At 44.1% G+C, this 144179-nt stretch overlaps 4 protein-coding genes across 7 annotated transcripts; 3 read left to right on the forward strand and 1 right to left on the reverse strand.

The window, feature by feature from the left end:
* Positions 1 to 13467: 13467 nt before the first annotated feature.
* LOC106581314 (phenylalanine--tRNA ligase beta subunit) lies at positions 13468 to 27869 on the forward strand. The gene is made up of 16 exons (XM_014163284.3): positions 13468 to 13729; positions 16974 to 17029; positions 17135 to 17289; positions 17429 to 17501; positions 18099 to 18214; positions 18639 to 18789; positions 18911 to 19019; positions 19150 to 19282; positions 19461 to 19512; positions 20449 to 20510; positions 24527 to 24734; positions 24840 to 24920; positions 25048 to 25140; positions 25386 to 25503; positions 25707 to 25859; positions 27331 to 27869. The coding sequence occupies exons 1-16, from the start codon at positions 13672 to 13674 to the stop codon at positions 27480 to 27482; spliced, it is 1770 nt and encodes a 589-aa protein (XP_014018759.1). The 5' UTR covers positions 13468 to 13671; the 3' UTR covers positions 27483 to 27869.
* Positions 27870 to 29655: 1786 nt separating this feature from the next.
* LOC106581310 (sphingosine-1-phosphate phosphatase 2) lies at positions 29656 to 33009 on the reverse strand. Its single transcript, XM_082966112.1, is given in 6 exon segments — positions 29656 to 29772; positions 29774 to 29879; positions 29882 to 29961; positions 29963 to 30243; positions 30708 to 30797; positions 32836 to 33009. Coding segments are annotated over 6 exon segments (846 nt in total). The 3' UTR covers positions 29656 to 29657.
* A 19663-nt stretch (positions 33010 to 52672) lies between these two features.
* Positions 52673 to 56700, forward strand: LOC123729333 (RING finger protein 228-like; the record flags this gene model as incomplete). Its single annotated transcript, XM_082966113.1, has 1 exon — positions 52673 to 56700. A coding segment is annotated over one exon (762 nt), but the record flags the coding sequence as incomplete, so codon positions are not given.
* A 7228-nt stretch (positions 56701 to 63928) lies between these two features.
* On the forward strand, positions 63929 to 99803 carry LOC106581315 (paired box protein Pax-3). 4 transcript variants are annotated; one of them, XM_014163288.3, is made up of 9 exons: positions 63929 to 64440; positions 65217 to 65452; positions 65703 to 65760; positions 66267 to 66410; positions 87011 to 87210; positions 90060 to 90225; positions 90440 to 90657; positions 96128 to 96415; positions 97852 to 99803. In XM_014163288.3, exons 1-9 carry the CDS (start codon positions 64356 to 64358, stop codon positions 97867 to 97869), a joined length of 1413 nt encoding a protein of 470 aa, XP_014018763.1. In that variant the 5' UTR covers positions 63929 to 64355; the 3' UTR covers positions 97870 to 99803. The 4 variants fall into 4 exon arrangements, with proteins under 4 accessions (XP_014018763.1, XP_014018764.1, XP_014018761.1 ...); XM_014163289.3 differs by having other exon boundaries at positions 65706 to 65760; XM_014163286.3 differs by having other exon boundaries at positions 63930 to 64440; positions 65703 to 65832.
* Positions 99804 to 144179: the final 44376 nt, after the last annotated feature.

Here is a 144179-nt window from a genome sequence, read left to right on the forward strand (position 1 = left end):
CACGCTGTGCTTTGGTCCGCTCCTTCATCCTACGACAACCGTGACAAAGGCAGGCAAGGGTCAATAATCCAGAGCTTCCGGCGACAGTTCCCAGTCCAGAGCTTCCGGCGACAGTTCCCAGTCCAGAGCTTCCGGCGACAGTTCCCAGTCCAGAGCTTCCGGCCACAGTTCCCAGTCCAGAGCTTCTGGCGACAGTGCCCAGTCCAGAGCTTCCGGCAATGTTTTACAGTCCGGAACCTCCTGAGATGACCCGCAGTCCGGAACCTCCAGAGACGTCCCGCAGTCCGGAACCTCCTGAGACGACCCGCAGTCCAGAACCTCCTGAGACAGCCCGCAGTCCGGAACCTCCTGAGACGGCCCGCAGTCCGGAACCTCCTGAGACGGCCCGCAGTCCGGAATCTCCTGAGACGGCCCGCAGTCCAGAGTCTCCAGCGGTGGTCCGCAGTCCAGAACCTCCGGTGTTGATCCACAGTCCGGGTCCTTCGGCGACGATCCAGGGTCCGGTGACACAAAAGCGGAAGGGTCAGCGGGCAGAGTGGGGGTTACGCCCCGAACCGGAGCCGCCTCCTCTGCTGGAGGATCCGCGGGATAAGAAGGTTCTTCGTACTGCACCAGAGCCGCCATAGACATTAGTCACCCGCCCTAACCCTCCCTTTTTTTTCTATTTTTTTTGTCTTAGGTGCGTTCGGAGTCCGCACCTTGGGGTGGGGGGTACTGTCACGTCCTGACCATAGAAAGCTGTTATTGTCTATGGTAGAGTAGGTCAGGGCGTGACAGTTTTTTTTTCTAGTTTAGATTTTCTATGTTATTATGTTCTAGTTTTGTATTTCTATGTTGGGTTTTGTTTGGGATGATCTCCAATTAGAGGCAGCTAATCATCGTTGTCACTAATTAGAGATCATACTTAAGTAGGTGTTTTTCTCACCTGGGTTTGTGGGAGATTGTCTTTGAGTTAGTGAATGTTTCACCTCTGCGTCACGGTTTGTTTTTTGTTATTCAGTTTATTTGTATGTATTGCATAGTTTCACAGTTTAATAAAGAAAATGTGGAACGATACACACGCTGTGCTTTGGTCCGCTCCTTCATCCTACGACAACCGTGACAAAGGCAGGCAAGGGTCAATAATCCAGAGCTTCCGGCGACAGTTCCCAGTCCAGAGCTTCCGGCGACAGTTCCCAGTCCAGAGCTTCCGGCCACAGTTCCCAGTCCAGAGCTTCTGGCGACAGTGCCCAGTCCAGAGCTTCCGGCAATGTTTTACAGTCCGGAACCTCCTGAGACGGCCCGCAGTCCGGAACCTCCTGAGACGGCCCGCAGTCCAGAGTCTCCAGCGGTGGTCCGCAGTCCAGAACCTCCGGTGATGATCCACAGTCCGGGTCCTTCGGCGACGATCCAGGGTCCGGTGACGACCGTGACAAAGGCAGGCAAGGGTCAATAATCCAGAGAGGGTGTAAACGGTCCAGAACAGCAGGCAATCTCAGGGTCAGGGCAGGCAGGGGTCAATAATCCAGAACAGTGTGGTAAGGTACAAAACGGCAGGCAGTGTCAGGGTCAGGGCAGGCAGAAAAGGTCAAAACCGGGAAGGACTAGAAAACAGGAGCAAGAAACAGGCAGGAGCAGGGAAACAACGCTGGTAGGTTTTACAAACAAAATGACCTGGCAAAAGACAAACAGAGAACACAGGTATAAATACACAGGAGATAATGGGGAAGATGGGAGACACCTGGAGGGTGGGGTGGTAGACAATTACAAAGACTGTTGAAACAGATCAGGGTGTGACAATTGCGTGTTCGACTTAGCAATCACACTGGAATAAAGACCTCATCCATTCCTGTCACTATCGAAAGAGATTGTGATAATATCTCACATCTCAAAATAGGACTACATAATGTTAGATCCCTCACTTCCAAGGCAGTCATAGTCAATGAACTAATCACTGATCATACTGTAACCTTGATGTGATTGGCTTGACTGAAACATGGCTCAAGCCTGATGAATTTACTATATTAAATGAGGCCTCTCCTCCTGGATATACTAGTGACCACATCCCCGCACATCCCTCAAAGGCAGAGGTGTTGCTCACGTTTACGACAGCAAATTTCAATTTACAAAGAAAATAAAAAAATACATTTGAGCTTGTAGTTATGAAGTCTCTGCAGAAGTCTATGAAGTCTATATTGTTTACAGGCCTCCTGGGCCGTATACAGCGTTCCTCACTGAGTTCCCTGAATTCCTGTCGGACCTTGTAGTCACGTTTTTGGAGAAGTCCATAGACCCACTCCAAAAGGCTTTCAGCGCCATCATCGACTCAGTGGTGTTTGTCCAACATGAATCCGGACCTATGCATTGCCACAGTCATACCAAGGATCTAGTTTTGTCCTATGAAATAAATATTGTGGATCTAAAAACAAATCCTCATAATCCTAGACTATCGGACCACCATCTTAATATGTTCGCAATCGCAACAAATAATCTACTCAGACCCCAACCAAGGATTATCATAAAGCTCCGCCTTATCTCAGCTCACTGGTCACCATAGCAACACCCACCCGTAGCGCTCCAGCAGGTATATCTCACTGTACATCCCCAAAGCCAACACCTCATTTGGCCGCCTTTCCTTACAGTTCTCTGCTGCCAATGACCGGAACAAATTGCAAAAATCATTGAAGTTGGAGACTTATATCTCCCTCACTAACTTCAAGCATCGGCTGTCAGAGCAGCTTACCGATCGCTGCAGCTGTACACAGCCCATCTGTAAATATCCCATCCAACCAACTACCTACCTCACCCCCATATTTGTTTTTTGTTTTTTTCTTCTCTTTTGCACATCAGTATTTCTTCTTGCACTTCCTCATCTGCACATCTATCACTCCAGTGTCAATTGCTAAATTGTAATTACTTTGCACCTATGGCCTATTTATTGCCTTACCTCCTTACTTCCTTTGCACACATTGTATACAGATTTTCTATTGTGTTATTGACTGTTTATCCCATGTGTAACTCTGTGTTGTTGTTTTTGTCACACTGCTTTGCTTTATCTTGGCCAGGTCGCAGTTGTAAATGAGAACTTGTTCTCAACTGGCCTTCCTGGTTAAATAAAGGTGAAATAAAATAAAAACAAAAATATTGACTTCGTCCGTCCTAGCTCGGATTGCCTCATCTGCTCGTCGTTCCCTTATGCCATAGTTTGTACATCTCAATTGTCAGTAGAAACCACATTTGTTTAAGCAAGTCATCCTATCAGCCATGTTTTTAAATCAGGCAGTAAATGAGGCTGTCACGTCCTGACCAGTAAAGGAGTCATTTGTCATTGTAGTATGGTCAGGGCGTGGCAGGGGGTGTTGTTTTTGTGTGTTTTGGGGTTGGTTTATTTAGAGGGAATTTGTTCTAGTTGTCATTTTCTATGTTCGTTTTCTATGTGTGGCCGAGTATGGTTTTGTCACGTCCTGGCCAGTATAAGGTTAATTGTTTTTGTAGTTTGGTCAGGACGTGGCAGAGGGTATTTGTTTTATGTGGTTCGGGGTGGTGTGTTTGTGTAAAGGGTGTTTGATTTAGTATTTCCGGGTTTTTGGTTGATGGTCTATGTGTTTGTATTCTATGGTTAGTCTGGTGTGTGTGTTTCTATGTTTGGTTAATTGGGGTTGGGACTCTCAGTTGAAGGCAGGTGTTGTCTATCTGCCTTTGATTGAGAGTCCCATATATTAGGGTGTGTTTGTGTGTGTGATTTGTGGGTGATTGTTCTGTGTTGAGCTTTGCTTTGCCAGACTGTTTGTTAGTTGTTCGTTTTTCGGTTTTGTTATTTTGTATGTTCATTTTTGAAGATAATTAAAAATCAAGATGAGCATTCACGTACCTGCTGCGTTTTGGTCCTCATTCACCGACAACAACCGTGACAGAATCACCCACCACTCAAGGACCAAGTAGCAGAAGAAGGAGCAGAGGGAATTCGAGTTGGACTGGCGGGAGAAATGGACCTGGGAGGAAGTTCTGGACGGGGCCGGACCTTGGCACCAGGCTGGGGATTATCGACGCCCGCAGTGGGAAATTGAGGCAGCCAAGGCAGAGAGGCGGTGGTACGAGGCCAAGTACGCGCTGAAGGAGAAGCACGAGAGGCACCCCCAAGAAACATTTTTGGGGGGGCACACGGGTAGTTTGGCTAGGCGTAAGAAGAGCCGGAAGCCAGCTACCCGTGGTTATATGGAGGAGCGTATGGGGTGGAGAGCGCTATGTTTCGCTGAGGAGCGCTATGTTTCGCTGAGGAGCGCACTATCTCACCCATACGCACGCACAGTCCGGTGCGCGTTATTCCAGCCCCTCGCAGGTGCCGTGCTAGAGCGGGCATCCAGCCTGGTAGGAGGATGCCCGCGCAGCGCATCTGGTCGCCGGTACGCCTCCGAGGACCAGGCTACCCAACTCCCGCTCTACGCACGGCTACCATCAGGCCCCTGCACAGCCCAGTCTGCCCTGTACGAGCACCCCGCTCGTACAGGGCTACTAGTTCCATCCAGCCAAGACGGGTTGTGCAGGAGGTAAGATCGAGACCGACTGTGCGCCTCCATAGCCCTGGGTTTCCAGCTCCTGTCTCTCGTGCGGACCCGGAAGTGCGTCAACCCAGTCCGACTCGTCCTGTTCCCGCTCCCCGCACTAGCCTGGAGGTGCGTGTACATAATCTGGTAAGCCCAGTACCAGCACCACGCACCAGGCTACAAGTGCGTCAACCCAGCCACGCCAGTCAACAGTCACCAGAGCTGCCCGCCAGTCAACAGTCGTCACCAGAGCTGCCCGCCAGTCAACAGTCGTCACCAGAGCTGCCCGCCAGTCAACAGTCGTCACCAGAGCTGCCCGCCAGTCAACAGTCGTCACCAGAGCTGCCCGCCAGTCAACAGTCGTCACCAGAGCTGCCCGCCAGTCAACAGTCGTCACCAGAGCTGCCCGCCAGTCAACAGTCGTCACCAGAGCTGCCCGCCAGTCAACAGTCGTCACCAGAGCTGCCCGCCAGTCAACAGTCGTCACCAGAGCTGCCCGCCAGTCAACAGTCGTCACCAGAGCTGCCCGCCAGTCAACAGTCGTCACCAGAGCTGCCCGCCAGTCAACAGTCGTCACCAGAGCTGCCCGCCAGTCAACAGTCGTCACCAGAGCTGCCCGCCAGTCAACAGTCGTCACCAGAGCTGCCCGCCAGTCAACAGTCGTCACCAGAGCTGCCCGCCAATCAACAGTCGTCACCAGAGCTGCCCGCCAGTCAACAGTCGTCACCAGAGCTGCCCGCCAGTCAACAGTCGTCACCAGAGCTGCCCGCCAGTCAACAGTCGTCACCAGAGCTGCCCGCCAGTCAACAGTCGTCACCAGAGCTGCCCGCCAGTCAACAGTCGTCACCAGAGCTGCCCGCCAGTCAACAGTCGTCACCAGAGCTGCCCGCCAGTCAACAGTCGCCGGAGCTGCCCGCCAGTCAACAGTCGCCGGAGCTGCCCGCCAGTCAACAGTCGCCGGAGCTGCCCAGACTGCGCCGAACTGCCGGAGTGGCCAGACTGCGCCGAACTGCCGGAGTGGCCAGACTGCGCCGAACTGCCGGAGTGGCCAGACTGCGCCGAACTGCCGGAGTGGCCAGACTGCGCCGAACTGCCGGAGTGGCCAGACTGCGCCGAACTGCCGGAGTGGCCAGACTGCGCCGAACTGCCGGAGTGGCCAGACTGCGCCGAACTGCCGGAGTGGCCAGACTGCGCCGAACTGCCGGAGTGGCCAGACTGCCCCGAACTGCCGGAGAGGCCAGACTGTCCCGAGTTGCCGGACTGCCCAGACTGTCCCGAGTGGCCAGACTGGCCCGACTGCCCCCCGGCGATGCCAGACTGGCCCGACTGCCCCGCGGCGATGCCAGAGTGGCCCGACAGCCTGGAACGGCCGGAACCAGAGCCACCTCCAGAAATAGGTGGGTTGGGGAGGGGGGGTGTAGCACAGTGCCGTTGTTGACGGCAGCCACCCTCCCTTCCCTCCCTTTAGAAAAGGGGAATTTTTTTTGGTGTTGCTTGGTGTTATTTTTTAAGGTGCTTCTGGGGTAGCACCTTTAAGGGGGGGGTACTGTCACGTCCTGGCCAGTATAAGGTTAATTGTTTTTGTAGTTTGGTCAGGACGTGGCAGAGGGTATTTGTTTTATGTGGTTCGGGGTGGTGTGTTTGTGTAAAGGGTGTTTGATTTAGTATTTCCGGGTTTTTGGTTGATGGTCTATGTGTTTGTATTCTATGGTTAGTCTGGTGTGTGTGTTTCTATGTTTGCTTAATTGGGGTTGGGACTCTCAGTTGAAGGCAGGTGTTGTCTATCTGCCTTTGATTGAGAGTCCCATATATTAGGGTGTGTTTGTGTGTGTGATTTGTGGGTGATTGTTCTGTGTTGAGCTTTGCTTTGCCAGACTGTTTGTTAGTTGTTCGTTTTTCGGTTTTGTTATTTTGTATGTTAATTTTTGTAGTTAATAAAAATCAAGATGAGCATACACGTACCTGCTGCGTATTGGTCCTCCTTCACCGACAACAACCGTGACAGGTTTCCAATCAGAGGCAGGTGTCTTTTGTTGTCTCTGATTGGAAGCCATACTTAGGCAGCCCTTTTTTCCTTTGGGTTTGTGGGTAGTTGTTTTCTGTATAGCCTGTGTGCCTTACAGAACTCTTGTTGTTTATTTTGTTTGAGTCTTCTCTCTAAATAAAGTAAGGAGATGAGCACTATACCCGCTGCGCTTTGGTCTGTCCCTTACGACGCTTATGACAGAGGCTGAATGAACGGTTTCGCTGCCAGACAAGGCTCCGATGATAGCCAGGTGTAGCGGTGGTAAGGATCACTCCATGGTGCTAAAAAGAAAGCTCTGCTGTTGGGACAGCTTTTTGTAGGCCCTAACAGTTTGTGGGCATCGTTTGTTACTGTTATGGTGCAATTAATGTATTGTTAAGTGTTGTATTGTGTAGTGGCTTTGCTGGCATGCATCCTCCAATTGGCTAACTTGTGTGGCGGATGAATCAGAATTAGTTGGGTAACATTGATAATTAAGATGTTTTATTTGGTTAACCTCTCTGGGCTAGGCGGGACGAATTCGTCCCACCTACGTAACAGCCAGTTGAATCCTGTGGCGCGATTTTCAAAACCTTTGAAATGCTATTACTTCAATTTCTCAAACATATGACTATTTTACAGCTATTTAAAGACAAGACTCTCGTTAATCTAACCACACTGTCCGATTTCAAAAAGGCTTTACAACGAAAGCAAAACATTAGATTATGTCAGCAGAGTACCAAGCCAGAAATAATCAGACACCCATTTTTCAAGCTAGCATATAATGTCACAAAAACCGAGAAGACAGCTAAATGCAGCACTAACCTTTGATCTTCATCAGATGACAACCCTAGGACATTATGTTATACAATACATGCATGTTTTGTTCAATCAAGTTCATATTTATATCAAAAACCAGCTTTTTACATTAGCATGTGACGTTCAGAACTAGCATACCCCCCGCAAACTTCCGGCGAATTCACTAACAATTTACTAAATTACTCACGATAAACGTTCACAAAAAGCATAACAATTATTTTAAGAATTATAGATACAGAACTCCTCTATGCACTCGATATGTCCTATTTTAAAATAGCTTTTTGGTGAAAGCACATTTTGCAATATTCTAAGTACATATCACGGGCTAGCTATTTAGACACCCGGCAAGTTTAGCACTCACCAATATCAGGTTTACTATTATAAAAGTTTGATTACCTTTTGTTGTCTTCGTCAGAATGCACTCCCAGGACTGCTACTTCAATAACAAATGTTGGTTTGGTCCAAAATAATCCATCGTTATATCCGAATAGCGGCGTTTTGTTCGTGCGTCCCAGACACTATCTGAAATGGTAAATCAGGGTCGTGCGCATGGCGCAATTCGTGACAAAAAAAATCTAAATATTCCATTACCGTACTTCGAAGCATGTCAACCGCTGTTTAAAATCAATTTCTATGCCATTTTTCTCGTAAAAAAGCGATAATATTCCGACCGGGAATGTCCATTTAGCTAAACAGAGGAAAGTAAACAAAGCTTTCGGTCGACGCGGGCACGAGCCTGAGTCTCACAGTACTGTAACCAGCCACTACCCAAACGCGCTACTTTTTTTCAGCCAGAGCCTGCAAAGCCACGATTCAGCTTTTTACCGCCTTCTGAGACCCTATGGCAGCCGTAGGAAGTGTCACGGGACAGCTAAGATCCTCACTCTTCAATAAACAGAGACAAGAAGAACGACACCTTGTCAGACACGCCACTTCCTGCATGAAACCTTCTCAGTTTTTTGCCTGCCAAATGAGTTCTGTTATACTCAGACACCAGTTTTAGAAACTTTAGGGTGTTTTCTATCCATATGTAATAAGTATATGCATATTCTAGTTACTGGGTAGGAGTGGTAACCAGATTAAATCGGGTACGTTTTTTATCCGGCGGTGAAAATACTGCCCCCTAGCCCTAACAGGATAATATGTTTATGTGAGATAATTGTCATTAGAATGTATCCCTTTGGACTCTGGTGTCTTTCAGTTGCACTTTTCCCTCAGCTGGGGATCAGTCACATGGGGCCCAGAGAGGGGAGAGGTCAGGCTTGTCTTTTACATGTCCCTGGTGCTATGCAGAATATCAGAAAGGGAAGAGGACAGAATGGAACATTGTCTACATATGTGTATGTGTGTGTGTGTGTGTGTTTTACTGAGGATCGGCATCTATGAGATTGCACGGACAGAGGAGATTTACGATGTCTTTTGATAATAACGCCTAAAGAGCATTCCAGAGAACATGAGCTAATGGTACTGTTCTATACCGTACCAGGGAGAGACGGTTCCAGTTTGGAGTAGGAGGACCAGACACTGGTCTATACAATGAACACTGTTGATACAGCAGTTACTGTCTGCTATGTTTTATAGATATCTTTCATACAAAACTTAACCTTGTGACCCATTCTATGTATCTGTGGTTCGTCATGTACGTTGAGAGGGGTGTATCTTGGCTATTAAAGCTCCTTGTACTTTTGTGTAATCACTTTTCAATGGTTCATTAGAGCTAGCACACCATTGAAAGTCAAAGAGCTTTTGCAAAAAGCTCTTAATTATTAAAGATGTAGTTATAAGTATAACTCTGACTGGTGTGTGAAGTTTGTAACTCTCCTCATTTGGTAATGCAGAAATTAGCCACCACAGAAATCATCCCGGTATGATGCAATTTGCAACACATGATGCAAAATGCTCATACAGGGAGCCTGGTTCATCTCTAGGTTTTTTCCTAGGTTCCTGCATTTCTAGGGAGTTTTTCCTAGCCACAGTGCTTCTACATCTGCATTGCTTGCTGTTTGGGATTTTAGGCTGGGTTTCTCTATCGCACATTGCGACATCTGCTGATGTAAAAAGGGCTTTATAAATACATTTGAAAGTTACATATCTTGAAAACTTGTTTGCTGACAAGCGAAACATTCTGGGACTATGTCAACAATGGACTAATGAAACAAATACCAAAAAATTGTTTTGGGGTGAAGTTTTCCTTTAAGGCAGCCCCCACACCTATCTGATTCAGAGGGGTTGGGTTGAATGACGGATTACCAGGACGTGTACTCTGAGCATGCGCTGACCAACTGGCAAGTGTCTTCACTGATATTTTCAACCTCTCCCTGACTGAGTCTGTAATACCAACATGTTTCAAGCAAACCACCATAGTCCCTGTTCCCAATGACACTAAGGTAACCTGCCTAAATGACTACCGACCCAGAGCACTCACGTATGTAGCCAAGTGCTTTGAAAGGCTGGTCATGGCTCAAATCAACACCATTATCCCAGAAACCCTAGACCCACTCCAATTTGCAAACCGCCCCAACAGATCCAGAGATGATGCAATCTCTATTGCACTCAACACTGCCCTTTCCCACCTGGACATAAGGAACACCTACGTGAGAATGCTATTCATTGACTACAGCTCAGCGTTCAACACCATAGTGTCCTCAAAGCTCATCACTAAGCTAAGGACCGTGGGACTAAACACCTCCCTCTGCAACTGGATCCTGGACTTCCTGACGGGCCAACCCTGGTGGTAAGGGTAGGTAACAACACATCCACCATGCTGATCATCAACATGGGGGCCCCTCAGGGGTGCATGCTCAGCCTCCTCCTGTACTCCCTGTTCACTCATGACTGCACGGCATGACTCCAACACCATCATTAAGTTTGCAGATGACACAACAGTGGTAGGCCTGATCACCGAAAATGACGAGAAAAACCAGCCCCGTCGCGGACCACGATGTCTTGCTCCCAGACAGACTAAACAACTTATTTTCTCGCTTGAGGGCCACTGACATGGCCCGCTACCAAAACCTGTGGGCTCTCCTTCACTGCAGCCAATGTGAGTAAAACATTTGAATGTGTTAACCCTCGCAAGGCTGCAGGCCCAGACGACATCCCCGGCCGCGTCCTCAGAGCATGCGCAGACCAGCTGGCTGGTGTGTTTACGGACATATTCAATCAATCCTTATCCCAGTCTGCTGTTCCCACATGCTTCAAGAGGGACACCATTGTTCCTGTTCCCAAGAAAGCTAAGGTAACTGAGCTAAATGACTACCGCCCTGTAGCACTCACTTCCGTCATCAGGAAGTGCTTTGTGAGACTAGTCAAGGACCATATCACCTACACCCTACCTGACACCCTAGACCCACTCCAATTTGCTTATTGCCCCAATAGGTCCACAGACGACACAATCGGAATCACACTGCACACAGGTTAACCCATCTGGACAAGAGGAATACCTATGTAAGAATGCTGTTCAACGATTACAGCTCAGCATTTCACACCATAGTACCCTCCAAACTCGTCATTAAGCTCGAGACCTTGGGTCTCGACCCCGCCCTGTGCAACTGGGTCCTGGACTTCCTGACGGGCCGCCCCCAGGTGGTGAGGATAGGTAACAACATCTCCACCCCGCTGATCCTCAACACTGATCCCCACAAGGGTGCATTCTCAGCCTTCTCCTGTACTCCCTGTTCACCCACGACTGCGTGGCCATGCACTCTTCCAACTCAATCATCAAGTTTGCAGATGACACTACAGTGGTAGGCTTGATTACCAACAACGACGAGACGGCCTACAGGGAAGAGGTGAGGGCCCTCGGAGTGTGGTGTCAGGAAAATAACCTCACACTCAATGTCAACAAAACAAAGGAGATGATCGTGGACTTCAGGAAACAGCAGAGGGAGCAGCCCCCTATCCACATTGACGGGACAGTAGTGGAGAGGGTGGAAAGTTTTAAGTTCCTCGGCGTACACGTCACGGACAAACTGAAATGGTCCACCCACACAGACAGCGTGGTGAAGAAGGCGCAGCAGCGCCTCTTCAACCTCAGGAGGCTGAAGAAATTCGGCTTGTCACCAAAAACACTCACAAACTTTTACAGATGCACAATCGAGAGCATCCTGTCGGGCTGTATCACCGTCTGGTAAGGCAGCTGCTCCACACATAACCGTAAGGCTCTCCAGAGGGTAGTGAGGTCTGCACAACGCATCACCGGGGGCAAACTACCTGCCCTCCAGGACACCTACACCACCCGATGTCACAGGAAGGCCAAAAAGATCCTCAAGGACAACAACCACCCGAGCCACTGCCTGTTCACCCCGCTATCATCCAGAAGGCGAGGTCAGTACAGGTGCATCAAAGCGGGGACCGAGAGACTGAAAAACAGCTTCTATCTCAAGGCCATCAGACTGTTAAACAGCCATTACTAACATTGAGTGGCTGCTGACAACATAGTGACTCAACTCTAGCCACTTTAATAATGGAAAAATTGATGTAATAAATGTATCACTAGCCACTTTAAACAATGCCACTTTATATAATGTTCACATACCCTATATTACTCATCTCATATGTATATACTGTACGCTATACCATCTACTGCATCTTGCCATCTTGATGTAATTAAATGTGTCACTAGCCACTTTAAACAATGCCACTTTATATAATGTTTTCATACCCTACATTACTCATTTCGTATGTATATACTGTACTCTATACCATCTACTGCATCTTGCCTATGCCATTTGGCCATCACTCATTCATATATTTTTTTGTACATATTCTTATTCATTCCTTTACACGTGTGTGTATAAAGAAGTTGTTGTGAAATTGTTAGGTTAGATTACTTGTTAGATATTACTGCATGGTCGGAACTAGAAGCACAAGCATTTCGCTACACTTGCATTAACATCTGCTAACCATGTGTATGTGACAAATAATATTTGATTTGATTTGATTTGACAGCCTATAGGGAGGAGGTCAGAGACCTGGCCGTGTGGTGTCAGGACAACAACCTCTCCCTCAACGTGATCAAGACAAAGGAGATGATTGTGGACTACAGGAAAAGGAGGACCGAGCATGCCCCGATTCTCGTTGACCGGGCTGTTGTGAAGCAGGTTGAGAGCTTCAAGTTCCTTGGTGTCCACATCATCAACAAACTAACATGGTCCAAGCACACCAAGACAGTTGTGAAGAGGGCACGACAAAACCTATTCCCCCTCAGTAGACTGAAAAGATTTGGCATGGGTCCTCAGATCCTCAAAAGGTTCTACAGCTGCACCATCGAGAGCATCCTGACTGGTTGCATCACTGCCTGGTGTGGCAACTGCTCGGATCTCTATACCAGATGGTGTCAGAGGAAGGCCCTACAAATTGTCAAAGACTCCAGCCACCCTAGTCATAGACTGTTCTCTCTGTTACCGCAAGGCAAGCAGTACCGGAGCGCCAAGTCTAGGTCCAAGAGGCTTCTAAACAGCTTCTATCCCCAAGCCATAAGACTCCTGAACATCCAATCAAATGGTTACCCAGACTATTTGTATTGCCCCCCACTCCCCTCTTTTACGCTGCTGCTACTCTGTTATTATCTATGCATAGTCACTTTAATAACTCTACTTACATGTACATATTACCCCAATTACCTCAACACTGGTGCCCCCACATATTGACTCTGTACCGGTATCCCCTGTATATAGCCTCACTATTGTTATTTTAATGCTGCTCTTTAATCATTTGTAACTTTTATTTCTTAGTCTTATATATATATATATTTTAATTGGGGGGGGGGGGGGGGCGGGGTTTAGAAACTGCATTAATAAAAATTTGATTTGATTTGACTAGTTGGGAACTCAGAAATAAACAAGCGCAGACTGGCAAAAATCGTTTTGAACAGTCATCCAACTCTGAATTTCAATTTGGGAATTAGGGCCTCTTTCTTGAGCTCCAACTTTCCGACCTGAATGTCACTGACGTCAAGATTTGACCTCGTATTCTTCTGAGTTTAAAAAATATATATATATAAAAAATAAGAGTTCACCGTTGTCTTGAAACGACCATCGTTATCGCCTTTCCCTTCTCACCTGGGACTGGTAGACCAACAAGGGTGCGTTCACAATACAACGGTTCTACCCCGTTGCACTTGGTCTTCGATAGTCCAGTGTGACTGTGAATTAACTATTTGAAATGGCCGTTTATGTTATTCGATACAAAATGCGACTTTTGGTAAGAGTAGTGCTTTACCAATAATTCAGTCTGGCATTATCCCGGACAGCTACAGCCGGTTTCGAGGGGTCCTTCAGTCTTGGAGGAAGGATTTGCAGCTAGCGGTTAGCCGTGGTCAACATGCCGACTGTCAGTGTCAAAAGGGATCTTCTGTTCCATGCCTTGGGCAGAACATACAGTAAGAAATGTTACTTACCATATCAAGTAATAGATATTCAGTAAATTTGACAATTAATCTAGTATGTTTCTGCGTTGTGTTTTCAGGCAGAGGGAACGTGGCTATAGCTAGCTAGTTAGCGGCTGCATGTTTTAATGGATGGGAAAAGCGTTAGCTAGCTTCAGCTAACAGCAACTCATGCGGTGGCAATAACAGCGTTTCGCTCATTTTGTGTATTTATCAACATATCACATATTTCACATACACAACAACGGCATTTACTCAGTTTCTACTGAATAGTGATTGACAACGGATTTGATAGTGTTGACAGAACTTTTAATTTTTTTTTATCAAAATACAGATCAACAATTTACATTCTTACATCAAAACATTACGCAGGTATTAATGAGAAAATACTGGGAAAAAAATAACCAATTCTAGTGCAATTGTAATCACTCTGAAAAAAATCCTATTGTAATGCTTTAGGAAAATATTATTCTTGTTATTGTTCACTAGGGTTAATGTTTTAATAAAATAGTTAAATTCAATCAAAGAAAATGTAATTTTGGTATATCATTTTTGTTTGAATTAAGTATTTGGCAACAAGAATATTAAAAAAAATCATTTCAGTGGTCTTGTTATCATTGCAATAGTAACATATCTTTCATGTCAAAAACATGGGTAGTGTTCATAATGGTAAATAAGTATTTTGCAAGGTTTTCTCGCCTTCTTTTTCACAGAAAACACATCATCAATAGCCCAAAATGTGGACAACAGAATTACATGGATATATCTTATGTAAAATTTTGAAGTGCACTTCCTTAACTTTGTTTGGTATACAGTATTTGTAAGGCCTTAACCATGCATTTTCCCAGACAATGTTAGGAATAAGCATGTTCCAGAAAAACTTTCCTCTCTGTGTAAGTTGGTTTTGTGACTGAAGAATTTGTCTTATATATTTATTACAAGATCTCTCAAGTAAGCACACACCTTCCAATCTGAGTTCTGGATAAACTTTGTGATCATTACCAAAACTAAGATGAGTTTTCATTAGTGCAGTTAGACCACTGGGAAGTGGGAACGGCTTTGATCACAGAAATAAACTCTCTGAAAGGTATTGGAAACTCTTTCAATGTTATAAATTGTTCATACGTGAGAATATTACCCTTGTTGTTGAAAACATCAAGAACAAAGTCAATATTCCTCTCATGCCAGCTAGGGTAGAACAATGATTTATTCCTTACAGTTATGTCTGAATTATTCCACAAAAGAGCTTTATGAGGGGAGAAATTGTGCAGGAAACATATTTTCCAGGCCATTAAAGCTTGTTGGTGAAACCTAGACAATTTAGCAGGTAATCTTTCATGATATAATTACATTTCAGTAACAATTGAAGACCTCCCAACTTAAACACATTATTTGGAATGAAATACCATATTGATTCAGTATTGATCAAGCATCTTTTCAACCAGTTTATCTTGAAAGTGTTATTTAAATCAACAAAATCCAACACTTCTAGACCGCCTTCAGCTTTTTTGTTAGAAAGGACTGACTTTTTTAGTTTGACTTATTTTTCCAGATAAAGTCAAGAAAGGTCTTATTGATCTCGTTACAAGTTGCAGGATTTACACATAACGATAATGAGGGGTACAAAAAACGAGACAGTCCCTCTGCCTTGAACAGAAGTACTCTCCCAATTATAGAAAGATATCTTTGTAGCCAATTATTAAATATATTTTTGGTTCCCTTAATTTTAGGAGAGGAATTCAAATGTTGTCTGACTAAGTGGTTTTTTTGACAGATGTATTCCTAAATATTTAACACAGTCCTTTACAGGAATATTTTCTATTTCTTTATCATCAGAGTCAAATAAACATAAGATTTCACATTTAGAAACATTCAGTTTTAATCCTGATGCGATAGAAAATGCAGTTATAGTATTAAGGGCATGGGCGACCTGATGTTTGTCTCTTAAAAGAGTAGTATCATCAGCCAGTTGGGACATTTTAATTTCTTTGTTAAAAATGGTTAAGCCATACAAATTTGCATTATTCAGAATATCTAGAGAGTTCCACAACCAAAATGAATAAAAATGGCAAAATTGGGCATCCCTGACATACACTTATGTTGATACTGAATCTTTTGGAAGTATAAATAGTTCTGTGTTACTAAACCTTAATATCTTTGTAAAACATGCAAATTACTTTGATAACATTTTCACCAAATCCAAAAATGTTAAGACACCTAAAGAGAAATTAATGTTCAATTGTGTCAAAGGCTTTACAGAAGTCCAGAAATAAGACAACCGCATCTGAGTCAATGCATCTGAATAATCTATAAGGTCCAAGACTAAACGAATGTTAGAGCTGATGTGACGGCCCTTCATAAATCCTGTTTGAGTCTCATTAATAATGGTATCTATTCCTTTCTTTAATCTTTAGGCATAAACCAGAGCAATCAATTTGTAATCAATATTTAATAAAGTAATTGGTCTCCAATTGTCAATGAGAGAAGGGTCTTTATCGGGCTTCGGAATCAATGAAATAAGGCCCTGTTTCATAGTGGAGACCATTTCCCCACTTTTAAAGCAATCTTGAAACATATTAAAAACGGGTCTTCTAGTAACTCCCCAAACTGTCTATAGAAGTCAACTGACAGGCCATCAGGACCAGGGGATTTCCCTTTTTTCATTGAATTCAGAGCCTCTCCAATTTCTTCAATTGACCCAGGTGAATCGCAAACTGAGTGGAAATCATCCTCAATTACAGGGACACAATTCTGAATGTGGCAAATGTAGCTTTCACAACCATCTTCCTGAAATTGAGAGCTGTAAAGGTTTTCATAAAAGGAATTGACAAATGATGATATTGTAATGGGATCTTTGCATAAAACATCGTTCATTTTGAGTGCAGTTATAGATTTTCTTTTGTAGTTTCTCTTTTCAAGTGCAAAAAAGTAACTAGTGTTTCTTTCCCCCTCTTCAATCCATTTTGCTCTTGACCTTACAAAGGCACCCTTTGCCAGATCCGTGTAAAGCTGTTCTAATTCTAGTTGTAAAGAAAGTGTTGACAGAACTGATGCTTGTTATTTCACAACGATTGCATCATTTCCCAGTCCAGACCTATCCTACCCTGCTACTGACTGACCACATAGCTACGTCCATTTAACTAGTAAAATATAACTCAATTAAGAATGGAGGTGTGACCAAAATACATGCATTGTTCCAACAGATATTAAAATGTTGTTCTCTTTTTTTTCCTTTCAGCTGATGAAGAATTTGATGAGTTGTGTTTTGAGTTTGGGCTGGAGCTCGATGAGATTGTGAGTAGAAGACTGAGGATGAACCTCAACCATATCCACTTGTTTGTGTGATAACCAATTTAGTATTTTCGGGCTAACCATCCCCCTTCTAACCCTGTCCTTCAGACGTCAGAGAAGGACATCATCAGTCGTGAGCAGGGGAACACCAAGGCAGAGGGGGCATCTGATGTGATTCTGTATAAGATTGATGTCCCAGCTAACCGCTATGACCTGCTGTGTCTGGAAGGACTGGTCAGGGGCCTGCAGGTCTTCAAGCAAAAGTATGTAAACACATCTAGATGGAAAACGGTGTGCTTAAACATGACTCTTACGTTGCCAAAGTACTTCAGCTTGTGCTGCTTTATCGTGTGTGTTGTCTTCAGCCGTGTATTGACTTCTCCATGTGTGTTTGCGCTCCAGGATGGAAGCCCCTCGCTACAGGCGTGTGAGTCCAGCCAGCGGAGAGCCTCAGAGGCTGGTCATCACAGAGGTGGTGGGTGGATAACACGGACAGGTTTTCTGTTTAATGATCTGGGTCTTAGGTAGAGTGTAGGGTTGTTGAGTTTGGTGTTCAGAGGAGGTGTGTGGAAATCACAGACCACAGTTTAATTACCTGGGTTCTGGGCAGAGTGTAGGGCTGGTTCATTTGGTCATCACAGAGGTGGGGGTGGAAAACATGGACTTTTAGTTTAATGACCTGGGTTCTGGGCAGAGTGTAGGGCTGGTTCATTTGGTCATCACAGAGGTGGGGGTGGATAACATGGACTTTTAGTTTAATGACCTGGGTTCTGGGCAGAGTGTAGGGCTGGTTCATTTGGTCATCACAGAGGTGGGGGTGGAAAACATGGACTTTTAGTTTAATGACCTGGGTTCTGGGCAGAGTGTAGGCATACATCTTATCATGAATGAACCACCACCGTAGTCCTTTGTGACAAGATGATTAATTAAGATATTGAACTGTTGATGAACGCCTCTACATTTGTAGAGGCTGTGCAAAGGAGGCTTTGGGTCAAGTGTTGGAAGTAAAAGAGTGGAATTTTAGAGATGAGTGATAGAATCCTGTCTCGGACTGTGGGTGTGCCTGTCGCAGACGGCTGCTGTGCGACCCCACGCTGTGGCTGCAGTCCTCAGGAACATCACCTTCACACAGGAACGCTACGACAGCTTCATCGAACTACAGGAGAAACTCCATCAGAATGTCTGTAGGTTAGTCAGACACCTAACACATCTCTACCTTCACAGAAAAATATATCTAAATCCCACACATCAGTTTGACCAACTCAGTGGCCTTCAGGTTAGTGTCCGCCCTGAGATTGGAAGGTTGGTGGTTCGTTCCCCAGTCTATGCTTGGCATTCAGCATTAAGGAGATGTCCAGCAGGTGTACATGTATATAAAACTGCCTTAAGCTACAGAAATAGGAGATAGGGCCAGGAACCTATGAGCCGTTCTGGCTGGACAAGGCTTACTTACGCACACCATTTTACCTCTGCATATTTGTCAACGTTTTGGTCAGAACTTTTTTTCAATACCATGTCTCATACTTCAGTGATGGCTTTCAGTGTGTTCTTCTCTGGGAGTCTCTGAGATGTGTTGTCTCAGGGGAAGTTGTGACTAATCTGTGCTCTGTAGGAAAAGGACTCTGGTTGCCATCGGCACCCATGATCTGGACACCATTTCAGGCCCCTTCACCTACACAGCCAAACCACCTAGTGACATCCGCTTCAAACCTCTCAACCAGGCAAAGGAGTACACCGCACAGGAACTCATGAGCCTCTACAAGGTGAGCAGGGATTGGCAACAAAATTATGAGCCTCTGTAAAATGAGTTGTGATTGGCTATGGCTAGAGATCTTTTATTTCTCTCATCCAATGTTTCGATTTCTTTGTATTTCTCCCTCTCAGACAGACAGCCACTTGCGGCACTATCTGCACATTATTGAAGACAAGCCTGTATATCCTGTCATCTATGACAGCAACGGCATTGTATTGTCTATGCCTCCAATTATCAATGGTGAGGACACACACACACATAACCACAGGTTACATGCCAAACTATAAACCTAGTGGACTTCCAATATTGATTAACTCATCGTATGCTGTAGATGCTGTTCTAACAGTCTTCCCTCTGTTGTTTTTTTTAGGGGACCGTTCCAAAATCTCCTTGAATACAAAGAATGTTTTTATCGAGTGCACAGCCATTGATCTTACCAAGGCAAAAATGGTGTTGGACATGATGGTGACGATGTTCTGCGAGTATTGTGAGGAGCCTTTCACGTGAGTCCAAGCAACAGCTGTTTAGATTTTTATCACTGAAATTAAATAACTAATAGCTGAACCTAATGTTTTTGTATGTAAAATAAGACCGTGAATTAGTGGAAATGATAGAGATAAGTTCCTTTGCCCGGCCCCACTTTAAAATACTCCTCTTGATCTATGTCCTGTTCTCTCTCAGGGTAGAGGAGGCTGAGGTGGTGTACCCAGACGGCAGGACCTGCCTGTACCCGGTACTGTGTCCACTTACCATCACTCTGCAGTCTGTTTCCTTTTGTGGGGAAAATATACTCAACAAAAATATAAACGCAACATGTTAAGTGTTGGTCCCATGTTTCATGAGCTGAAATAATATACATTTTCCATACGCACAAATGATTATTTATCCCAAATTTTGGCCACAAATTTGTTCACATCCCTGTTAGAAAGCGTTTCTCCTTTACCGAGATATGTCACACCTGTCAGTAGGACAAATTAAGAAGCTGATTAAACAGCCTGATCATTACACAGGTGCACCTTGTGCTGGGGACAATAAAAGGCCACTCTAAAATGTGCAGTGTTGTCACACAACAAATTGCCACAGATGTCTCCTTTTGAGGGAGTGTGCAATTGGCATGGCATGCTGACTGCAAGAACGTCTACCAGAGCTGTGGCCAGAGAATTTAAATTCGAATTTCTCTACCATAAGCCGCCTCCAACATCGTTTTAGAGAATTTGGCAGTACGTCCAACCGGCCTCACAACCCCAGACTACGTGTAACCATGCCAGCCCAGAACCTCCACATCCTTCTTCCTCACCTGCGGGATCGTCTGAGGCCAGTCACCCGGACAGCTGATGAAACTGAGGAGTATTTCTGTCTGTAATAAAGCCCTTTTGTGGGAAAAAACTAATTCTGATTGGCTGGGCCTGGATCCCCAGTTGGTGGGCGTAGGCCTTCCCAGGCCCACCCATGTGAAATCAATAGATTAGGTCCTAATTAATTTATTTAAGTTGACTGATTTCCTTATATGAACTGTAACTAAGTAAAATCGTTGAAATTGTTGCATGTTGCGTTTATATTTTTGTTCAGTATATATTAGAACTTGCTCGTCAATATTTAAATTCAGACTATCCCCATTCTATCATTTTCCTAACCCTCTACCTTCCTGATATACTATGTGACCTCTCAGGAGCTGGCTTACAGGAAGGAGACTCTGTCAGCAGACTTCATCAACCGCAAAGTTGGCATCAGGTAACTAAGTGACTTGAAATAATACCCAACCCTGTTTCTGGAGATCTGGGGCGGCAGGTAGCCTAGTGGTTAGAGCGTTTGACTAGTTACTGAAAGGTTGCAAGATCAAATCCCCGAGCTGACATGGTAAAAATCTGTCGTTCTGCCCCTGAACAAGGCAGTTAACCCACTGTTCCTAGGCCGTCATAGAAAATAAGAATTTGTTCTTAACTGACTTGCCTAGTTAAATAAACAAATGGGAATGAAGGCTACTTACAGTGTTGGAAAGGGATCACAGCAGTGATTGAATGAGGGTATGAGGCATGAGTTGAGATGTTCAGAGGCTTGACCAGTGCAGGACAGGATTTGACTGGGAAGACAAACAACACACTACACAGACAAAAGAGCTAAGAATGAGTTAGTCCAAGCAAGGAGTAAAATGTATTTGTAATAATGTGATTGTGTATGTGATTGACTATACATACTGTAATGAGAGAAAATTGATACTCACAGTGGAGGGGAAACATTCATGTGCCAGTGGATGAGCGGGCACGTGGCATCAGTTTATGTCAAGCGAGCGTTGACAATGGTAGTAGAGTGGAGTAGTCATCACTCCTTAATCAGGGAACATGAGGGGACTTGGCTGTAAATACAAATAGCAGATACATTCCATTACAGCTGTGCCAACCCTTATCATCCACATACCTGATGATAACTGACAACAGCAAGCAGACTGGTGGCACAATAGGTCCCAGAGCAGTGGGGCAATTTTTAAGTTGATTAGACTGAAACAATGTCTTGTTTTCATCCGATATAGCATGTCAGATTTCTAATGTTTAGGTGTAGCCTAGGCTGCTGCAACATTTATGCCATGAGATTTTGCTTGTCTGTCCGGAGTGGTTGTGTTATCATCTTTGTTAAATAAGTACTGGAGGAAAGTGGAAAGCCTCCCTGAGTGCATGTGAAAAAATGCGTTGCATCAACCTCTCTCATTAATCTAACATTTGGAAGCTATCAAATAAATGGAATTGTTTCGACATCCCAGAAAAGACAATTGAAAGTTCGATATGTTCCGCAAGTAAAGCATCGTAATGTGCAATTACCTCTGCAAGCTCCTTGTAGTTGCCCCTGTTAACCAAACTTTCCCTCTGGTCGTGTCCTCTAACAGCAAACTGTTGCATGTCCTGCTTTTGTTTTTTTAGTTTAGCTGAACGATTGTTGTTCTTCATGTCACTGTACCCACGTTTCGACCAAAGCTCAGACTTTCCAAAAAGCAGGGAAGGCCAGCAATACAGGCGCCCTGATGAAAGGCTCCCTGTTAACCAGCTAACGTTATACTTTTGATACCAATTGGTATTGAATGCCCTCACCTTTTCATCCTTTATCATGAAACTGATCTCAGGCAGAGGTCGACCCTCTTTTAATTCGCACCTTTTCCATGTACCCCAGAGAGTGAAAGGGGTTCTTCAACAAAAAGGCCACAACATTTTCGGCAGCGTTGGCCATTCTACCATTCTGGCAGAGAAAACGGCACACTCATGCTGGTAGCTAGCTAGCTACTGAAGTTAGCAAGGCAAATTTAAATAAATTGCATTTACTGGACACAAAAAAAATCTAAAACCAAGAAAACAATTTATAATGTACCTCCTCCGTCTCCTGTAACTTGAAAAAATGAATTTGAAATGAATAATATCCCCAAAATGCTCAACTATAACTCTTCACTCTTAATCTCTATCCAACAATGTCACCAAGTCTCTCAACACACAGAACCCCCATAATGCTCTGTGGCACAATCCCAATACAACACACTAGGTTCATTCTCTGAATGAATAATTCTATGATTGGATGGACAACATGTCAGTTCATACTGCAAAAGCTTTCATTGGTTGGAAGACGTCCTCCGGAAGTGGTCATAATTACCGTGTATGTCTATGGAAGGGGGTGAGGCCTACCCGCCTCCTAGGTTTTGTATTGAAGTCAATGTAGCCAGAGGAGGACTGAAGTTAGCTGTCCTTTGGCTACACCATGGTGCTAGCCCAGACAGTGCTGTTGAACTTACTGTAGACCTTCATTGCAAAACAGTGTATTTTAATCAATTATTTGGTGACATATGAATATATACTGCTCAAAAAAATAAAGGGAACGCTTAAACAACACAATGTAACTCCAAGTCAATCACACTTCTGTGAAATCAAACTGTCCACTTAGGAAGCAACACTGATTGACAATAAATTTCACATGCTGTTGTGCAAATGGAATAGACAACAGGTGGAAATTATAGGCAATAAGCAAGACACCCCCAATAAAGGAGTGGTTCTGCAGGTGGTAACCACATACCACTTCTCAGTTCCTATGCTTCCTGGCTGATGTTTTGGTCACTTTTGAATGCTGGCGGTGCTTTCACTCAAGTGGTAGCATGAGACGGAGTCTACAACCCACAAAAGTGGCTCAGGTAGTGCAGCTCATCCAGGATGGCACATCAATGCGAGCTGTGGCAAGAAGGTTTGCTGTGTCTGTCAGCGTAGTGTCCAAAGCATGGAGGCGCTACCAGGAGACAGGCCAGTACATCAGGAGACGTGGAGGAGGCCGTAGGAGGGCAACAACCCAGCGGCAGGACCGCTACCTCCGCCTTTGTGCAAGGAAGAGCAGGAGGAGCACTGCCAGAGCCCTGCAAAATGACCTCCAGCAGGCCACAAATGTGCATGTGTCTGCTCAAACGGTCAGAAACAGACTCCATGAGGGTGGTATGAGGGCCCGACGTCCACAGGTGCGGGTTGTGCTTACAGCCCAATACTGTGCAGGACGTTTGGCATTTGCCAGAGAACACCAAGATTGGCAAATTCGCCACTGGCGCCCTGTGCTCTTCACAGATGAAAGCAGGTTCACACTGAGCACATGTGACAGTCTGGAGACGCCGTGGAGAACGTTCTGCTGCCTGCAACATCCTCAAGCATGACTGGTTTGGCGGTGGGTCAGTCATGGTGTAGGGTGGCATTTCTTTGGGGGGCCGCACAGCCCTCCATGTGCTCACCAGAGGTAGCCTGACTGCCATTAGGTACCGAGATGAGATCCTCAGACCCCTTGTGAGACCATATGCTGGTGCGGTTGGCCCTGGGTTCCTCCTAATGCAAGACAATGCTAGACCTCATGTGGCTGGAGTGTGTCAGCAGTTCCTGCAAGAGGAAGGCATTGATGCTATGGACTGGCCCGCCCGTTCCCCAGACCTGAATCCAATTGAGCACATCTGGGACATCATGTCTCGCTCCATCCACCAACGCCACGTTGCACCACAGACTGTCCAGGAGTTGGCGGATGCTTTAGTCCAGGTCTGGGAGGAGATCCCTCAGGAGACCATCCGCCACCTCATCAGGAGCATGCCCAGGCGTTGTAGGGAGGTCATACAGGCACATGGAGGCCACACACACTACTGAGCCTCATTTTGACTTGTTTTAAGGACATTACATCAAAGTTGGATCAGCCTGTAGTGTGGTTTTCCACTTTAATTTTGAGTGTGACTCCAAATCCAGACCTCCATGGTTTGATAAATTGGATTTCCATTGATTATTTTTGTGTGATTTTGTTGTCAGCACATTCAACTATGTAAAGTAAAAAGTATTTAATAAGATTATTTATTTCATTCAGATCTAGGATGTGTTGTTTGTGTTCCCTTTCTTTTTTTGAGCAGTGTATTTAGTATAGTTTTATCTGAAAACGATATGTTTTTTAATGTTTCACAATTTTTATTTTTAATTAAATTTCACTGAGGAGGACGGTCCTTCCCTTCCTCCTCTGAGGAGCCTCCACTGCAACATTCCTGCAGATGCTTGTAAATGGTTTACATTGTACCTATTTAGCAGACACTCTTATCCAGAGCGACTTACATGAGCAATTATGGTTAAGTGCCTTGCGCAATGACGACATTTTTTTACCTAGTCTGTTCGGGGATTCGAACCAGCAACCTTTCAGTTACTGACTCAATGCTCTTAACTGCTAGGATACCAGCCGCTGTTTGTTTGTAATGGTTTGTTTGTCTCCAGTGAGTCGACTGAGCACATCGCCCAGCTGTTGACCAAGATGTGCTTGCGCTCAGAGGTCACAAGCGACGGCGAACAGATCGAGGTAGAGATCCCGCCCACGCGCTCTGACGTCATCCACGCCTGTGACATCATGGAGGACGCTGCCATGGCGTACGGTTTCAACAATATTCCCCGCACCACGCCGCGCACCTACACCGTAGCCAATCAGGTGAGGGTATTCTTCAGCAGGTTATTCAGGAGTGAAGTTGATTGGTTGTTGACTGGATCTGCTGGTTGGGTGGTATTGTTTTCTATCTCATGACTGTGTTTTTAGCTCCCACTGAATAAGCTGTCAGAGCTGCTGAGACAGGACCTGGCTGCTGCTGGATTCACAGAGGCCCTCACCTTCGCCCTGGTAATGACACCTCACTCTCTCTACCTTTGTGGACTCCAGGAAGAGTAGCTTCTGAAAAAGCTAATGGGGATCCAAATAATAAACATGCACACACATTTTCATGTGTTGTATCCGTCTTCCTGTGCAGTGTTCTCAGGAGGACATAGCTGACAAGCTGTTGAAGAACATCTCAGAGACCAGAGCATGTCACATCTCCAACCCCAAGACAGCTGAGTTCCAGGTGGACCACCATTACCGTGGATTAATCATGTCTCTATGATAACATTATAAACTGCCCCCCTTTAGTCTCTGAATGATCTCTTACGATTGGTATAAATTACAGCAATTATCAAGTAAACCAGTTGAATGGATTCTATTACCCCCTGTTGATGTGAGTGTTTCCTACATAAGAGAGTGCTGTGTGACTCGGTGGGTTGGTCAGCGGCTGGTGGTGGTGGTAACAGCAGTGCTCGTCTTCTCCACCAGGTGGCGCGCACCACCCTGTTGTCAGGCCTGCTGAAGACTGTGGCTGCCAACAGGAAGATGCCTCTGCCTCTGAGGCTGTTTGAGATTTCAGACGTGGTGCTCAAGGATGAAACCAAAGGTGTGAGGGTGTGACCCAAGTGTTCATCATGTAGTGTATTCACGGATATGTGTAGAAATAATGTCATTGTATGCCTGCCTTTCTAATTTCTTTATTAGGACAAACATGAATGTACATACTGATTCCCTCATACTCAAGAAGACACACTGTCATTATCAGTTTCAGACATCCTAATGGCCATGTTGTCCTCTGCTCTCCCTCAGACGTGGGGGCCAGGAACAACCGTCGTCTGTGTGCTGTCTACTACAACAAGAGTCCTGGGTTTGAGGTGATCCACGGCCTGATGGACAGGGTCATGCAGCTGCTGGAGGTCAAACCAGGCCAGGGCAATGGCTACCACATCCAGGCTGCCGACGGTAAGACAACCAGGGAGCCATCTCACTAGTTTAAACTGGACTCTCTCTCTGTCTCACTCATTCACCCCTCCCACCGATGTGCGTGTCTCCTGCCACAATCAGACATAGGAGAAATCGATGGGCTCAAGTACCACAGAGAGGGAGGGATGAGGTTGCAAAGAGGGAGAGCAGGGGTGCGGAGGACAGAGAGAGACTTGGAAATCAGGGGATAGAGAGGGAGCGTAAGAGCATGTAGTTTCAGCAGGGGGAGTCAGACTGCATGTGAGTCACGTCTACTGTTGCAGTGCCCCTGCCTGGGTTTACAGGGAGATAGAATGGCACATCATGGGCATTTAGACTGCCTGAAACAAACACACTTACACAGCTACAAAAAAACACTTCAACTGTTACATTTACACGACTAGCAAACTATTATGCAGACCAGACACACAACACACATGCAAAAAAAGATGTGCTCCTCATGTCTGTGTGACCTTAACCCCATTACAGGGTCATGATCTTCTGCAGGACCTCCCGCAATGTTACCCTATGGGGGGAGGGAGGGACTCTTAAGGAGCAGATGCCCATGTTTCACTTAACTGTCAAATTCAGCCTTCCCGTTCACTGTTAAAGGCATGCTTGACTGTCTGGTTAGTGTTGACCTTGGCTCAGAGAGAATGAATCTGAGAGGGTTTTCAGGGTGGGTGGAATAGGTTGTCACTTGTCAGGCTGGCTGGCTTGAACTTAGCTATTAGTGTACCATTTTTAAAGACTGGTTGTCATGGCGCTGCCCTGCTTTCGAAGAGACACACAATGTGGAGCGCTTTCTGTTGCTAGTTAGGAGTTAGCATCTGAACGGTGAGCTAAGGAGTACATTAGCTTTTAGGAGCAAAGCAACGTGGGAAGAAGTGAAGCACCATGGGAGAAGAGAACAGAACAGCATAGGAACGGAACATGTCTGTGGAAGTGGAGTCATAGCAACCCTGAGCCTAGATGGTCTCCTTGAACAGGCTCTAGCAGTCATTGTTTTAAAAAACCTTGTCAGTGAGTTCTCTCACATCAAATGTTATTTGTCACATGTGCCAAATACACCAGGTGTAGACCTTATAGTGAAATGCTTACTTACAAACCCTTAACCAACAATGCAGTTTTAAGAAAATACATTAAAAAAAGTAAGAGATAAGAATAACAAATGATTAAAGAGCAGCAGTAAATAACAATAGTGGGGCTATATACAGGGGGTACCAGTACAGAGTCAATGTGCAGGGGCACCGGTGTTGAGGTAATATGTACATGTAGGTAGAGTTATTAAAGTGACTAACTATTCCACACATCTGAGAATAGTTATGTCTCATTATCTCTTGAGTCTCTCGTCTGTGTGGAAACATTTATTCAGACTACACTTTTGACGTTTATTTTCACTGGACCACTGAGAAGCCTCATCACCTCTCCTTCCTTCCCACCCCCCTCTTCTTTTTTTCCCCACTTTCAGATTCCACCTTCTTCCCTGGTCGCTGTGCTGAGATCTTTGCGCGTGGGAAGAGCATAGGACGCCTCGGGGTCCTTCACCCTAATGTCATCAACCGCTTTGAGCTCACCATGCCATGCTCCGCCCTGGACATCGACATCGAGCCCTTCCTGTGATGTCACAACCACACCCTGGGTGTGATGTCACACCCAGACACACACTGAACTTGTAAGACCAGCAAACTCATCAACCAACACAGATTCATTTACTCATGCTCAGTCCATCCCAACACAGGTGTTCCCAGCTTTTATTTTTTTTTATTTTTAGGAAATATCACATTTACATAAGTATTCAGACCCTTTACTCAGTACTTTGTTGAAGCACTTTTGTCAGCGATTTCAGCCTCAAGTCTTCTTGGGTATGATGCTACAAGCTTGGCACACCTGTATTTGGGGAGTTTCTAATTTTTCTCTGCAGATCCTCAAGCTCTGTTAGGTTGGCTGGGGAGTGTCGCTGCACAGCTATTTTCAGGTCTCTCCAGAGATGTTCGATTGGGTTTCAGGCCGGGCTCTGGCTGGGACACTCAAGGACATTGAGACTTGTCCCGAAGCCACTCCGCGTTGTCTTGGCTGTGTGCTTAGGAATGTTCGTCCCTGTCTGAGGTCCTGAGCGCTCTGGAGCAGGTTTTCATCAAGGATCGCTCTGTTCATCTTTCCCTCAATCCTGACTAGTCTCCCAGTCCCTGCTGCTGAAATACATCCCCACAGCATGATGCTGCCACCACCATGCTTCACCGTAGGGATAGTGCCAGGTTTCCTTCAGACGTGATGCTTGGCTTTCAGGCCAAAGAGTTCAATCAGCCCAGAGAATCTTGTTTCTGAGGGGCTTTAGGTGCCTTTTGGCAATCTCCAAGCGGGCTGTCATGTGCCTTTTACTGAGGAGTGGCTTCCGTCTGGCCACTCTACCATAAAGGCCTGATTGGTGGAGTACTGCAGAGATGGTTGTCCTTCTGGAAGGTTCTCCCATCTCTACAGAGGAGCTTTGTCAGATTGACCATCGGGTTCTTGGTCACCTTCGTGACCAAGGCCCTTCATTCCCGATTTGCTCAATTTGACAAAGTGGCCAGCTCTAGGAAGAGTCTTGGTGGTTCCAAACGTCTTTTATTTTAGAATGATGTAGGACACTGTGTTCTTGGGGACCTTGAGTGCTGCAGACATTTTTTTCCCAGATCTGTGCCTCAACACAATCCTGACTCGGAGCTCTACGGACAATTCCTTCGACCTCATGGCTTGGTTTTTACTCTGACATGCACTGTCAAATGTGGGGTCTTATATAGACAGGTTTGTGCCTTTCCAAATCATGTCCAATCAATTGGATTTACCACAGGTGGACACCAATCAAGTTGTAGAAACATCTCAAGGATGATCAATGGAAACAGGATGCACCTGAGCTCAATTTCGAGTCTCGAGGGAAAAAAGGGTCTGAAGGTATTTCAGTTTTTTTTATTTCATACATTTTCTAAAAACCTGTTTGCTTTGTCATTATGTGGTATTGTGTGTAGATTGAGGGGATTTAAAAAAAAAAAAAAAACATTTTAGAATAAGGCTGTAATGTAACAAAATGTGGAAAAAGGAAAGAGGTCTGAATATTTTCAGAAGGCACTGTATATAAGAAGTGTGGCTGTATTTTTATCTCCATGGTAATAAAAATGAGACATCAGCCTGTGAATTCACTGCAGCCCTGTATTTCTGAATTCACTGCAGTCCTGTTTCACATGAGCTTTTAACCCATATACTGTACCATTGAAAGACATTGCTCTGAGCAATCATTTTAATTCAGTCATTTACATTAAAGGTTTGTCTTACAGTGCATTAGGCCTATATGCTGTATGAGTGTAAATAACAGGAAGCCACAGCTGTGGTTCAACAGGTTTCATTGTTTATTTTTGACTTGCATGGTCTTGTTAGGTGGGTCGAATGCTCTTGGACGGAGCTTCATCTACTTAATGAAAGATACAACAGGACATAAACTCTGACAGTACAATGCAGTACTGTAATTATGCAGGTGTTGCTTAGGTATGGTTGTGGTAGTGAGAGGAAGCAGGTATCAAGAACTTACAAAAGTGAAGGGATAAAACGGTCAAATAACAAATAATGCAAATAACATGTTAAATAAAATTGGTGTAATTCAGAATTTTTTTACTTTGTCTTCAGTCTTTCAGAGTTACACAATGTGTGAAATACAGAATCAATGTATAAAATGTACAAATGTCACAAATATACAAGGCACATTTTTATACAACACTTGCTAGGATCCTGTCATCATTCATGTTATATAGTAACAGCATTGGGTCATAGCGGTCCCAGTATTATGAACAGTCTATTGACCAGAATAGAGTGGACCAAGCTTATGAATGTATAGGTGGTGAATTTATACGGCACCTCAATCTCCTTCCTCCTGGCATCTGTCTTTGACCGACAGTCCATAGCAGGAGCACAGCACCCACAGACTGGCTGTCTTCACCATCTGTCGAGTCGCCACCAACGCCATGACACCCACCACAAAGCGGCGCTGCCCAGGGCTAAGCCACCCAATGTCAGTGCTGGCAGGGGTACGGGTAGCACCCCCTGGGGCTCAAACGTCACCCCCAGCCTCATTCATCCAGTAGCCCACAGAACAGCCTGCACTCACCCCCAGGATGGTGGTGTAATGGTCCAGCTCGGGGTAGGTGTAGCTCAGGAAGAAGGCCAGCACCAATGCCCCGAGTGGGGAGGTGAGCTGGAGCCGGTCAAATGTTTCCCAGTATGGGTAGGTGACCACTATCAATGTGGCTGAGATTAAAGCACCACAGATCACATCCTGAAACCAGCAGGGAGGGGGAGTGTATCTTTTGTACATGTATTTGATACATTTTTGTAACTGCTTAGACAGACGACATATTCATAGTAGTTTGAAGGGTGATGTGGTCTTTATGGTGATGAAGTGCTAGTCTGAGTCAGAAGAGGCTGGTGTGAGGAGCTATAGGAGACAGGCTCATTGTAATGGCTGGAATGGAATGAATGGAACAGAGTCATACATTTGGTTTCCATATGTTTCATAGTGATACCGTTCCATTTATTCCATTCCAGACATTACAATGAGCCTGTCCTCCTATAGCTCCTCCCACCAGCCTCTTCTGGTCTGAATGTTGCTCTGGAACCTCTTATCTCAACTTTACAGGTCATAATGAACTACTTATTCTTATGTAATGGCATGATGAATGTCGAAGTGAAAGGCAGGTCCCCCTAGCTAACAGTGCCAGCCAGACATACAGTATGAATAATAAATACTGCATTGGGTCTGAATGTTTTATACAGTACTTTATATAGTACTGTCGGGGCAGAGCAGAGGAAGAGACTCACCAGATCAGAATGCATGCCTGTGTACAGACGCCTCAGACACACCTACACAGACAACACCACCGCCACAAGCAGACCCACTTTAAACTGGAACTGTGGACAGAATATATAGGTACACACAAATCACACTTAGACGTGGCTACACACACTACTACAAAATACACAACTATCTGATGAGACGTTCTCTGATACTTTGATAAATAAGGGATACAATCTGAAAACCTGTTTGGGACTGTCAGACTGATGGTGTAACCAAGAAATTCCCAACATTCTTCCGTACAGAGAGTCGGAACGTGCTTAATCCAGCTAGCCAATAGGAGGGAAATGTACGTATTGTTTATACACCTATCCAATTCCTCCAGATCTACACGGCTCTAGGAGTAGGGGTTGTTTCTGGGCAGGGCCATGCTCTTATCTTCCACTTCTTGCTCACCTTTTCTCTTTTCCTCTCTGTCTATCCTTTTCCTCTTGTTGATATTTGTCCTCCATTAGTCAGTCCTCCATTAGTCAGTCCTCCTAAGACAACTACAGCTATCTGTCATCCATCTATTCTGCCACTTTGACATATGGACTGTCTTAAAGTCATCTTTTTACTCATGTCTGTCCATCTCCCCTTCCCTCTCACTCCTTTCATATAATTTACCTATGTGTTTTTCTTTCTCTCCATTTCAATGACAGTGAAGAAAGCCCATGTCATGTATATTCATTGACCTCCTTTTCCCTCCCTCCCTCCCCTCCTCCTCCTCCTCTTTTTCCTGTGTCTTTTCCTTCCCTTTGTAGCTAGGGGGGGCTTTCAGAAGAAGTTAATGAAGAGAGGACTCTGAATGGACACAAAGGATGCTGGGATGGAGGGGCCACTGTGATTGACTGTCCTGACCTTTCACCCCTCAACCTAAGAGATCGCCTCAGGCCATTCAGACCACTGCACCAGACCACTACACATCTATAGCTATGTGCCCTCTCAGAAACATAAACTAAGTTACCACTGCACCAGACTACTATAGCTATGTGCTTTCTTTGATTCTCAGAAACAATGTCACCACATGCATAGATATGCATGCTCTCGCAGAAACAATGTCACCACTGAAGCACACTACCACTGTATCTGAGGCTGGTGCACACTACCACTGTATCTGAGGCTGGTGCACACTACCACTGTATCTGAGGCTGATGTTGTTTGAGTAGCTGATTGATTGTTGTGTGTGTGTGTGTGTGTGTGTGAGGGAGAGAGATTGACAGTCATTTACTCTGTAGTCAATCAGAGGAACAAACAGCAGCTGTGTGGGTGTGTCTGAAGGTGACTGATGGTGACTGGCCATCGCAGAAATGTTCCATATGCACAAAAAGCTTATTTCTCTCAAATGTTGTCCACAAATGTGTTTACATCCCTTTTAGTGAGCATTTCTCCTTTGCCAAGATAATCCATCCACCTGACAGGTGTGGCATATCAAGAAGCTGATTAAACAGCATGATCCTTACACAGGTGCACCTTGTGCTGGGGACAATAAAAGGTCACTTTAAAATGTGCAGTTTTGTCACACAACACAATGCCACAGATGTCTCAAGTGCAATTGGCATGCTGACTGCAAGAATGTCAATCAGAGCTGTTACCAGAGGATTGAATGTTCATTTCTCTAACATAAGCCACCTCCAAAGTCCTTTTACCGAATTTGGCATTACGTCCAACCGGCCTCACAACTGCAGACCACATGTAACCACGCCAGCCCAGGACCGCCACATCCAGCTTCTTCACCTGCAGGATCATCTGAGGAGGGGTGGGGGTACTGAGGGCTATTTCTGTCTGTAATAAAGCCCTTTTGTGGGTAAAAACTCCTTCTGATTGGCTGGGCCTGGCTCCCCAGCACCCCTGCCCAGTCATGTGAAATCCATAGATTAGGGCCTAATAAACTGATTTCCTTATATGAACTGTAACTAAGTAAAATCTTTGAAATTGTTGCATATTTCTGTTCAGTATATATAACTATGTGGCACTAAACTCTCCATGTTTACATCTATGGTTCTGTACAGGCCTTGTCCCAGGGAAGGGTGCAAGCGATGAGTCTCCCCCAAGACTGAGTAGCAGAAGCTTGGCAGGGGACCCAAGGGGCACAAGGCGCTGCATGAGCCTCACCTGAACCCTGGAAGGGACACTGAGGAGGAGGGTAAAGATGGTAGTGGCAGCCATGGCATGGGTGGTGGGAAGGCCATACACAGCGTCCACACGCTTCTCCAGCTGAACCACCAGGGGCAATAGAGGGCGAGGCAGCTTCAGCACAGCCTGCGCCTGGCTGATGTACATCACCATCTGGAGGAGAGGAGAGGCGGAGAAGAGAAGGGTAAGTCTTCATAAAGGGCTTTACTAATACATTTGATTGGTTGGAACGCTGTACACTTTTACTGTGAAAAAAATAAATAAAAAACATTCTAATGTATGAAGCTAACCAGATGGTTCAAAGCTCCATTAAGAATGGCCACACAGTATCCTATAAATAAGTAATCATTCAGTCTGTAGTAACCAGTTTGCAAGAAGATGCAAGGCACACTTCTATAAAAGGAGCACAGTCTGCAGTTGCTCAGTAACACAATCTACTGTAAGAATCCAATACATCCATGAGCTGCTGACACAGTACCTTCAGTTGATGCTGACTGTGTACCTTTACAGTAACACAGACACGCTCCACAGAACTCAGGTTCTGACACAATGGTTGTGAAACAAATGATATTTTACTGATACAGCAGAGAGTTTGTGCAGAAAAACTATGTATCACAAATGCATTGTACATCAGTAGCAAAACCTTAGTGTGTACGTGGCCAGAGAGGGTGTGCAGTGTGCAGGCAATGCCAGGCCAGGGATGTGCGGCCAATCAGTACACACTGACTGTCTACTACACATCCTTAGGAGACGGCGCTAGTGGGACACGGGGGCTGACCCTCCACCCAGGCTGGAGTTGTATTTAGCTCTGCCTGTTATATTTAGAGAGAGAGAGAGATGGGGTAGGATAGAGTGTGCAAGCTACAGAAAGAAAGATATAGAGGAGGTAACCATGACTATTCCTACTGACAAGATGGGGACACTATAATCATTGAGTGTTTGAGTAACCACGGTCCATGAGAGAGAGAACTGCCTATAGGCTTCTTATCCTCAAGGTTAGCATAGCAACCAGAGTTTATAGACTGAAAGTGAAAAGAGGAGGGAGGTAGGGAGGGAGGGAGAAAGTCAGTCACTATCTATCTCTTTAGCAATCAGCCGCTTGTTCCCTGGAGGCTACTGCCTCCAAGACACCATTTACTCTGCCTCCACCCCAATGGAGGCAGAGTATAAAGCAATCTCACTAGTATAAAGACCTCCTCCATTCCTGCCATTATTGAAAGAGATTGTGATACCTCACATCTCAAAATTGGGTTACTTAATGTTAGATCCCTCACTTCCAAGGCAGTTATAGTCAATGAACTAATCACTGATCATAATCTTGATGTGATTGGCCTGACTGAAACATGGCTTAAGCCTGATGAATTTACTGTGTTAAATGAGGACTCACCCCCTGGTTACACTAGTGACCATACCCCCTGTGCATCCGGCAAAGGCGGAGGTGTTGCTAACATTTACGATAGCAAATTTCAATTTACAAAAACAAAAACAATGACGTTTTCGTCTTTTGAGCTTCTAGTCATGAAATCTATGCAGCCTACTCACTCACTTTTTATAGCTACTGTTTACAGGCCTCCTGGGCCATATGCAGTGTTCCTCACTGAGTTCCCTGAATTCCTATCGGATCTTGTAGTCATAGCAGATAATATTCTAATTTTTGGTGACTTTAACATTCACATGGAAAAGTCCACAGACCCACTCCAAAAGGCTTTCGGAGCCATCATCGACTTAGTGGGTTTTGTCCAACATGTCTCTGGACCTACTCACTGCCACAGTCATACTCTGGACCTAGTTTTGTCCCACGGAATAAATGTTATGGATCTTAATGTTTTTCCTCATAATCCTGGATTATTGGACCACCATTTTATTGCGTTTGCAATCGCAACAAATAATCTGCTCAGACCCCAACCAAGGAGCATTAAAAGTCGTGCTATAAATTCTCAGACAACCCAAAGATTCCTTGATGCCCTTCCAGACTCCCTCTGCCTACCCAAGGACGTCAGAGGACAAAAATCAGTTAACCACCTAACCGAGGAACTCAATTTAACCTTGCGCAATGCCCTAGATGCAGTTGCACCCCTAAAAATTAAAAACATCTGTCATAAGAAACTAGCTCCCTGGTATACAGAAAATACACGAGCTCTGAAGCAAGCTTCCAGAAAATTGGAACGGAAATGGCGCCAAACCAAACTGGAAGTCTTCCGACTAGCTTGGAAAGACAGTACCGTGCAGTATCGAAGAGCCCTCACTGCTGCTCGATCATCCTATTTTTCCAACTTAATTGAGGAAAATAAGAACAATCCGAAATTTCTTTTTGATACTGTCGCAAAGCTAACTAAAAAGCAGCCTTCGCAAATGGAGGATGGCTTTCACTTCAGCAGTAATACATTTATGAACTTCTTTGAGGAAAAGATCATGATCATTAGAAAGCAAATTACGGACTCCTCTTTAAATCTGGGTATTCCTCCAAAGCTCCATTGTCCTGAGTCTACACAACTCTGCCAGGACCTAGGATCAAGGGAGATACTAAAGTGTTTTAGTACTATATCTCTTGACACAATGATGAAAATAATCATGGCCTCCAAACCCTCAAGCTGCATACTGGACCCTATTCCAACTAAACTACAGAAAGAGCTGCTTCCTGTGCTTGGCCCTCCTATGTTGAACATAATAAACGGCTCTCTATCCACCGGATGTGTACCAAGCTCACTAAAAGTGGCAGTAATAAAGCCTCTCTTGAAAAAGCCGAATCTTGACCCAGAAATTATAAAAAACTATCGGCCTATATCGAATCTTCCATTCCTCTCAAAAATTTTAGAAAAAGCTGTTGCACAGCAACTCACTGCCTTCCTGAAGACAAACAATGTATACGAAACGCTTCAGTCTGGTTTTAGACCCCATCATAGCACTGAGACTGCACTTGTGAAGGTGGTTAATGACCTTTTAATGACGTCAGACCGAGGCTCTGCATCTGTCCTCGTGCTCCTAGATCTTAGTGCCGCTTTTGATACCATCGATCACCACATTCTTTTGGAGAGATTGGAAACCCAAATTGGTCTACATGGACAAGTTCTGGCCTGGTTTAGATCTTATCTGTCGGAAAGATATCAGTTTGTCTCTGTGAATAGTTTGTCCTCTGACAAATCAATTGTAAATTTCGGTGTTCCTCAAGGTTCCGTTTTAGGACCACTATTGTTTTCACTATATATTTTACCTCTTGGGGATGTCATTCGAAAAAAACATAATGTTAAATTTCACTGCTATGCGGACGACACACAGCTGTACATTTCAATGAAACATGGTGAAGCCCCAAAATTGCCCTCGCTAGAAGCCTGTGTTTTAGACATAAAGAAGTGGATGGCTGCAAACTTTCTACTTTTAAATTCGGACAAAACAGAGATGCTTGTTCTAGGTCCCAAGAAACAAAGAGATCTTCTGTTGAATCTGACAATTAATCTGGATGGTTGTACAGTCGTCTCAAATAAAACTGTGAAGGACCTCGGCGTTACTCTGGACCCTGATCTCTCTTTTGAAGAACATATCAAGACTGTTTCAAGGACAGCTTTTTTCCATCTACGTAACATTGCAAAAATCAGAAACTTTCTGTCCAAAAATGACGCAGAAAAATTAATCCATGCTTTTGTTACTTCTAGGCTGGACTACTGCAATGCTCTACTTTCCGGCTACCCGGATAAAGCACTAAACAAACTTCAGTCAGTGCTAAATACGGCTGCTAGAATCCTGACTAGAACCAAAAAATGTGATCATATTACTCCAGTGCTAGCCTCCCTACACTGGCTTCCTGTTAAGGCAAGGGCTGATTTCAAGGTTTTACTGCTAACCTACAAAGCATTACATGGGCTTGCTCCTACCTATCTTTCCGATTTGGTCCTGCCGTACATACCTACACGTACGCTACGGTCACAAGACGCAGGCCTCCTAATTGTCCCTAGAATTTCTAAGCAAACGGCTGGAGGTAGGGCTTTCTCCTATAGAGCTCCATTTTTATGGAATGGTCTGCCTACCAATGTGAGAGACGCAGACTCAGTCTCAACCTTTAAGTCTTTACTGAAGACATATCTCTTCAGTAGGTCCTATGATTAAGTATAGTCTGGCCCAGGAGTGTGAAGGTGAACGGAAAGGCTGGAGCAACAAACCGCCCTTGCTGTCTCTGCCTTGCCGGTTCCCCTCTTTCCACTGGGATTCTCTGCCTCTAACCCTTTTACAGGGGCTGTCACTGGCTTACTGGTGTTCTTCCATGCCGTCCATGGGAGGGGTGCGTCACTTGAGTGGGTTGAGTCACTGACGTGGTCTTCCTGTCTGGGTTGGCGCCCCCCCTTGGGTTGTGCCATGGCGGAGATCGTTGTGGGCTATACTCGGCCTTGTCTTAGGACGGTAAGTTGGTGGTTGGAGACATCCCTCTAGTGGTGTAGGGGCTGTGCTTTGGCAAAGTGGATGGGGTTATATCCTGCCTGTTTGGCCCTGTCCGGGGGTATGATCGGATGGGGCCACAGTGTCTTCTGATCCCTCCTGTCTCAGCCTCCAGTATTTACGCTGCAGTAGTTTATGTGTCGGGGGGCTAGGGTCAGTCTGTTACATCTGGAGTATTTCTCTTGTCTTATCCGGTGTCCTGTGTGAATTTAAATATGCTCTCTCTAATTCTCTCTTTCTCTCTTTCTGTCTTTCTCTCGGAGGACCTGAGCCCTAGGACCATGCCCAGGACTACCTGGTATGATGACTCCTTGCTGTCCCCAGTCCACCTGGCTGTGCTGCTGCTCCAGTTTCAACTGTTCTGCCTGCGGCTATGGAACCCTGACCTGTTCACCGGACGTGCTTGTTGCACCCTCGACAACTACTATGATTATTATTATTTGACCATGCTGGTCATTTATGAACATTTTAACATCTTGACCATGTTCTGTTATAATATCCACCCTGCACAGCCAGAAGAGGACTGGTCACCCCTCATAGCCTGGTTCCTCTCTAGGTTTCTTCCTAGGTTTTTGGCCTTTCTAGGGAGTTTTTCCTAGGGAGTTTTTCCTAGCCACCGTGCTTCTTTCACATGCATTGCTTGCTGTTTGGGGTTTTAGGCTGGGTTTCTGTACAGCACTTTGAGATATCAGCTGATGTACGAAGGGTTATATAAATAAATTTGATTTGATTTGATTTTGATATTTATTCATCACTGCCATAGTTATGATGTATATAGTGCTATTTATATTGTTGTTTTTTATGACCATTTGTATTATTTTATTTCACTTAGTCCTGCATGTTGGAGCTCAGAGCCTGAGATTTTCACTGTACCCTGCAATCACACCTGCAACCCTGTACATGTGACTATTAAACACTCTGAATCTGACAAATAGCGTACCCTGCTTGTTACCAGCCAACCAATCATATCAATCCCACTGGTACTGTCCTCAGATCAACCTATACAGTGGGCCGACACATTAGGCTCTTTGTGTGGGCCACATCAAAGGACTGACCAGGCTCCATCACATGAAGGCATGAGTTAAAGATGGTGCAGGTCATAAACAGATAGTAGCAGCACAGAGTTAGCTGAATGAATGAGAGTATTGATCAGGCTGAGTGTCACTCTGGACTTTGATCTGTCAACATGGGAGGGTGGTGGGTTGGGGAGGAATGGACTGTTCCTGCAACAAGATCTCATATTTTCCCATCGAAATGTGATATATTATGGACGCATTTATTCTGCGTGGTTACAGTAGCAATTCCGTGTGGTTACAGGGTTAAAACAGAAACAACTCAAAGGTTAAGACTAGGCATTCATTAAGAGTGGTTAAGGTTAGGGCTACGGTTTGGTGAAGGCTTAAAACAAAAGAATAAAAAACAACATCGTTGGTTTGTTTTCTGATTAAGTAATAAATGCTGGTTTAAGTCCTGTCAATACAGCATGCTTTAGGAAGAGGACCAGAGTGGAGAGGATCAGCCTCTAATTCAGTGACATTAGTTATGATCATTAAGAAAAGCCATGTGTTACCATGGCAACCGATGTTACCCTGTAATTAAGGTGCATGTTGTGCTAAACGAGAGAAGTGTGTGTGTGTGTGCATGTGTGAGGGGACAGCGTGAACCCTAGAAAACACCAGCTTCACAATAAGAGAGGGCTTTACATCCGCAGGGCTGTTTGCCCTAAGGGCAGTCAGACCAAATGGTTCCCATAAAGAGAGAACCTCAAAGCAATGACCAGGTCAATAAAACAGGCTGACCAGACTAGAGATCAACTTAGGTTGCAATGTCTAACTCCACTCTAGAGAGTAACTCTGTGTGTGCCGTGTGTGTGTGTGTGTGTGTGTGTGTGTGTGTGTGTGGTGTGTGTGTGTGTGTGTGTGTGTGTGTGTGTGTGTGTGTGTGTGTGTGTGTGTGTGTGTGTGTGTGTGTGTGTGTGTGTGTGTGTGTGTGTGTGTGTGTGTGTGTGTGTTCGTGTGTGCCTGCGTGCGAGGTGTCTAGGTGTTCAGAGTTCACTGCCCAAACCGTCCCTCCCCTGGGGCAGAACATGGGCAGGTCGCTCAAAGAGCACACACCTTGTGCTGGAGGAGAGGAAACAAACTTACTGTCACTCACTCTCTGTGTGTGTGTGTGTGTGTGTGTGTGTGTGTGTGTGTGTGTGTGTGTGTGTGTGTGTGTGTGTGTGTGTGTGTGTGTGTGTGTGTGTGTGTGTGTGTGTGTGTGTGTGTGTGTGTGTGTGTGTGTGTGTGTGTGTGTGTGTGTGTGTTTGAGCTTCATGGAGAAAGCATAACTAGATTCAGGAACATGGATGATCTATGAGTATAAACTATTGATTATTAGATTGTTTATAACTCAGTAATAAATAGTTATGATACAATGGTTGAAATTGTGTGGTTGTTAATAGGTGCTTGCCAAATAGTGAGTAATTTAGAGACCCTCTTGTTCTGTCCTATTGCCTGTCCTTTTACCCTGTAGCACCAGTCAACCTGGCCCCATGTGGTCCTTGTGGCCTGGGGACATTGGGATGTCAGCACCAGGTCAGAAAGGGATAAGGGGGGGTCAGAGAGGGGTAAGGGGTCAGAGGAGGTGAAGGAGAAGAAGAGCATTATTGTTGCACACTCTCTCTCTCTCTCTCTCTCTCTCTCTCTCTCTCACACATATGATAAAACATACTATTGTATGGGATGTTCAATCTGGTCTTCATACCATCATGGCCACCCAATCATCCCCAGCTTACAATTAATTGACTCATTCATCCCTCCTCCACTCCCCTGTAACTATTCCCCAGGTCCTTGCTGTAAATGAGAATGTGTTCTCAGTCAACTTACCTGGTAAAATATGGGTAAAATAAAATAACAATTCCAGCAAAGCATCAGTCTGTGACCACCAAGGCACACGCTGATCTGGCATACCCACACCATAAGTCAGATATGGTATTTCCAACAGTTTGACATGTATTTTCTGTAATGAAACCACAGGTATGAATTGAATAGGTAGCAGGGGAAGAGAGAGAAAAGATGGATGGGTTGAAGAGCAGAGAAGACTCTTTTTGCAACCACATGTGACTTACGGTCCAGATGTTGACGAGACGTCTGCAGTGGAAGGGGTCCAGGTTCCAGTGTAAGCAAGGCGGGAAGGTGACGTAGAAGACCTCGTGACCCAGCCCAGCTGACACCAGGAACAGGAAGTATAGCAGCTGACTCCTCTTCTCATACTGCAGCCTAGCAGACAGCAGTGGGGGGTACAGAGTTAGGACCTCGCATATTCGAAGCGGAGTAGTCTCTAGGCCAGGGATCATCAACTAGATTGAGCCGCAAGCCAATTTTTTCTTGAGCGGATGGTCAGGGGTCCGGAACATAATAAGACTGCAAATCGACCGCAAGAAGCCTAAACAGATATAATATTTGACTAAAACAATCATTTCAAACCTTGTGTCTTGACTGTGGTCATTCAAAATCCCATGGCACTTATTGTAAGAGTAGGGGTATTCACCCCGGCGTCATGGCTAAATTCCCAACCTGGCCACATTCCATCCCTGTCACCTAATCATCCCCTTCTTTCCTAATTGGCATATATACTCCTCACCTCTCCACCTGATAGCTGATGTGTGGTGAGCGTTCTGGCACAAAAATGGTCGCCGTGCATTACCCAGGTGGATGCTACACACTGATGGTGGATGAGGTGAGTTTCTCCCTTACTATGTAAAGCGCTTGAGTTCCTCGGTAGAAAAACGCTATATAAATCCAATTAATTATTATTATTATTTCTATACGATCACATATCTCTATATTATGTGTGGGGATACTTGGGAACAAATTTCCAAAATTAAAATCACTTGGAGCTGATTTCCTGGTGTTTTTACAGTATTTTATGTCCAAGAATTAAATATTGGAATTGTTGATTTTTTTTGCTCAGGAAACCCCCCGAGGGCCAAATTCGGCCTGCTGGCTGCCAGTTGGAAAACCCTGCTCTACACAGACAGGTTGCCTCCCACAATATAAGATCTGGGATATCTGATACTAGAAGAGGAGGGAAACCTTACTGATTACAGTAAACTTTTTGCCACTCATTCACAGTGTAAAAGCACAGTAGCCTACAGCATAATAACAAAAAGGAGGCTCATTGCAGGTCATTGTCATTCCTATAATTTTTACTCTTCTGTAACCATATCCTGACCAAGAGAACTACTTGTAGCCTCAAATGAACATTTAGTGAGATCAACTACAGTATTTGTATATGGCCTTTTCTACTCGTGTAGAAAATAATAGACCATGGAGTATTGTTATCAATTCCAGCCTTTGGACAGCTTTGTCAGTTGCAAAGTCTTTATCTCATGAGTTACATGGATAGCCTATGAAACGCAATGAATGGCTGTTTACTTCTGATTTTAATTTAGAAAAAATATTTTGTCTTTTGGAAAATAATTTGACCAAACTGCCATTTCCGGTAGTCACCATCAGGACCTCCAATGTGTGATGGTGGGAAAACAGAAACAGAACCACGTGCGGCAGATCCAGTTGTGACAAGTGTTGTAAAGTACTTAAGTAAAAACACTTTAAAGTACTACTTCAGTATTTTTGGGGGGCGACTATACTTTACTATTTATATTTTTGATAACATTTACTCCAGTACATTCCTAAAGAAAGTTTCCCATACAGTTTCCCTGACACCCAAAAGTACTCGTTACATTTTGAATGCTTAGCAGGACAGGAAAATGGTCTAATTCACGCACTTAAAAGAGAAAATCCCTGGTCATCCCTACTGCATCTGATCTGGCAGACTCACTAAACACAAATGCTTTGTTTGTAAATGATGTCTGAGTGTTGGAGTGTGCCCCTGGCTATCTGTAAAAAAAAAAAATTAAAAAAAAGAATTGTGCGGTCTGGTTGGCTTAATATAAGGAATTTTAAATGATTCATACTTTTAGCTTTACTTTTGATACTTAAATATATTTAAAACCAAATACTTTTTTACTTTTACTCAAGTAGAATTTTACTGGGTGACTTTCACTTGAGTCATTTTCTATTAACTATCTTTACTTTTACTCAAGTATGAAAATTGGGTACTTTTCCCACAACTGGTTGTGACATGATCCTCATCTGCGCCAGCCAAAAGACCATCAACAGTCCTCATCAGGCTGGAACGGCTGTTGATACTGAATGTCTGTTGTATCTAAGTTTAAAGTAGCCTAAACTAAACAATAGGCTAACTGCTCAAGTCAGGTCATAGGCTATGTAATGTTCCATTTGAATACCCTAACAAACACGGATGTTAGATTGTTTGTTTAGGCTAGTCATTATGTTTTCATCTGATTGTCAAACAAATCACTTTACAGGCCGCGCATGAGTTTCAAGTTTGGGGAAGCTTACAATTTATCCTTCCATTTCTACAAATCTGCATGCCACTTAGGATTTTCATGGAACAGTTTCATTTAAATAATAACATTTTCTTTTCTCAAAATTATTGTGACTTGTTAATCATACAAATCTGAATTAATCTAAAAGTTAAAATTCAACAACTGCGAAAGCACACTGTGATTCATTGGCAGCTAAAGAAATGAGTGCATGCATGAAACTCAGCGATGGCCTGCCTATAGGCCAATGCAGCAGTAAGCCTATCATTTCCATTGTCGACTAAGTAAAAATAGATAAGGCCGACAAATAAAAACTGTAGAAAATATCCTGATGAAAATGACGGATCTTTCAATCACATTCATCTCTCTACTCCAACTTTCTGCCTCCCTTTCTTTCTGTCTTGACATTAACTATTGCTAGTGAAGTGCAACATTGTATCAAATCAATCAATGATTTGGTACAGCCTGAAGCTGTCACTCTAGCACACTTGCAACATTGTATCAAATTGCCTATTCGGGCCCTCAGTTTCCCCATCCCAGTGAGCTCGGGACAGACAGTAACCAAATGATGGGGATTAATGGTACATTTACTACTGGTGAAATACAGTACCAGTCAAAGGTTTTGACACACCTACTCATTCAAGGAGTTTTCTTTATTTGTACTATTTTCTACATTGTATAATAAAAATGAAGACATCAAAACTATGAAATAACACATATGGAACCAAAAAGTGTTAAACAAATCCAAATTGATTTTATATATTTGAGATTCTTCAAAGTAGCCACCCTTTGCCTTGATGACAGCTTTGCATACTCTTGGCATTCTCTCAACCAGCTTCATGATGTAGTCAACTGGAATGCATCTCAATTAACAGGTGTGCCTTGTTAAAAGTAAATTTTTGGAATTTCTTTCCTTCTTAATGCGTGTGAGCCAATCAGTTGTGTTGTGACAAGGTAAGGGGTGAAATACAGAAGATAGCACTATTTTGTAAAATACCAAGTCCATATTATGCCAAGAACAGCTCAAATAAACAAAGAGAAATGACAGTCCATCATTACTTTAAGACATGAAGGTCAGTCAATCCAGAAAATTTCAGGAACTTTGAAACTTTCTTCAAGCGCTATGCTGAAACTGGCTCTCATGAGGACATCCACAGAAAAGGAAGACCCAGAGTTACCTCTGCTGCAGAGGATAAGTTCAGTAGTTACCAGCCTCAGAAATCGGCAATTAACTGTACCTCAGATTGCAGCCCAAATAAATGCTTCACAGATTTCAAGTAACAGATACATCTCAACATCAACTGTTCAGAGGAGACTGTGTGAATCAGGCCTTAATGGTTGAATTTCTGCAGAGAAACCACTACTAAAGGACACCAATAATAAGAAGAAACTTGCTTGGACCACGAAACATGAGCAATGGAGATTGGACAGGTGGAAATTTGTCCTTTGGTATGATGAGTCCAAATTTGAGATTTTTGTATCCAACCGCTGTGTCTTTGTGAGACACAGAGTAGGTGAACGGATGATCTCTGCATGTGTGGTTCCCACCGTGAAACATGGAGGAAGAGGTGTGATGGTGCTTTGCTAGTGACACTATCAGGGATTTATTTACATTTTAGTCATTTAGCAGACACTCTTATCCAGAGCAACTTACAGTAGTGAATGCATACATGTCATACATTTTTTTCTCCGTACTGGTCCCCTGTGGGAATCGAACCCACAACCCTGGCGTTGCAAACACCATGCTCTACCAACTGAGCCACATGGGATTTAGAATTCAAGGCACACTGGATTCCACACAATTCTGCAGCAATACGCCATCCCATCTTGTTTGCGCTTAGTGTGACTACCATTTGTTTTTCAACAGGACAATGACATAAAACACTCCTCCAGGGTGTGTAAGGGCTATTTGACCAAGGAGAGTGATAGAGTGCTGCATCAGATGACTTGGCCTCCACAATCATCTGACCTCAACCCAGTTAAGATGGTTTGGAATGAGTTGGACCGCAGAGTGAAGGAACAGCAGCCAACAAGTGCACAGCATATGTGGGAACTCCTTCAAGACTGTTGGAAAAGCATTCCTGATTAAGCTGGTTGAGAGAATGCCAAGAGTGTGCAAAGCTGTCATCAAGGCAAATGGTGGCTACTTTGAAGAATCTCAAATATAAAATATATTTTGATTTGTTTAACACTTTGGTTACAACATGATTCCATATGTGTTATTTCATAGTTTTGATGTCTTCACTATTTTTCTACAATGTAGAAAATAGTACAAATAAAGAAAAACCCTTGAATGAGTAGGTGTGTCCAATCTTTTGACTGATACTGTAAGTAAATGAGGAATTTATAACTAAATAAACAATCCAAGTGCAAACAATTCATGCACAAGAATTGGTGGTAGACAGGTGAGGCATTCTGGAGAGTTGAGAACATTCTGGAGAGACACACCTGTATCTTCGCCACAAATGTCGAGACAAGTAGAAGGGGATTCTACTTGTCTCGACATTTTAAATTATACTCGAGGCACATTATCTTCACATATATTTTTTTATGCTTTTCACTGACAGCCGCAACTTGATAATCAGACAGGCCTACTGCCACGCGCACTGCCCAAATTGCGGGCTTCCCAAATAGGAATAGCCTATGCATTTTTGATTTATAACAATCCACAGCTATTTTTTTTTAAAGAAGCTGATGATCCTCTGTAGCTAAGTCATGCTCTCTGGTGAAGTATTTGGAATGATTTAATGTATTTCTCTATAGACAGGTGTAAATATATAATGTTGTATTTCAATTTACTTTAAACCTATTGGACACGCTTATTAAAAAAGTAGGCTACCTTTGCACGTTCGGCCAAAATATTTCCAGCATCTGAACAGTACACTGTGCACCTGCCAACTTTCCTTCAATTCCCATGGCTGAAATTATCTCACGGAGAAAGCATCCAAGAGAGTGTAACAGCACCCCTCTGTCTTACATGATGTAGCCCCAGCCAGGTCACCCGTGATACAAGTCAGTATTTGACATCCATCCATGTCTGAGGAGGTCAGGAGATGATGTGGAAACCGGCCACTAGGGGCAACAGTGAGCCATGTTACCTTCAAGTAGGTTTCAGGCAGATGGGCGTAAGCATCTGCCAAAGGTTGCATGTCCAATGTTTTTGAAATTTTGGTGTAAAGCCTATCCCAAACCTTAACCCTTCGGAGTTAATGCTTAACCTTAAGATTTCGGAGATAATGCCTTAACTTACCCTTAAACACTTTGGAACAAGTTCGAAATTTGAGAAACACGTCTAATTCTGTCGTAGTCCATGTATCTGATGTGGTTTGGCCGAAAAGAGTATGACATGCCATACTGTTTTTGATCAGACAGCATCAGATACATGGGCTACACATACTGAGACAGAAGGGCGATGTTTCACTCGCTCGGATGCTTTATCTGAGATTGATGCGTCTTTCTGTCGGTGAACATCTCAGCCAAATAAATGATCAATATTTAAATATTTGATTTGGTTTGGGAAAGGAGGGCTGCCCAGGCACCCTAATGCCTGGGAAGGTAGCCTATTAAAATGCAAGTCGTTTTATAACATTTTTGACATGCGTTTTTCTGGATTTTTTTGTTGTTATTCTGTCTCTCACTGTTTAAATAAACCTACCATTAAAACTATAGACTGATCATTTCTTTGTCAGTGGGCAAATGTACAAAATCAGCTGGGGATCAAATACTTTTTTCCCTCACTGTATGTAATGTCCCATTTGAATACATAATTTGCCGTACATTGATGACTTTATGCCAATCCACTTTTTTCCCAGTTGATTCAACGTCATCACATTGACTGTTTTGGTTGAAATTACTTGGAAACAACGTTGATTCAACCAGTTTTAACCCAGTGGGAGCTTACTTTCTTCTGTTTCTCCAACTCAATAACTCATTCAAATCTCATAGAAAAGTTTACACTTACAACAACATTGTATTGAGTTTCCTTGTGTTTGTAATTTGAGTTGCCGTCCTGTTCATTGATAATAGCGTGTCCATTACTGCAACGCAGTTGAGCAAGTGTCAAGTGTGTCCGCGTCCCAGAGCAGGGTCTCCCGCAGAGGGTGCGCCCAGTTTCCGTTCTGATTGGCGGCGTCGATGGGGAACAGACCCCATGCCCTCTGGAACTTGGCCACAAGCTCCGGACCAGATATTTAAGCAGTTTGTTTGTACCTGCCAGTCTATTCTCATACAGTAGCCTATGAGGTGTATGAGAATAGACTGGCAGGTACAGACTCTGACAGAGTATGTTACCAGCCCTGAGCATCCTACAGAGGTGTGCTCTCTGGGCATGCAGGTGCGGTTTGACAGGTGTGTGTGGGATAAGTCAGGAGCACGGAGCTGTCAAAGCCAGATGTATTCATGTATTTATTTACCCCTTTTCTCCCCAATTTCGTGGTATCCAATTGGGAGTTAGTCTTGTCTCATTGCCGCAACTCCCGTACAGACTCGGAAAAGGCGAAGGTCAAGAGCCGTGCGTCCTCCGAAACACAACCTAACCAAGACGTACTGCTTCTTGACACAATGCCCACTTAACCCGGAAGCCAGCCGCACCAATGTGTCAGAGGAAACACCGTACACCTGGCAACTGTGTCAGCATGCACTACACCCGGCCCGCCACACGAGTCGCTAGTGCTCGATGGGACGAGGACATCCATGCTGGCCAAACCCTCCCTTAACCCGGACGACGCTGGGCCAGTGGTGCGCCGCCCCATGGGTCTCCTGGTCGCGGCCGGCTGCGGACTTGAACCCAGAATCTCTAGTGGCACAACTAGCAGTGCGACGCAATGCCTTAGACCACTGCGCCACTCACCCAGACGTATTCACCGACCTTTAGACTAGGTGATACGATCAGCCACTCTTTTTAAAACCCTTGTTACAACCTGGCTCAAGATTGTAACAAACAATGGGAAACCACACACTGAGTAAAGGAATAACAACATGAATTAATTCCATAAATAAAGTAAACACTCAACAATAATCAGATGAGGCATGAAGGTCAGTAAATTAGGTCTCAACTGCCAAAGACACAACAAAACAACTAAAGGTATGCATGGAGAGAGGAATCTCTTGCTGAACGGGGAAACAGTGCTTTATGCAACAGCAGAGCTTTCACAGGTGTGCCCAATCAGCACTGACGACCCTCCCAGCTGTGCCCACCTCTCCTACTCCGCCCACCAATCTCCTGCAGGAAGTAAGCACAGCAAAACCCAGTAGACAGAGTAGGGAGGGGCCATCACACCCTTATATTTACTTTTTAAAAGATTGGTAATGTATTCTAATAGTTTATGCTAATCGGCCTATAACTTTGAGATGACAATGTAGTGTATGTTTATATGCAGCGGAGTATATGCATCTTAATTTGTTTTAGTTTTTAATTATTTTTTTTAACATATAGCCTAATGAGGCCAAATGGATTTAAGGCTATGCTACATGCCTTTATTCAATAACTGATATTAAACATGAAGACTTAATGGGTCTAATAAAATATGTACAGTTGAAGTCGGAAGTTTACATACACTTAGGTTGGAGTCATTAAAACTCATTTTTCAACCACTCCCCAAATTTCTTGTTAACAAACTATAGTTTTGGTAGGTCGGTTAGGACATCTACTTTGTGCATGACACAAGCAATTTTTACAACAATTGTTTACAGACAAATTATTTCACTTATAATTCACTGTATCACAATTCCAGTGGGTCAGAAGTTTACATACACTAAGTTGACTGTGCCTTTAAACAGCTTGGAAAATTCCAGAAAATGATGTCATGGCTTTAGAAGCTTCTGATAGGCTAATTGACATCATTTGAGTCAGTTGGAGGTGTACCTGTGGATGTATTTCATGGCCTACTGTCAAACTCAGTGCCTCTTTGCTTGACATCATGGGAAAATCCAAAGAAATCAGCCAAGACCTCAGAAAAAGAATTGTAGACCTCCACAAGTCTGGTTTATCCATGGAAGCAATTACCAAATGCCTGAAGGTACCACGTTCATCTGTACAAATAATAGTACGTAAATATAAACCCCCTGGGTGTCACAACTTCCGCCGAAGTCGGTTCCTCTCCTTGTTCGGGTGGCGTTCGGCGGTCAACGTCACCGGCTTTCTAGCCACCGCCGATCCACTTTTCATTTTCCATTTGTTCTGTCTTTGTCTTATCACACCTGGCTTCACTCAACCAATTACTTGTTTATTATTATCTCTGTTCCCCATGTTGTATTTGTGAGTGATTGTTTATTGTTACGTGGATATTTGTCAGGCGCTGCACTTTTGTTTTAGACCGTGATTTTGGCACTAGTATGTGTTAGTTGCTGTCATATGTTAACCGGTATTAAAGTGTGCCTGTTTATTATACTCCGCTCTCCTGCACTTGACTTCGCCTCCCATATACACGTCTTACAATGGGACCACGTAGCTGTCATACCGCTCAGGAAGGAGACGTGTTCGGTCTCCTAAAGATGAACGTACTTTGGTGCGAGAAGTGCAAATCAATCCCAGAACAACAGCAAAGGACCTTGTGAAGATGCTGGAGGAAACAGGCACAAAAATATCTATATCCACAGTAAAACGAGTCCTATATCAACATAACCTGAAAGGCCGCTCAGCAAGGAAGAAGCCACTGCTCCAAAACCACCGTAAAAAAGCCAGACTACAGTTTGCAACTGCACATGGGGACAAAGATCGTACTTTTTGGAGAAATGTCGTCTGGTCTGATGAAACAAAAATATAACTGTTTGGCCATAATGACCATCGTTATGTTTGGAGGAAAAAGGGGGAGGCTTACAACCCGAAGAACACTATCCCAACCGTGAAGCACAGGGGTGGCAGCATCATGTTGTGTGGGTGCTTTGCTGCAGGAGGGACTGGGGCACTTATCAAAATAGATGGCATCATGAGGAGGAAAATTATGTGGATATATTGAAGAAACAACTCAAGACATCAGTCAGGAAGTAAAAGCTTGGTCGCAAATAGGTCTTCCAAACAGACAATGACCCCAAGCATGCTTCCAAAGTTGTGGCAAAATGGCTTAAGGACAACAAAGTCAAGGTATTGGAGTGGCAATCACAAAGCCCTGACCTCAATCCTATAGAACATTTGTGGGCAGAACTGAAAAAGCGTGTGTGAGCAAGTAGGCCTACAAACCTGACTCAGTTACACCAGCTCTGTCAGGAGAAATGGGCCACAATTCACCCAGCTTATTGTGGGACGCTTGTGGAAGGCTACCTGAAACGTTTGACCCAAGTTAAACAATTTAAAAGCAATGCTACCAAATACTAATTGAGTGTATGTAAACTTCTGACCCACTGGGAATGTGATTAAATAAATAAAAGCTGAAATAAATCATTCTCTCTACTATTATTCTGACATTTCACATTCTTAAAATAAAGTGGTGATCCTAACTGACCTAAAACAGGGAATTTTACTAGGATTAAATGTCAGGAATTGTGAAAAACTGAGTTTAAATGTATTTGGCTGGTGTATGTAAACTTCCGACTTCAACTGTATCGACTTTAGATGTACAGAATAATAAGACAAATTGGCTTAGTCTGCAATATTCCCAAAACTGGATATGCTGCAAGGTGCAAATTGCCTATGTCCATTTAGGTTATAGGCCAACTGAATATTATAATATCCTTTTGAGACCCGAAAAAAAAGTATTGGATTAGTTATTTTTACATAACATAAGTGTTTGGGGTGAGAAGAAAAAACATGTTACCAAGAAACAAAAATACATATTGTTTTTTCTATTTTATTTTAAGTGCAAAATTGTCCTCTTTAGTGTTCATTAGGACATAAATATGAAGAAAATCAGTTTCTATAACCCAGAGTCGCAACATCGCGAGACTTCAGGGAACGCTTGTGAAACCGACCAAACACACTTGGCCAGGGTTTGAGAATCAATGAGAGAAGCAAACAATTCTTCCTTAGTTGTTCATTTTCTCAAACTTTAATGGCACAACCTAGATTCGAGCCAATGTTTTAAGTAGTTTAACTTCAACGTCGTTAAAGTGACAAACTGACACGTTTTCATTTTCAACCTTTGATTTGACGGCTTGAACATGCGCAGTTGGCGCGAGACGACCGAACTGATGATGGCTGCCTTTCAAACTCATGAAAGACCTTTGTCCACTTACCCTCGCTTTATGCCCTTGGGGGAATCTCCGCGGCAATATTTGTTTTTGGTCCAAATGATTAGCCAAGCAATGGCAGTTTGCAACGTAAGCCCCTCAGCCCTCGTTTTTAATGGAGTTTGCAAGTGTACAATTATGTTCACTTCAGGGCCCCGTGATTCAATTGGCGATGATTGTACATCTGCTAAGAAAAGTCCGCCAAAACTTCAACGTCAATATTGAGTCAACATACAAGTGTAAATAAAAACGAATCTAAATAAATGAGAAATTGTGCTACTAATGCACAAACATTTCTCGTAAAAGTAATGATGTTTTTGTTTGGTTAGCTTTTGGAAATTGTAGAAATAAAGAATTTTCCTTCAGAAGTAGCTAGGCAGGCTAGCGTTAGTTAGGTAATTAATTTGCTAGCTATCATACAGTAAGCGTATATTAATAATTATATTGTTAAGTAAGTAGACATGCAATCATAATTGACGGTGGTGCATATAAAGCACCCACAAGCTACCGGTGTATGCCGGTGGATGGAAACACAATTGTCGCGGGACGAACGAGTGATAATTTTCCGGGCAAGGACGGTCCATTTAAAATGAATTACTTCCTCCCTCGACCCTTGTCCTGCAGGTGTAAACAGACGTCATGACACGTCATCAGAAGTGTCCACTTAATTTGAGGGCTGAGGGGAGATGGTTTGGAATGCATTCGAATTGTTTCTACGCAAGAGCTTTGCTAGCCAACGTTGTCACGACATTGCCTATAAGTGTGATCAGCTTATCTTCACACTGTACTGCCTTTGATTACAGTCAATGGGTAGCCTACAGTAGGTGAGAAACGTAGTTGCGGCATCCGGGTGTCCACTACAGAGGATATTTCTTGATAAGCTCATATTTAATGTGAAAATGTTTTACACAGTCCTGACAACACACTTAACTATTCCTGAGATATTTACTTAGGCCTACTAGAAACAGTTTGAATATAAAACTCATAAAAATTAGCATTAATAATTAGGCTACACACTTATTTTCAAATGTCCATAAAATGTGCTAACTTTGATGAAAGACATTTTTGTTTAGAACCAGGAAGATAAAGTTGTCACGGTCACACACCCACACCTGATATCACTGAAAAGCAGAATTGAATACAGTGTCTTGTATGGCCTTAGAGATACGGACCAAGAACTGATGTACACTAGAGAAGACAACAATTAATTGCTGGGTCTCAGGAGGATATAAAACAAAACAGTATGAACACAGTTCATGTTACAGGGGGACCAATATGAAACGTTGACTTTTTGACAGAGTCTATCGTGTAATCTCATTAGATGTTTTGATTTAATTATGGCACATTTCTGTCTGGCATGATGGCAACGGACCTTGTTATCTCTACATCTCCTCTAAGTATGACTCCCAGAGAGGACTGAAAACGGTGACTATTGGCCTCTCCTTTCAACCCAGGCGGTTTCCACCAACCGATAGGAAAGATAACCGTGAACTGTGTGTCAATAGCCACCTCACTGTCTCCTCTCAATGCGGGCTGAGCACAGATCACTCCGGCGGATTAACCAACCCTCGCATCGAAAAGTCGTCACGAGCATTACATCACCGATTCCACACCCGAAGCGTAAAATGAGACTCTCTGAACACTTGATGATGAGGGGATACAACTGGATTTTCATGTTCTGACGTCGTGGGGATTATACAAATATATCAACAATTTAAACGTCGACTATACAATTCATCAGAGAGATGATGGCGTTTTTATGAACGGGGGATAGACGAACACCGTCATCAGCATCTCTGCCTGTAGGCTCCTTTGTGTTCGTAGAGAATGTGATCGGCGAAAGATGACATGGCAGAGGTAGATTCAGCATCCAGTGGAGCAGAACACCCGAGCGGGCTGGACACAGCATTCCCGTACGAGGAGTATGAATGCAAAATATGTTACAATTATTTCGACCTTGACCGTCGCGCGCCCAAGATTTTAGAATGCTTGCACACATTTTGCGAGGAGTGCCTGAACACTCTCCATCTCCGCGAGGAGCGTCCATGGCGCATCAGCTGCCCTATATGTCGCCACAGGACACCCGTACCGGACTATCGGATACAAAACCTACCCAATAATACCAAGGTAACGGAGGATTTCCCCTTGTACATTGACTCTGACCCTCTGCCTCAGGATGCTTTGCCCCTCTACCCTCCCCGGTTGCACCCCGCACTCGTCGCCCTCAGGCGCGAGGAGGCATCGGGGGCGTCCACGAGCCAAGCTACCCCCTCCACTACCTTGTCCACGGCCACTACCCTCTCCCAGGACTCGGTGCGCTATGGAAGCTGTCAGAGCTGCAAGCGGGTTGCCCTGACAACGGGCTGTGTGTGCGTGATCTTCTCCTTTCTGTCCATGCTGGTTCTGCTCTTCATGGGCCTGATCTTCGTGCACAGTCACAGCAGCCCGCCCTCGCCCGCGGGACCCATCTGCCTGTCGGTGGCCAGCATCCTAGCCATGTTCTCGGTGGTCGTCACGTGGCTGATCTGCTGGTTAAAATATAGACCCGATCACGAAACAGGCCGCTCATCTGGAACGAATAGGCGGAACGCCTGATGATGAAGATGATCATGATGATAATGTGATGTGTGTGATTTATGTATATTCTGCTGTATACTAGCATAATGTCCCTCCCTTCCTTTACTTTTTTAGAAATATACATTGTCCAGAATGGCCTTTTAACAGTAGGATATAGCAAACACCATATAAAGGCCTTCACCTGCTCATTGAGCAGTAAGCCTACAGTAGCCTACCATTTGATAAATTCATACATGCACTTGTATGCCTACCTATGGTAGGCTCATATGATGATGGGTAACCTTGCCTGAGACCTAGATTAACTGCCTGTTGTTCCCAGACTAGACTGGTTGAATGCACAGAGTTGAGGACCAGGGTTTGATACCAGTTTCCTGAAAAGTATACACTACCCACTATGCCTCTCACTGTATCAAAACCTGTCCTCCCTCCCTTGCATCTCAAAGATGCACCTCTCTATGTTATTGTATGGTGGGCTATACACTTCCACATTCATAGATTTGAGATTTTGTATCACGGCTATAACAGGGCCACTGTTATTTGAGAAGTCACTAATATACACTACATGATCCAAAAAAATTGACACCTGCCCGTCGAACATCTCATTCCAAAATCATGGGCATTAATATGGAGTTGGTCCCCCCTTTACTGCTTTAACAGCCGCCATTCTTCTGGGAAGGCTTTCCACTAGATGTTGGATCATTGCTGCAGGGACTTGCTTCCATTCAGCCACAAGAGCATTACTGAGGTTGGAACTGATGTTGGGCGATTAGGCCTAGCTCTCAGTCGGCGTTCCAATTCATCCCAAAGGTGTTCGATGGGGTTGAGGTCGGGGCTCTGTGCAGGCCAGTCAAGTTTTTCCACACCAATCTCAACAAACCATTTCTCTATGGACCTCACTTTGTGCACAGGGGCATTGTCATGCTGAAACTGGCCTTCCACAAACTGTTGCCACAACATTGGAAACACAGAATCGTGAAGAATGTCATTGTATGCTGTAGCGTTAAGATTTCCCTTCACTGGAACTAAGGGGCCTAGCCCAAACCATTATTCCTCCTCCACCAAACTTTACAGTTGGCACTATGCATTGGGGCAGGTAGCATTCTCCTGGCATCCGCCAAACCCAGATTCGTCTGTCAGATTGCCAGATTTTGAAGCGTGATTCATCACTCCAGGGAACGTGTTTCCACTGCTCCAGAGTTCAATGGTGGCAGGTTTTACACCACTCCAGCCAACGCTTGGCATTGCTCATGGTGATCTTAGGCTTGTGTGCGGCTGCTCGGCCATGGAAACCCATTTCATGAAGCTCCCGACGAACAGTTATTGTGCTGACTTTGCTTCCAGAGGCAGTTTGGAACTCGGTTGTGAGTGTTGCAACCAAGGACAGACGATTTTTACATGCTAGGCGCTTCAGCACTCTCCGGTCCCATTCTGTGAGCTTGTGTGTCCTACCACTTCACGGATGAGCTGTTGTTGTTTCTAGATGTTTCTACGTCACAATAACAGCACTTACAGTTGACCGGGGCAGCTCTAGCAGGGTAGAAATTTGACTAACTGACTTGTTGGAAGGGTGGCATCCTATGACGGTGCCACGTTAAAAGTCACTGAGCTCTTCAGTAAGGCCATTCTGCTGCCAATGTTTGTCTATGGAGATTGCATGGCTGTGTGCTTGATTTTATACACCTGTCAGCAACGGGTGTGGTTGAAATAGCCGAATCCACTAATTTGTCCACATACTTTTGTATACATAGTGTATGTAATTGAGAAGTCACTAACGTAAGATATGTCAATAGTACAGTATCTGCTATACAGAGATTTGACGGTGATGTGAAGATAGGGAGAGGTGTCATTACTGGTATTTAAATTGACATGGTGTTTAGGTTACCAAGAGTAGGTCTAGAGAACAGGTACCTGCTCAATTCCTATTTCAAAAGTGCACTGGTTGTAGGCCTACTGTACACTTGTGTACATTTCTCTGGCCTTTCTGCTGCCTGTGTCATCGGATCATTATCATCTGCCTGTCAACTGATCATCACCACCGGTTTGACAGACAGGGAAGGTGAAAGGTTCCTTCCCACCATATTGCTTTCAGTCTTGTTATCAATCACTTCAGATCATTGATGAGCTTCTTGAAGAAGGGAGGAGGCATTTCCTCAGTTTTCTAATGAGGCGTTGAAATTCGTAACATATTGCACAAATTGGATTTGAAACATATCACATGAATTGCAAAATGTGTATGATATCATTCAAATTGCAAAATTCATAACATATCACACAAAATGGATAAGGTGGTACACAGTTGGATGATGTAGTAGGCTACACAAAAAACGGGGAACCATTTTGGCTAGTGAGCACCACCTTAAAAACTACTGGCTGAAAATATAGAAAAGCTCTGGACTGCATCTTTAATTGCCATGTGCTTGACAGGCTTCCAAAGCAAACGGATTCCTCTAGTCTGTTGCCTGTATGGTCGGTGATCATCAGGGGGCATATTGAGAGAGTTGCCATGAGGATGGCACAGTTTTTGCAATGCCTATGGAACTGAGAGACTAAAATGAGATGGATTGGATTTGTCAATATTAGTCAGTAAGCCAGGGGTATTGAAATCAGGGCCTTGGAAGTCTACCGTGCTGCACTGGTTCCGCTATAACCAGGGACTGACTGATTCAGACCAGCACATCATGATGAGTGGACTCTGTCCAATCAATGATATAAATCAATCACTTAACTACCATAGAAGGATAAATAATCCCAACAGTACTATTTAAAACCACAAGGCTTAGATTTATACAGCCCTGAAGCTATTTCATTTTGTATTTACTTTATACTGTATGTGCTCTGTGTGGAACAGACTCTGTTGTCTCCTGCCTCTTGGGTCCTCTTCTTACAGAAACGTCTTTTAGGATTCACATAAAAATATGCACATTTGAGTAGGCTGGGATATACAGAGTTATATATAAGCACTTACTGCCCTAAAACATTTACTTTAACATTGCCTCACAATCAAATATGATTATGGACCTGGCCTCTAAAGATGGCCATGCCTGCTTCAATCAACCTGTCACTACGCTGTCGCTCCCCTGTCAGTATAACCATTAGAAGAAGCACTTTCACCCTCTTATTTGACACAAGTAATAATATAGATATATATATATATATATACTGTATTTTGTCTATTGTATTCATTAATGATGAATAAAAAGGTGATGTTTTTGAGTTTGTTCATTGTTGTTAAGGTACTAAAATGTATTTGCACAGATAAATGTTACGTATGTGCTGTTTAACACAGTTCAGTAATAAAGAAAACATTACAATGTTTATGTGCAATGATTATTTCTCTTAAAACTTCGAAATGAGATATATTGATGATGGGCATGTCAGTAGACAATACTTAAAGGGATACTTTAGGATTTTTAAAAATGGTATCCACATGTTCATCTCTCTGGGGAAGTAGATAAAAGGCCTCATTGCCAAAATCCCCAACTATCCCTTAAGAACTGCCAGTTAATTGTTGACGTTTGAATTATCATGGATGCAACAAGCCATAGAATAGTCCTTGGCAGAAGACAGCAGTAACTCACTGTCCCACAGACGCCTAGTCTTGGAAATCCCAGACCTAGGGCAACAGCACGCTGGAACATTGGTTACATTGTCGGAGGCAACCCGTCTGTCTGGACTACGACACCCTCTAGTGATAGATACAACAGACTACTAGACTAGAAAAAAGGGTTCCAAAAGGCTTTTTCAGATGGACTCATAGGAGAACCCTTTTTGCTTCCATTTAGAACCATATTGGGTTCCAGTCATTGGTTTCATGTAGAACCCTCTTTGGAAATTATTCTACATGGAACCCAAAAGGGTTCTTCAAAGGATTCTCCTATGGGGACAGCCAAATAAATCTTGAAGGTTATAGATGGCACCTTTTTTTTAAGAGTGTAGAGCATTTGCTGTAACAAAATGCATACGGTCATTTTGACACTACTGTTTTTGACACTACTGTTTTCTTGAGTTTAATTGTCTGCAGAGTAAATGAACACAAAAAGAATCCTCTCTTCACCCCTCTCTGGGCCCAGGTGTATACTCTAAGGCCATCTGTATGTGAACAATGCATAAGGACTTCAATCAATCAAATGTATTTATAGAGCCCTTTTTACATCAGCCGACTTGCCATATCTGTGTTCCTGTTGAAACAGAAACTTCCTTTGCAGTTGGAAAAAGGTCATGATTAGGGTTATCAGGGTCAACCCCCTCTCTGCCCAGGGTGAGAAGAATATAGCTGCAGGTTCACGGTCATTACACATTATGTCATATCTTCCACCAACAGGCAACCCATATGGCTTGAAACAACCTTGGTTTGAGTAACCTTCTACTCTGCTTCCAGTATACTTCCCTAATGCAGAGTAAACTGTGGCTTGGGTTGGATGGCAGGTAGACAGATGAGAGAGGCCTTTCCACATTAGCAAGTCAGGTATTGGGTTGCTTTGGTTCTGAGGCTGAGCCCAGCCCCGGCCATGCAACATCCATGCACCATTCTATGACCCCATGTCCCCCCAAGAAGAGAGAGAGAGAGGGCGGGTTTGGGTGCACTGCTGGGAGACTCACCTTAGGGCAGGCCTCGTGGGCCGAGGAGCCATGGTGAGCTCTGGCTGGGGGAAGGGAGGAAGGGATAGGTTCACCTGGAGGGCACCTCTACCACCACCTCCTGGTTAACGAGAGAGAGACCTGGAGGATCAGGGGAAGAGAGGGAGTTAGCTGAGCTTTATCCATTCATTCTCCCCTTCCCTTGTTTTCCTTCCATCATTCTTATTTTTCCCATCATTTTCTCAGGGCAATTGAATTGTCTAGGCCTTTATGCAAGGGTGAAAATCTGATAGTATATGAGGCCCTGATCCAGAAGTTTGACAGTCCTGTGTTACAGGATGTGATGATAACATCTCAAAAGTTGTGTCATTGCTAAAGCCCCCCCTCTCTTACCAACCAACTATTCATTCATGGCTCACATTTTTCTGTTTGATTAAACATCATTTGCTTTCCCATATCTCCACTTGGCAGGGCAAACCTGTTTTCACTCATTTAATCCTTCTAACATGATCCTTGTGCGTTCAATGGTTGAACACAGAACCATAAATAGCTATCAATATAGCATTTGGTTGAACATAATTACAACGACATCCCCAAATTCCAACACTTAGCATCATTGCAAACCAATTATGTGATAACTCATAATATGGTGTTACTTTATATTTAATTTAAACATTTATATCATGATAAACACTAAAACATTTAGAGACATCGTTAGGCATATTTTTATAGAACTTTGTTTTATAACCATCTCGGAGGTTAGTCTTCTAGTTAGTCTACATGCATTATCTTAATTCGATTATTGATCTATAGCATTCATTAAAAAAAATATTGGACAAATAAGTGTTTATAGATTTGAATCTAACTCTGTAACTAATTTACAAATAATTTACTTCTCATCAAGCGAAATTTCTGACTTTGAATTTCGTCCCGGTAATGGATTAGACACGGAGATTGTGTGTTGCTTTCAAGAAGGCGGAGGTATGCATCATCGCTCTCTGTTTTCCTTCGTTCCATTCGTTTTTTTAGGGTACAATATCCAGTTTCAATAAGTACAATGACCCCTGAAATCGCCACGTTAGTAAATTTAAGATGAATGTTTTTCCTGAATATCCAAGAGGGATGACACTATTAGGTGTAAAGTAAAAAATATTGTCATATCACTAAAAGGTGAGTGTCTGGGGTTTTGGTAATATGACGTTTGATGTTCTTAAACTAAAATATTTAGATTTAGGAAAAATGTCATAATAAAATAACTTGCCACAAATCACCTTTATGCAGCCCGTCAAAGCCGTCCATAAACGACATCATCATCAATGTGATAATTATATTCTTTACAAGTATGTTCTTACCAGAAACGTCACATAGGCATGTGGCAATATACATTTTCATCCCATCGAATTGTTCTGTAAAAATGGTAGATTAAATAGATAGGCTTTTTAGGGAAATATAAAAGTAGAACAACAATGACTATAAATATTTTTTCCAACAGTATTTCACAATTTCCTGTGTTCAAATATGCTATTTAAATATCAAGGGAATTGACCAAACTAATATTAATTTTTTGAATTGGTTTCCTCCTAATGGTTCAATAAATGAGAATAATCTGCTCCTAAGCATGTGAAAGGACCCTCGTTTTCCCTACGCATTTTCTCTACCGCGCAACTATTGTCCACGCGCGTTCTAACAGAAAGACAACATTTAAGTTGTCTTTTCAAAGGTAGAAAATAGGCTAATGTTAATTGAGTAAATCTAAAGCCAGTGGGATACATATTTTCTGCGTAAATAAGAGAAGTCTGATAGTGCTTACGTTCGATCTCTCCGCAGTGCTCTCTATTCTCCTAGGTGACCTCACGGGGTTGGAGAGGTGGAGGTAAAGACAAAAGACTTGGAACATCAGGTGCGTCTGATCCTTCCAACTAGTTGTTGTTGTCTTCGGGTGCGTCATGTGGAGTGTGAATTCGTTCAAATACCATTACAATGGCATATATTTCAGAATAACATTTTGTCATTAGAAAAAACGAAACAATCCTCAAAAGAGGGAGTAGCATGGAGAGGGAGTAGCATGTCTTCAACATCAATTTGGTCAAACCTATTATGTAGTTGCTATTAGCAAGGCTACTGGCGCAAGCAGCAATCATAGGCCTGTCTGTGTTATTGGTATTATGTAATGTAGGTTCCACGGAGGCACTAATAAAAGTCAATTTAGCCTGTACATGTGCAATATGCCCTCAGGTCCCGCGTCAAAGGTTCAGCTGTTGCCACGATGGCGAGCTAATACGGTTATAGTGCACCTCCGCACCTGGATGGGTAACGACCTCTGTGCTTCTGCATGACATATGCGCCCCACGCGCAAGCACCATTTTATGGAGAGAATAATATGTAAAATGGGGTGAAAATGCGTGGTATTTGGGACGACACACAAAGAAAATGAAACGCTTACAAAACAATAGATTATAGGCCTACATTATTAACCAAATCGATGAAGAGAGTATTTACAGTATATACATTGAACAAAAATATAAACACAACATGTAAAGTGTTTCATGAGCTGAAATATAAAAATCCCAGAAATGTTCCATATGCACAAAAAGCTTATTTCTCTCAAACTTTATGCACAAATTAGTTTACATCCCTGTTAGTGAGCATTCCTCCGTTGCCAAGATAATCCATCCACCTGACAGGTGTGGCATATCAAGAAGCTGATTAAACAGCATGGTCATTACACAGGTGCACCTTGTGCTGGGACAATAAAGGCCACTTTAAAATGTGCAGTTTTGTCACAACACAATGCCACAGAAGTTTTGAGGGAGTGTGCAGTTGGCATGCTGATTGCAGGAATGTCCACCAGAGCTGTTGCCAGAGAATTCCCTGTTCATTTCTCTACCATAAGCTGCCTCCAACGTTGTTTTAGAGAATTTGGCAGTACATCCAACCGGCCTCACAACCGCAGACCACGTGTAACCATGCCAGCCCAAGACCTCCGGGTCCAGCTTCTTCACCTGTAGGATTGTATGGGGGGGGGGGGGCTGCTGATGAGTATTTCTGTCTGTAATAGAGCCCTTTTGTGGGGAAAAACTCCTTCTGATTGGCTGGGACTGGCTCCCCAGGCCCACTCATGGCTGCGCCCCTGCCAAGTCATGTAAAATCCATAGATTAGGACCAAATGACTTTATTTCAATTGACTGATTTCCTGATATGAACTGTAACTCAGTAAAATCTTTTAAATTGTTCCATGTTGCATTTCTATTTTTGTTCGGTATATATACAAAAGTATGTGGACACCCCTTCAAATGAGTGGATTCAGCTATTTCAGCCACACCCATAGCTGACAGGTGTATAAAATGTAGCAATCTCCATAGTCAAACATTGGCAGTAGAATGGTCTTGCTGAAGAGCTCAGTGACTTTCAACGTGGCATTGTCATAGGATGCCACCTTTCCGACAAGTCAGTTTGTCAAATTTCTACCCTGCTAGAACCTCCCCGGGCAACTGTAAGTGCTATTATTGTGAAGTGGAAACGTCTAGGAGCAACAACGGCTAAGCCCAAAAGTGGTAAACCACACAAGCTCACAGAATGGGACCGGCGGGTGCTGAAGCGCTTAATGCATAAAAATTGCCTGTTCTTGGCTGCAACACTCATTACCGAGTTCAAAACTGCCTCTGGAAGCAAAGTCAGCACAAAAACTTTTTGTTGGAAGCATCATGAAATAGGTTACCATGGACGAGGTTTCCACACATCCCTAAATTCACCATGCGCAATGCCAAGCGTCGGCTGGAGTGGTGTAAAGCTCGCCACCATTGGACTCTGGAGCTGTTGAAATGCGTTCTACTGCTCCAGAGTGATGATTCACTCTTCACCATCTGGCATCCGACGGATGAATCTGGGTTTGGTGGATGCCAGGACAACGCTACCTGCCTGAATGCATAGTGTCAACTGTAAAGTTTGTTGGTGGAGGAATAATGGTCTGGGGCTGTTTTTCATGGTTTTGGGCTAGGCTGCTTAGTTCCAGTGAAGGGAAATCTTAACGCTACAGCATACAATGACAATCTAGACAATTCTGTGTTTCCAACTTTGTGGCATCAGTTTGGGGAAGGCCCTTTCCTGTTTCAGCATGAGATCGGTGTGGAAGAACTTGACTGGCCTGCACAGAGCCCTGACCTCAACCCCATCAAACACCTTTGGGATGAATTGGAACGCCGACTGTGAGCTAGGCCTAATCGCCTAACATCAAGCGACAATAAATGCTCTTGTGGCTAAATGGAGCAATGTTCCAACATCTAGTGGAAAGACTTCCCAAAAGAGTGTAAGCTGTTATAGCAGCAAAGGGGGACCAACTCCATATTAATGCCCATGATTTTGGAATGAGATGTTCGACGAGCAGGTGTCCTCATACTTATGGTCATGTAGTGTATGTTGGGTTTAAAATGGTATGTGTATGTTACTTATTGAATTTGAAAATATCAGCCAAAAATAAAACAAGGCCATGGGATTAATGTATGACTAAAAAATGACAGTTTACTACAAAATCATCCAAATACCTTTACCATTCAAAATTGATTGGATCATTACTCTATATACTATTGGGACTAAATAAATTAAATCTAAAAGCAAACATGCAGCTAACCAAGTAAACATTTGCTCCTTTAGATGGACAGTGGAGGGAAGTGGGGTTTTGTCTGAATTCAAAGGTGGGGAATGAACCTCTGCTCCTTTGATTGATAAGGAAGCTCTAAAGAGCATGGCTGCTTTCACTTCTTCTACTGATGCCCTGCACTGCAGCTAAACATTCAAAAGAAGACAGGCTATGTGCACACTGCCCACAAAATGAGGTGAAAACTGAGCTGCACTTCCTAACCTCCTGCCAAATGTATGACCATATTAGAGACACCTATTTCCCTCAGATTGCACAGACCCACAAAGAATTTGAAAACAAATCCAATTTTAATAAACTCCCATATCTATTGGGTGAAATACCACAGTGGGCCATCACAGCAGCAAGAGTTGTGACCTGTTACCACAAGAAAAGGGCAAACCAGTGAAGAACTCTCTGTATACACCATTGTAAATACACCCCATATTTATGTTTATTTATTTTCCCTTTTGTACTTTAACTATTTGTACATCATTATAACGCTGTACATAGACATAATATGACATTTTAAATGTCTCTATTCCCTTGAAGCTCTTGTGATTGTAATGTTTACTGTACATTTTTTACTGTTTATTTAACTTTTGTTTGTTATATTTCACTTGCTTTGGCAATGTAAACATATGTTTTCTATGCCAATAAAGCCCTCTGAATTGAATTGAGGAAGAAAGAGAGAGAGAGAAAGAGAGGGACTGCAATGCCCCTTCCTTGTGAGATTGCCTATAGGGATACTACGTGTCTTTTCAACTTGCAAGGCAACTATAAATACATTTCCAACAACACAATAGTTACGTCTGTCAGCAGAGCAGACGTTCTTTACCGCTCTCCTGGCGTCGTACCCTGCTGGGGCGCGAGTCCCAGTCAGACGGCTCTCCTATTGGTAGTGCGCAATCTAAAAGCGACAATAAATTCCTCTGCACCGCAGTAACTTTTGCAGCATTTGTGTTATCTTCAGGCCATAGAGTGAGAACAAATGGATGCATGGGCTCTACGAAAAAATATCTTAAATTAAACACTGTTGTATGTTGAGTGACTAATCAAAACGGCAACATTAAAAACAACACGCATCTGCATATGTAATCGAACTTATGACCTAAGATGATGTCACATCTGTCAAGGAGATGATTAAAGACGCTTCCTCAGTCCTGTCCCAAGCAACGCCTCTGACAACAACTCCGAGGAAGAAAGTTTCCTGCACCGTCAGCCAATCATTACGCACGCCCAAGAGCCGGTCTCCCTCCTCCAAACCAATCACAGAGCCTGGATCACTGATGGGAAAGAAGTGCAGCACAACTAATAACTGTTCCTCTGGGTTTTGACCATCTTCCCTCACTCTGAACGTGTGTCAACAACAACAGCGACAATAACATCACTTGCATGATTATTGATGACATCGCAGATTCCACACGTATCCAAGTGCCTCTCGACTGGTGAAAGAACGCATAGGCGCACTCTTCAGAAGTCTACCTCAAGTTTTTCCTGGTTTGGTAACTTGGGCTCTTTTCTTCGGGAGGCGGGAGTGTTTTTTTCTCTCCCTGGACTCTGGTTCCTGTCTAGTCCAGTGGCTACCCTATCAAGGCTAACTTTCCACGAATTGGAATACAGGGCATTTTTACTCAGAATTTCTCCCAGTGGTCAAGCTCCGTCGTCGGTAGCTTCCTGTTCTCCTCTCTGGCGGGAGGTTAGTTGAAGGCGTAGGGTTGTGGAGGTATGACTGCGTTGGCAGGGGCAATACCAAGGATGATGCGCCCCATGCTGGCTCAGAACTACCCACACAGTGGCTTCCCACTGGAAGGTAAAATCAAAAGTCGAAACAACTTTTTGAGCACTGCTTGTGGAAATATTTGGGCTTCGATGCGTAATAATTAAGGAGTGATTATTAATATAGGATATTATGTAGCCTACCCCATAACCCCCTCCCCCCTAAACATAAACTTGGTCATATCCAATTGTAAAAACATTTTTTATAAAACTTTGGGATTGACACGCAAAATTGAGAAGTAACACAATTAAAATGTAATGTTCTTTTCATGTTTCATTTTTCAAAGTTATTTTCATTTCGGTTATCAGATGCAAAGTGGATTGAACGATTAACGTCATCTTTATCATCTGTTTTTTTGTTGTCATTATTGACACCTTTTTATATTTGTATATTTGTTTGCAGTGGACTATTAATTAAAGTATTAATTTAATAATCTCTTATGCAGTGGACTATTAATTAAAGTATTAATTTAATCATCTCTGAAATCAAATCATTTGTTTATTTACAGAAGATTTACAGGGTCATATAAGTAGGCTATACACCTCGCTATATTAAATAATAAGATACAGTATCATTACTTCAAGCAACTTTTAAGGACTTTCATTGTTACCAAACCTTTCATTTGAAACGACTTTTATTTTTTATTATAGGCTATTATGTAAAAAAAAAATGTATTTAACATTATTTGTAGTAGCCTTGTGATGTTATTAGTAGCCTATGATGGAAACAATGTTAGTTGTTGTGTTGTAGGCTTATAGTTTATAATCATGAAGCCTTCTGGTGACCATTTTGTGTTTTCTTTTACTCAGTCTCAACCCCGTTAGGCCAAGGCAGAATGAACCAGCTCGGGGGAGTTTTCATAAATGGCAGACCTTTGCCCAACCATATCCGCCATAAGATCGTCGAAATGGCCCACCATGGCATCAGGCCATGCGTAATCTCCCGTCAGCTTCGCGTCTCTCACGGTTGCGTTTCCAAAATCCTCTGCCGGTACCAGGAGACCGGCTCCATCCGACCCGGGGCCATCGGGGGAAGCAAACCCAAGGTGAGGGAGCACGAGCAGTTCTATCGCTGGTGAAAGTGTTGGGTTTTGTATTGTCATGCATTTTATTATTCTCTTAAAACTGTTTTCTCGAGGTATGACATGTTGGGTTAAAATTGAACAAGCTACAGGTTGGGAAAGCATGTAAGAGGCCTGTATTGTGTTGCTGAGTGTAAGTAGACAGTGTAAGTAGATATGAGCTGTTTATTATGCCTTAATGAATTAACGATGATATGATTTGTCGTTTCCTTAGCAGGGGACGACACCTGATGTTGAGAAGAGAATAGAGGAGTACAAGCGAGACAACCCGGGTATGTTTAGCTGGGAGATTCGGGATAAATTACTGATGGATGGGATATGTGACCGGAACACCGTTCCATCAGGTAAAAGGAAACATCTGCAATCTTCACCTGCAGCCATAGATTGTTCATCATCATCATGGTCATCATCATCACCGTCTTATTTATGATAATGGAACTAATGTATTTTCTTTCTCAATAACCCCATTTTACCACAATAATAAACCGTTTACTCTCTGAAAACAAAAACGTTACCAACTGCTGACAATTATGGCTGGGGGAAATAATAACTGTTATAATGTAATTGGCAAATTAATTTCAAGTTAAGATAAAATCATAAAAAATATTGCAAAGTCAATCGATTTTTTTAATGGTGCATCTGTTGATATCAAGTTAGATTTATTTTATGCTTTATCACGGTAGATTAAACGAACAAATAAAAGCAAGTGAGTGCAGATTGTTTAACTTTTCCAGTTTATTATTTATTAATCAGTGCTCTGTAATTTCTTCTAACACAGTGAGCTCTATCAGTCGCATCATGAGGAGTAAATTCGGAGGGAAGGGAGATGACGATGATGATGAAGATGAAATCGAGAAAAAGGAATTAGAAGAACACGAACGGCGGGCCAAACACAGCATCGAGGGCATCTTAGGAGACCGATGTGAGTGCAATCATAAATAAATAATTAATTTTCTCTCTTCTATATTCAACTTGCGTGAGGCAGTTACTTGTTGCGTAAGGCGGAAGGCCCTTCATACACAGAACTAAATACTTCTGTGCACTTTCATGTTCTTTAAAACGGTGAGGAAACCTCTCGTTTATTCAAAACGAAACAAAGATGGACAGAAAAAGGTTTTCATCTTGTTTTGTGTAAGCTTCTTGGTTTTCTGACTCGGTGTTATAGGCTAGGCCTACATTTTCACAATGGGAGTCACCACTCCTGGGTTGCCATTCATTTTGAGACTTTGTGAGATAGATAGGCCTAGTCTGTCCTTAACTCTAAAACAGTTGTTGTTTCCGATTAAGTGAAAGCACAAGGAGAGTGTTTTCCTTTGTCAACAGTCATAAAGTACACTGTTTTGTTTTGAATTCTTATCGACCATATCTCTCCTGCTAATGCTTGTCCCATGAGGCGTTACGATAATTCAAACAGCAGGTGATAACTTTTGTGGTAAAGGGAGGATTGCCCCTTTGTGTGTGTGTGTGTGTGTGTGTGTGTGTGTGTGTGTGTGTGTGTGTGTGTGTGTGTGTGTGTGTGTGTGTGTGTGTGTGTGTGTGTGTGTGTGTGTGTGTGTGTGAGAGAGAGAGAGAGAGATAATTAAACAAAATAAAGTGAACGAATGTGTAACTACGGGTGCTTGCACGAAGTGGGCAACCCACACGATATTTGTTGCAAACAAACATTATAACGTTCAGGACTCGAATCAGTCTGTGCGTATTCTACTTCTGCTACGTATTTGTATTTCATTGTTTATGGTAGGACACTTTGCTTATATATAGGCTAGCCTTTACCTTGTAGGCTTATTGTAGGCATAGGCCTACTTTTTATAATGTCTTTATCATACTAATAACATTGTTATTAGGCCTATACGTGCATTTTAATCGAGATGCACATAGCCCCGTTGTAATGTTTGAGGAAATACCCCTTATCAAAAGTATATAAAAAAGAACCCAAAACTTTTTCAACCCCTAATTGCCAAGATGTATTTTAAACAAAGAAATCTCATAACATCCCATTTTATGGTTTCCTACAATTTATTATGAACGAATTCGCAGGCCTATTCCATCTCAACGCAGCTGCTCTTTCCGCTCTACTGTAAAATGCAGGCACAGTAAAACAAATTATAGAAAAAGACAAGGAGTTGGAGGAGACAAAACGTCCCAAATGAGTTGATCAAACATTTGTATAACAGTTCCATCCCTCACAAAGCCAGGCCTCGAGCACACAATTGGACATTTGAGGATGAACTTGGGAGACAAAGGCGCGAGAGTCCATTGAGATTTACGCTTCGGTTACGCGTGGACAAAGCCTGGCTTCGCAGCAGCTTGGTCGCCATAAAAGAAGGCAACCTGTTTATAATTCAGTCAGAAAAGGAGAAGGAGCTTTGCAACAAAAGGCAGAGAAAATACATTATGAGACCGCAATGAAGGATGAATTATTCAGGTCCGCCAATAGCCGCTGCTCGGGCTAGGTCTAGAGACTGTTCACCATGGAGAAATGGCCGTTTTCACCTACAAAATGTTTCTTTTGGAGTCTTTTTAGGTCGTCTAAAGAAGCCGACTGCCATTCAGAACCTCTCAAGCCCTCTTTCTCTCTCTCTCTCTCTCACCCACACACACACACACACACACACACACACACACACACACACACACACACACACACACACCCACACACACACACACACACACACACACACACACACACACACACACACACACACACACACACACACACACACACACACACAGCTATAGTGTATAGACCTAACTGATATAAAAAACACTTTCAAATCATCTTAATATGCTTATTTAATGGCGAGGTGAATTAAACTTTTTGATAATGTGTTACTTTTAATTTTGGACATACAGAGCATTGCGGACATAATGGTTTACGAAAATACAAACGTTTTGTGTATTATGTGCACTCAGATTATACATTTTGTGCACACTCACATATTTTACACAATGTTTAAAAGTTATAGTTTTTTTGTTGATGCTTCGGGTTCCTGCTTTCAACACTTTTATATTAGCATTTTTAGTTAATGTCACTTAATAATTATTTAGGCATGTTACAAATTCCAATGCCACAAGATAAGAAATTATAGTTTCTGTGTAGCAGCCTCAGGCTTTGACAAAATATTATATCTTATAAAATGACAAATATTTTCCTAAATACATGCATAGGCTACTTTATGGTTATTAATATTTTAATTCATAGGCCTAATATATAAATATAATTTTTAATTTTATAAGTACAAATTGTTGCACAATATATTTTCTTACCAATATAGGCCTGATGATATTCATGTACAATTGGCTAGTAACATGTCCCTCTGCATGGTCTATTATTAAGTCTTTGATGCCCTATTCTTTCCCTTTTAAACATTAATAATGTCTTCTAAATGATTTGATATTGTGCTATGTCACATTTAATGATCGAGGGAGTGTATTAAGGACTCCTTTGGTGAATGGGGACCAATGTTCTCCCCCGAGAGGCGCGCTTGGCCTCGAGCGGTGGTCACAATGGAACTCGCCACTCGTCATGCGCAATGCTGCAATACTCACCCATCATGCTCTCACCCCCTTGCGCTCTCAAAATCTCTTCAAGCGGATTAAATTGAGCCTTTTATTTCATTTTACTTTCATCCAGAGAGCGAACCCGCCTCTCTCCCTCGGTTTCCTTCTCTTTCTCTCCATGCCCGCGGCGCACATTCGTTTAAATCTATGATTCATCTTCAGGAGTGCAACCGCTAACAAAAGGAAGTCAGTTTGTTGTAGAAAGGTCCCTAAAATTAAATTCTCCGTTAAATTATTGACCCATCTGATATTTGTCTTTATTTGGTTGCCAATACATGTCACATTGTGTTATTAATTCCAAAATGAAGGGTATAAATTAATATTAATAAGCCTAAAATAGTATCCGTTTCCTTATAAAGGTTGTCCTGTGTCCACGTGCTCATTCGGGCTCACTTTACCCCAATCAGTTTGCTATCCTATTTCCATTCGTATCGGTCAAGTGTACATTTTACCCTAAGGGCTAACTAAAAATGTAAATGACCTTTGCCACGACAATGCTTTGACTTGAAACGGGCACAGTTAATTTTTGCACTAATATCAGATGACTCAAACTAATGCATGGTTTATGCTATTATGCGTAGGTAAGGAGAGTTGAAATGAGCGCACACTTCAAATTGGTTGGTGTTTGGTCCTGAGGACTAAGCTATTGTGGTGCTCTAGAGATTGCCTTGTATGGGTAGAGTGACGCCAGTAACGTCAAATCTCGACTTTTGTTTTTACGATTTGTAGTTTTTTCGAGACCTGTGGCGTCCACTATTTTCTGGCGTTTTTTTCTGTCTGGTCTCATTTGTAATGCTGTTTTTACAGCCGCAATTACAATCTGAAAATTACATTGTTCAGCTAAACGGGTCAAACATTGATGAAGTCGATGTTTGTTGAGACCATTGTTGTGCGAGGGTCGTTCAGAATTCATTGTCGTTTCTCTTAAGCGTCCACATCAAAGGCGGCTTGTTTGGATTTATTTGTCGGGGGAAAAAGACAACTGAAATGTATTTCGGAAATTTCAAGCTCGCTCAATTGCAGCCTCTTGCACCACAGTGCCTAAAATGATGCGCAAGTATATCCTCACGTGCCAAATGTGTTTGGAATGAAGGCTGGTGCAGTTGGTTAAGTAGACCGTAGGGCAGGCTATCTTTCTCAATTCATGTGTCAGAGAAAATACTTTCCACTTAGAATTACAATAGTTGAACACATTCTGCCACTCTTTAGAAAATACCTTTCCAAATGTCCAGTCAGTGCTCCAGTCTCACTAAATGCCTCCTGTGCATATTTGCTATTTTGGCACAGTTCCTGCATAACCATTAGCAGGGGGTTCAGTATAGTAGTTTCTGTGCCTTCCAGAATCTAAAAGGCTAACATTGAGTTAATTAACCCTAGAAATGGAGCTAATGATTGATAATGTACAAGCGGCCCTCCCCTCTCTCCTCCTCTCTCATATTTCCAGTGTATCTTCTTAACCTTACTTGGCTAATTAAAATTAGCCTGAATAACACTGATGATACATACAGAGGAGCCTTGTTGGCCCAGCACATTTCCATTTATACTCGGACACACACAAAATTCCCCATCTGAAAGACAAACAGTCAAAGAGGGATAACTTTATTTTGTGAAAGGGACTCCTGGAAAGGGCTAATTGAATAAGTCTGGGATCTTTGAAAACCTGCCATGGTGAGCGCAGTCATCGTGTCATAATTAGGTTTATTGAGGCGCATTCCGCCAATCTGCTGCCATTCTCCCAGCCTCATTGTGCCCAGAGCCAGGCCAATAGCTGCAGGACAAAAGGGAATCAAGAGCTGACAATACATGAAAGGGCCAAAGATTTAGCTGCTTTTGTAACAGAAACTGAGCAGGACTTTTGTTTGTGTAAATAAAGTTGACGAACTACCCACTACTCAGGCTGGAGCATCTATACAATTTAATATGTGGGCACACACTGGATTAGTGCCAGGAGGAGAGAGGGAGGGAGGGAGAGAGGAGGAGAGGGAGAGAGGAGGAGAGGGAGAGGGGGGAGGGGGGGGGGGGTGCTGGAAAGAGAGTGAATGGGGAAGAGAGAAGGGAGAGGGGGGTAAAGAAAATAGTTTGAGAGAGTATTAGGGGCTAGGTTTGTGTATTTAGTGTGTGAGTGTTTGAGAGAGTATTAGGGGCTAGGTTTGTGTATTTAGTGTGTGAGTGTTTGAGAGAGTATTAGGGGCTAGGTTTGTGTATTTAGTGTGTGACTGTTTGAGAGAGTATTAGGGGCTAGGTTTGTGTATTTAGTGTGTGAGTGTTTGAGAGAGTATTAGGGGCTAGGTTTGTGTATTTAGTGTGTGAGTGTTTGAGAGAGTATTAGGGGCTAGGTTTGTGTATTTAGTGTGTGACTGTTTGAGAGAGTATTAGGGGCTAGGTTTGTGTATTTAGTGTGTGAGTGTTTGAGAGAGTATTAGGGGCTAGGTTTGTGTATTTAGTGTGTGAGTGTTTGTAGATTTATGTCCTGCATGGCTTCTGATGTTGTATTTGTGATGTTCATCATTGTCTTACAGTGGCACTGGAAGAGGGAGGGTGGTGAGATGAGGCTTTGCTAAGAGGCATTGAAGTTGGAAACACAATACACACTATACTGTAGCATAGATCCATGGGCAAGGTCCCATATAACATTCTCATATACATCATAATGTTCCAGTTCTTATGTTTTAAGGTGTTAAAGGTGCTGCCTACTGAAAATCAGTTATCTTCATGGATTCAGTTACACTCCGAAGGCACATTCCAAATAATGGCTGATGCACGCATTTGCTCCCGAGTGGTGCAGCGGTCTAAGGCACTGCATCTCAGTGCAAGAGGCATCACTACAGTCCCTGGTTCGAATCCAGGCTGTATCACATCCAGCCGTGATTGGGAGTCCCATAGGGCGGCGCACAATTGGCCCAGCTTCGTCTGGATTTGGCCGGGGTAGGTCGTCATTATAAATAAGAATTTGTTCTTAACTGACTTTCCTAGTTAAATAAAGGTTCAATGTCACTGAATCTTTCACACAAGTCATGCATTGATATTTTTGAGTGAAAGTTTGAGTTGTATGTGCAGTTAGGGAACAGAACAATTAGACTATAGGGAAACTCAGTAAGATGAGTTGATGGATTCCACTCATGGCACATTCCATGTATACTCTTAAATAGACTTCACACTTTAGTTCTTCTCTGTGATTTTCACCTTGTAAACACAATCTCACAATTAAAATATCCAGCAGCAGATGATTCATACCAAGGGTACAACTTTTGTTTTAGAAGTCGGGGGGACATAATATACAGTACCAGTCAAAAGTTTGGACACACCTACTCACTCCAGGGGTTTTAATTTATTTATTTTTTTACTATTTTCTACATTGTAGAATAATAGTGAAGACATCAACACTATGAAATAACATATATGGAATCATGTAGTAACCAAAGAAGTGTTAAACAAATATATTTCAATTAACAGGTGTGCCTTGTTAAAAGTTAATTTGTGGAATTTCTTTCCTTCTTAATGTGTTTGAGCCAATCAGTTGTGTTGTGACAAGGTAGAGGTGGTATACAGAAAATAGCCCTATTTGGTAAAACACCAAGTCCATATTATGGCAAGAACAGCTCATATAAGCTGTTCTTAAAGTCCATCATTACTTTAAGACATGAAGGTCATTCAATCCGGAAAATTTCAAGAACTTCAAGTGCAGTCGCAAAAACAATCAAGCGCTATGATGAAACTGGCTCTCATGAGGACCGCCACAGGAAAGGAAGACCCAGAGTTACCTCTGCTGCAGAGGATAAGTTCAGTATAGAGTTAACTGCACCTCAGATTGCAGCCCAAGTAAATGCTTCACATAGTTCAAGTAACAGACACATCTCAACATCAACTGTTCAGAGGAGACTGTGTGAATCAGATCTTCATGGTTGAATTGCTGCAGCGAAACCACTTCTAAAGGACACCAATAAGAAGAATAGACTTGCGTGGGCCAAGAAACATGCGCAATGGACATTAGACCGGTGGAAATCCATCCTTTGGTCTGATGAGTCCAAATTTGAGATTTTTGGTTCCAACTGCCATGTCTTTGTGAGACTCAAAATAAGTGAATGGATGATCTCCGCATGTATGGTTCCCACTGTGAAGCATGGAGGAGGAGGTGTGATGGTGTGGGGGTGGTTTGCTGGTGACACTGTCTGTGATTTATTTAGAATTCAAGGTACACTTAACCAGCATGGTTACCGCAGCGATATGCCATCCCATCTGGTTTGTGTTTAGTGGGACTATCATTTGTTTTTCAAGAGGACAATGACCTAAAACACACCTCCAGGCTGTGTAAGGGCTATTTGACCTAGAAGGAGAGTGACAATCACCGACCTCAACCCAATTGAGATGGTTTGGGATGAGTTGGACAACAAGTGCTCAGCAAGTGCTCAGCATATGTGGGAACTCCTTCAAGACTGTTGGAAAAGCATTCCATATGAAGCTGGTTGTGAGAATGCCTAGAGTGTGCAAAGCTGTTGTCAAGGCAAAGGGTGGCTACTTTGAAGAATCTAAAATATATTTTGATTTGTTTAACACTTTTTTGGTTACTACATGATTCCATATGTGTTATTTCATAGTTGTGATGTCTTCACTATTATTCTACAATGTAGAAAATAGTAAAAATAAAGAAAAACCCTTGAATGAGTAGGTGTGTCCAAACTTTTGACTGGTTCTGTATATATATATATATATATATATATATATATATATATATATATATATATATATATATATATATATATATATATATATTTTTATCCAGTCAGATAAACACTCCAAACAGTCTACCCGACCGCTCAGAGGCGTCCACATGGTCCTAAAGCACACCGTTGCCTTATTTTGTATCACATTCCAATGATAAAACTGGGGTCACAAAATGCAATTTCAGAATGTGTGGGGGGGCGGCGGCATGTACCCCCGTCCCCAGTAAAAGTTGCGCCCCTGATTCATACATTCATGAAGGTGGCTCATTAAAGACAGTTATAGAAAACATGACAACCTTGACATCTTCGGTTCTTACATCTTGTGTTCTATACGAGACGCTGTAAATAATAGTAATTTCTGGCACGTTAACGGTTGTTGCTACGCTCTCTAGCAACGATCAAAGTAGTGTGAAGAAACTATATGGAAATGTACAATATGTGAGTGTGTCTGGAACATGAAAATGATTTGAGTGTTGAGTGCTTGTTGATTGTTTGTTGTTATAAAGCTTAGAGCTTCAGAGAAACAGAGTTAGACTGGGTCTATATAGAGCTAGAATGAGGTTATATAGAGCTAAACTGAGGTTATATAGAGCTAGAATGAGGTTATATAGAGCTAAACTGAGGTTATATAGAGCTAGACTGAGGTTATATAGAGCTAAACTGAGGTTATATAGAGCTAGACTGAGGTTATATAGAGCTAAACTGAGGTTATAGAGAGCTTGACTGAGGTTATATAGAGCTAGACTGAGGTGATATAGAGTTAGACTGAGGTGATATAGAGTTAGACTGAGGTGATATAGAGTTAGACTGAGGTGATATAGAGTTAGACTGAGGTGATATAGAGTTAGACTGAGGTGATATAGAGTTAGACTGAGGTGATATAGCTAGACTGAGGTGATATAGAGTTAGACTGAGGTGATATAGAGTTAGACTGAGGTGATATAGAGTTAGACTGAGGTGATATAGAGTTAGACTGAGGTTATATAGAGCTAGACAGGTGATATAGAGTTAGACTCAGACTATACAAAGTTAGACTGAGGCTATATAGAGCAAAATGGCGACTGCCCTAAATAACATGACCATCCAAAGACTGATATTCCCTGTCAGTCTGAGGAATGTGTCACTCAGTGTGTCCCTGGGCACGAGGGCACAGGGGGCAAGGGGGAGCACCAAATCACTCTCACTAACCCTCGCCTCGGGCTCTCTCTGTCCTTCTGCTCCTCCGCCTCGCATCATTTTTTATAATGCAGTGCATGATGACAATCCAAGCATAAAAACATAGTTATCTGCAAATGAATGGGGGCTCTATGCTTCATTAAAGCCTCTTTCTCCTTTCACACCCCTATTGTGACCCTCTGATATCAATTCAAAGGGCAATTAATGAATGCAGGCCAACTTTGAAGTGGGGGCGATTGGAGAAGGGGTTTGGGGCTCGGGGCTCGGGGCTTCCTCCTTTAGCCCCTTCAACCTCTCGCACACCCCTTTCACCCGTGATGGACTTGCCACATTCAGCCGAGTGCGCCAAAAGACGGTTTGAAGTGAGTGAAAGAGAGAAAAGGCCTGCGAAGGTCAAGGAGAATGGCTGCCATAGAATATGGCCTCTCTTTATCTAATGGAAGTATCCACCGAACACAACGGCTAGAGAAAAAGAGAGAGAGAAGGAAGGGGGTGAGAGGTTGTTTTTACAAGTGTGTGTGAGTGTGTGTGCATGTGCAGAGGAGAGATTGGGGATGTCAACGCTGTGGAACGCAGGGCAAAGGCAACTGAATGAGGTGGTTGAACAAGGAAAGGCAGACAGGGAGTTGTTAATCACTTGACTGAGGTAAGGGCATAAGGCTCTGGACAGGGCAGGGATAGGGATATAAGGCTCTGGACAGGGCAGGGGTAGGGATATAAGGCTCTGGACAGGGCAGGGGTAGGGATATAAGGCTCTGGACAGGGCAGGGGTAGGGATATAAGGCTCTGGACAGGGCAGGGGTAGGGATATAAGGCTCTGGACAGGGCAGGGATAGGGATATAAGGCTCTGGACAGGGCAGGGATAGGGATATAAGGCTCTGGACAGGGCAGGGGTAGGGATATAAGGCTCTGGACAGGGCAGGGGTAGGGATATAAGGCTCTGGACAGGGCAGGGGTAGGGATATAAGGCTCTGGACAGGGCAGGGGTAGGGATATAAGGCTCTGGACAGGGCAGGGGTAGGGATATAAGGCTCTGGACAGGGCAGGGGTAGGGATATGAGGCTCTGGACAGGACAGGGGTAGGGATATAAGGCTCTGGACAGGGCAGGGATAGGGATATAAGGCTCTGGACAGGGCAGGGATAGGGATATAAGGCTCTGGACAGGACAGGGGTAGGGATATAAGGCTCTGGACAGGACAGGGGTAGGGATATAAGGCTCTGGACAGGGCAGGGATAGGGATATAAGGCTCTGGACAGGACAGGGGTAGGGATATAAGGCTCTGGACAGGACAGGGGTAGGGATATAAGGCTCTGGACAGGGCAGGGATAGGGATATAAGGCTCTGGACAGGGCAGGGGTAGGGATATAAGGCTCTGGACAGGGCAGGGCAAGCTGGGAGGGAGGGAGTTAACCTTGTTCTCAATATTAGAACCTAGAAATGGCAATATAAGTTGTTTTCTTTATTGTAAGGAACTATAAATTCTTCTTACTATACTATTACCATGTTATTAACATTTAATTACATGCCGTAGTGTAAAATGCTACCAACAGTCAAAGATGACAAGAGCTTAGCTGTTTTTGACCTTTTAAAATTTAAGGGACTTTGTTAAAGAGAATCACATTGAGTTAACTCCCCAGTGGTAAGTCAGTGCCTAGCTCTCTTTTCCTGTCAGACCAGGCTAAGTGGGGTCAGATGTCAACGTAAGGTCATTCTCCATCATCCCTACAGGAAACAGGGTTACAATCATGCTTGGGTCAACATGACAGGTAACAGCTTCTTGTTGTCCCGCCACAGCACAAACTCTCATAACTCTCATTGCTGTCTAGAGGTTTTCTGTCTAGAGTTTTCTGTCTAGAGGATTTCTGTCTAGAGGTTTTCTGTCTAGAGGTTTTCTGTCTAGAGTTTTCTGTCTAGAGGTTTTCTGTCTAGAGGTTTTCTCTCTAGAGGTTTTCTGTCTAGAGGTTTTCTCTCTAGAGGTTTTCTGTCTAGAGGTTTTCTGTCTAGAGGTTTCCTTTAGAGGTTTTCTGTCTAGAGGTTTTCTGTCTAGAGGATTTCTGTCTAGAGGTTTTCTGTCTAGAGGTTTTCTGTCTAGAGGTTTCCTTTAGAGGTTTTCTGTCTAGAGGTTTTTCTGTCTAGAGGATTTCTGTCTAGAGGTTTTCTGTCTAGAGGTTTTCTGTCTAGAGGTTTCCTTTAGAGGTTTCCTTTAGAGGTTTTCTGTCTAGAGGTTTTCTGTCTAGAGGATTTCTGTCTAGAGGTTTCCTTTAGAGGTTTTCTGTCTAGAGGTTTTTCTGTCTAGAGGTTTTCTGTCTAGAGGTTTCCTTTAGAGGTTTCCTTTAGAGGTTTCCTTTAGAGGTTTCCTTTAGAGGTTTTTTGTCTAGAGGTTTTCTGTCTAGAGGTTTTCTGTCTAGAGGTTTTCTGTCTAGAGGTTTTCTGTCTAGAGGATTTCTGTCTAGAGGTTTCCTTTAGAGGTTTCCTTTAGAGGTTTTCTGTCTAGAGGTTTCCTTTAGAGGTTTTCTGTCTAGAGGTTTTCTGTCTAGAGGTTTTCTGTCTAGAGGTTTTCTGTCTAGAGGTTTTCTGTCTAGAGGTTTTCTGTCTAGAGGATTTCTGTCTAGAGGTTTCCTTTAGAGGTTTTCTCTCTAGAGGTTTTCTGTCTAGAGGTTTTCTGTCTAGAGGTTTTCTGTCTAGAGGTTTCCTTTAGAGGTTTTCTGTCTAGAGGTTTTCTGTCTAGAGGATTTCTGTCTAGAGGTTTTCTGTCTAGAGGTTTCCTTTAGAGGTTTTCTGTCTAGAGGTTTCCTTTAGAGGTTTCCTTTAGAGGTTTTCTGTCTAGAGGTTTCCTTTAGAGGTTTTCTGTCTAGAGGTTTTCTGTCTAGAGGTTTTCTGTCTAGAGGTTTTCTGTCTAGAGGTTTTCTGTCTAGAGGTTTTCTGTCTAGAGGATTTCTGTCTAGAGGTTTCCTTTAGAGGTTTTCTCTCTAGAGGTTTTCTGTCTAGAGGTTTTCTGTCTAGAGGTTTTCTGTCTAGAGGTTTCCTTTAGAGGTTTTCTGTCTAGAGGTTTTCTGTCTAGAGGATTTCTGTCTAGAGGTTTTCTGTCTAGAGGTTTCCTTTAGAGGTTTTCTGTCTAGAGGTTTCCTTTAGAGGTTTTCTGTCTAGAGGTTTTCTGTCTAGAGGTTTCCTTTAGAGGTTTTCTCTCTAGAGGTTTTCTGTCTAGAGGTTTTCTGTCTAGAGGTTTTCTGTCTAGAGGTTTCCTTTAGAGGTTTTCTCTCTAGAGGTTTTCTGTCTAGAGGTTTTCTGTCTAGAGGTTTTCTGTCTAGAGGTTTTCTGTCTAGAGGTTTTCTGTCTAGAGGTTTCCTTTAGAGGTTTTTATCGTTTGAGGAGAGCTTGGTTGCTTTGTCTTATTCAGTCTTTCTTTTCTTGAAGCTTGATGAGGTTATGATTTATTAGTTATTCTTTCTCTCACCACATCATCTCTTTCTCAAGCACGCACACACACACACACACACACACACACACACACACACACACACACACACACACACACACACACACACACACACACACACACACACACACACACACACACACACACACACACACACACACACACACACACACACACACACACCCTCGTTGACAGTGCAGACAAACACACAGCGCTCTTCACACACTCTCAATTACAGGGCAGCTGTAGAGGTTGGGGCTCCTCCTTAGCAAGTCAAGTGAGCACCCCCCACCTCCTTTAACAACATGCTAGAGGCGCAGATGGGCCCATAAGCTGTCAGTTAACCATTATCCTTCAGTCCTTCAGGCATCTGCCCAGTCTTCTATGTACTGTTTAATGCAGTTGGGCAGTCACTTAGTCCCCCGGCCCCTGAAAAGGACCAGCGTCACTCCCCGCCCAAATAAATGCTTCATTTGTCTCCTCTGCCTTTTGTTTTGTTTCAGAGGGGGGCACATGTCACTGGCTCAGTTACCCTCTTCATTTACCAACCACCCCAAGAGAACCTCCATGGCAGTACCCGCTGTCCGTCCAGTAACCCCCATGAGAAGGCTGTAAACAGAAACCCATATGGTCAGCCACCCCACACACCCACCCACCCACCATGCCCAAAATGTAGCTCCATACACTCCATCTCTCTGCGGACATTTGAAAGCCTTTTTGTCCTCACTCGCAGTCCCCACAAAACCACGCCGTACGATTTCCAGGAGCACAGTCTGTTTCAGTTAAATCCTCTATTCTTTACCCTCCTCTGGAATGAGGGGAGTATTTTTTTTCTCTTTTGGCTCTCTCAGGTTGTTTTGTCTCAGGCTGCTATGTGCTGTGTGCCTCTCAGGTTGTTTTGGCTCAGGCTGCTATGTGCTGTGTGCCTCTCAGGTTGTTTTGGCTCAGGCTGCTATGTGCTGTGTGCCTCTCAGGTTGTTTTGGCTCAGGCTGCTATGTGCTGTGTGCCTCTCAGGTTGTTTTGGCTCAGGCTGCTATGTGCTGTGTGCCTCTCAGGTTGTTTTGGCTCAGGCTGCTATGTGCTGTGTGCCTCTCAGGTTGTTTTGGCTCAGGCTGCTATGTGCTGTGTGCCTCTCAGGTTGTTTTGGCTCAGGCTGCTATGTGCTGTGTGCCTCTCAGGTTGTTTTGGCTCAGGCTGCTATGTGCTGTGTGCCTCTCAGGTTGTTTTGGCTCAGGCTGCTATGTGCTGTGTGCCTCTCAGGTTGTTTTGGCTCAGGCTGCTATGTGCTGTGTGCCTCTCAGGTTGTTTTGGCTCAGGCTGCTATGTGCTGTGTGCCTCTCAGGTTGTTTTGGCTCAGGCTGCTATGTGCTGTGTGCCTCTCAGGTTGTTTTGGCTCAGGCTGCTATGTGCTGTGTGCCTCTCAGGTTGTTTTGGCTCAGGCTGCTATGTGCTGTGTGCCTCTCAGGTTGTTTTGGCTCAGGCTGCTATGTGCTGTGTGCCTCTCAGGTTGTTTTGGCTCAGGCTGCTATGTGCTGTGTGCCTCTCAGGTTGTTTTGGCTCAGGCTGCTATGTGCTGTGTGCCTCTCAGGTTGTTTTGGCTCAGGCTGCTATGTGCTGTGTGCCTCTCAGGTTGTTTTGGCTCAGGCTGCTATGTGCTGTGTGCCTCTCAGGTTGTTTTGGCTCAGGCTGCTATGTGCTGTGTGCCTCTCAGGTTGTTTTGGCTCAGGCTGCTATGTGCTGTGTGCCTCTCAGGTTGTTTTGGCTCAGGCTGCTATGTGCTGTGTGCCTCTCAGGTTGTTTTGGCTCAGGCTGCTATGTGCTGTGTGCCTCTCAGGTTGTTTTGGCTCAGGCTGCTATGTGCTGTGTGCCTCTCAGGTTGTTTTGGCTCAGGCTGCTATGTGCTGTGTGCCTCTCAGGTTGTTTTGGCTCAGGCTGCTATGTGCTGTGTGCCTCTCAGGTTGTTTTGGCTCAGGCTGCTATGTGCTGTGTGCCTCTCAGGTTGTTTTGGCTCAGGCTGCTATGTGCTGTGTGCCTCTCAGGTTGTTTTGGCTCAGGCTGCTATGTGCTGTGTGCCTCTCAGGTTGTTTTGGCTCAGGCTGCTATGTGCTGTGTGCCTCTCAGGTTGTTTTGGCTCAGGCTGCTATGTGCTGTGTGCCTCTCAGGTTGTTTTGGCTCAGGCTGCTATGTGCTGTGTGCCTCTCAGGTTGTTTTGGCTCAGGCTGCTATGTGCTGTGTGCCTCTCAGGTTGTTTTGGCTCAGGCTGCTATGTGCTGTGTGCCTCTCAGGTTGTTTTGGCTCAGGCTGCTATGTGCTGTGTGCCTCTCAGGTTGTTTTGGCTCAGGCTGCTATGTGCTGTGTGCCTCTCAGGTTGTTTTGGCTCAGGCTGCTATGTGCTGTGTGCCTCTCAGGTTGTTTTGGCTCAGGCTGCTATGTGCTGTGTGCCTCTCAGGTTGTTTTGGCTCAGGCTGCTATGTGCTGTGTGCCTCTCAGGTTGTTTTGGCTCAGGCTGCTATGTGCTGTGTGCCTCTCAGGTTGTTTTGGCTCAGGCTGCTATGTGCTGTGTGCCTCTCAGGAATACAGTTTGGTTAAATTAAACAGTTTTCTTTTCTCTGCTACTCCCCTTCTCTCTCTGCGGCTTAAAGCAGCAATGCTCCGGCTCCCTGGCAGGCCCAGCCCAAGCCAGGCTTCTTCACTGGGTCTCTGACATTCAAATACTGTAGCTTTACCCTTTTAAGGATTGCACTGTGTCTTTTGGGGTTTTACAAACTGGCAAGCCTACGGGTCCAATCCCACACATACTGTAAACCCACTCCACCCACAGCTGAGGTGAAGTGAAAATACATGGAAAAGTAAGTTTGAATGTTTAGCTAGAGCATGAATAAAACATTTTAAAATACAGTTTATGTATACATAAAGAGAGATATGTGGGATTGGGTGGATAATTGGATTGCAAAGGCTATTCAGCAGTGCCAAATAAAAGCAATGAGATCCATGGATAGGAGGCAGCGGGCGGCGCCTGGGACTAACAGGGCACTCAGAGACCACAGGTCTACAGAACAGCTGTAAAGGACATGATGTTCTCCCCTCACTTCACTGCTGTGTGCTGAGTTTACTAGCTCGGAAAAATAAGCACATTCATACTGTTATACAATTTTTGTTTTGTTTTACGTGGAACTATTTTTAACTCAGGAGTAATAATGACCAAAGTAGTATCAGGGGGAAATGGTCAACTCATTGCTGTGTGCTTAGGCTGTAAATATCTTGAATGGATTTTTTCATTGTACGCATTTGTTTGTGCGTCCAATGTGTGAAATAGAGAATATCTATGTCAAAATTAGAATGTGCTGAAAACGCAGCAAGTACGAGTTTATGTGTGTGAGTGAGTGAGTGAGTGTGTGTGTGTGTGTGTGTGTGAGTGAGTGTAAGAGTGAGTGAGATGTGAGTGTATGACTGAGTGTGTGAGAGTATGAGTGAGTGTGTGAGTATATAAGTGAAGGAGTGTGTGTGTATCTTCACTCCACCAGAGTTGCCGCAGGGCTGACAAGGCTCATTAACCTAGAAGCAGAAGGATGGTCTATGTAATGCACTGTCAGTCCCAATTTTCACAGTCTACAGAAGCCTAGGCGCCTGTGTGTGTGTGTTTGTGTGTGTGGGTTGCTCTGCGCCAGGGTACTGAGAGTAGTGGGAGTTAGCGGGTGGCAGGGAAGGTGTGCTTTCTGCCCTATCACCAGGTAGACTTTTGTCACTTCAACCCCCTACTGTGTGTGCCACGCCACTTGGTGACACGACTCTTTCTCTCTCTCTTTCTCTCTCTCTCTCTCTCTCTCTCTCTCTCTCTCTCTCTGTGTAAGACCCACACTATCTCTCTCTCTCTCTCTCACAAACACACTGACACACACAACAACAACAACATCAACAACATCAACAACACAAATGCACAGTCATAGAAAGCTGGTGGTGGTAGCCTACATTTGAATAGGAGAACAACAAAGGCCTCCTCCTTCCTCTACCCCTCAGGTGCTCCCATGGTCCCCCCCAGACTGGAGTGGAAGGTTTGGGGAGCCCCCCCCCCCCCAGCTGTGCCCCCCCTCGCCCCTCTCTGGCCCTCTTTGTGCCCCCCGCTCCCCCGTGGGGCAGGTGACAGGCCCCTCTGTGCGGGCCGAGGCAGCCATGACGGATTCCACAGATGGAGCGTGCAAATCGCCAGCAAAGACCTCAGCCTTAGAGCAACAAAGAGAGAGAAAGAGAGAAATATGGGGAAGAGAAAGAGAGAGACAGAGTAGGCAGAGAGAGAGAGAGAGATGGGGACGAGGAGAGGGAGACAAAGAATATGTGAGAGAAAGAGATGGGTGAGAAAGGGAGAGAGGGAGCGAGGTCTAGGTGGTGTTTAGTTAAAGAGAGTCTCTCTGAAAGGAGTGTTCTAAGTTGGTCAGTGACTTCATTCATCTTTTTATAGTTCAACTAGATTAATGTCCCTGAATAGTTTTGTCACATGAAAGTATATCAAGACGTGACAGCAGACCTCCAAGAGGCCATAATGACACTGGTTGAAAGACAAGGTTCCCTAGGATCCCCAAAGCAGACTGATCATAACCGATAGGTAATTCCAAAGTAATTAAGGATTTTTCCAACGACTCGGCATTCCCAGAATCTAAATCCCTGTGAAATTCTTTGGAACGCTGTTGCATTCTGGTAACTGTTGGGAAACTAAGCATTCCCTATGGGCCTCCAGGAGCTGAAGCTACAAAGGCTCCTCTCTGTTTTTCCCCAGCAATCCTGTTTCGAATAATGCCCCCCACTCCAACTCCTCCACACCTCAAATTCCTACCCCACCAGCCACTACCACCACCACCTAAAAAATCTCCACCCACCCCTTGGTCTCTCTATATAATAAGTCTTTGCATTTGTTGTTTGGTTAGTGATGTGGCTTGAAGATGTTTAGAAGTCAGGAATTAAAATATTTGTTCTACTGGAAGCTCACAGAGTGAATGACTCATTAGGCACTTGGAGGTAGTAAAGTTGCAGTTTTCCTTCTTGATTCATTGTAATGGTCTTAACCACGACCGGCAGCCATTTTACATCTTGGTTCTGTTTAGTGTGGATGGGAGCAGCTGAGAGGCCTGTGTGAGTCGCTGTAAACAGAAATAGAACATTCTGATAAAGTGCAAAATAGAATAATCTTCCCAAATACCCAAAGGAAACATCTCTCCCTCCCCTACCCTTTCTCTTTCTTTCTCTCTCTCCCTTCCTCACTTTGTTTAATGTTTCTTTACCAATTTGCTCTTAATGTATCCTAAGTTGGCTCCCACTGTCAATGGTGTTGAGAAGGGAAAGTGTTGAGGGGGGAGTGGATCAGTTTCACATGAGGAACCTCAAGCTATTTGGATTTTCTTGTATTTTCTTGTTGCTTCTGATGGGGACTAATACAGTGTTGCACAAAAACTCCCCCTCCGCTCCAGAGAATTCATTAAGCGTAACACAAAGTCGGCTCGCCAGCCTCAATGAACTTCTGTTCTGAAGTAGCTAAAGGCCTACTGCCTGGTAGGAAACCAGCCCATACGCTTCAGAACAGAGTACACAGTAGTATTACAACTGATCTTACTTTAACTTGAATAGTAGACATACAAAAGCTGTCAAGTCTCATATTATCACACTGACTCAATCCAGCTGAAACTTCCACTCAGTGACCACTTCAATGTCTGACTGTGTGTGTGTGTGTGTGTGTGTGTGTGTGTGTGTGTGTGTGTGTGTGTGTGTGTGTGTGTGTGTGTGTGTGTGTGTGTGTGTGTGTGTGTGTGTGTGTGTGTGTGTGTGTGTGTGTGTGTGCGCGTGTGCGTGTCTGTACAAAGTAGAGCTGGGATGATACACCGAAAATGATCGACACCGACTATATCTGTTACGGGCGTCGTACAGAGGAGACCAAGGCGCAGCGTGTAGAGTGCTCATCGTTATATATTTTTAATGGAAACGAACACTAGACAAAATAACAAAATGACAGCCAACAGTTCCGTCAGGTTTACAAACGAAACAGAAAGCAACTACCCACACAAACAAAGGGAAAAACAGGCTGCCTAAGTATGGCTTCCAATCAGAGACAACAATAGACAGCTGCCTCTGATTGGAAACCATACCCGGCCAAAACATAGAAAACGAAACATAGAATGCCCACCCACCTATCACACCCTGACCTAACTAAACAGAGAAAACACAGGTCTCCTAGGTCAGAGCGTGACAATATCAATCACTTATCGCAGGCATTTTGCTGATATCGTTCATCATGATAAGTAGCCTATACTGGAGAAATTTGAAATTTGAAATGAAATAAGTTTGATAATATGTGTGATTATTAATGGGACAATTGATGGTACAACCATCAAACTAGTAGTTTAAAGGCAGAGTGCAGTCAAAAACTAGATTTTTCTGTGCTTTATATACACTACATGACCAAAAGATCAGAACTCTGTGCAGGCCAATCAAGTTATTCCACACCAATCTTGACAAATCATTTCTGTATGGACCTCGCTTTGTGCACGGGGGCGTTGTCATGCTGAAAAAAAGTGTAAAAAATAGCCCCAAACCATTATTCCTCCTCTACCAAACTTTACAGTTGACACAATGCATCGGGGCAGGTATCCACCAAACCCAGATTTGTCCGTCGGACTACCAGATGGTGAAGCGTGATTCATCACTCCAGAGAACGCGTTTCCACTGCTCCAGAGTCCAATGGTGGTGAGCTTTACAGCACTCCAACCGACGCTTGGCATTGCGCATTGTGATCTTAGACTTGTGTGCGGCTGCTCGGCCATGGAAACCCATTTCATAAAGCGCCCGACGAACAGTTATTGTGCTGACGTTGCTTCGAGAGGCAGTTTGGAACTCGGTAGTGAGTTTTGCAACCGAGGACAGGCAATTTTTACGCACTTCAGCACTCAGCGGTCCCGTTCTGTGAGCTTGTGCGGTCTACCACTTCGCAGATGAGCCGTTGTTGCGTTTCCACTTCACAATAACAGCACTTCCAGTTGACCGGAGCAGCCCTAGCAGGGCAGAAATTTGATGAACTGACTAGTTGGAAAGGTAGCATCCTATGACGGTGCCATGTTGAAAGTCACTGAGCTCTTCAGTAAGGCCATTCTATTGCCAATGTTTGTCTATGGAGATTGCATGGCTGTGTGCTCGATTTTATACACCTGTGTAAAATATCAATATAAAATCAGCCTGTTTTGAAATGACCGCCTGATATTTCAGCCTGTTTTGACAGGATGAAGTTTTGGCCTGCCCGGTGACATCACCAGGAGGTAAAGTAGTTAATAGACCAATAAAAAAGAGAGTTCCAAACCTCTCTGCCAATAACAGATAGTTTCTTTTTGATCATTTTAATTGAAAACAATCACAGTAAGCTACTTAATTGTTACCCAGAAGTTATTTAATTTTGAGGAAAAAAAACGGCTGCACTTGAAATGTAAAGGATAATTTAAAAAAACTGTGGTGCACATTCATGTTATGAACGTTTCATTCTATTTATCAATATTGCATAAATTCAGACAATTCATCGCAATAAGTGTTTTTGTCCATATCACCCAGCTCTAGTACAAATGTGTGCTTATGTGCGTGCTTATATGCACATAGACAGGGACACTGAGGTGCAGAGTAAAGTTGGGCGGTGGACACACAATGGCCTGTGGTCACCCTGGCCTGAGGAGAGTCTCTGATCTCTGGGTCTCCTTGGCCTTGTGTCTGTCTGTCTGGCTGGCTTGGCCCTGCCCTAGGTTACCACTGTGTTACTACTGGGCTGCAGCTTTAGAGAGCCTCTCCAATTCACTGCCTCTTCTGCTGAATTGGCTCTTAAAGGGCTGGCGTTTCTCTCTGAGCAAACAAGACCAGCATGCACCTGCAGAGTGGTGTAGAGGGGGGTATATGGGGGGGGGGGGGGGGGGGGGGGGGCTGCTGCCCTGTCCCTCGCTCAATCCCCTACTGCTACTGGGGCTCCAGAAAGACTGCAACTGTAGACAATGCTGGTTCCCCCTACACTCTCTCTTTCCATCACTGACCCCCCCTTTCCCCCCTTAAAAAACGAATGATCCCTGGATCCAAATTAGGCCTTTGTGTGGCGCTTAGTCCTCTCAATCCCACTGTCGCTGCGCCTCGGGAACCTTGTCCTGTGGGATTATTTATAAAATCACACAGAATTCCCCTCTGAATGGAAGTCTGTTGGTGCACAAGACAAGAGGGAACATTGGGAGGAATGGGGGGTATTGGGAGGGTGTTGGTGGCCCCTCCTCTGAAGAGGTTTATGTAAACAGATAGCAGGGGGAAGTAAACAAGTTCACACTTCAAGTGGATGGATGGATTTACACTTGTGTTCTTCACTCTCACTTCATTACTACTTCTCTTTTTCTTGAGGACTTTCCCTTTTGGTCTCCCTGAATTCTATTTGATTGCTGTAGTCAGGAGAATGACAAACTGAAGATATGTTTTGTAAGACTTTGAAGTATTATTTTTTTTACTTTTCTTTAACCAGTCGAGTCAATTAAGAAGAAAAAACGTCAGTAACTGTTACCTGTGATAATGATACTGTACTAACACCATGAAAGCCCTAACTGTGCACCTCTTGTCTGTTGGAGCAGCGAGCCACTCAGATGAGGGGTCGGACGTGGAGTCAGAACCGGACCTGCCTCTGAAGAGGAAGCAGCGCCGCAGTAGAACCACCTTCACGGCCGAACAGTTGGATGAGCTGGAGAGAGCCTTCGAACGAACACACTACCCTGACATCTACACCAGGGAAGAGCTGGCTCAGAGGGCCAAACTCACGGAGGCCAGAGTACAGGTACACTACACACACATCACACACACACATTCTTTGTCTCACGTCACACACAGGGATGCACAAGTATACACACACACACATTCCTGGCCTTCCCCTTCATCCTGTGTTCCCAGGGGTCCAATCTGCAGGGCCTGCTCTGATCTACGGCCCAGAAAATTCCCCACAACAGCTCCCATATGGAGGCTGTATCGGGCCCAGCATGGGGCTATTACATATGGAATCAGCATGAGTCCCGCCAGTCACACACACTGACTCTCAGCAGCAGCAGCCAACCACATCCCCCCCATACTGGTCAGAGGAGAAGGAGGCCTGTTCAGTTGAATGTTCATTTAGACATTTGGATGGGTTCATTTATCCGCTATGTCCCTGTGAATGGATCAGCCAGGTCACTCGTGATACAAGTCAGTATTCGACATACATCCATGTCTGAGGAGGTCAGGAGATGACGTGGAAACCGGCCACTAGGGGCAGCAGTGAGCCATGTTATCTTCAAGAAGGTTTGGGTTATGCTAGGGTGTTGAGGACAGGGAGGTGGATCAGTGTAAGCATCTGCCTCTGATTCCAAAGGCTGCAAGTTCGAATCCAGCGACAGAAAGTTGTTTTTGAGATGTGTGTTTTAAGCCTATCTCAAACCTTAACCCTTACCTTAACCATTCGGAGTTAATGCCTAAACTTAACCCTAACCTTAAAAATTAGGCTTTAATGCTTAAACTTAACCTTAAACACTTAGAAATTTGACGTTTGCAACAACTTCGAAATTTGACATTTGAGAAACATGGATGAACGTCTAATTCTGACGTGAGAGTGTGAGAGCTAGTTGGAATGGATATGAGTTTTGAGGAAGTCCTCAAACATGATTCCCTTGTTCTCATTAGCTACAGTATTTGGGATTTTGGGTGACTCTATGGCTTTGGAACAGAAATTAAATAATACCATCAGAGATAGTTTATAGTTAGCGGAATATATAGGGGAGGAAACCATGTAAAATAGTGTTGTGTTGCTATGGCCAAGTCCATGTTTAATGATGTTCTGGTGGTTGGCCATGAGATGTGGAGATAGCGAAGGCCTTGTTGGCTGCAGCCAGGAGTCACATGGGCTGGTCTGGTGAGGAACACATGACCCCCTCCCACACACACACACACACACACACACACACACACACACACACACACACACACACACACACACACACACACACACACACACACACACACACACAAAGAGATGATGTCACAGTGTGGTCCACACAAATGGGAGATCAATATGTGACTTCTAACTATAGCTAAGGGCAGTACACACACACACTAATGCGAATGCACAAGCACACACACACACACACACACACACACACACACACACACACACACACACACACACACACACACACACACACACACACACACACACACACACACACACACACGATACATAGAAAGCAGATTATTTAAAAAACGCAGTCAGACAAAAACAGAGATTGACTCATAGAGAGAGATATATACATATGCACAAATAACAGTCATTAACCATTCATATACAGTACCAGTCAAAAGTGTGGACACACCTACTCATTCATCCCTAGATGGGGTGGCGTATCGCTGCAGAATGCTGTGGTAGCCATGCTAGTTAAGTGTGCCTTGAATTCTAAATAAATCACAGACAGTGTCACCAGCAAAGCACCCGGACACCATCACACCTCCTCCTCCATGCTTCACGGTGGGAACCACACATTTGGAGATCATCCGTTCCCCTACTCTGTGTCTCACAAAGACACAGAGGTTGGAATCAAAAATCTCAAATTTGGACTCATCAGACCAAAGGATGGATTTCCACCGGTCTAATGTCCATTGCGCATGTTTCTTGGCCCAAGCAAGTCTCTTCTTCTTATTGGTGTCCTTTAGCAGTGGTTTCGCTGCAGCAATTTGACCATGAAGGTCTGATTCACACAGTCTCCTCTGAACAGTTGATGTTGAGATGTGTCTGTTACTTGAACTCTGTGAAGCATTTATTTGGGCTGCAATCTGAGGTGCAGTTAATTGCCCATTTCTGAGGCTGGTAACTCCAACAAACGTATCCTCTGTAGCAGAGGTAACTCTGGGTCTTCCATTTCTGTGGCGGTGCTCATGAGAGCCAGTTTCATCATAGCGCTTGATGGTTTTTGCAACTGCACTTGAAGAGACTTTCAAAGTTCTTGAAATGTTCCCGGATTGACTGACCTCCATGTCCTAAAGTCCTTTCTCTTGGCTTATTTGAGCTGTTGAACCGTGCTTCTATACCTGCATTGCTTGCTGTTTGGGGTTTTAGGCTGGGTTTCTGTACAGCACTTTGAGATATCAGCTGATGTAAGAAGGGCTATATAAATACATTTGATTTGATTTGATAATATGGACTTGGTATTTTACCTAATAGGGCTATCTCCTGCCTACCAAACCTACCTTGTCACAACACAACTGATTGTCTCAAGCGCATTAAGCACGAAAAAAAATCCACAAATTAACTTTTAACAAGGCACACCAGTTAATTGAAATGCATTCCAGGTGGCTACCTCAAGAAGCTGGTTGAGAGAATGCCAACAGTGTGCAAAGCTGTCATCAAGGCAAATGGTGGCTACTTTGAAGAATCTCAAATATAAAATACATTTTGATTTGTTTAACACTTTTTTACTACATGATTCCATATGTGTTATTTCATAGATCTGATGTCTTCAATATTACTCTACAATGTAGAAAATAGTAAAAATAAAGAAAGACCCTTGAATGAGTAGGTGTGTCCAAACTTTTGACTGGTACTATATGAGGGAATGAATGTTTAAGACAATGTAAGATCTCATGTCTTATATCCTCTTTCCCCAGGTGTGGTTCAGTAACAGAAGAGCCCGATGGAGGAAGCAGGCTGGAGCTAGTCAACTCATGGCCTTCAATCACCTGATCCCTGGGGGTTTCCCGCCCTCTGCCATGTCCAGTCTCTCACCTTATCAGCTGTCTGACAGCCCGTATCCCCCTACATCCATATCACAAGGTGGGACACTATAAACAAGGCCACAGGCTAAACATCCTGTGTGTTTCAGATATACAGCTATTGCTCTCAGGGTTCAGACCCTAGAGCTTGATTAGCAAAGTCATGTATTATTAAATATTGACTGCTTCAAGTGGGCTACAATGTAATAATCTGTCAATTGAGAGACAATATATCGAAATGGAACTTTCTTCCTTTCTATTTGTCCTTCCCTTAGCGGTGTCGGAGCAGGCCAGCACCCTGCATCGGCCCCAGCCCCTGCCCCCATCCTCAGGCCACCACCAGAGCTCAGGTGGGGGAGTGCAGGACGGGGGGTCGGCCTACTGCCTGGCCTCTGGACGCCACGGCTTCTCAGGCTACTCTGACAACTTTGTCACGTCAGGAGGCCCTCCCAACTCCCAGAACCCTGCCAACGGCAATGGCCACTCTTCCCAGGTGAATCCAGCGGAGCTACCAATCTACACACAGACACACACACAGACACACACACACACACAGGAACAGAGTTCACACTCTTATCTATGTCGAGAGGTGGGTGTGAGGTCAAATCAAATCAAATTTAACTTGTCATATGTGCCAAATACAACAGGTGTAGACCTTACCGTGAAATGCTTACTTTCAAGCTCTTAACCAACAATGCATTTTTAAGAAAAATAAGAGTTAAGAAAAATATTTACTAAATAAACTGAAGTAAAAACTAAAAGAGCAACAATAAAATAACGAGGCTATGTACAGGGGGTACCGGTTCCTGAGTCAATATGCAGGGGTACAGGTTAGTCCAGGTAATTGAGGTAATATGTACATGTAGGTAGGGGTAAAGTGACTATGCATAGATAATAAACAACGAGTAGCAGCATAGTAAAAAAAAAGGGGGTGGGGTCAATGCAAGTAGTCTGGGTAGCCATTTGATTAGCTGTTCAGCAGTTTTATGGCTTGGGGGTAGAAGCTGTTAAGAAGCCTTTTGGACCTAGATCGCTTGCAGTGCCGTAGTAGAGAGAACAGTCTATGACTAGAGCTTTTAGGGCCTTCCTCTGACACTGCCTGAAATAGAGCTCCTGGATGTCAGGAAGCTTGCAGTCAGAGGCCGAGCAGTTGCCATAGCAGGAGGTGATGCAACCAGTCAGGATGCTCTCAATGGTGCAGCTGTATAACTTTTTAAAGATCTGAGGACCCATGCCAAATCTTTTCAGTCTCCTGAGGAGGAATATGCATTGTTATACCCTCTTCATGACCGTCTTGGTGTGTTTGGACCATGATAGTTTGTTGGTGACACCAAGGAACTTGAAGCTCTCAACCTGCTCCACTACAGCCCCGTCGATGAGAATGGGGGCGTGCTTGGCCCTCCTTTTCCTGTAGTCCACAATAATCTAATTTTTCTTGATCACGTTGAGGGAGAGGTTGTTGTCCTGGCACCACACTGCCAGGTCTCTGACCTCCTCCCTATAGGCTGTCTCATTGTTGTCGGTGATCAGGCCTACCACCGTTGTGTCGTCGGCAAACTTAATGATGGTGTTGGAGTCGTGCTTGGCCATGCAGTCATGAGTGAACAGGGAGTACAGGAGGGGACTAATCACGCACCCCTGAGGGCCCCCCGTGTTGAGGATCAGCGTGGCAGATGTGTTGTTGCCTACCCTTACCACCTGGGGGATGGCCCGTAAGGAAGTCCAGGATCCAGTTGCAGAGGGTCCATTGGAATGGGTCTTGGGTTTCTGGGATGATGGTGTTGATATGAGCCATGACCAGCCTTTCAGGTTGCCTTGGTGTTCTTGGCCACAGGGACTATGGTGGTCTACTTGAAACATGTAGGTATTACAGACTCGGCCAGGGACGGGCTGAAAATGTCAGTGAAGACACTTGCCAGTTGGTCAGCGCATGCTCAGAGTACACATCCTGGTAATCCATCTGGCCCTGCGGCCTTTTGAATGTCGACCTGTTTAAAAGGTCTCACTCACATCGGCTATGGCGAGCGTGATCACACAGTCATCCGGAACAGCTGGTGCTGTCATGCATGCTTCAGTGTTGCTTGCCTCGAATCGCACATAGAAGTTGTTTAGCTCGTCTGGTAGGCTTGTGTCACTGGGCAGCTTGCGGCTGGGCTTCCCTTTGTGGTCAGTAATAGTTTGCAAGCCCTGCCACATCCGACGAGTGTCGGAGCTGGTGTTGTAGGATTCAATCTTAGTCCTGTATTGACGCTTTGCCTGTTTGATGGTTCGTCTGAGGGCATAGCAGGATTTCTTATAAGCGTCCGGATTAGTGTCCCGCTCCTTGAAAGTGGCATCTGGAGCGGCAGGTAGGCTAGTGGTTAGAGCGTTGGGCCAGTCACCGAAAGGTTGCAAGATCGAATCCCCGAGCTGACAAGGTAAAAATCTGTCGTTCTGCTCCTGAACAAGGCAGTTAACCCACTGTTCCCCGGTAGGCCGTCATTGTAAATAAGAATTTGTTCTTAAAATAATTTGTTCTAAACTGACTTGCCTAGTTAAATAAAGGTTAATAAAAATAAAAAATTCTCTACCATTTAGCCCACCTCAGGTGTGAGGTGGTGATGGGTGTGAGGTGGAGGTGGAGGTGGAGGTGGGTGTGAGGTGGAGGTGGAGGTGGGTGTGAGGTGGCGGTGGGTATGAGGTGGAGGTGGGTGTGAGGTGGAGGTGGGTGTGAGGTGGACGTGGTGGTGGGTATGAGGTGGAGTTGGGTGTGAGGTGGTGGCGAGGTGGTGGCGGTGGGTGTGAGGTGGAGATGGGTGTGTGGTGGGTGTGAGGTGGTGGTGGGTGTGAGGTGGGTGTGAGGTGGTGGCGGTGGGTGTGAGGTGGAGATGGGTGTGTGGTGGGTGTTGGGTATGAGGTGGAGGTGGAGGTGGGTGTTAGGTGGAGGTTGGTGGGTGTTGGGTATGAGGTGGTGGAGGTGGGTGTGAGGTGGAGCTGGAGTTGGGTGTGAGGTGGAGGTGGGTGTGAGGTGGAGGTGGGTGTGAGGTGGTGGTGGGTGTGAGGTGGAGGTGGGTGTGAGGTGGTGGTGGGTGTTAGGTGGAGTGCAAGGACTTGAAAAGGACAGAGGAAGGACACGGAGGAGGACAAATGAATGAGGAGAAGATCAGACAAATGAAAACTGAAAAGACAATTATGGCCAATTATACAGGCATGAGGCTTATCGTCCCTTTACCTAAACATTAAAGGCTGTCCTAACAGGCAGAAAATGAGATTTCAGCTGCTCAAAGTCAGACAGCTCAGACAATACAGCACAGGGTTTACACACACGCCCACACACACGCACGCACACACACGCACACAGTGCTTCAGGGTCACTTTAGAGAGTGTGACTGACAATATGGACATGAAGGATGACTGACTGGAGAGGCTGACATGGAAAAATGTAATTTACACAGGTCACATGTTGGGAAAGAAAACATTTTGAAATGTTTCATATTATTGATGAATGTTTAAAATACTTATTGGTAGTTTGTAAGACATTTATTTTGTTCAGTTAAAATACTGAACTGTGTTCAATTTATCTAAAGGACAATGAATAGGCTAAGTCATAAGGAGGGGAGATATCGTCTATCAAAGAACATGTATGGTAGTCTAATATTTTCAGACAATATTCTGTGTTTTTCTGTTGCAGTAGGGCAAATATACTTTTGCTTCCAGCCTCACCGTCATCACCTCTAACTCGTCCCACGCTTTAGCCCATCAACACATCCATAATATCCTTGCACTTTGGAAGAGTAATCAATCAAGGTTCCAGTGTCCAAATTGATTGCTACCGAATATTTAATGAATTGAATTATGTGTGTAATTTATGTAGATTACTTCCTGTTTTGTTACATATATCATTGGTGCAGGCTATCTCCATTTTTTTGGGTACGGGTGTGGAATGTTGTTTAAATTATGAATTGACTTAAATTGGATGGGTCTTCATTTATATAAATGGTTATGAAGACTGTATATCGAAGATCAACAAGGCCTACTCTATTTAGAAACTAGAAATAAGATGGATTGATCATTATTATTTGCATCCAAGAGAACTTTTGCTGCATGTTGGCACAACATACAATTCTACAAATCAAACACCCCTTATCCCCCCCCTCTCTCTCTCTCTCAATCTCTCTCTCTTTCTGATAAATGGGGTGCCTGACCCCCATATGTTTTCCATTTGTAAGGAACACACCACGACTTCTGCAAGGGTGTTTGTCAAGATTACACTGACAGGGCTTCTGTATGACAACCATAATGTATGTTTGAGAGTGTGTATTTTAAGGTGCATGGGAAACTACCCCTCCCTGAATCTCTGTTGAGACTTTGTTTATCTACACTTTCCTCTCTTACGCAGTCCATACGCAGCTACCTTGGGCAATCAGGGAAACACCACACACACACACACACACACACACACACACACACACACACACACACACACACACACACACACACACACACACACACACACACACACACACACACACACACACACACACACACACACACACACACACACACACTGCACATAAACCGTTAAGCCTCCAGGGAGGCTTCTCATGATTGCATTCTTACAATGTTTGTCTCCACATTCCTCAGTATGAAAGTCAAGTCCTCATTTATTTGAATATACAGTATATTGTATGAGAGAGCAGGAATGTCCTGTATGTCTCAGACTTCCCCCATTCCGACATTCTTCCCTGGCTCTCCTCTGCTGTCCGGCTTTTCCTGGACGCGCTGATTTGGGGCCGCTGGACACAGCAATGTTCCAACACAGAACACAGCGATGAAGCCCAGCCAGGAGCCACGTCACGCTAAAGAGACAAGGAGAGACGAGAGAGAAAGAGAAAGAGGGAGAGAGAGAGGTATAGCGTTTTTAGAAAGCTGTAGTTTTTTGTAGAGGTCTACCGCACCAACCGTCCATATACTTCTTCTGTTTAAACAGAGTATTCCAAAACGCAGGTCATTTTTGGGGAAAATGTTATTTGGGTCGAGAAACACAACTCCCCTCTCAAAATCAACATGGGCTCCTCTGTCCCCTGCCTGGGAAATGACTTAAGCGGGACCATCTGTGTGTGTGGATGTAGAATAATATGTCACTTATAGGGCCAGAAGAGCCCAAAGTGCAGCGTACCTGCTTTTCATTAGGACATCGACAGAGGCTAGAGTTCTTTGTTTAGAGGGATTTGATGCATTTAGAGGTAGGGAGGTTTAAAGTGGTCACGTTGGGTTGGGATATATCTTTTCAGTGAGATGATCTTGAGTCACAGCAATTATCTGTTTATTAGACACTTTTGTTGAACTTGTTCTCATCCATCCAGTTAAAGTTAGTGAGGGTTTGTTATCGGCTCGTTCTGTCTGAACCTCCTTTACAACAACACCCTATGGCTCTTTTCCGTCCTTCGCTCGCCAAGAAATATTCCCCCAAATTCAATTATCGGGTGGCTAATCAACAACAGGTCAAAGCCTAGCCTGTTTCTCTGTCTGCAGCTTGTCTGCTGTGGTCCAGAGGTTTTTCTCTCTGCTTCTAAAGGTCTACCATGTTATCTGTGTTGGGACATCTTTGGTGATAAGTCTTTATCTCATCCTATGCTTTTTGGAGCGGCGGCAGGAGGGAATTTCCAAATAAGTGGAGTAGAGTTTCTGAGACAAATTGGTTGATTATTCCTCTGTGGTGCTATCCCTGCCTGTCTGGGAAGGCCTGGTGGGAGTGTTTTGATGTCAGTGGAGAGGAACTTCCTGTCTGAGTTAGGCTGTGCTACTATGTGTTATGGATGGGGGTTGGGCGTGGTGTTTGGAATGATACATAACACAAAGCTGTGCCAAAGCCTCTGATAGGACTACACCACCTGTTCTCACAAATCACTTAACCACCTATCTGAATGGAATGTCAATAACGTCACTGTAACGGCAATCACACTCTCCCTCCCTCTCTCCAGGTGATGGGTCTGTTGAACCCAGGCGGGGTGCCCCACCAGCCCCAGAGTGACTACGCCCTCTCCCCCCTGACAGGAGGCCTGGAGCCCCCCGGGGGCATGGGGGCCAGCTGCTCCCAGCGTCTGGAGCACCTCAAGGGTCTGGAGGGCCTGTCCAGTGTCCCCAACATCCCCAGTCTCCCCTCGCTGCCCAACTCCCAGTCCTACTGCCCGTCCTCCTACAGCGCTCCTGCCTACAGCGTGGACCCTGTGGCCTCCTACCAGTATGGGCAGTACCACGGACAAAGTAAGGTCAGTATCTCTCAGTTTTATTACCACTTAAAAACTTAGGAAGATCTCTCTCCAATCATATCAACTGTAGCCGCCTTGAGTTTTCACTGCTCTTAAGTCTACCACGCCAAAACATTTACAAAGGACAAATGTGTTGATAGGACTCTATCAGTGTTCATATGACGTGTTTCCATCCAACAAAAACAGCAGGGTTTCAGACAGGAAGAGTTGTTTGATCCTATCTCTGAAGTAACGTCATGACACCTCGCCTCGCCTGTCAGTAATTGTTCATTCCTGTCAAACAGCACTAATAGTGTAAGATAGGCTCTCCTGGAACGTTTTCTTATGGGAGGCTTGTTTAACTGTGAGGAGGCCCTTCAGTTCACATTAACATTACACTAAGGTTAACTCTGACATCAAACAAACGTTCATGTAACTCTCAAAAACCGACGTCATCCACATGCGTTCAACCGTGATTAGAGCACCCTGCAGTTTTCAATTTCCCTCTGTGGGGGGCGACCTGCACGGGTCACCCAATCAGGCCAGTCCCTCGACCTCGCAGCAACCTCGCCCTTCAAAGCAAAGGCAACAATCCATGTAGCTGACTGCTACGGCTTTATAAAGGACTGCAGGTATCGAGTAAATACTGAACCTAATATCCGAGAGAAAGAAATGCCTAATGAAGTATCTTGAAGAGATATGTAAGTGGACAGAAAAGACACACACACACACACACACACACACACACACACACACACACACACACACACACACACACACACACCACACACACACACACACACACACACACACACACACACACACACACACACACACACACACACACACACACACACACACACAAACCCATCAGAGGGACTACATCTTGATGTCATTAATCACAGAGAGTGGATACCCGTGTGCGGTTAGGTCTGTAGAATGGGAAAAGGGACTTTCTGGGGGGTGGAAGGATCCTAATATCCTCTGGCAGGGAGCAATTAGAAACAGGTGTGTGGTGTGGGCCTGCTGAGGTCAGCTGGGGAAGCAGTATTGATCCCTGTCCCAGATTCACTGGTACTGGGCCTCTAGTGTCAAGCCTAACCCAGCCCTTACCCAACCTTAATGGGACGGATTTCAAGTCTGCCCACTTCACCTTTCTAGACCACACACACACACACACACACACACACACACACACACACACACACACACACACACACACACACACACACACACACACACACACACACACACACACACACACACACACACACACACACACACACACACACACACACACACACACACACCCTGCTGCACTGTGAGACTGATCACCATGATAATGCTGCTCCCATGGTTCAAACCCTCTTTATCTCTGTCAGTGATCATCACCCTCTTTATGTATAATTGAGCATAACTCATAACTTAGTCTCATGCTCTTCTGTCTTTCCTTTTAGGTGCCCTTCATTATCTGAGACCTGTGATCACCTGAGGATCTGCCCATCTCCTCCGGCCAAGCTCAGTCTCCAACTCTGGCCCAACCCAGTCTCCACCTCCACCTCCAGCCTAGTCTCGGTTGAGGGATGTGTGTACTGTACTGTATATGTTGAGACTGAGGAGGCTCTTCAAGTAATCAGGACCAAAAGCTTCCTCCACCATTCCTGGCTACCTATTTCCTCACCCAGGCACTTCCACTCAACAATGATCTGTTCCTTCAGGCTTGATGAAAGTAATGGAAAAGAGACTAAAGTTAAAGGACATTGATAGAGAGGAATTTAAGGCCAAAACAATGAAACACATGAACTTAGATGAATGTCTGTTGATGACTGACAGAGATGCCACTGGGTACATTCCCTTGGCTGTGATGTGGTCTACCCCACATTGGGCGCCAACTATGACCAGGAAAACTGTGGAAGACTAATCCACATAGACCCACAGCACAGCCCAGGAGCGGAGGCCCGGTTGGGGTAAAACGTCCTTAAGTCAGGCCTGTGGAAGAGCACAGCCAGACTGTATAGTAACAGACTCACTAGCTCCTTTGGAGCTGTGAACCTGTTTACATGTTTGTCGTAGGGCCAAAGGAATACAGATTAATTCTATTTATCTCTGAATGAAAGCTACTTGAGGGAAAAAATAAGAGGCTTTTATTTGACGTTGCATTTATTTGATATGTTTTGTTCCAGAAGATTCCTTCCCACACAAAGAGTGAAATGAACACAACATTCCAGCCATAGACTGAGGAGCAAATAAACAAACAAACAAGGAAATGTGTAGAAAATAAACATGTCAATCAAAGAAAGCGGAAGCTTTGAGACATCATCATAAACATACCTGTAATGTATACTACAGCTGTTCCATTCCCTTCATTATGTTAAATGCTCAGTGTTCTAAAACATTCCATTGAACTCTCCCTGTGTTCTGTTGATAACGCTGATGTCTTGTAGCTTTAGAAGTATTCCTAGGGGTCAGGGGTGACTTCGGGGAAAGTCACAGGTGAAGGAGGAGGAGGAAGGAGAGGGGATTCAGGGGTTCTGATGGGCGACAGGGCTGATCCATCAAGGGGTGCAGTTCCCCCTCATAGAGGCCTATTAGGGCACGAGACTCACGACCAAGAGACACATGAGAAACCAGGACCACCTCACCACAGACCAACCCAGCTGACCAGAAGTGCAATATCATGTACCTCAGAGTCAACGACGCCATCAAACAGATGAAACAAAAAGATCTTGTGTCTTAAGAACTTTCTGTAAAAACATTTGAATGATGTTTGAGTCATTGGTTATTACATGTGCCTACGTAGGCTTCGAGGTCCAAAACAAAGACACAACAACATCGTCAGTACAGCTATGACAGCAAAGCCACAGGAAAAGGTGGGACGCACATTGTGAACCATTGAAGTCATACCAAGCCCATGTGGAGCAGATTGATTCAAGGGAAAAAAATAAGTCAACAACAAAAAAAATGATGAAGATTTACAAAGCCAAATTATTTCATACATTTTTTTGCTTGCGTCTTTTTGTTTCTCTTGTTTCAAAAACCGAAAGATCAATACTGTGGTGTTTTATGTCATTTCCTTATTTATTCTCTCTAAAGTATCTAAACAATTCTGCAACATTATTCTTAAACTTATTCATATACCTTATAGGAACACTGTGTCCGTCTGTTCACTAAATGGTATCTGGATGTCTCAACAGATCAAAGGTTGTCACAAGCACTCAGCACTCAATTGTACATTTGTCTGTAACAGAAAGAAAAGTGTTTTTTCTTTCCAATGGTTTCTTTCATTTTTATATATTTTTTGTAATATTTGACAGAATGAAATGGCGCAATGTCTTGTGTACAAGCTCAGTATTATTACTATTTATAATAAAACATGAAAATACAATGACTAAAAATAGTTTTCATTTTGTTGAAAGTTACACTCTAATTTCATGGTAATTTTGGTCTCAATGCAATCTTTGTGTATGAAAGGTTTGTCATCAGTGTGCAGTAAATAATTCACAGTGATTCATCGCAATATAAAATACAAAAGAATAGAGAGACAAGCATGTCGTTTTCAAATAAACGCATTTAAACCCCTAAGCCCTGTGTAAAAATAGAACCGTAAAGAGAGGTTCCTGACATGGAGTTGGACTTGAACACAACAGCCTTTCTTAGAAATAGTACTCAAGACATTCAAACATCTGCACGATCTATTAATGCCCACTGGTACTCGATACTGTAACAAACACACTTCTGTTTCCCAAATTCTACATGAGAACAACCCTCAGAGCGTTTGGACAAACAGAACACCCTCCTCCCCCTCACTCTTCACCCTCGCTGCCCCTTACCCCTCTCAGGCCTTGGTCATACACACAGGGCCTCTGTGTGTGTGTGTGTGTGTGTGTGTGTGTGTGTGTGTGTGTGTGTGTGTGTGTGTGTGTGTGTGTGTGTGTGTGTGTGTGTGTGTGTGTGTGTGTGTGTGTGTGTGTGTGTGTGTGCGCGCCACCCTGAGGATATTAGCCCTAATTAAAACACTGGTCTGATTAATCGAGTCTCGTCTCAGCCCTTGGAGGGACTACACACTTTATAAATAGAGATTATGTCAACAGAAATGCTGGCCCACTTTGGATCAATCATACAGCTGCCATTTTTATTGATGAATACGAAATAATTGGGCCAATATGAGGACACAAACATAAACTTCCATGCATGCACGCACGCGCGCGCACACACACACACACACACACACACACACACACACACACACACACACACACACACACACACAGACACACAATCCAATATACAATCCTGTACAGTATCGACAGAAAGACTGTTTGCTTTCCTAATCAGGCAGTACCATTAAAGATGAAGACAAATCGCTGTTGCTGTAAAAGTCCCAAGCAAAGCTGCGACCACAGAAATACGTTTTACTAATGTACCCTCCTTGTGAACTGAGTACACCCCAGAGTCTACTTAAACCAAAACCTTTTGAATGGATTTTACAACATGTAATGAAAGAGATCAAGACAAACAGAGGTATATAACATTCTTATTTAGCCATTTCGTTGCACCATGGGTTGTGAGTAGTGCGTATGGCCATGTTAGTGGTTACCAGGGGCCCTCTGTATCCTTCCGTCTGTTCCATAGGGTTACACTTCGAACCTACACTAACCCCCATCAGCATGTGATCTGGTAACTCACTTCACAGACATTCACCCCCCCTGGGTCATGTGAGCTAACATGACCCAGAGATCACACTGGCAGCTGCCTCTGTCACTCCGAATCGATGTGTGTGTGTGTGTTTGTGTGTGTTTGTGCTTTTGCTTCTGAGTTTGTGTGTATATACAACTACAGTATTAGTGTGTTTCCGGGAGTGTATTCCTGCATTATACTACATTATACTATAACTATGTGTATAAATAAGTTTTGTATAACATCTCTGTTGTCATGTTCTTGTCTATGAGGTAAAGCAGCGGATGTGTTTTGGTGTTGTTTTTATGCCTCAGCAGCAACCCCCCTGTTCAGGCATTTAACCCCTGACCCTTCCACTGGTGCAGACCTGGGTTTTCCTCATTCCTCTCACACGCTAAGGACAACTTAAGCCCACAACCCCCAGGATATTAATGCATTGAAAAACAGGGTTGTGAGAGAGAGAGGGAAGGATACAGAGAAGAGCGGAACAGACAGCTGAAACTGAAGCCTTGTTTATACCTGGGGATAACATGCGCAACACGCTCTCACAGTCTCACGTTAGAATTAGACGTTCATCCATGTTTCTCAAACGTCAAAATTCGAAGTTGTTCCAAACATCAAATTTCGAAATCTTAAGGTTAGGCATGATTAACTCTGAATGGTTAAGGTAAGGGTTAAGGTTTGGGTTAGGCTTAAAAAATATATATAAAAAAATATTTTCTATCGCTGGATCCGAACATGCAACCTTTGGCCATGTCCTCAGACATTGATGGACGATGAATACCGACTTGTATCATGGTGACCTGGCTGAACATGCATCTTTTGTCCTGATCTTATCCACATTCTGATTGTGCCCATATTGTAGCTGTTGCATCTACACATGGTAGTAAAATGTGTCTCTTATCCATCCACTGTGTGCACATTGTGACCAGATATCCTTGACCCTCCCTGTATGCAAATAATTTGACAGATATTGTAAGATACATAGTGATGCCATAAGTCAATGGCGTCACCTGTCAATTCTTTTAATAATTTAAATGGTTACACTGTCCAGATCCTTCTACATTTGTAAGATATCCAGACACAATGAGTGTCTGACTACCTCTGGAGGTGGTCCAGGAAGATCTGATTACAGTCAGATCACAACATGTGTTTTAATCGTCTACACCTGTCTAAAAATCAGAATGTGGACAAGATCAGGACAAAGGATTCATGTTAGAACCAGGTATAAGTGACGCTTGAGAGACCAAGACAGAGGGAGAGAGAGAGAGAGAGAGAGAGAGAGAGAGAGAGAGAGAGAGAGAGAGAGAGAGAGAGAGAGAGAGAGAGAGAGAGAGGAGAGAGAGAGAGAGAGAGAGAGAGAGAGAGAGAGAGAGAGAGAGAGAGAGAGAGAGAGAGAGAGAGAGAGAGAGAGAGAGAGGGGAGAAAGAAGGAAAGAGAGACAGAGTGAGAAGGGGGGAGGACCAGCCAGTAAAAAAAGAGGTGGAGAGACACCCTATCCTCTGTTTTATGATAGACTATTACTACCATGACAGAGCTCTGAAAGAGAAAGAGGTTCTGGATGAGGTATCCCAGCAGTACATCATAGACTACATGTGAGTTATTTGATCCAGGCTGTTACAGCTGGGCTGCCTGGCTGGCTGATGGGATGGACGGCAGGCTGCTTTGATGAGACAGTACATTGGCTTAGGGTAGGCAGGCAGAGATGTTGTGACAGTTGTGGAGCCAGGCAAAACATCAATCTGCTGGAGTGGGGTTTGCCTTGGTTCATTCCTTCCTCATACATTGTACCAGAACACCCCTCACACGACCATAACAGTGTGTGCTCATGCATGTGCGTGCGTGCGTTTGCGTGTTTTTGCTTGACGTATGTTTGGAAAAAAGACAGTGGATTGGAGCAAACCTGGACAGAAAATAGTTATACTTTGGAAAAAAATACTTTTGAAATACTTGAGGTAGTTGAATATAGTTGAAATAGAGTTTCAACTAAAAGGCAACTATTTTCTTTGATATTCAAATACAGGTCTCAGAAATCCAAATAATATTTGAAAGTATTTAAATACCTCTCAGAAAACCAAATCATATTTTAAGGTATTTGAATATATGCGAGTTATTTGAAAACCCCAAAATATGTATTTGATGGCTGCAAAATATTTGATGAAGAACCAAAAAGTACAATAGTTTGTTGAATTAATCTAGATACAGTATATGATCATTAGCACATGGTTTGGAGGGCTCTTAGATATTAATCTTAATTATAGCCTATAGCCTAGAATGAAATACACGAGGGACATGGAATCACCACAACATTAGACTAAACCACTTCTGCAGCTTCAAAATGACTAATAAATATATTTTAATAAATGAGCGACATAAGGTGATGCAGAAACACTTGAAAACAAGTTCTTCTACATGTGTAGTAACTTAGTGATTATTGCAATAACAATGTTGTTACATAGGACTTTGGAAATTGCTTATAATTACATAATAATGGAGTTATTACATAAGTGGAATAAGGAACAGTCACTATTCCTCTTGTGTACAGTAGTTAATTGCTATGCAATTAAAATGCAACTGCCAAAGTATAATGTAACAACATGCTAATAAAATGATGCTCCAAAAGTAATTACAGTTTTATTACACCGGCACCAGAACAGTTTAATGTTAAGCGTTACTGAGAATGCTAACAGTAACAACATATGGCTATTAAGTGTAGAAAGGAAACTACACTGGAAAAAAAAAAAATGCAACACGAGTTACTGAGTTACAGCTCATATAAGGAAATTAGTCAATTTAAATCAATAAATGAGGTTCTATTGGAATAGTATAGAAGATTGTGTGTGCTCTAATCATTCAATTTCTATCTTCAACATGCAGTTCTAGATACAGCCCTGTCATTAGTTGAAGGCAGCCAATCCAATAGTTTCTCAAAAGATGTCACTTCCTGAGGTCTGTATTCGACTAATGGCAGGGCTTCCATTTTTGGAGGATCTGTATTTAAATAGTCTTAGTCACCTTAAAATGTACTATTTGTTCCCCCGGAAAATGTGTTACTTTCCACAAAGCAGAGTTAAAACTATAGTTATCCCAGGCAGGAATGTAGTGACACACATGAAGGGGAGGGAGGGACTTGTGAAGATGAGGTGGGGGTATGGTGTGGGTACGAAGCAAATAGATACCAAAACAAGAGTAACATGACTACAAGAAAACAAAGAATCCCCCTCACGTCATGCAGGCCAGCACTGTTTCTCTGAGAATTCGCTCCAGGATGATCACATGTCCCCAATGCTCTCGTTGTGTGGGCATCGATATTTTTTTCCGTAGAGTGGGTGGCAACTGGGGTCTAGAAAGCTTCAGTCTTTGTTTTATGCAATGAAATGAGTGTAATGATGAGACCACATGACCAAAACAAAGCTGGAGAACATGTGTTATCTAGGGAGACCTGACTGAACACAACAAGTAATAATTTACACTTCCACCCACAAATACTGTGGGACAATCCACGGTCCGGTTACACAAAAGCGGAGGGATCAGCGGGCGGAGCGGGGGCTACGTCCCGAACCGGAGCCGCCACCAAGGGTAGATGCCCACCCGAACCCTCCCCTATAGGTTCAGGTTTGCGGCCGGGAGTGGGGGGGGGTACTGTCACACCCTGACCTTAGAGAGACGTTTTATTTCTCTATTTGGTTAGGTCAGGGTGTGATGTGGGGTGGGCATTCTATGTTGTTTATTTCTTTGTTTTTGGCCGAGTATGGTTCCTAATCAGAGGCAGCTGTCTATCGTTGTCTCTGATTGGGAATCATACTTAGGCAGCCCTTTTCCCACCTGTGATTGTGGGATCTTGTTTTTGTGTAGCTGCCTATGAGCAGCCCAGAATGTCACGTTTAGTTTTTCTTCTGTTTTGTTTTTTGGTGAGTTTCATCTTAATGAAAAGATGTGGAATTCCATGCACGCTGCGCCTTGGTTTATTTATGATCGGTAGTTTGAAGATAGTGAACGTGACACCATGGCCTTAAATCAAATCAAATCAAATTTGTCACATGTGCCGAATACAAAGGGTGTAGACCTTACAGTGAAATGATTACTTACAAGCCCTTAACCAACAATACTTTAAGAAGTTAAGAAAAATAAATAAAAATAAGTATTAAGTAAACATTTTTCATAAAAGTAACAAATAATTAAACAGCAGCAGTAAAATAACAAGCGAGGCTATATACAGGGGGTACCGGTACAGAGTCAATGTGCGGGGGCACCGGTTAGTCGAGGTAATATGTACATGTAGGTAGAGTTAAAGTGACTATGCATAGATTATAAACAGAGAGTAGCAGCAGCACAAAAGAGGGTCTGGGTAGCCCTTTCAGGTGTCTTATGGCTTGGGGGTAAAAGCTGTTAAGAAGCCTTTTGGACCTTGACTTTAGCAGAGAGAACAGTCTATGACTGGGGTGGCTGGAGTCTTTGACAATTTTTAGGTCCTTCCTCTGACACAGCCTGATATAGAGGTCTTGGATGGCAGGAAGGTTGGCTCCAGTGATGTACTGGGCCGTACACACTACACTCTGTAGTGCCTTGTGGTCGGAGACTGAGCAGTTGCTATACCAGGCATTGATGCAACCAGTCAGGATGCTCTCGATGGTGCAGTATTGAGGATCTGAAGACCCATGCCAAATCTTTTCAGTCTCCTAAAGGGGGAATAGGCTTTGTCGTGCCACTCTTCACGACCGTCTTAGTGTGTTTGGACCATGATAGTTTGTTGGTGATGTTGACACCAAGGAACTTGAAGCTCTCAACCTGTTCCACTACAGCCCCGTCGATGAGAATGGGGGCGTGCTCGGTCCTCCTTTTCCTGTAGTCCACGATCATCTTCTTTGTCTTGATCACGTTGAGGGAGAGGTTGTTGTCCTGGCACCACACGACCAGGTCTCTGACCTCCTCCCTATAGACGGTCTCATTGTTGTTGGTGATCAGGCCTACCACGGTTGTGTCACTGGCAAACTTGATGATGGTGTTGGAGTCGTGCCTGGCCATGCAGTCATGAGTGAACAGGGAGTACAGGAGGGGACTGAGCACGCACCCTGAGGGGCCTCTGTGTTAAGGATCAGCGTGGTAGATGTGTTGTTGCCTACTCTTACCACCTGGGGGCAGCCCATCAGGAAGTCTAGGATCCAGTTGCAGAGGGTGGTGTTTAGTCCCAGGGTCCTTAGCTTAGTGATGAGCTTTGAGGGCACTATGGTGTTGAACGCTGAGCTGTAGTCAATGAATAGCATTCTCACATAGGTGTTCCTTATGTCCAGGTGGGAAAGGGCAGTGTTGAGTGCAATAGAGATTGCATAATCTGTGGATCTGTTGGTGCGGTATGCAAATTGCAGTGGGTCTAGGGTTTCTGGGATAATGGTGTTGATGTGAGCCATGACCAGCCTTTCAAAGCACTTCATTGCTACAGACATGAGTGCTATGGGTCGGTAGTCATTTAGGCAAGTTACCTTAGTGTCTTGGGAACAGGGACTATGGTGGTCTGCTTGAAACATGTTGGTATTACAGACTCAGTCAGGGAGGGGTTGAAAATATCAGTGAAGATACTTGCCAGTTGGTCAGCGCATGCTCGGATTACACGTCCTGGTAATCCATCTGGCCCTGCGGCCTTGTGAATGTTGACCTATACTGTGTGAAATTTCATTGTATGTCTTTGTTGAAGGCCTGGCTTGTATAGAAATATAAAGACAGTAACCATATCCTAGTGACATTACAATTCGAGAATTGGCATCATTGCAATGTCAGCAGAACATTGAAGATATGAATCCTATCCATACTCAATTTGACATAGTCAATATTCATTCATAATTGATATGACTCATTGCTGTAAGTTCTAATGAGTTTCCTCCTCTCCTCAAGATCAGTGGTTACCAACCAGGGGTACTAGGACCCTGGGGGTACTTGGCCTATCCACAGGGAGTACTAGAACCCTGGGGGTACTTGGCCTATCCACAGGGGGTACTAGGACCCTGGGGGTACTTCAAATCAAATCAAATCAAATTTATTTTTATATAGCCCTTCGTACATCAGCTGATATCTCAAAGTGCTGTACAGAAACCCAGCCTAAAACCCCAAACAGCAAGCAAAGCATGTGAAAGAAGCACGGTGGCTAGGAAAAACTCCCTAGGAAAAACTCCCTAGAAAGGCCAAAAACATAGGAAGAAACCTAGAGAGGAACCAGGCTATGAGGGGTGGCCAGTCCTCTTCTGGCTGTGCATGGTGGATATTATAACAGAACATGGTCAAGATGTTAAAATGTTCAAAAATGACCAGCATGGTCAAATAATAATAATCATAGTAGTTGTCGAGGGTGCAACAAGCACGTCCGGTGAACAGGTCAGGGTTCCATAGCCGCAGGCAGAACAGTTGAAACTGGAGCAGCAGCAGGCCAGGTGGACTGGGGACAGCAAGGAGTCATCATGCCAGGTAGTCCTGAGGCATGGTCCTAGGGCTCAGGTCCTCCGAGAGAAAGACAGAAAGAGAGAAAGAGAGAATTAGAGAGAGCATATTTAAATTCACACAGGACACCGGATAAGACAAGAGAAATACTCCAGATGTAACAGACTGACCCTAGCCCCCCGACACATAAACTACTGCAGCATAAATACTGGAGGCTGAGACAGGAGGGATCAGAAGACACTGTGGCCCCGTCCGATGATACCCCCGGACAGGGCCAAACAGGCAGGATATAACCTCACCCACTTTGCCAAAGCACAGCCCCCACACCACTAGAGGGATGTCTCCAACCACCAACTTACCGTCCTAAGACAAGGCCGAGTATAGCCCACAACGATCTCCGCCATGGCACAACCCAAGGGGGGGCGCCAACCCAGACAGGAAGACCACGTCAGTGACTCAACCCACTCAAGTGACGCACCCCTCCCATGGACGGCATGGAAGAACACCAGTAAGCCAGTGACTCAGCCCCTGTAAAAGGGTTAGAGGCAGAGAATCCCAGTGGAAAGAGAGGAACCGGCAAGGCAGAGACAGCAAGGGCGGTTCGTTGCTCCAGCCTTTCCGTTCACCTTCACACTCCTGGGCCAGACTATACTTAATCATAGGACCTACTGAAGAGATAAGTCTTCAGTAAAGACTTAAAGGTTGAGACTGAGTCTGCGTCTCTCACATTGGTAGGTAGACCATTCCATAAAAATGGAGCTCTATAGGAGAAAGCCCTACCTCCAGCCATTTGCTTAGAAATTCTAGGGACAATTAGAAGGCCTGCGTCTTGTGACCGTAGCGTACGTGTAGGTATGTACGGCAGGACCAAATCGGAAAGATAGGTAGGAGCAAGCCCATGTAATGCTTTGTAGGTTAGCAGTAAAACCTTGAAATCAGCCCTTGCCTTAACAGGAAGCCAGTGTAGGGAGGCTAGCACTGGAGTAATATGATCAAATTTTTTGGTTCTAGTCAGGATTCTAGCAGCCGTATTTAGCACTAACTGAAGTTTATTTAGTGCTTTATCCGGGTAGCCGGAAAGTAGAGCATTGCAGTAGTCCAGCCTAGAAGTAACAAAAGCATGGATTAATTTTTCTGCGTCATTTTTGGACAGAAAATTTCTGATTTTTGCAATGTTACGTAGATGGAAAAAAGCTGTCCTTGAAACAGTCTTGATATGTTCTTCAAAAGAGAGATCAGGGTCCAGAGTAACGCCGAGGTCTTTCACAGTTTTATTTGAGACGACTGTACAACCATCCAGATTAATTGTCAGATTCAACAGAAGATCTCTTTGTTTCTTGGGACCTAGAACAAGCATCTCTGTTTTGTCCGAGTTTAAAAGTAGAAAGTTTGCAGCCATCCACTTCTTTATGTCTGAAACACAGGCTTCTAGCGAGGGCAATTTTGGGGCTTCACCATGTTTCATTGAAATGTACAGCTGTGTGTCGTCCGCATAGCAGTGAAATTTAACATTATGTTTTCGAATGACATCCCCAAGAGGTAAAATATATAGTGAAAACAATAGTGGTCCTAAAACGGAACCTTGAGGAACACCGAAATTTACAATTGATTTGTCAGAGGACAAACCATTCACAGAGACAAACTGATATCTTTCCGACAGATAAGATCTAAACCAGGCCAGAACTTGTCCATGTAGACCAATTTGGGTTTCCAATCTCTCCAAAAGAATGTGGTGATCGATGGTATCAAAAGCGGCACTAAGATCTAGGAGCACGAGAACAGATGCAGAGCCTCGGTCTGACGTCATTAAAAGGTCATTTACCACCTTCACAAGTGCAGTCTCAGTGCTATGATGGGGTCTAAAACCAGACTGAAGCGTTTCGTATACATTGTTTGTCTTCAGGAAGGCAGTGAGTTGCTGTGCAACAGCTTTTTCAAAATTTTTTGAGAGGAATGGAAGATTCGATATAGGCCGATAGTTTTTTATAATTTCTGGATCAAAATTCGGCTTTTTCAAGAGAGGCTTTATTACTGCCACTTTTAGTGAGCTTGGTACACATCCGGTGGATAGAGAGCCGTTTATTATGTTCAACATAGGAGGGCCAAGCACAGGAAGCAGCTCTTTCAGTAGTTTAGTTGGAATAGGGTCCAGTATGCAGCTTGAGGGTTTGGAGGCCATGATTATTTTCATCATTGTGTCAAGAGATATAGTACTAAAACACTTTAGTATCTCCCTTGATCCTAGGTCCTGGCAGAGTTGTGTAGACTCAGGACAATGGAGCTTTGGAGGAATACCCAGATTTAAAGAGGAGTCTGTAATTTGCTTTCTAATGATCATGATCTTTTCCTCAAAGAAGTTCATAAATTTATTACTGCTGAAGTGAAAGCCATCCTCCATTTGCGAAGGCTGCTTTTTAGTTAGCTTTGCGACAGTATCAAAAAGAAATTTCGGATTGTTCTTATTTTCCTCAATTAAGTTGGAAAAATAGGATGATCGAGCAGCAGTGAGGGCTCTTCGATACTGCACGGTACTGTCTTTCCAAGCTAGTCGGAAGACTTCCAGTTTGGTGTGGCGCCATTTCCGTTCCAATTTTCTGGAAGCTTGCTTCAGAGCTCGTGTATTTTCTGTATACCAGGGAGCTAGTTTCTTATGACAGATGTTTTTAGTTTTTAGGGGTGCAACTGCATCTAGGGTATTGCGCAAGATTAAATTGAGTTCCTCGGTTAGGTGGTTAACTGATTTTTGTCCTCTGACGTCCTTGGGTAGGCAGAGGCAGTCTGGAAGGGCATCAAGGAATCTTTGGGTTGTCCGAGAATTTATAGCACGACTTTTAATGCTCCTTGGTTGGGGTCTGAGCAGATTATTTGTTGCAATTGCAAACGTAATAAAATGGTGGTCCGATAGTCCAGGATTATGAGGAAAAACATTAAGATCCACAACATTTATTCCATGGGACAAAACTAGGTCCAGAGTATGACTGTGGCAGTGAGTAGGTCCAGAGACATGTTGGACAAAACCCACTAAGTCGATGATGGCTCCGAAAGCCTTTTGGAGTGGGTCTGTGGACTTTTCCATGTGAATGTTAAAGTCACCAAAAATTACAATATTATCTGCTATGACTACAAGATCCGATAGGAATTCAGGGAACTCAGTGAGGAACACTGCATATGGCCCAGGAGGCCTGTAAACAGTAGCTATAAAAAGTGAGTGAGTAGGCTGCATAGATTTCATGACTAGAAGCTCAAAAGACGAAAACGTCATTGTTTTTTTTTTTGTAAATTGAAATTTGCTATCGTAAATGTTAGCAACACCTCCGCCTTTGCCGGATGCACGGGGGGTATGGTCACTAGTGTAACCAGGGGGTGAGGCCTCATTTAACACAGTAAATTCATCAGGCTTAAGCCATGTTTCAGTCAGGCCAATCACATCAAGATTATTATCAGTGATTAGTTCATTGACTATAACTGCCTTGGAAGTGAGGGATCTAACATTAAGTAACCCAATTTTGAGATGTGAGGTATCACAATCTCTTTCAATAATGGCAGGAATGGAGGAGGTCTTTATACTAGTGAGATTGCTAAAGCGAACACCGCCATTTTTAATTTTGCCCAACCTAGATCGAGGCACAGACACGGTCTCAATGGGGAAAGCTGAGCTGACTACGCTGACTGTGCTAGTGGCAGACTCCACTAAGCTGGCAGGCTGGCTAACAGCCTGCTGCCTGGCCTGCACCCTATTTCATTGTGGAGCTAGAGGAGTTAGAGCCCTGTCTATGTTCGTAGATAAGATGAGAGCACCCCTCCAGCTAGGATGGAGTCCGTCACTCCTCAACAGGCCAGGCTTGGTCCTGTTTGTGGGTGAGTCCCAGAAAGAGGGCCAATTATCTACAAATTCTATCTTTTGGGAGGGGCAGAAAACAGTTTTCAACCAGCGATTGAGTTGTGAGACTCTGCTGTAGAGCTCATCACTCCCCCTAATTGGGAGGGGGCCAGAGACAATTAATCGATGCCGACACATCTTTCTAGCTGATTTACACGCTGAAGCTATGTTGCGCTTGGTGACCTCTGACTGTTTCATCCTAACATCGTTGGTGCCGACGTGGATAACAATATCTCTATACTCTCTACACTCGCCAGTTTTAGCTTTAGCCAGCACCGTCTTTAGATTAGCCTTAACGTCGGTAGCCCTGCCCCCTGGTAAACAGTGTATGATCGCTGGATGATTAGTTTTAAGTCTAATACTGCGGGTAATGGAGTCGCCAATGACTAGGGTTTTCAATTTGTCAGAGCTAATGGTGGGAGCCGTCGGCGTCTCAGACCCCACAACGGGAAGAGTAGAGACCAGAGAAGTCTCGGCCTCCGACTCCGACTCGCTTAATGGGGAGAACCGGTTGAAAGTTTCTGTCGGCTGAATAAGCGACACCGGTTGAGCATTCCTACAGCGTTTCCCTCCAGAAGCCATGAGAAAGATGTCCGGCTGCGGGGACCGTGCGAGGGGGTTTATACTAACGTTACTATCTGTACTTACTGGTGGCACAGATGCTGTTTCATCCTTTCCTACACTGAAATTACCCTTGCCTAACGATCGCGTCTGAAGCTGGGCTTGCAGCACAGCTATCCTTGCCGTAAGGCGATCGTTCTCCTGTATATTATAAGTACAACGACTGCAATTAGAAGGCATCATGTTAATGTTACTTAGCTTCGGCTGTTTGAAGGCCTGACGAACCATGTCCAGATAAAACCTCCGGGGTGAAAAAGTTGAATGAAAAAAGTTGAGTGAGGGAAAAAGTAAAAATATACGGTAATGAAAAAGTAAAAAACCGTCAGGTAGCAAAGTAAGATCAGCAACAAAACGCACAGCAGCGTAAACAAGTCTGCAAGTTGTGACCGGAAACAGGAAACAGGAGACACTAATGCTTGGCCTGTCCACAGGGAGTACTAGAACCCTGGGGGTACTTGGCCTATCCACAGGGAGTACTAGAACCCTGGGTGTACCTGTCCTGTCCACAGGGAGAACAAGGACCCTGGGGGTACTTGGCCTATCCACAGGGAGTACTAGAACCCTGGGTGTACCTGTCCTGTCCACAGGGAGAACAAGGACCCTGGGGGTACTTGGCCTGTCCACAGGGAGAACTAGAACCCTGGGGGTACTTGGCCTGTCCACAGGTGGTATTAGAACCATGAGACCTTGGCCTATCCACAGGGAGTACTAGAACCCTGGGGGTACTTGGCCTGTCCACAGGGAGAACTAGAACCCTGGGGATACTTGGCCTGTCCACAGGGAGAACTAGAACCCTGGGGGTACTTGGCCTGTCCACAGGTGGTATTAGAACCATGAGACCTTGGCCTATCCACAGGGAGTACTAGAACCCTGGGGGTACTTGTCCTATCCACAGGGAGTACTAGAACCCTGGGGGTACTTGGCCTGTCCACAGGTGGTATTAGAACCATGAGACCTTGGCCTATCCACAGGGAGTACTAGAACCCTGGGGGTACTTGGCCTATCCACAGGGAGTACTAGAACCCTGGGGGTACTTGGCCTATCCACAGGGAGAACTAGAACCCTGGGGGTACTTGGCCTATCCATATGGAGTACTAGAACCCTGGGGGTACTTGGCCTATCCACAGGGAGTACTAGAACCCTGGGGGTACTTGGCCTATCCACAGGGAATACTATAACCCTGGGGGTACTTGTCCTATCCACAGGGAGTACTAGAACCCTGGGGGTACTTGTCCTATCCACAGGGAGTACTAGAACCCTGGGGGTACTTGGCCTGTCCACAGGTGGTATTAGAACCATGAGACCTTGGCCTATCCACAGGGAGTACTAGAACTCTGGTGGTACTTGGCCTATCCAAAGGGAGTACTAGAACCCTGGGGGTACTTGTCCTGTCCACAGGGAGAACTAGGACCCTGGGGGTACTTGGCCTATCCACAGGGAGTACTAGAACCCTGGGGGTACTTGTCCTGTCAACAGGGAGAACTAGGACCCTGGGGGTACTTGGCCTATCAACAGGGAGTACTAGAACCCTGGGGGTACTTGGCCTATCCACAGGGAGTACTAGAACCCTGGGGGTACTTGTCCTATCCACAGGGAGTACTAGAACCCTGTGGGTACTTGGCCTGTCCACAGGGGGTATTAGAACCATGAGACCTTGGCCTATCCACAGGGAGTACTAGAACCCTGGGGGTACTTGTCCTATCCACAGGGAGTACTAGAACCCTGGGGGTACTTGGCCTGTCCACAGGTGGTATTAGAACCATGAGACCTTGGCCTATCCACAGGGAGTACTAGAACCCTGGGGGTACTTGGCTTGTCCACAGGGAGTACTAGAACCCTGGGAGTACTTGGCCTGTCCACAGGGAGTACTAGAACCATGGGGGTACTTGGCCTATCCACAGGGAGTACTAGAACCCTGGGGGTACTTGGCCTGTCCACAGGGAGTACTAGAACCCTGGGGGTACTTGGCCTGTCCACAGGGAGTACTATAACCCTGGGGGTACTTGTCCTATCCACAGGGAGTACTATAACCCTGGGGGTACTTGTCCTATCCACAGGGAGTACTAGAACCCTGGGGGTACTTGGCCTATCCACAGGGAGTACTAGAACCCTGAGGGTACTTGGCCTGTCCACAGGGGGTACTAGAACCCTGGGGGTACTTGGCCTATCCACAGGGAGTACTAGAACCCTGGGGGTACTTGGCCTATCCACAGGGAGTACTAGAACCCTGGGAGTACTTGGCCTGTCCACAGGGAGTACTAGAACCCTGGGGTACTTGGCCTATCCACAGGGAGAACTAGAACCCTTAGGGTACTTGGCCTGTCCACAGGGGGTACTAGAACCCTGGGGGTACTTGGCCTATCCACAGGGAGTACTAGAACCCTGGGGGTACTTGGATGTCCCCAGGGAGCACTAGAGCCCTGGGGGTACTTGGCCGGTCCACAGGGAGTACTAGAACCCTGGGGGTACTTGGCCTATCCACAGGGAGTACTAGAACTTGGGGGTACTTGGCCTATCCACAGGGAGTACTAGAACCCTGGGGGTACTTGGCCTATCCACAGGGGGTACTAGAACCCTGGGGGTACTTGGCCTATCCACAGGGAGTACTATAACCCTGGGGGTACTTGGCCTGTCCACAGGGAGTACTAGAACTCTGGGGGTACTTGTCCTATCCACAGGGAGTACTAGAACTTGGGGGTACTTGGCCTATCCACAGGGAGTACTAGAACCCTGGGGGTACTTAGCCTATCCACAGGGGTATTAGAACCATGAGACCTTGGCCTATCCACAGGGAGTACTAGAACCCTGGGGGTACTTGTCCTATCCACAGGGAGTACTAGAACCCTGGGGGTACTTGGCCTGTCCACAGGGGATATTAGAACCATGAGACCTTGGCCTATCCACAGGGGGTATTAGACTCATGAGACCATAGGCTAATTGGTAGAATCCACATGAGTGGGTACTTCAGGGGTACTCTGGGCAGAGCTAAATTCAGTTGGTGGTACAGCAAGCAAAAAAGGTTGAGAACCACTGGTCTAGATGACTGAGAGATGAAGTTGTGTGAGTGTTTTATGGAGTAGCCATAACACATTCAAGGCATGAGGCAACATCCGGTAGTATTCCTATAGCCTTGAGGCTATGCTGAAAACCTCAAACTATTATCCATGATAGAAAAGTGGAGATGAGAGGAGCGAGAGGAAGTGAAGGATGTGAATGATTGAGACTGAAGAAGAAACATACTGAACAAGGAAGAGAGGTTGGATATGAAACATTTCCGGAAATAAATGTAGATCAATGAGACACAGAGAGAGGGACTGGATACACAGTAGGTCTAGGACATGACATAGTGGTATGAGTGAGAGAGACAGACAGAGGGACTGGATACACAGTAGGTCTAGGACATGACATAATGGTATGAGTGAGAGAGACAGACAGAGGGACTGGATACAAAGTAGGTCTAGGACATGACATAATGGTATGAGTGAGAGAGACAGACAGAGGGACTGGATACACAGTAGGTCTAGGCCATGACATAATGATATGAGAGAGACAGACAGAGGGACTGGATACACAGTAGTTCTAGGACATGACATAATGGTATGAGTGAGAGAGACAGACAGAGGGACTGGATACACAGTAGGTCTAGGACATGACATAGTGGTATGAGTGAGAGAGACAGAGGGACTGGATACACAGTAGGTCTAGACATGACATAGTGGTATGAGTGAGAGAGACAGACAGAGGGACTGGATACACAGTAGGTCTAGGACATGACATAATGGTATGAGTGAGAGAGACAGACAGAGGGACTGGATACACAGTAGGTCTAGGACATGACATAATGGTATGAGTGAGAGAGACAGACAGAGGGTTTCTTTGGAAGGTAGGGGGAGACAGCCAGATGAAGAGGGACTTTGAGAGCTGTGGGGAGAGACAGAGGGAGAGTCTGGGAAGGTATGTGGGTGAAAGGAGAGAGAGAGGTTTTGGGAGGTATGTGATGCAAAATGGTTGAAGTGGAATACCAGCTGAGGCCGAGCAGGCCCATGAATCAGGCTGAAGCACCATGAAGTAACAGACATCACAGGAGCCAGATGTGCCTGCTGTGAGACCCCAGTAATGGAACACACACACTTCACAATGTATAAAATTAGTCTACAATATGGATCATAATGATTTAGAATAATTTATTATTTAGGCTTATAGGAAGCAGTAATGGTGTCTAATTTTACAATTTAATTTATACTAATGAGTTTTGAAGAGAGGAATAGATCATAAAAGTATCTATATAAAATCGCATAATTCGGCAGTAAACAGACCAATCAAAGACGAAATGTTCTCTAAATAAGCATCAAGCAATATGATAATTGCCCGTATTTTATCTTCACATCAATTTGGCCTAGTTACTGTTTAATTGGGCCTTAAAGTGAGAGCTGTGTGGCGCAATAAATAGTTTATCTAAGCACAGCATCCCTGTCGACTAGAGACACGTCATTTTAGACTGTGACTGATTTCAACCCGTGACTGAACCCATATGATCCTAGTTTACGACCCACAAAAAAAAATTAAGCGAAAAAACGTATTTGACTTTATGGAGTTGGATAATTATCGAATTGAACTTGATGGCTTGTCGACCAGAAGAAAGTCGTTGACTGAAAACACCACACGTTTTTTTTCTTTGCCCCCGGACAGCGGTCTGCAGTTTTAGTGTCTCAGCAAAAAGTAAAAAAGACTACTGGCAGGAAGCCTGCATATTAGCAACGTTACCTCTATACGATCCGTGTTGTTTGCTGGGTCATTTCTTAGTTATTAAATGAAAATATAAAAGAAAACTAGTCATATATTTCATAGTATTTTGTGGGCCTACCTTAGAAAAAAAGTTATTTGGTGTGGGAAACAAACGGGTATCCCAGTAAATGTCGGAACCCTATAGGTTTAATGTGGTATAAATTATTACATAAAGCTACCTTGAATAAATTATAACCACATTGAGTTTTATTCAATATTTGTTGTTAGTTTTTGATATTTAGATATCCAGCTTTCACGAGGATATATCATAGGGGAAAAATAATTTTGACCAGACTCGCATTGAACAAATACCAATGGAATCATTTGCGTCAGTCTGCGCAGCTACTCGCTTCAGTTATGTTCAGAATCATTTTCAAATAGCTTATTGAATTAATGATACAAAACAAAATTCCACTGCTTCATTTGATTTTTCCCGTCCATAAATAAAAACATGAGAATGTTTGATCATATCATGAGCAACAGGCTTATAAGCACACAGCTTTTTGAAATACATTTTGAAAACAGCTGCACCTTATTGAAAAAAACTTGACAAAATATTGCCTAATATTTCCATGAATGTCCATTATTTCCCCCACGCCACATTGGGCATCTAACACAGTCCAGAGAGGCTAACCATCTTCCTTCACTGAAACAAAAACTCTGTGGTCTCTGACCCTAAACTCTTACCAAATGTAGCCAACATAGGTGTATACACATAGGTGTATGTTGGCTACATCCCTTAACGGTTAATTATATCCGGTCTCCTTGGAACGTCCCTACCCTAAACCCTCACCTTTAACTCTTACCTTAACTATAACCTTTATTAACCCGTACCTTAACCGTTTTAATTTAAAATTTCAATGGGGTGACGTCCGTGTTGGGATGTCCCAAGGATCCGTTTAGACTTAAGCATCAAGCATCTCTTCAATCATTGAGGACATGTATTCCCATTGTTAGAGCGGACATCTCGGCTATCTTTTCAATATAATAGATAATCTTAGTCAAAGGCGATGAAACAATTCACGACTAAACAGTGACCTCTACTGACATGCTTGAGTTACTACACAATTACCTTTCATTTCCAGTCAGTGGCTATGTCTGAAATTTGGCTTGACAACTACTTAAACTTACCGTACTCAATGGCGATTTTATCATGTAAATCTTTGAGGGGCAAAAAAATAAAAAGTGTGATGCATGCCAGCAAAGCAACAACGCTACACATCCATGAATTGCACTATAACGGTGACAAACAGTGCCCACAAAATGTTAGGGACTGGCTAAAGCTGTCCCAACAGCAGAGTCCCAACACCTTCCCACTGCTCCCCCTTGTTATCACCGGAGCCTTGTCTGGCAGCGAAACAGTTCATTCAGCCTCATTTACTGCCTTTTAAAAAAACATAGCTGATATGGCTGACTTGCTTAAGGAAATGTGGTTTCTACTGACAATTGAGATGTACAAACTATGGCATACGACAAGCAAATAAGAGGCAATCCATCATTTTGATTAAGACATTCATGAGCGAGCTAGGATGGACTTAGTTAATATAACTATTTGTTCAGCACTTTTGAAATATACAGCGACAGAATTCAGAACATGGGCCATTCTTACGGTGTTCTCCCTGTACACCAAGTCAGAACCGTAGGAATATAATACATTTTTTTATTTTTTTTATTTCACCTTTAATTAACCAAATGAGAACAAGTTCTCATTTGCAACTGCGACCTGGCCAAGATAAAGCAAAGCAGTTCGACACATACAACAACACAGAGTTACACATGGAATAAACAAACATATAGTCAATAATACAGTAGAAAAAGTCTATATACAGTATGTGCAAATGAGGTAGGATAAGGGAGGTAAGGCAATAAATAGGCCATGGTGGCGAAGTAATTACAATATAGCAATTAAACACTGGAATGGTAGATGTGCAGAAGATTAATGTGCGAGTAGAGATACTGGGGTGCAAAGGAGCAAGATAAATAAATAAATACAGTATGGGGATGAGGTAGTTGGATGGGCTATTTACAGGTGCAGTGATCTGTGAGCTGCTCTGACAGCTGGTGCTTAAAGCTAGTGAGGGAGATATGAGTCTTCAGCCTCAGTGTTTTTTGCAGTTTGTTCCAGTCATTGGCAGCAGAATCCTGGAAGGAAAGGCGGCCAAAGGAAGAATTGGCTTTGGGGGTGACCAGCGAGATATACCCTTTTGGAGCGTGTGCTATGGGTGGGTGCTGCTATGGTGACCAGTGAGCTGAGATAAGGCGGGGCTTTACCTAGCAGAGACTTGTAGATGAACTGGAGCCAGTGGGTTTGGCGATGAGTATGAAGCGAGGGCCAGCCGACGAGAGCGTACAGGTAGCAGTGGTGGGTAGTACATGTATATGGGGCTTTGGTGACAAAAAGGATGGCACCTGTGATAGACTGCATCCAATTTGTTGAGTAGAGTGTTGGAAGCTATTTTGTAAATGACATCGCCGAAGTCAAGGATCGGTAGGATGGTCAGTTTACGAGAGTGTTTGGCAGCATGAGTGAAGGATGCTTTGTTGCGAAATAGGAAGCCGATTCTAGATTTAATTTTGGATTGGAGATGGTTCATGTGAGTCTGGAAGGAGAGTTTACAGTCTAACCAGACACCTAGGTATTTGTAGTTGTCCACATATTCTAAGCCAGAACCATCCAGAGTAGTAATGCTGGATGGGCGGGCAGGTGCGGGCAGCGATCGTTTATAGAGCATGCATTTAGTTTTACTTGCATTTAAGAGCAGTTGGAGGCCACAGAAGGAGAGTTGTATGGCATTGAAGCTCATCTGGAGGTTAGTTAACACAGTGTCCAAAGAAGGGTCAGAAGTATACAGAATGGTGTCGTCTGCGTAGAGGTGGATCAGAGAATCAGCAGCAGCAAGAGCGACATCATTGATGTATACAGAGAAAAGAGTCGGCCCGAGATTTGAACCCGGTGGCACCCCCATAGAGACTGCCACAGGTCCGGACAACAGGCCCTCCGATTTGACACACTGAACTCTATCAGAGAAGTAGTTGGTGAACCAGGCGAGGCAATCATTTGAGAAACCAAGGCTGTTGAGTCTGCCAATAAGAATGTGGTGATTGACAGAGTTGAAAGCCTGGGGCCAGGTCGATGAATACGGCTGCACAGTAATGTCTCTTATCGATGGCGGTTATGATATCGTTTAGGACTTTGAGCAGACAATGAAATCTCTTACAATATTCAATGATTATATTTCTCAAAAACAGGTTATAGGCTACATGTGCACCACCAAATCAGAACAGTAGGCGAAATTAAGAGGTGAAAATAGACCAAATTATTAGGGTGAGGCACATGGGCTACTAACAGCTTACTACACAACATACACTTAGTATTACTTTCTTAACTACAGTATACATATCTCCCTGCCATATTACATAATTTATGCAACAGCATACAAGTTGGGGCGGCAGTCCTTCGTAGGCACATTTTGTCATCAAACTTTGTTATCAAAGTCTGGCATTCTATGGATTTATGGTGCTTTCAAGACAACTGGGAACTCTGGGAAAAAAAGGTTAAATCATTAAATGTAACCTTTATTTAACTAAGCAAGTCAGTTAAGAACAAATTCTTATTTACAAATACGGCCTACACTGGTCAAACCCAGACGACGCTGGGCCAATTGTGCGCCGCCCTATGGGACTCCCAATCACGGCTGATTGTTATACCACCTGGAATCAAACCAGGGTATCTGTAGTGACGCCTCTAGCACTGAGATGCAGTGCCTTAGACCGCTGCACCACTCGGGAGCTGAGATCTTCAGGTCGTAGCTCTAGAAAGAGGCCAGAGTTCCCGATTTACAATTCCGAGTTGGATGAAAGTTCAAAGTGTATTTTCCCAGTCGCAGCTCGTTTTCCCGAATTCCCAGTTGTTTTGAACTCACTGAAGTCAGATTTTGCAGTTCCGAGTTAACAGTTGTTCTGAGCGTGGCACAAATCATGCTTCATTGACAGCATGGCCAATGTTGAATGTTTATCATTTTAACCTTGGAAAAGAGACCCTTAATCCCAGATTTGGGACCACACAGCCACTCCACTGAAAAGCAGGCTAGTGATTGCTTTGCAATGCTTGTAGTTAGCCACTGATTCCTTCCAAACCACTCATTGTTGAATTCGCGATTTCCAACTTGTTGTGTAATGTTTATGTCCAATGGCCGATGAGCACTGATACGTTTTATCTATAATTTCTCTTCATTATTTCTCTTCATATGATGAGGATTAAAAATGATTTGCCAGTAGATTGTCGACTTGATTCATGATGATGACTGCTAGTGTAACCGGTGCTGTACTGCACCGCTGTAACTCTGCGTTGTGTGTGATTGATTGAGACTATAGACGTGCACTTCAGAGATCAGGTTGTTTTAATGAATCAGAATTCTCTCTCTGCATCTGCATCCAAAAGAAAATACAAAACATTTTTTGAGCACAAATATGTTCTGCTAATTGTTGCCGCTTTCTCTCATAGTGCATCAAAATGATTTTAGAATACAAAAATTAGTACAGCATCTTCTTATAATGTATCAACAAATAACACACATTTTACAATGATAAAACCACATACCTGCATCCAGAAGAAAAGACAAAACATTTGTAGAGCACAAATATGTTCTGCCAGTTGTCGCCTCTTTCTACAACATAGACACACAATACAAAGGACTGGGATCAGTCGAGGAGCTAGCCATCGCACATAGCTAGCTAAGCAGGTTGAATTCAGAATGTTAATATCATCCTAAAAAGTACAATTACAATTGCATCTTGACAATACCATCCACTTATGAGTAACCTCTAAGTATACAACATTATTCATGAACAAAACACTGTCTGTCATGACTTTGTGCTTAAAGGAATCTAACTTTTCTGAAGAATACAGAAAAAGCGTGCCTACCTCTCATAGTGCATCAGAATGATTTGAGCACGAGCACACAGGGTAAAACACAAGTACACACTCCCCTATTCCCAGGATGCAGGCGTGCATAATAACAAATCAATATGCTATATTAATACATGAACCTGGTGAAATTCACAAAGTATTTTAACAACTGGTACACTAGCTAAGATTTTGAAAGTATGATGTTGACATGATCAGTCCAATCAAAGCTACTGTAGATATAACGTGATTAGAATTTTATCTGTGACCAATGACCTTGAGGCTTCTTGGATGGGCACTTCTAATGTAACTCTATGGCAGCACCCAAGGGGCTTGAATTTTCGAGCTGGACCCTTAGACTTGGCAGTTACGTAGTGTCCTAATGAGTGACAGAACACTGAGCCAATCACGGCGCAACGTATTTCCTGTTGGCTTCCCCAGCACCACAGAAAGCACTGAGCTTTGCTGAAACACCTGCATTTTGGAGCTGCCTTACTCAAGAAAGAAAAAAAAGACCATATTTGTATGCGGCTTTATTAACTCAATGATTTATATATATATATTTTTTTTACATTGTTTGCAAACTGATATGTGACACGTATTAATGCCAAAATAACATGCAAAACAGGCAAGCCCAAAATTGTATTTTTATTTTGCAAAATATGTAGGGCTCAAAACTTGTACTACATACTATTTAGAATGTACCGTTTAGTAAAAACGAATGTAGAAAGCAACAAATAACAGCATCTTACTGAGACTGCTTCATCTAACGCGTAATTGCGTTTGATGATTCCTGCCATTCGTTCATTTTGGAACGAGTCCTCTCAGTTGATTATCAGCTTTTAATCAGCTGTTGTCAGACACGTAGGTTTCGAAATACGATTCACTTCCTCAGTAGTGTGCAGCGAATTCTACTAGATGAAAAGCTGAAATGAGAATGACATCCTGGCATTTAAACCATATTACATTTTGGAAATTTCACATAGGCCTACTATAAAGCGTTCTTTTTGGCATACTATTTACAACAAGTAGCCGAAGCGTATTCAGACACAGCCAATTTCTTTGCATATCTAATGTATAACCACTAGGTGGGAGTATGAGACAGCATATCGTCCAGAGGCCCTCTACTTCACGCTCAACCTCCCAATGTGAGAATAACCTCAGATTCTCCTCAAAGGCAGATAGATGGCAGTTATGAGTTTAGTTTATGCTGTTTTATCTCCCATAAGGTATGAATACTGCAGTGAATGGTATGTAGTGTTATGGTCTGTGTTGTATGATATGGAGTTGTCAAAGACATTTTAAAAAGCCAGTCCCTCCCAGCTGCCATTCTCTCTTTCTCTCCTCCCCCACCTCACCCCAATAATCTCAGCCTGAACCTGTGTTGTTCTCCCTCTCCTGTCTTTCTCCTCTTCTCTTCTGTCGTTCCCTGCCTAGACTACTAATACCTGGTTGTTCCTCATTAGAATGTCCCGTTTGACTTGGGCCATCTGTGCCAACCGGTGCTCTCCCTGCCAGCCGTTTGATGTTGATGAGCTCTCAGACAGACGGCTGGCCACTGGTTGGTTGATCTTCACCCACCGCTCGACAGACATAAAAGGGCCTTTTGCTTTGTAGTTTTGGGGGGGAAAGCTGTGATCTGTTAGTCTGTAAAGCTTACATGGTGTTCCAAATCCCAACCGTGTCCCGTCGTTTCGCGCTGTAGGGTAAGTTGGAGACATGTCGGTGATTTAGACGTCTTGCTTACCTTGTGAGATGTGATACGTACACACAGTGTTGAGAAGTAAACAAAGACATGTTCACATAAACCAGGGATGTAAAGTCATTCCATGGAGGGCTGAGTGTCTGAGGGTTTTAGTTTTTTCCTTTCTATTAATATCTAGACAACCAGGTGAGGGGAGTTCCTTACTAATTAGTGACCTTAATTCATCATTACAAGGGTGGAGCGAAAACCCGCAGACACTTGGCCCTCCGTGGAATGTGATATAAACCATGGAGGTATGGGTCATGTGAGAGCTAAGCATACTGTAATAAAGGGAGTGGGAGGGAGGCAGCACTTTAAACACTGTAATGGTTGGCACTCCATCATGAATAGCCTCTTAAGGCCTAAAGCTTTAAGCCACACTGCTGGTGCCCCACAGAAACCACAGAAACATAGAACTGAATAAATGATTTACTTTCTCCCTCTTCACTCTCACTCTTCTCCTCCCTCAATCTCCCTTTTTTACTCCCCCGAACTTTCCTACTCATTCTGTCTGTTTTTATCTCTCTCTTCATTTTTATCCTGTAGTCCTCCTCTTTGTTCACCTCTTTTTCCTCCATCTCTCTTCCACTCCATTTGTCTCCCTTACCCCCATTTTATCCCCCTTTACTCTCCTACCCTTTCTTTCCTCCCTCCCTTTATCTCCTGTTAAATCATCATCTTCCTCTGTCTGTGTGTTGTGGCCAGTGGTGACCCAGTTTAGTTTAGTTGAGGTGGTGTACAGGCAGCTTTCTGCATGTTTCAAATTGTGTCAGGTCTAAGGCTGGGGCTCCTCTCCTCTCTCATCTGCTCTCATGTCCCACAGTGCTATGTTTAAGGTAAATATTGTTATCGCCCTGCTGATCACAAGGACTGCTGGGACAGCACCTCCCCCTGCAGGATGAAATATTAATATGCCTTCCTCCAATTTCTGTCTCTCTCTCTCTCTCCTTTATGCAACCTCCCTATATTTTACTAAAACTATCTCTGTCTCCTTCACTCCCCTCCTCTCTCTTTATAGTCCTCGCTCTCCTTCACCCCTCTGTCCCTCCTTCTCCCCCTCTCATCTGTCTCCTTCATAGTCCTCTCTCTCTCCTCCACCCCTTTATCTCTCCTTCACTCCCCCTACTCTCTCTCCTTCATAGTTCTCTGTATCACCTTTACCCATATCTCTATCCTTCTCTCACTCTCCTCTCCTTCATAGTCCTCTGTCTAACTGTCACCCCTCTTTCTACTGGCCCAATGTTCTCCTGCTCCAGTTAATGTTGGTCTACTCTGTTCTCCTGCTCCAGTTAATGTTGGTCTACTCTGTTCTCCTGCTCCAGTTAATGTTGGTCTACTCTTTTCTCCTGCTCCAGTTAATGTTGGTCTACTCTGTTCTCCTGCTCCAGTTAATGTTGGTCTACTCTGTTCTCCTGCTCCAGTTAATGTTGGTCTACTCTTTTCTCCTGCTCCAGTTAATGTTGGACTGCTCTGCTCTGTGTGTATCTGTGTATGTACTGTTGATGATGATGTGTGTGTGTGTTCCTAGTGATCCCTTCTGGTCTTTTGCAGTTATATCCAGCCTTCCTGGGATTAGTTTCCAGTTGTATTAGTCGTATGTACAGGATACACATGGTATACACTGGCCAACTAAATGCTTACTTGAGGGTTCCTTCTCTACAATGCAACAACAATAATAAATAAATTATAAGAATATGAACATAAAGTAAATGGCTCAGTAGAATAAAACAATTTTTTTTAGCATCAGTATAATACAGGAATACACTATTTATTGTCCAATATCTACACATGTATCAGAGATGTGCATGTGTAATAAGGTGCAGAGAATCAGAGCAGGTGGTCAATCCAGTTCAAGTGTTCAGCAGGCTAATGGCTTGTAGATAGAAACTGTTTCTGAGCCTGTTGGTATCAGACCTCATGCTCCTATACCATCTTCCCGATTGTAAGGGAGTGAACAGCTCGTGGCTGGGGTGTGTGGGGTCCTTGACGATGCTGTGGGTCTTCCTCAGGCACTGTTTTCAGTAGATGTCTTGGATGGGTGGGAGCACGGTCCCAGTGATGTACTGGGACGTCTTCACCACACGTAGGAGGGCCTTGCGGTTGTGGACGGAACAATTCCCATATCAGGCCGTGATGCAACCGGTCAGGACTCTCTCGATTGTGCAACATTATTATTCGGAGAGGCCCCTGGGTGGCATGCCAAATTTCTTCAGCCGCCTTGACAAGAGTGGTGGTGGTCTTGTTGCTTAATATCAAGTCCTCGGTGATGTGGAACCCAAGGAACTTAAAACTATTGACTCTCTCTAGTGCAGTCCTGTTTATGTGGACTGGGGCGTGTTCCCTCCTATGCTTCCTGAAGTCAACAATCAACACATTTTGTTTTGCTGACGTTGAGGGAAAGGTTGTTTCCCTTGCAACACAGTATCAGTTGACTTACCTCCTCCCTATAGGCTCGTCATTGTCGGTTATCAGGCCTACAACCCTGGTGCCGTCAGAAAACTTGATGATGGAGTTGGTGTCGTGCAAATTGGGTGAACTGGGAGTACAGCTGAGGGCTGAGGACAAACCCCTGGGGGCCCTGTGTTAAGTGTGGAGGAGGTGTTGCTGCCAATCCTCACAGCCTATGGTCTGCCCGTCAGGAAGTCCAGGATCCAGTTGCAAAGGGTGGTGTCCAGACCCAGGGCTCTGATCGAAATGGCATCTTCCGTGGATCTGTTGGAGCGGTAGGCATATTGGAGTGGGTCCAGTGTGCTTGGTATGCTGGCTTTGATGTGGGCCATGACCAGCCTTTCAAAGCACTTCATGAGTGCGACGTCATTTGGGCATGTCACCTTGTTTTTTTGGGGCACTGGGAAGATGAAGAAAGTAGCATAGCATTATTCTCTTTCAAATCTTGATGCCAGTTAAAATTCATATTTATACAACAACACAGGATCAGATATAAGTATTGAAATCTGCAGAGAGGAGATGGAGAGATGTGGAGTGAATGGATCACCTCATTCTCTTCCCAAAGGTTTTCATGTCTTTTTATCTTCTGTCACCTCTCTCCATCACTCCCTTTCTATGTCCATCCCTGTCCTCGTGGTTGTTGCTCCCTCCATACTGAGATAATGGCTGAGAAAACAAAGAGAGAGAGACTGAGAGGAGAGAGAGAGACTGGGAAAGGGAGACAGAGACTGGGAAAGAGGAGAGAGACTGGGAGAGAGGACAGAGGAAGGAGAGGAGAGAGAGAGACTGGGAAAGGGAGACTGGGAAAGAGGAGAGAGACTGGGAGAGAGGACGGAGGTGAGGAGAGGAAAGGGAGACTGGGAGAGGGAGACTGGGAGAGAGGACAGAGGGAGGAGAGGGAGACTGGGAGAGGGAGAGAGGGAGACTGGGAGAGAGGACAGAGGGAGGAGAGGAGAGAGAGACTGGGAGAGGGAGACTGGGAGAGACTTGGATAGAGGAGAATGACTGGGATAGAGGACAGAGCGAGGAGAAAGACTGGGAGAGAGCAGAGGAGAGAGACTGGGAGAGAGGGAGGATAGGAGAGAGACTGGGATAGAGGAGAGGGGGAGGAGAGCAGAGAAACTGGAAGAGAGGAGAGAGACTGGGATAGAGGAGAGGGGGAGGAGAGCAGAGAGACTTGGAGAGAGGGAGGAGCGAGAGACTGGGATAGAGGGAGAGGAGAGAGACTGGGAGAGGGAGAGGAGAGAGACTAGGAGAGTGGGAGGAGAGAGAGAGAGACTGGTATAGAGGGAGAGGAGAGAGACTGGGAGAGGGAGAGGAGAGAGACTAGGAGAGGGGATATGAGAGAGATGAGGAGAGAGGGAGGAGAGGAGAGAGGTTCAGTTTATTAATTCAACCATTTAAAAAACAAGCACACAACTTGAAAAAGCCATACATGCTCATGAATAAAATCATTGAGGATAACACACAATAAAGGACTTATTTCCCTTGTGGTCCTTGAGACAAGATTGCTAGGCAAGATTGAACATGGTTGAACACAGTATGACAGCGAGATAATAAAGCATAAAAACAAAGAAGTAGAACAACATCATCATTGCAGTTACATCATATGGTACATTCATATGGGCACGAAGACATCAAACAGTTTTTTATTTATTTTTAAAGCTGCCCAGAGAGGATGTCGTTTTTATGGGCAGAGGCAACTCATTCCACTCTGAGGCTCCAGTATACAAGACAGTACCTTTCCCAGCATTACTCCTGTATAAGCACACGTTAGCAACACCTGATCTGGTGCTGTGATTGTGGTCATCCCTAACATGTGGAAAGTAATCCGTTAGATATCTGGGTGCAGAACCATAAATACTCTGGTAAACCAAATCCAGTCTAATCTGGGACACCCTAGCCTCAACAGGCAGCCTGTCCTGCCTATGTGAGTACGTGGACTCACCTTCAATACTACCCTGATCATCTTATTCTGGGCTATCTGGAGCTTCACCTTCATAAACTGTGATAAGCCCCCAAACCAGGAAGTACTAGCGTATTCAAAATGGCATTGAATGAGGGCAGTGGCTTCTTGGACTTTCTAGACAAAAACGTAGTCCTGGCATTAACCTCCCCTAACACTTTAGAGGCCATGCTCACATCTCCCGAGCTTCCATTGTGGATGCATCCCAGGTAGTTAACAGAGATTTTAGTAGTCTGCACCTCACCCCTAAACTCCACTCTTATTTTAGAGAGAAGTGCAGAGATAGCTTATTACCTCCAAGCCATTTGCTAATGTTAGTAAGCTCTGTGCTAAGTATGCTCTCCAACATAGTTTTACTTTTGAGACACCAGAAGTGTGGAGTCATCTGCATAAAGGAAAAGTTGACAAGAACAGGCATCTTTCATAGTGTTTATATACAGTAAAACAGAAGAGGCCCAAGCCCGCTCCCTGAGGAACGCCACAACTCATTAGTTTTGCCTGAGACAGTGAACCATTAACCTCTACCACTTGCTCCCTACCTGACAAATACAACTTTACCCAGCCTAGAGGCTGGGAGAGAGGGAGGAGAAAGAGAGGCTGGGAGAGAGGACTGGTAGAGAGGACTGGGAGAGAGGAGAGAGGGAGGATAGCGAGAGACAGACTGGGAGAGAACAGAGGGATGAAAGAGAGAGGACAGAGGGAGGAGAGAGAGAACCAGCCGACCCTTCCTTCTCTCTATGAATATTTGATGGGGGGATGACTAAAGCCAGCACGGTGAACTCTGAACGAGTGTGACAGCTGCAACTGCTCCGAGAAGAGAGGGTTATGGCGGAGACCAGCAACAGGAAGAGCAGGGGGATTTGGGGAATAACAGAACATACAGTACACAGACCTGCAGACTAAACACTGTTTTCATCCTGGCTGAACACATAGAGAGAGAGAGAGTAATGATAATCTGTGATAGTATGTTGGGGTTGGCGGAAGACAGGGAAACAGCAGCCTAAGGTTCTATGTTACTACAGCCTTAAACAAACAAACATACGCTCACACAGACAAGCTGACACACAGAAGCTTTAATACACACATGCAGACACACACACACGCGCATGCCTCAAATGGGCACATTGAAATATTGATGGAGGCTCTTTCCTTGGCTTGATGAAAAATCACCCTGTGATAAATGTTTCATCGGTCACGATGCATCACCTCACATTTCTAAAGGATATAGCAATAGCTGAGGATAGACAAACACAGAATGTCTGAGAGAAGAGAAAGATGCTGAAAGAGAGGAAAGACGCCTTTATGTCTCTGACAGAGCTTTATCTCTGTCTCTCCCTCGCTCTCTCTGTCCCCTCTCTCCTCTGCTAGTTATAAACATATTACATGTGATTTTTGTTTAGGTACAGTGGTTCTTCCTTTAAAGGTTGTGTCGTACTGCAGCACACCTTGCGTGGTGCCGCAGAAGTCTATGGCACGTTATTTAAGTGTCAGCCATTGTTGCCATTAATGCTAGTTAGTACTAGTTTGACCACCAGAGGGCATCTTTGAGAAGCATTGGGCTTTTTTAAATATTGACTGTACTAGAGAATTTAAAACCTTTTTTGTAAGAACATAGTATATGAGATTGATTTTAAGAAATGTAGCTTAATTACTTTGATTAATATTATGGTGTTTCTATTCCAAGAAAAACAAAAAAACAAAACAGGGTTTCCTTTAGGGAAATATGGCACTGTACAACGTGACCGTTTGGGGGTAGATTTATCAAGACCAGTCCCCATGCTTGTCTCAGAGCAGTGTGAAACGGTGCTGAAATAGTTGACCACGCGGGTAGGCTATTGCTTCAAATCCTATTATAACAATTGGATGACTTTGGGTGTTCCAGTAAGCAACAATTTGTTGCCTTCATTAGCCTACTTTATTCCAATATTTCTGTTATTCAGTGATATTTATTGCCATAGTAATTCATTATGGATCCATCCAGATGTGGTTAGAAAACAATGCTCTTGTCACGGTTGTCGTCTGGAATGGAGGACCAAAACGCAGCAGGAATGTGGATGCTCATCTTGTATATTTCTTTAAATAACAAGAACACCAAAAAAACAACAAAATGAAACGAACTCACGAACAACGAAACAGTCTTGTCAGGCACACTCAGCAAAACAAGAAACAATCTCCCACAAACGCTACACCAAACAATTACCCATACATAGGACTCTCAATCAGAGGCAACGAGAAAGCACCTGCCTCCAATTGAGAGTCCAACCCCCCCCATTAACCTAAACATAGAAATACCACAAACCAGAAAGAACATAGAAATACCAAAACATAGAACATAGACCAAAAACCCAGAAATAATAAATCAAACGCCCTACTAAATAAACCACCACCCCGAACCACATAAAACAAATACCCTCTGCCACGTCCTGACCAAACTACCATAACAAATAACCCTTTATACTGGTCAGGACGTGACAGCTCTGTAAAAGTCTATTGTCCTGCTGATAGCCCATCAAGGTTGGATAGAATGATAGAATTGTTCAACGAGCGTTTTGTACTCATAAATTCATATTTCATGAATCTTGGCTTAACAAGTCTGTATAATTCACCATATTACAATACATTTACTCCATTACAATAAGCTGACATATCTTTAACATGAAACAATAACGCAGTGCATCATCATTTGCTCATTTCCTCATTATTCAGTTGAGGAATGAGTCTTTAATAGATGTCGGAGATGCACGTCGCCAAACGCTGCATAAATATGTTTTACATATGACTGTGACTATCAACGTGTAACTGTTTTAATCATTGCTGACTGTCGTCTACATTTGACATAGCTCATGAAATCCCATGGTAAAACAGAGCGGAGTTGTTCTAGATTCTCCTGGGACAAACGCATGTACAGTATTTGTACATTATGTATGGCTGATCATGTATGAAGTGCATCGGAATGAGAGACTTGGGGCTACTGACGAAGTGTCAGCCAGCACAGAGAGTAATGGAGAGAGATAGAAACAGAGAGTTAACCTCTCTTGGGTAGGGGGCAGTATTTTCACGTCCGGATAAAAAACGTACCCGATTTAATCTGGTTATTACTCCTGCCCAGAAACTAGAATATGCATATAACTGTTTGATTTGGATAGAAAACACCCTAACGTTTCTAAAACTGTTTGAATGGTGTCTGTGAGTATAACAGAACTCATATGGCAGGCCAAAACCTGAGAAGATTCTATACAGGAAGTGCCCTCTCTGACCATTTCTTGGCCTTCTATAGCCTCTTTATCGAAAACAGAGGATCTCTGCTGTAACGTGACATTTTCTAAGGCTCCCATAGGCTCACAGAAGGCGCCAGAACGGGGAATGATGACTCTGCAGTCCCTGGCTGAAAAACAGTAGCGCATTTGGATAGTGGTCGATCTGAGAACAATGACAAGGGAGCGCACGTGCATGTGAAGATGCAATTTTCTTCTTTCAGTCTTTGAACGAAAACAACGTCTCCCGGTCGGAATATTATCGCTATTTTACGAGAAAAATCGCATAAAAATTGATTTTAAACAGCGTTTGACATGCATCGAAGTACGGTAATGGAATATTTTGAATTTGTTTTGTCACGACATGCATCCGCGCGTCACCGTTCGGATAGGGACCTGAGCGCACAGACAAAACAGAGGATATTTGAACATAACTATGGATTATTTTGAACCAAAACAACATTTGTGGTTGAAGTAGAAGTCCTGGGAGTGCATTCTGACGAAGAACAGCAAAGGTAATCCAATTTTTCTTATAGTAATTCTGAGTTTAGTGAACGCCAAACTTGGTGGGTGTCAAATTAGCTAGCCCGTGATGGCGAGCTATCTACTCAGAATATTGCAAAATGTGCTTTTGCCGAAAAGCTATTTTAAAATCTGACACCGCGATTGCATAAAGGATTTCTGTATCTATAATTCTTAAAATAATTGTTATGTTTTTTGTGAACGTTTATCGTGAGTAATTTTGTAAATTCACCGGTAGTTTTCCGTATGTTAAATAGTTCTGATCGTCACATGCTAAAGTAAAAAGCTGGTTTTTGATATAAATATGAACTTGATTGAACAAAACATGCATGTATTGTATAACATAATGTCCTAGGAGTGTCATCTGATGAAGATCATCAAAGGTTAGTGCTGCATTTAGCTGTGGTTTTGGTTTTTGTGACATTATATGCTAGCTTGAAAAATGGGTGTGTGATTATTTCTGGCTGCGTACTCTCCTGACATAATCTAATGTTTTGCTTTCGTTGTAAAGCTTTTTTGAAATCAGACAATGTGGTTAGATTAACGAGAGTCTTGTCTTTAAAATGGTGTAAAATAGTCATATGTTTGAGAAATTGAAGTTATAGCATTTTTAAGGTTTTTGAATATCGCGCCACTCGAGTCCACTGGCTGTTGACTAGGTGGGACGATTTCGTCCCACATACCCGAGAGAGGTTAATAAACCTTAAGAGATGAATAAACCTCAACATGTCGGCGAAAGCAATTGAATTCAGGAATACATTTGACTGTTTTTAACCTGTATGGGATAGGGGGCAGTATTTTCACGGCCGGATAAAAAACGTACCCGATTTAAACTGGTTACTACTCTTGCCCAGAAACGAGAATATGCATATTATTAGTAGATTTGGATAGAAAACACTCTGAAGTTTCTAAAACTGTTTGAATGGTGTCTGAGAAAAAACCTGAGAAAATTCCAAGCAGGAAGTGGCCTGTCTGCGAATTTGTAGTTCCCCTTTTGCTTCTCTATCGAAACTACAGGATCTGTAGTGTTACGTGTCACTTTCTAAGGCTTCCATTGGCTCTCTGAAGCGTTCAGAAAGCGGATTGAGGCGTCTCCTGTCTCTGGGCAGAGTACAGGAGCACAGTTTGTCAGTGGACTGCCTGGTTACTAAGAGATTGGAAATGCACGTTCTTAAGACCTCGCCATTTTTTATTTTGTCCTTTGAATGAATACACTATAGTCCGGTTGGAATATTATCGCTATTTTACGAGAAAAATACCATAAAAATTGATTTTAAACAGCGGTTGACATGCTTCGAAGTACGGTAATGGAATATTTAGAATTTTTTTGTCACGAAATGCGTCGTGCGCGTCACCCTTCTTTACCCTTGCGGATAGTGTCTTGAACGCACGAACAAAACGCCGCTATTTGGATATAACTATGGATTATTTTGAACCAAACCAACATTTGTTATTGAAGTAGAAGTCCTGGGAGTGCATTCTGACGAAGAACAGCAAAGGTAATAACATTTTACTTATAGTAAATCTGACTTTGGTGAGGGCTAAACTTGTTGGGTGTCTAAATAGCTAGCCCTGTGATGCCGGGCTATCTACTAAGAATATTGCAAAATGTGCTTTCACCGAAAAGCTATTTTAAAATCGGACATAGCGAGTGCATAGAGGAGTTCTGTATCTATAATTCTTAAAATAATTGTGTTTTTTGTGAACGTTTATCATGAGTAATTTAGTAAATTCACCGGAAGTTAGCGGGGGGTATGCTAGTTCTGAACGTCACATGCTAATGTAAAAAACTGTTTTTTGATAAAAATATGAACTTGATTGAACAAAACATGCATGTATTGTATAACATAATGTCCTAAGATTGTCATCTGATGAAGATCATCAAAGGTTAGTGCTGCATTTAGCTGTGATTTGGGTTTATGTGACATTATATGCTAGTTTGAAAAATGGGTGTCTGATTATTTCTGGCTTGGTACTCTGCTGGCATAATCTAATGTTTTGCTTTCGTTGTAAAGCCTTTTTGAAATCGGACAGTGTGGTTAGATTAACGAGAGTCTTGTCTTTTAAAATGGTGTAAAATAGTCATATGTTTGAGAAATTGAAGTAATAGCATTTTTAAGGTATTTGAATAACGCGCCACGGGATTCAACTGGCTGTTACGTAGGTGGGACGAAATCGTCCCACTTGCCCTAGAGAAGTTAAAATCTGCATAGCGATTGCATAAAGGAGTTCTGTATCTATAATTCTTAAAATAGTTGTTATGTATTTTGTCAACGTTTATCATGAGTAATTTTTTTAACCTGTTAGGGCTAGTGGGCAGTATTGACACGGCTGGATAAAAAACATACCCGATTTAATCTGGTTACCACTCCTACCCAGTAACTAGAATATGCATATACTTATTACATATGGATAGAAAACACCCTAAAGTTTCTAAAACTGTTTGAATGGTGTCTGTGAGTATAACAGAACTCAAATGGCAGGTCAAAACCTGAGAGATTCCTTTACAGGAAGTGGCCTGTCTGACCATTTCTTGAACTTCTTTTCCATCTCTATCTTTTGCTAAGGATCTCTGCTCTAACGTAACACTTCCTACGTCGTCCATAGGCGCTCAGAGCCCGGAAAAAACAGAATGTCGTCATCCCAGCCCCAGGCTGAAACACATTATCGCCTTTCTCAAGTGGCCGATCAAGGGACTCTGGGCTTAGGCGCGTGACCCGACCGCCCCCGCCTTTGTGATTTTTTCCTCTGTTTGCCGAAAAGGAGATTCCCTGTCGGAATACTATCGCTTTTGTACGAGAAAAATGGCGTAAAAATTGATTTTAAACAGCGGTTGACATGCTTCGAAGTACGGTAATGGAATATTTTGATTTTTTTTGTCACGAATTGCGCCATGCGCGCGACCCTTCTTTACCATTTCGGATTGTGTCTGGAACGCACGAACAAAACGCCGCTATTCGGATATAACGATGGATTATTTTGGACCAAAGCAACATTTGTTATTGAAGTAGCAGTCCTGGGAGTGCATTCTGATGAAGACAACAAAAGGTAATCAAACTTTTATAATAGTAAATATGATTATGGTGAGTGCTAAACTTGCCGGGTGTCTAAATAGCTAGCCCGTGATGCCTGGGCTATGTACTTAGAATATTGCAAAATGTGCTTTCACCAAAAAGCTATTTTAAAATCGGACATATCGAGTGCATAGAGGAGGTCTGTATCTATAATTCTTAAAATAATTGTTATGCTTTTTGTGAACGTTTATCGTGAGTAATTTAGTAAAATGTTAGCGAATTCCCTGGAAGTTTGCGGGGGGTATGCTAGTTCTGAACGTCACATGCTAATGTAAAAAGCTGGTTTTTGATATAAATATGAACTTGATTGAACAAAACATGCATGTAATGTATAACATAATGTCCTAGGGTTGTCATCTGATGAAGATCATCAAAGGTGAGTGCTGCATTTAGCTGTCTTCTGGGTTTTGGTGACATTATATGCTAGCTTGAAAAATGGGTGTCTGATTATTTCTGGCTTGGTACTCTGCTGACATAATCTAATGTTTTGCTTTCGTTGTAAAGCCTTTTTGAAATCGGACAGTGTGGTTAGATTAACGAGAGTCTTGTCTTTAAATAGCTGTAAAATAGTCATATGTTTGAGAAATTGAAGTAATAGCATTTTTAAGGTTTTGAAAATTGCGCCACAGGCTTCAAGTGGCTGTTACGTAGGTGGGACGAATTCGTCCCGCCTAGCCCATAGAGGTTAATTCACCGGAAGTTTTTGCTGGGAATGCATGTTCTGAACGCCAATGTAAAAAGCTGTTTTTGGATATAAATATGAACTTGATTGAACAAAACATGCATGTATTGTATAACATAATGTCCTAGGAGTGTCATCTGATGAAGATCATCAAAGGTTAGTGCTGCATTTAGCTGTGTTTTGGGGTTTTTGTGACATATATGCTTGCTTGAAAATGGCTGTGTGGTTATTTTGGTCTATGTACTCTCCTAACATAATCTAATGTTTTGCTTTCGCTGTAACGCCTTTTTGAAATCGGACAATGTGGTTAGATTAACGAGAGTCTTATCTGTCAAATGGTGTAAAATAGTCGTATGTTTGAAAAATTGAAATTATTGGATTTTTGAGGTTTTTGTATTTCGCGCCACGCTCTTCCACTGGCTGTTGAATAGAGTGGGACGCTAACGTCCCACCTTGCCCATAGAGGTTAATATTAGGAAAATATGGTGCTGTAGAGCGAAATAATCCTAACATTTCCATACCCCAATTGTAAGCTAACCAATACCGAAATGGAGATTCATTGAAAATAAAAATGTCATTGATTTATCAAGACCAGTCTCCATGCCTGTCTCAGAGTAGAACAAAACAGTGCTGAAATAGTTGACCATACGTGGGTAGGCTTTTGCTTCAAATCCTATTATAACAATTGGATGACTTTGGGAGTTTCAGTAAGCAACAATTTGTTGCCTTCATTAGCCTACTTTATTCAAATTGTTATGTTATTCAGTGATATTTATTCCCATAGTAATTCGTTATGGATCCATCCAGATGTGGTTAGAAAACAGTGCATTTGGTGGACTCGGTAAGAGTCTATTGTCCTGCTGATAGCCCATCAAGTTTGGAAGACTTCTTTGGTAAACTACTATTAGACTTGAGGATTATGGTCATGGACAGTGCTATTTGCAAACGCTATCATCAGATGCCTGTGTTACACCGAATGCGAAAGCCCAGGAAAATTATTAGGTACAGTAGGCTACAATACTGTACTGTAGGCCTAATAATGCTAAAAATAATGCTTAAATAAATCTACTACTGGTTTTTACTGTCTGCTGCACATTTTTACATTGTATTCCATTTCCAACAAGACTATTCAAGCGATCGACTCACTGATGGATGAAGATGATGAGCGATCGGCGAAGGCCATCTGGAGTCTCAAGCATCTCCTCAAACTCCATGTGTGGGGGGCGATGTCTCGCCAGGGACCAGGCCCATATTAGATTTTTGATGGTAAGTTTAGCTATTTACAAAGCAGAAGGTACATCAAATATTGTAGCCTACACCACCACCTGGACTGCTATATGTGTTCCACAATAATTCACCACATCGATTCTTTCAAGGTAGGATTATAGCAATATTTTGTTATGTTTAGGCCTACAGTATTTACATTTATATTTCTAGTATTTGTGGTATTGCAGGAGGTCTACCCCGGGGGATAGTAATAGAGGGGATGTACGTGAGGCGACGTTAACTCCCTCTGCTGGGAATACGGGAGCTGGGCACCCCGACACGGACAGCTAAGTGGAGGTAATTAGAGGAAAGTGCCAACCAGCCGTGGAGGCTAAATAAAAGGAGCACGATGGCACACCGCGGGAGAGAAGGGAGAGAGACGGACATCAGTTAAGAGAGAGAAGGAAGACCGAGCAAAACCGAAGTTATTTCTTTGATATATTTATTTTCTGTCTTAAGTAAAGTTGTTTTTCTGACTAAAGCCTCCCTGTCTCTGTCAATCTCTGCACGCTCAACCCAACACCCCACGGTTTACCACATATGGTGGAGAATGCGGGCACTTCAATAGATTTGGGTGCCGTGGGGTCGAGTGTGCGGAGATTACCATGGAGGAGCTGGTGGCTCAGTTCATCCTCAGCCAGCAGAAGCAACAGGCTCTCCAGGAGCAAGCGCTGGAGGAGCAGCACCAACTAAACCGCAGACTGGTAGCGGAGGTAGCCCAGTTGAAGGTTGGGAGGGCTCAGGAGTCTGGCCCGAATCAGTTCTTGGTTCAGTTAACCTGTTGTGGTATAGGGGGCAGTATTTTCACGGCCGGATAAAAAAACATACCCGATTTAATCTGGTTACTACTCCTGCCCAGAAAGTAGAATATGCATATAATTAGTAGATTTGGATAGAAAACACTCTAAAGTTTTTAAACTGTTTGAATGGTGTCTGTGAATATAACAGAACTCATATGGCAGGCCAAAACCTGAGAAGATTCCATACAGGAAGTGCCCTGTCTGACAATTTGTTGTCCTTCTGTTGCATCTCTATCGAAAATACAGCATCTGTGCTGTAACGTGACACTTTCTAAGGCTTCCATTGGCTCTCTAAAGCCGGCAGAAAGTGGAATGGGGTGTCTGCTGTCTCTGGGCAAAGTACAACAGCTCTGTTTGTGAGTGGTCAGCCTGGGGACAGTGAGACTGAGATGCGCGTTCACGAGACATCTCCATTTTTTTCTTTCAGCCTTTGAATGAATACAACGTTGCCCGGTTGGAATATTATCGCTATTTTACGAGAAAAGTAGCATAAAAATTGATTGTAACCTCTATGGGCTAGTCCCACCTACTCAACAGCCAGTTGAATCCTGTGGCGCGTTATTCAAATCCTTAGATATGCTATTTCTTCAATTTTTCAAAAATGTGACTATTTTACACCATTTTAAAGATAAGACTCTCGTTAATCTAACCACACTGTCCGATTTCAAAAAGTCTTTACAACGAAAGCAAAACATTAGATTATGTCAGCAGACTACGCAGCCAGAAATAATCAGACACCCATTTTTCAAGCTAGCATATAATGTCACATAAACCCAAACCACAGCTAAATGTAGCACTAACCTTTGATGATCTTCATTAGATGACAACCCTAGGACATTATGTTATACAATACATGCATGTTTTGTTCAATCAAGTTCATATTTATATCAAAAAACAGCTTTTTACATTAGCATGTGACTAGCATGTGACTAGCATTCCCACCGAACACTGCCGGTGAATTTACTAAATTACTCACGATAAACGTTCACAAAAAGCATAACAATTATTTTAAGAATTATAGATACAGAACTCCTCTATGCACTCGATATGTCCGATTTTAAAATAGCTTTTCGGTGAAAGCACATTTTGCAATATTCTCAGTAGATAGCCCGGCATCACAGGGCTAGCTATTTAGACACCCAGCAGGTTTAGCACTCATCAAAGTCAGATTTACTATAAGAAAAATGTTCTTACCTTTGTTGTCTTCGTCAGAATGCACTCCAAGGACTTCTACTTCAATAACAAATGTTGGTTTGGTCCAAAATAATCCATCGTTATATCCAAACAGCGGCATTTTGTTCGTGCGTTCTAGACACTATCCTAAAGGCTAAATAAGGGTGACGAGCATGGCGCAATTCGTGACAAAAGAATTCTAAATATTCCACTACCGTACTTCGAAACATGTCAACCGCTGTTTAAAATCAATTTTTATGCCATTTTTCTCATAAAAAAAGCGATAATATTCCGACCGGGAATCTGCGTTTAGATAAACAGACAAAGGAAAAGAAACCATTCGGTCGAAGCGGGTACGCGCCTAAGCCCATAGTACTCTGAGTGGCCATTTGCCAAAAGCGATAAAGTGTTTCAGCCAGAGCCTGCCTCGATATTGTTCAACGTTTTCCCGGGCTCTGAGACCCTATGGAAGACGTAGGAAGTGTCACGTTATTGCACAGATCCTGAGTCTTCAATAAAAAGAGCCAAGATGAAACACTACTTCTCAGACAGGCCACTTCCTGCTTGAAATCTTCTCAGGTTTTGGCCTGCCATAGGAGTTCTGTTATACTCACAGACACCATTCAAACAGTTTTAGAAGCTTTAGGGTGTTTTCTATCCAAAGCCAATAATTATATGCATATTCTAGTTACTGGGCAGGTGTAGTAACCAGATTAAATCGGGTATGTTTTTTATCCAGCCGTGCAAATACTGCCCCCTATCCCCAACAGGTTAAACAGCGTTTGACATGCTTCGAAGTACGGTAATGGAATATTTTGAAATTTTTTGTCACGAAATGCGCTCACACGTCACCGTTTGGATAGTTACCTGAACGCATGAACAAAATGGCGGTATTTGGATATAACTATGGATTACTTGGAACCAAAACAACATTTGTTGTTGAAGTAGAAGTCCTGGGAGTGCATTCTGACGAAGAACAGCAAAGGTAATCCAATTTTTCTAATAGTAATTCTGAGTTTAGGTGACCCCGAAGTTGGCGGATGTCAAATTAACTAGCCTGTGATGGCCGAGCTATGTACTCAGAATATTGCAAAATGTGCTTTCGCCGAAAAGCTATTTTAAAATCGGACATAGCGATTGCATAAAGGAGTTGTGTATCTATAATTCTTTAAATAATTGTTATGTATTCTGTCAACGTTTATCGTGAGTAATTTAGTAAATTCCCCGGAAGTTTTTGGTGGGTATGCTAGTTCTGAACATCACATGCTAAAGTAAAAAGCTGTTTTTTGATATAAATATGAACTTGATTGAACAAAACATGCATGTATTGTATAACATAATGTCCTAGGAGTGTCATCTGATGAAGATCATCAAAGGTTAGTGCTGCATTTAGCTGTGATTTGGGTTTATGTGACATATATGCTTGCTTGGAAAATGGCTGTGTGATTATTTGTGTCTATGTACTCTCCTAACATAATCTAATGTTTTGCTTTCGCTGTAAAGCCTTTTGGAAATCGGACAACGTGGTTCGATTCAGAAGTGTATCTATAAAATGGTGTAAAATGTTTGAGAACTTTGAATTATTACATTTTGTGGTTTTAAATTTGGCGCTCTGATTTGTCACTGGCTGTTGAATAGTGTGGGATGATTTCGTCCCACCTCCCCTAGAGAGGTTAAAGCATTTATGAGGTTTTGCATTTAGCGTGACGCGATTCCACTGGCTGTTGATTAGGTTAAGGGAGGAAGATACGACTCCACGTCGTATCTGTGCACCTTCGAGAGGACGGCACAGCGGGAAGGATGGCCCAAGCCCCAGTGGGCCAGCCTGTTGGCACCCTTCCTCTCTGGGAAGGCCTAGAAGGCCTACTTTGATGTGAACACCAAACGGGAGATACTAAGCCGTTATGGGTTCAATCTCGCACGCCGTGCACAATTGGTCCACGACTGGGCCTTTGACCCCACCCTGTCCCCCCGTGCGCAGATGAGCGACCTGGGGCTGGCTACTGACGGAAGTACCGTCCCTCCCGATGCTCGACAAACTCGTCCTGGATAAATACCTTCGGGCCCTGCCCTACGAGATGAAGAAGACGGTGAGTGTGCAGAACCCCCAGAGCCTGGAGGAATTGCTGACAGCGGTGGAAATTCACCAGAACACCCAGGTGACAGTGTCCTGTGTACACAGGGACACGAAGAGGTACCCAACGGTGCCGTGAGGATAACCACCCCAAAGGGGGAGTGCCATATGCGCGTGGGAGCTGTGCCTAACCTACCCGTGTCCATTCTCCTCGGTCAAGACTGCCCTCTCTTCCAGACCCTGTGGAGGAGGGACCTGGGGAGGCGAGCACGGGAGGTAGGAAGAAAAGGAAAAAAGACGGTGGCCTGTGCCACCCAACCCCCGCCACAAGAGGTGTCCACTGGGCCTGAGTCGGACCTGGAGGAGCGAGACGACCCCGCTCCGGCAAGCGAGCCACCGTGCGAGGAAGACCTCAGGCTCTCCTTTATGGAGGTGGAGGCCCTAGACGGACCTCCCGACACGGGAATCCTCACGGGTCAGTTCGGGACGGGCCAATTAGAAGACCCAAATCTCCAGAATGCTAGGGCCCAGGTGATGGCGGTGGATGGCGTACTGTTACCTGGGGTAAGTGATTGGCGCTACCCCCACTTCGCAATTAAGCATAATTGATTGTATCAGGTAGTAAAGCATAATGGGGAGACAAAAGACTTGTTACTCATACCCAGTCAGTCTGTTAGGACTGTGTTGCAGCTTGCCCACACCCACCTGCTTGGGGCACACCTGGGGGTGGAGAAAACCAGGGAGTGGATCGGGAACCGGTTCCACTGGCCCGGAGTCAAGCGCGCCGTGGAGGACTACTGCTGTAGTTGCCCGGAGTGCCTGATCACAGCTCCGAGGGTGCAGTATCGAAACCCTTTGGTTCCCTTGCCCATTATAGGAGTGCCATTCGAGTGGGTGGCAATGGATCTGGTGGGTTTGTTGGTGAAGACTGTGAGGGGACACCAATACATCCTGGAAATCATGGATTACGCCACCCGGTATCCTGAGGCAATCCCGCTACGCAGGGCGGCATCCAAAGGTATCGCATGGGAGCTCTTCCATTTATTCAGCCGGGTGGGGATTCCACGGGTAATCCTGAAGGTCAAGGGCACCGCGTTCATGTCTCGTGTGATGAAGGATGTCTGCAATCTGTTACGAATCAAACAGGTGAGGACCAGTGTGTACCATCCACAAACCGACGGGATGGTGGAATGCTTCAATAAGATCCTGAAACAGATGCTGAAGAAGGTCACCGAGAGAGACGGGAGGAACTGGGATCAGCTGCTGCCCCACCTGATGTTTTCAGTGCGCGAGGTACCCCAAGCATCCACGGGGTTCTCCCCCTTTGAGCTCCTGTATGGCCCTCGGCCCTCCGGGCTGTTGGACCTAGCCAAGGAGGTCTGGGCAGAGCAGCCAACCCCCCCCCCCCTTCGCAGCGTAGTAGAATATGTGGAGGAGATGAGGGAGAGGATGACGGCGATTTGGCCAGTGATGAGAGAGGACATGGCCCAGGTGCAACGTGCCCAGGAGCGTGCCTACAACCGGGGGGCCCAACCACGAGAGTTCCAACCCGGTGAGAAGGTCTTGGTGCTGATCCCTACCACGGAGATTAAATTCCTGGCTACGTGGCATGGGCCCTACGACATCATTGAGCGGGTAGGCGACGTCAACTATAATGTCCACCAACCAGGGCGGGGAAAACCCCTCCAGCTTTACCATGTGAATTTACTGAAGAAATGGCATGCACACGAGGCGCTGTGCATAACGTGGACCCGGCCACAGCAGGGCCCGTCCTCGGTCGAAGTGGCAATGGGGGAAGATCGCAGCGGAATACGGCCGTGTTTTCCGAGGTGCCGGGGCGCACGGACATCGTGGAACATCAGATCCACATCCTTCTGGGAGAAAACGTGCGTAAACGGCCATACCGGATACCAGAAGCCCAGAGGGTGGCGGTCCAGCGGGAAGGGACAACAATGTTAGAAATGGGGGTACTGGAGGAGTCACCCAGTGAGTGGTCTAGCCCCATAGTGCTGGTTCCGAAACCGGACAGAACTGTCTGCTTCTGTAATGACTTCTGGGGCCTGAACGAGGTCAGTAAGTTTGATGCCTACCCCATTCCCAGGGTGGACGGCGAGATACGTCAGCACCTTGGACCTGACGAAGGGGCACTGGCAGGTGCAACTGGCAGCGGCCACCCGGGAGAAGACTGCCTTCTCCACCCCGGGGGGGGGGGGGGGGGGGGGGCTATACCACTACCGGGTTCTGCCTTTCGGGCTCCATGGGGCACCAGCAACATTTCAGCGGCTTATGGACCGAGTCCTGCAGCCGCACAGTGAGTACGCAGCGGCTTATCTAGATTACATAATTGTGCACAGTGACAATTGGGAGTCACATCTGTGTAAGTTACAGGCCGTGGTTGATGTGCTAAGGGAGGCAGGTCTGACCGCGAACCCCCACAAGTGCAAGCTGGGCTACGCCGAAGTGGAGTACCTGGGATATCAGATCGGGAGGGGAAATGTGAACCCCCCCCCCAAAAAAAATTGCTGTCATTAGGGGATGGCCGGTCCCCCGAACCAAGAGGCAGGTAAAGTCACTCCTGGAGTTAGCAGGCTACTACAGTCGATTTGACCTAACTTTGCCGCAATAGCTTCTCCCCTGACAGATTTAACAAAGGCACGACTACCCCAGACGGTGCGATGGACGGATGACACAGAGACGGCGTTCCAGGCACTGAGGGATGCGCTATGTTCGTACCCGTAACTCGTCACCCTGGACTTCTCAAAAAACCTCCTGGTCCAGACAGACGCGTCTGACACCGGAGTAGGGGCCATTTTGTCCCAAGAGCAGGAAGGCGAGGAGCTCCCCATCATGTATGTCAGCAGGAAGCTCCTCCCGAGGGAGAAGAAATACTCAATTGTTGAGATGGAGTGCCTCGCCGTGAAGTGGGCCCTCGACACCCACAAGTATTACCTCCTCGGGAGGAAGTTCACCCTGATTACTGACCATGCCCCCCTCGTGTGGATGGCACGAGGTAAGGACACGAATGATCATGTCACCCGCTGGTTCCTGTCCTTACAGCGATTTCTCTTTCTCTGTCATCCACAGGTCGGGGGCCCAGCAGGGCAATGCCGACGCCCTATCCAGGAGGGATGCAAACCTAGCCCTGAGCATGCCTCCCTCCCAGTCAGGGCTAAGGGGGATGTGGTATCCCAGGAGGTCTACCCCGGGGGATAGTAATAGAGGGGATGTACGTGAGGCAACGTTGGCTCCCTCTGCTGGGAATACGGGAGCTGGGCACCCCGACATGGACAGCTAAGTGGAGGTAATTAGAGGAAAGTGCCAACCAGCCATGGAGGCTAAATAAAAGGAGCGCGATTGCACACCGCGGGAGAGAAGGGAGAGAGACGGACATCAGTTAAGAGAGAGAAGGAAGACCGAGCAAAATCTAAGTTATTTCTTTGATATATCCATTTTCTGTCTTAAAACCTCTTACATCTAGGCATTC

This window comes from Salmo salar, chromosome 20, assembly GCF_965601325.2.
Source record: "Salmo salar chromosome 20, fSalSal1, whole genome shotgun sequence".
NCBI lineage: Eukaryota > Metazoa > Chordata > Actinopteri > Salmoniformes > Salmonidae > Salmo > Salmo salar.

Coding starts and splice junctions, on each gene's coding strand:
- LOC106581314 (XM_014163284.3), top strand. CDS start 13,672: ATGCCGACTGTCAGTGTCAAAAGGGATCTTCTGTTCCATGCCTTGGGC. Junction 13,730..16,973: donor TGCCTTGGGCAGAACATACA/GTAAGAAATGTT, acceptor TTTTCCTTTCAG/CTGATGAAGAATTTGATGAG. Junction 25,860..27,330: donor CCACATCCAGGCTGCCGACG/GTAAGACAACCA, acceptor CCCCACTTTCAG/ATTCCACCTTCTTCCCTGGT.
- LOC106581315 (XM_014163286.3), top strand. CDS start 64,356: ATGACTGCGTTGGCAGGGGCAATACCAAGGATGATGCGCCCCATGCTG. Junction 66,411..87,010: donor GGGCATCTTAGGAGACCGAT/GTGAGTGCAATC, acceptor CTGTTGGAGCAG/CGAGCCACTCAGATGAGGGG. Junction 90,226..90,439: donor CCCTACATCCATATCACAAG/GTGGGACACTAT, acceptor TCCTTCCCTTAG/CGGTGTCGGAGCAGGCCAGC.